General features: G+C 50.2%; 1 protein-coding gene, 1 long non-coding RNA gene and 1 other non-coding gene across 3 annotated transcripts in view; 1 reads left to right on the top strand and 2 right to left on the bottom strand.

Annotated features, from left to right (window-relative positions):
* The window catches only part of GFPT2 (glutamine-fructose-6-phosphate transaminase 2), a 54075-nt gene extending 9046 nt beyond the window's left edge, over positions 1-45029 (bottom strand). The window contains exons 1-15 of the mRNA XM_037992755.2: positions 44927-45029; positions 30380-30487; positions 28412-28510; positions 27764-27889; positions 23029-23087; positions 22238-22372; positions 19802-19863; positions 16344-16423; positions 15706-15823; positions 9693-9856; positions 8165-8260; positions 7966-8063; positions 7548-7668; positions 5327-5484; positions 4246-4360 (exon numbers count right to left, since the gene is read on the bottom strand). Of these exons, the coding sequence (XP_037848683.1) occupies positions 4246-4360; positions 5327-5484; positions 7548-7668; positions 7966-8063; positions 8165-8260; positions 9693-9856; positions 15706-15823; positions 16344-16423; positions 19802-19863; positions 22238-22372; positions 23029-23087; positions 27764-27889; positions 28412-28510; positions 30380-30487; positions 44927-44933 (1546 nt within the window). The 5' untranslated portion in view covers positions 44934-45029. The remainder of the gene's footprint in view (positions 1-4245; positions 4361-5326; positions 5485-7547; positions 7669-7965; positions 8064-8164; positions 8261-9692; positions 9857-15705; positions 15824-16343; positions 16424-19801; positions 19864-22237; positions 22373-23028; positions 23088-27763; positions 27890-28411; positions 28511-30379; positions 30488-44926) is intronic.
* Positions 45030-76355: 31326 nt separating this feature from the next.
* On the bottom strand, positions 76356-117383 carry LOC140709895 (uncharacterized). Its single transcript, XR_012090679.1, has 3 exons — positions 116983-117383; positions 115585-115711; positions 76356-76711 (listed from the first exon to the last, which is right to left on the bottom strand). It is a non-coding gene; the product is annotated as an uncharacterized lncRNA (long non-coding RNA).
* Positions 117384-132137: 14754 nt separating this feature from the next.
* On the top strand, positions 132138-132240 carry LOC119621956 (U6 spliceosomal RNA). The gene has a single exon (XR_005238590.1). It is a non-coding gene; the product is annotated as a U6 spliceosomal RNA (small nuclear RNA).
* The last annotated feature ends 10145 nt before the right edge of the window (positions 132241-142385 follow it).

Here is a 142385-nt window from a genome sequence, read left to right as displayed (position 1 = left end):
GTTACAGGTAAGACAAATGAGGCTCAGAGAGGCAAACTCACTCACTGGAGACAGAGCTGACACTACCAGTTAACACCCCTCTTTCCTGCTGTGTCTCAAGACAAGGCCCCTGTAAGCGGGACCACCAGTTCTCAAACTGTTTGGTCTCAGGACTCCTTTACGCTCTTGAAAATTATTGCAAGTCCCTCAAATTACTGCACATCCCTAAGAGCCTTTGTTTTTGAGTTAAATCTGTCAACATTTACCAGATTAGAAAAATAACACTGAGGGCCGGGCGTGGTGGCTCACGCCTGTAATCCCAGCACCTTGGGAGGCCGAGGCGGGCAGATCATGAGGTCAGGAGATAGAGACCATCCTGATTAACACGGTGAAACCTCGTCTCTACTAAAAATACAAAAAATTAGCCAGGCGTGGTGGTGGGCACCTGTAGTAGCAGTTACTTGGGAGGCTGAGCGGAGAATGGCGGGAACCCAGGAGGCGGAGCTTGCAGTGAGCTGAGATTGTGCCACTGCACTCCAGCCTGGGCGACAGAGCCAGACTGTCAGAAAAAAAAAAAAGGGAAGGAAGGAAATAACAATGAGAAATTTAAAAATATTCACTTAAAAATAACAACACTAAATCTATTACATTACTACATTTTCAACAAGAATTAGTGAGAAGAGTGGTACTGTTTTTTGTTCTTGCAAAACTTTTTAGTGTCTGTTTTTTTAATAAAAGATTGTTGACTCTCATATCTGCTTTCACATTCAATCTGTGGCGATACACAGATTGGTTGAAGTATAAAAATAAAATTCAGCCTACAAATACAGATTTGTAGTTGGAAAAGCAAGGAGTATTTAAATTATTTTTCAAATAATTGTGAATGTTGTTCTTTGACACCGCAGTACATCGAACTTGAGAAACAGTAGGCTCTTGAAAGGGTAGGTGCCGATATAGAATCTGAAATCCTATCAACAAACTTTTTCTACTTTGTTATGTTAAAATTTATTGTTCTGTCTTGTGCTTTTAAATGGAACATTTACAAGTGCATAATTTCGTGACATCATGAACTGGCCACAAAGGTATGTAAATCTTCTTAAAATGGACACATTTTATTATAAATTTTTTAAAAAATCACCTTGTTGAAGTCACCTTGATCTTATCAGAGAAGTCTTTTTTTCTTTTTTTTTTTGAGACAGTCTCACTCTGTCATCCAGCCTGGGGTGCAGTGGCGTGATCTTGGCTCAGTGCAACCTCTGCTGCCCAGTTTCAGGTGATTCTCCTGCCTCAGCCTTCTGAGTAGCTGGGATTACAGGTGCCCGCCACCGCGCCCAGCTAATTTTTTTTTTTGTATTTTTAGTAGAGACAGGGTTTCACCATCTTGGATAGGCTGGTCTTGAACTCCTGACCTTGTGATCCACCCACCTCGGCCTCCCAAAGCGCTGGGATTACAGGCATAAGCCTCCGTGCCCGGCCCTAGAGAAGTCTTTAAATGTTGGGAACTAGTCAAGCTCATGGTAACAGAGGTGTTTTCTAACACTCAGAGTTTTGCTTGGGAGCTCAAAGCTTATCACTGGCAACACATACCGTGGGTCGCTTCTACTGGTGCGTCCGCTGATCGTTCATTTCGAGAAAATGTCTGCCGAACACCAGCATCAGCTTGCTATTCAATGGCATGGCTGCTTCTCTTGAGACAAGCACCATTCTTCACTGTATAGCAGAAAGGCCTTCCCCCGCCAGATGGAGTTTTGCTCTTATTGCCCAGACTGGAGTGCAATGGTGCGGTCTCAGCTCATTGCAACCTCCACTTCCCGGGTTCAAGTAATTCTCCTGACTCAGCCTCCCAAGTAGCTGGGATTAAAGGCACGCACCTCCACGCCTGGCTATCTTTGGTAGAGATGGGGTTTCACTGTGTTGGTCAGGCTGGTCTTGAACTCCTGACCTCAGCTGATCTGCCCACCTTGGCCTCCCAAAGTGCTGGGGTTACAGGTGTGAGCCACCGCACCCGGCCTCAGTAGAAAGGCTTTATGCATACTCTCCATTTCATTATAAAGAATACTAAAAAGAGTTGCAATTTACAGACTAATAATTTTTACCACCTCATCAAGGACGTTCTTCTTTTTTTTTTTTGAGACAGAGTCTTGCTCGTCACCCAGGCTGGAGTGCAGGGGCACGATCTCGGCTCACTGCAAGCTCCGCCTCCTGGGTTCACGCCATTCTCCTGCCTCAGCCTCCCCAGTAGGTGGGACTACAGGCACCCACCACCACGCCCGGCTCATTTTTTTGTATTTTTAGTAGAGATGGGGTTTCACTGTGTTGGTCAGGCTGGTTTCGAACTCCTGACCTCAGGCGATCTGCCCGCCTTGGCCTCCCAAAGTGCTGGGGTTACAGGCATGAGCCACTGCACCCGCCCTCAGTAGAAAGGCTTTATGCATACTCTCCATTTCATTATAAAGAATACTAAAAAGAGTTGCAATTTACAGACTAATAATTTTTACCACCTCATCAAAGACAGTCCTTTTTTTTTTTTTTTTTTTTTGAGACAGAGTCTCGCTCGTCGCCCAGGCTGGAGTGCAGGGGCGCAATCTCGGTTCACTGCAAGCTCCGCCTCCCGGGTTCAGCCATTCTCCTGCCTCAGCCTCCCCAGTAGCTGGGACTACAGGCGCCTGCCACCATGCCTGGCTCATTTTTTGTATTTTTAGTAGAGACAGGGTTTCACTGTGTTAGCCAGGATGGTCTCGATCTCCTGACCTCATGATCTGCCTGCCTAGGGCTCCCAAAGTGCTGGGATTACAGGTGTGAGCCACCGCGCCTGGATGTCAAGGCTATTCTCAAGGGAAACTGGCTGTGTGCTGGTGAAGGACACAATGACCAGTAGGCCTTCTAGTGTGCTGGGTGCCAGGCACAGCCACCACTGCCTTTGCAAATGTGGACACAGGCAAAAAAAAAAAAAAAAAAAAAAAGATTTGCTATAAAAAATATATTGCTGTATTACTATGTGAACAGTTTTGCTTAAAGGGCTTTGTAGACACCCAGGACCTGCAGACCACATCTGGAGAACCGCTGACTCAGACGTCAGAACTGAGTCCGCCTCCCGGGTTCTGACCTGGCTTAAAGGAAGAATGCCTTTCTCAGAAATAAACCTTCAGCATGTGGTCTCGGCCAGTGTCAGGCCCCGAGGGCCTGGAATTGACCATTCTCTATGGTGGCCCTTCCCCCACTGCCTGCTCTGGGGTTTGGCCCCGGCTCCCAGGGAGGCTCCAGTGCCCACTCTGTCTCTGGGAGGGCCCCCCCCGAAGCCCCGTGACGTCCTGTCCGCAGTGAGCACTCCACACCAGCCTGGGGCAAGGCTCGACTCATCTCCACCTCTCAGGCCTGCACAGAGGTCTCTCTCCTACTCTGGCATGTGAGTGACTGAAGGACGTGAGCCGCTGCTTATCTTGGCAGGGCAGGGATGGCACGCGGGGCAGGGCATGGCACTGGTTCTTAATGTATGTGTGGTGGATGAATGAAGAAAAGGGAGGCCGTGGTCCCCAAGAAGGTCATGATTTAGTGCAACAGACACTGTACCTCACCAGCTACAACAGCTGGGACTGTGCTGCTGCCCAGCAAACGGAGAAAGTGTGGTGGAGTTGCCAAGGAGTGCCTGGCATAGGAAGGGCCCGAGGCCATTTGCTCTTCCTCGGGTACTTACTGAGCACCTACTGTATGCCTGCCTGTGCTGGACACCAGCTATCCAGCGGCGGCTCTGGCAGACAGGGCTGTGTGTTCGCGGAGCTGACATGTTAGCTGGGGGAGACAGGCCAGTCAACAGTTAACAGGGAATGACCTCCGGTCATGAGGTGTGTTATAAAGAAAGTAAACCGGCTAATGTTTCACAGAGTGCTGGGGTTGGGGCTTCTGTTAGCGTGGCCAGGGAGGGTCTCAGGAGGTGACACTGAGCTGAGGTTTTGGAGATGAGAAGCTGTCGGCTGTATGCAGAGCAGGAGGAAGATGGTTCAGCAGAGGAAACAGCCAGTGCAAAGGCCCTGTGGTGAGAAAGAGCTGAGCACCACTGAGGACCAGGGAGGCAGCGCTGGGTCGGGGCAGGGGCCAAGCAGGATGAGGACAGAGGCAGCAAGGGCTCCAGGAGGGAGCTGGGGTGGCTAGAAAGTTTTAGGAGGAGGGAGAAATGAACAACATCCTGTACAGGCGAAAATCAACAGAGAGTGGCCAGCAACAGTCCACAAGATCTGAAAACATAGAAAGCTGAATTCTAGAACATACCAGGTAAAGATCTCAAGCCACGGATGATCTCTTGCCTCCTGTTTTGTAGTGAAATTCGGTCTTCAGACATCATCAAACCAAACATCACCAGAGAGATGAACTGACTGGTATAAGCCTGTGCACAAAGAAGGAGGTGGCAAGGACCTTATTTTCACTTTTAAGTCAACTTTATTTTACTTTTTGAGACAGGGTCTACTCTGTTGCTCACGCCAGAGTGCAGTGGCAAGATCATGGCTCACTGCAGCCTCTACCTCCTCAACTGATTCTCCCACCTCAGCCTCCTGAGTAACTGGGACTACAGGCGCCACCACCCTGCCCAGTTAATTTACAGGTGCCACCACCCTGCCCTGTTAATTTTTAGGTTTTACTTATTTATTTATATTTGGTTTTTGAGACAAAGTCTTGCCCTGTCACCCAGGCTGCAGTGCAGTGGCATGATCTCGGCTCACTGCAACCTCCACCTCCCAGGTTCAAGCGATTCTCCTGCCTCAGCCTCCCGAGTAGCTGGGATTACAGGTTATTTTTGTATTTTTAGTACAGATGGGGTTTCACCATGTTGGCCAGGCTGGTCTCAAACTCCCAACCTCAGGTGATCCGCCCGTGTAGGCCTCCCAAAGTGCTGGGATTACAGGCGTGAGTCACCGCACCTGGCCTAAGTTTTACTTTTGAAGGGATGGGGTTGCCCGGGGCGGTCTGGAACTCCTGGGCTCAAGGGATGCTCCAGCCTCGGCTTCCCACAGTGCTGGGATTCCAGGTGGGAGCCCCGCGTCAGGCCTAAAGGGCTTTAAAATAAGGGTCTCCAAGGTGCTCAAAGAGCCACAAGACGACATGAACGAAACACAGGAACATGGGAATAAAATGAGACTAAATGAAGAGATGGGAACCCAAGAGGGGAGGGGAAAGGAAGGGACGGGGGAGAAGGGGTGAGGTGGGAAGGGGAAAGAAAGGCGGTGGTGCGGGCAGAGCAGGGCGCAATTGCCCAGCATGTCCAGGCCGAAGGAGAGCGGCCTCCGGGGCCTTGCGGCCTCCGGTGCACCTGCCTGGCCAGGCTCTCCCCGGGAGGGGCGCCCGTGGCTCCTACCTTGGTGCTTGCCACGCCGACCTCCGGCCCTGCGTTGATGTGGACGCCGCAGTCGGTCTCTCGAGAGATGGAGCTGCCCACGGTGTTGGTGATGCCCACGGTCAGGGCTCCGCGGTCCTTGCAGTAGCGCAGTGCCAGGAGGGTGTCCGCGGTCTCGCCTGCCGCACAGGGGACCTCTCAGCGCCGCGCTCCGCCAGCCTCAGCCCTACCCCAAACCCCCTCCTCCTTCACCTCGGCTCTGACACGGAAATCGGTGCCTAAGACACAGCCAGCAGGTGTTCGGAAAGGAAAACGCACGCAACAGCCTTTTTGGTTGATTCTTATATTCAAGATTTGTTACTATGTATGTGGCAAGCACTTTTTCATTTAAATCTCGTGACAACCCCGTGAGGACCATCATCTCCGTTTTCCTCGTGAGGATGAGGGCTCATGACAGGAGGAAACTGGTGCTCTGATCAAAGCCATACAGCTGGCGACAGGTGGGCCTGGCTCCCGGCGCCGTTCTGCAGCTGAATAAGCTGTCGTATTCAGAACGTGCTGAGATGGAACAGATTTAACATTTGAAAAGCAGGAATGTCCCCAGGTGGTGTTTCTCACTAGATTGTTTGAAAGGACACTTCTTGCAAGTCTCTCAGTGTGGACTCAAATTGTTTTTAGAATAAAGCTAAACAGCTTCATGCATAAACCAGCACAAACTCCCTATGTTTGTAAGTCCTAACGAACTCAAATTAAATTACAGCATAAGCCAGACTATAAAATCAAAACTGTTGAAATCCTCAAGAGTCAGGAGGCTGTTCTGTCTGCAGGGCCACGGCTCTTCGCTGTGTCTGTCCCAGCTTTGCAGGGCAGGCAGGGGCCGTCCGGTACTAGGCGGCCCAATTCTCCTCTGTTTTTTTCTCTCTTTAGAGCCCTGGGTTATGGCACTGGAGTGTCACGGGGTACTGCGGCGAGGGTGGGGGAAACAGGGTTCTATCTTTTGTCACCCACGCCCCAGGGTTTGATAGTGTTTTTCCAATCTCATTAAAGGGCTGACTTCTATACATACAGAATTTCGGAAGCTGCCACTGCATTATTTTCATATTAGGTCCACCTCTGTTCTTGTGTCAATGTCTCCCACCAATTTATAAAATAGTTTCAGGCTCTGGTGGGATCATAAACCCAAAGGTGAATGTGACGGCAGGTCCTGGGTCATAAGGTGGGGGGCCGGATGGTCGGTGCATCTGTACTGGTTTTTCTTCGCTTGTCAACACAATGGAAATGGTATTTAAAACTGACAATGGCAGCAGTACTAAAAGTCCCAGTAGACGATGGAGCATTACAATTAGTATTTTAGTTGTGGTAGTAACACTGTGGTTATATGTTTTTCTTTTATCGTTTTAATCACACAACCTGAAGTATTTATGTGGATGAATATCATGATGCCTGGGATTGGCATCCAAGTAACCCCATGGAGAAGAGGGGTTAATATAAGTGTGTCTGACCGGCACAAGATGGGCTGGATGAGGCTGCGATATTCATTATATGAAAACTCTACTTTTATAAAGGTTTGGAATTATCCACAATTAAAACATTTCAAAAATCCTCCACGAGCTCAAGGAGACTCCAAGCCTATGGCCCTGGATCACCTCCCTGAGGCCGCTGGAGCACATGTCAAGTGTTGGGAGGGCACCGGACGGGGTGCACTTAGCTCAGGGGACCTTCCTTGGTCCTAAAAGGGAGCACCGTCTCCCCACACCTTCCCCTGCTGGGCAGCATGGGCACTGCAAGCCACAGGCCACGGCTTGGACACTTGGGCACAGAGCCCATACTGGGTCCTCCACGTTGAGAGGTCCTCCTCCTCTCAACCTAACAGAATGTTAAAGGAGATGTTTTTTTCTATTAACATAAATCAGCAAACATTTATGGGCACCTTGGTAAGTGGTCCTTGAAGTCTTGGATAGGCAAGAAGAGGGAGAAGCCATGGGGCAGGGGAAAAACGAATGTGCGTCATTTCCAGCCCAGTCCCAGCTCTGTCATCCCCTGGCTGCATGGCCTTAGACATCTCTTGCCCTCCCCGTACAATGGTGACAGCAATCCGCGGCTCTAAGGGTTAAATGACCGCTGCAAGAGCAGGTTCGCAGCACAGGGTAGCCATGCAGAGGAATTAATTGAATGATGGAGAAGAGGAGAGAGCCCCGAGCTGACCTGACGCAAGGCTGGCCACACTGCCTGTGTCCCTTACCTGACTGGCTGATGAAAAAGCAAACATCATCCCTGAACACAGGTGTGTTCCTGTCCAGAAAATCGCTGGCAAGTTCAACCATCACAGGAAGCTCGGTCAGTTCCTCCAAAACTTGCCGCGTCTGAAGCCAACAAGCATGGAGACTAAAGTCAGTCACAGGCATGACAGGGGCGTGGGGCCGCTGGGCTTCTAGGCTCAGTGTGTGACACGGAACCTCACTGTCCAGGAGGCGAGGGGGCTTCGGTCACCCACAGGCCACCTTGAAGATACAAGGGCTCCGTGTCATTTCTCACGCTAGCTCATGGGAATGGGTCCGAAGGCTCACCCACATTCAGAGGCCAAATGAGTGATAAGACGGAGGGCCAGCGTCTGGTCCTAGACTGCTGTGGATTTCCCCACACGCATGTGTCCCACTTACAGCCACGGCAGCGTGGTAGCTGGTCCCACAGCCAATCACGATGAGCCTTCGGCATCGTCGGATCTCCTTCAAGTGGTCCTTCAGGCCCCCCAGGAGCACTGCAGGGCACACGGCAGGGTGTTAACGCTGAGTTGACACAGTCACCGCATTCCCTGAGACTAGGCACAGGCGGAGCCTCCCCACCGAGTGCAGGAATTACCTGTGTTGGTCTCAAAATTCACCCGACCTCTCATAGTATTGAAAACGGACTCTGGCTGCTCGAAGATCTCCTTCTGCATAAATGCGCTGAAGTTACCTGGTCAAATAAACATCTGGTCAGTTTTAATTTCATTATATTTCACTGCGTTTCATTCTGCAGTAGCGATAGAAGCTCCTGTAAAGTTTACTGCAGACTCCCAAAGGCATCCCCAGGGATTATCCTGCCTGACACTCGCTACCATCGGATGGAAGCAGGTCAGGGACCAGGGCTCTCTCCAATTTACACATCGGACCCTGCAGCTTGAGGGAGGGAGGGATTTGCCCCAGACATGCAAGTAACAAATGGCCTGGCTGGTCTCTTTGGGCCATGCTCCCTTAGCAAGGCCAAAAGCAAGTAAAGTGCTTCCCTCCCAAAAAGCCACCCAGCTAGGAAAGTACAGCTAAGCCCAAAGCAACAGGCAATTTTCCTTTTAACAAACACCCTCCTAGTTTCCGGAATAAAAAGCTTCCCAGCCACACAGGCATTCCCGGGGCTCTGGTTTGAGCGGGTCTGGATGGTGCTGACGGGACAGTGGGGCTGCAGGTGTTCAAGCCCCTGATGCAGCAGCTACACCTGATGCTCTGGAGGTGCCCACAGGTGGGGCAGGCCATGTTCTCGGGGATACGCACACTCATGACGCCAACACGCCAGTGCTCCCAGCCTGTCGCCCATGACCTGGCACGTGTGCGACAAGCAAACGAAGCAAGTGGGGGGATTGAGGGGTGGCCACCGTAGGGGAGGGGTTGGGGAAGGACCATGGCAGACACAGGAGCAGAGAAGCACTCTCTGAGGGGTGACATTTCAGGGCAGCTGGAGGCAATGAAAGGAACCAGTCCTACGAGAAGAACAGCGAACGCAGGGGCGGTGGCGGGGCACGGTGGGACAGAGGGTTGGGTGTGGTGGGGCCAGGCTTTAGCTCTGGCGGGAGTGTGGGGGTTTGTGGGCTGCGGCAGGGAGTGTGGATTTTATTCTAACAACAGCAGGAAACCACTGAGGGCCTTGAGCCGCGGGAGGATCACGGGGGCTGAATCAGGTTCTTACAAGTTTGCTTAGGCTGCCCTGTGGGGCAGAGGTTGTAGGGGGATGGAAGCGGGCACAGACAGAGAGGCTCTGCTTATAGGAAGGTGGTGTACCCCCAACCCCCCATTTACTGCAGACCTGCAGACTTCCACCCAGAGGAGAAATGATGCCTGAGGGTGGGAATGTGATCCCCGGAGTCGGTGAAGGAAGGCAGTGGACACACTGGGCTCAGTTCCAGTAGGGAGGACCTGGCGCCTGGCTGCAGACAGGAGCCCCCGCTTGGAGGCACCAGGCCAGCCTCCCCACATCCCCTCACCTGTGCAAGCCACAGGCTACCTGCAGCCCCGCCCTGGTGGCCACGGAGGGCAGGAGGCCTGTGGCCTCTACTAGGGCCAGGCAGAGCGTCAGGAGCTCCACCAGATGCGCCGGCTCCCGAGGCTGCCACACACGGGCTCTAGAGGACACCTGCCTTTCATGATTTGCTGCAGTTCCATCTGCAAGGTCTGGATGGCTCGAGATGGGTCATCACTGGCCGAGCGCTTGACCCGGTGAATGGAGAGTTTCCCATCAGCCGCTGCGGCAATGTCGTCGTCCTCCAGGAAGATGACCCGGTTGGTGTGCTCTATGATGGCGCTGGGGGAAGGGAAACAGGCATTATCAGGCCCTGCCCTGAGCAGTTACGAGGCAGCAGCCCCTGCCGGTTCCCAAGCGTGGGGGCCACATCGTTGGCATTTCAGGAGGGACAGAGACACCACACGGAAAACACTGATTTGCAGGTGAATCTTCCTCTTCTCCACTCTTCCCTCCCGTCCCGACGGAATTATTTTGATGCCAGTCCCAGACATTATATCATTTCTTCTGTAAATACTTTAGCTCTAAAACTATTTTAACCTACTATAATACCGTAATCATATCTAAAATTAATAGTTGTTCCTTTATATCATCAAATATTCAGCATGTTCCCATTTCTCCAGTAATCTCATGGCTGTCTTTTTATAACTGGTTTCTTCAAATCAGGATCCAAACAATGTCACCTCTGCAGGATACTCGAGAACCAACACATTATTCTGAGTCGTGAAGGGAAAGAATAAAGTATTCATCTTGCCTTTCTAGACAATGTGTCTTTCAGGACAACCACACACTGTATGAAGGCAAGTTTCTCTAAGAAGTGACACAGCTAGTAACAAAGAAATAATAGAATTAGAATAATCAATTTATGAACTCCTAATTATTAATAGCTCTAATCAAGGACCATCCATTGCTGTTGAAACCAGAAGGTGAAAAGCTGGACGAAGCTTTATCATGGAATGATAAGCCTGGCAACACTCAAACCCCTGATGGCTCTCAGCACAAAAAGAGAGCTAGTGAGACGTTGTCTGCCTCCTGATGGAAGGACACACCACCAACTATGTATTCTTGCCAAAAAAAATCAAACCTGAATAAGATTGAGCTTTTAACACTCGTAAACTCCAGTGTACAGGGAAACAGAGGAAGATGGTAAATAACACCAGGGGGTGCACTCAGCAAATCCCAGACAACGGGAAACTCATCAGGACAAAAGACCTAGTTTCCTTTTTGTTTTTTCTTTTGAGACGGAGTCTCGCTCTGTCGCCCAGGCTGGAGTGCAGTAGCGCGATCTCGGCTCACTGTAACCTCCGCCTCCCAGGTTCACGCCATTCTCCTGCCTCAGCCTCCCGAGTAGTTGGGACTACAGGTGCCTACCACCATGCCCGGCTAATTTTTTTGTCTTTTTTAGTAGAGACAGGGTTTCACTGTGTTAGCCAGGATGATCTTGATCTCCTGACCTCGTGATCCGCCCGCCTCGGCCTCCCAAAGTGCTGGGATTACAGGCGTGAGCCACTGCGCCCAACCAAGACCTAGTTTCTTACACAGGCGCATACATGTACACAAAGGAACCCTAAAAGTAATCTACAGGCTATGCTTACCAAAGAAACATAGGATCATTGTGTTTATTTTTATAATTTTCTCTGTATGGAAAGGAATAATGATTTTTCCCCTTAAGATTATAATACAAAGTGTCTTTTTAAATAATTTTAAGTTTGAAAAGTTGCTAAATGAAAAAGAAAGGTAATTAATGGTATATAGTTGTGGTATAAACCATCAGGTCGGGCTTGAAGGATTACTGGAGAAAACACTCTTGGCTGGGTGCCCTGGCTCACACCTGTAATCCCAGCACTTTGGGAGGCCGAGGCAGGCGGATCACCTGAGGTCAGGAGTTTGAGACCAGCCTGGCCAACAAGGCGAAACCCTGTCTCTACTAAAAATACAAAATTAGCTGGGTGTGGTGGCATGCGCCTGTAATCCCAGCTACTAGGGAGGCAGGAGAATCACTTGAACCCAGGAGATGGAGGTTTCAGTGGGCTGAGATTGCGCCACTGCCCTCCAGCCTGGGTAACAGAGCAAGACTCCGTCTCAAAAAAAAGATAAAAAAAGAACACAAAATACCACTCTTACTCTATCAAGAGCCATACCCACATGTGAATGCCTGAAAATGAACACTTAACTCCTGGTGCAAAGGTAAGGAGGGAAACTATCAAGGTCTAAGGCTCTAAGAGAGGTATATCCAGCCAGATCCTAGGGAAGAAACAGAAAGAAGGATGGCAAGCCACTGTACTGGAAAAAGTATTTTAGACAAAACTTTGCATATACAAATAACTTTGCATACTTTGTATAAAAGTATACAAATAACTTTGCATACTTTGTATAAATGTATAGAGTTTTGCATAAAAGTATAGTTTTATACAAAACTCTGTATAAAAGTATAATAAAAGTATACTTTTTTTGTATAAAAAGTAGAAATATGGAGTGACAAGAAGTAAAAATGGCCCCATCCTATCTCCAAGAGATCAACACTGCTTACATTGCAGCATTAATCAACCAACAATGCATGATGCATGTGTGTTTAAATTTATGTGTGCAAGTACATATGTTTGTTTAAATATAATTATTTTGCCGGGCGCAGTGGCTCAAGCCTGTAATCCCAGCACTTTGGGAGGCCGAGACGGGCGGATCACGAGGTCAGGAGATCGAGACCATCCTGGCGAACACGGTGAAACCCCGTCTCTACTAAAAAAAAATACAAAAAATTAGCCGGGCGAGGTGGCGGGTGCCTGTAGTCCCAGCTACTCGGGAGGCTGAGGCAGGAGAATGGCGTAAACCCGGGAGGCGGAGCTTGCAGTGAGCTGAGATCCGGCCACTGCACTCCAGCCTGGGAGACAGAGCGAGACTCCGTCTCAAAAAAAAATAAATAAATAAAATAAATAAATAAATAAATAAATAAATAAATATAATTATTTTATTTCCAAAATGTGTAGTAATGTAATCTAGTCATTAAGACCACTGACCCATGAGTTAGGCCTGAGGTGCACTCGGGGCCTCTGTCTCTTGCCAGTCCTGTGCCCGTGGGCAACATCCATCACCCCCTGGAGTTCCTGTCTCAGGTTCCGCCTCTGTAAACAGGAAAGAGTTGTGCGTTCCCCAGAGGTCGGTTGTGATTATTGAATGGGATCCTGGCAAGGCCCTCATACCGTGCCCTGCACACACTGGCCACCATTGTCCAAAAGCTGGACAGCGTGCTCACATCTGGGAGGGCCACCCCCCATTCCTCTTTCTTTTTTTTTTTTTTTTTTTCCTTTTTTTGAGACGGAGTCTCGCTCTGTGGCCCAGGCTGGAGTGCAGTGGCGCAATCTCGGCTCACTGCAAGCTCCGCCTCCCGGGTTCACGCCATTCTCCTGCCTCAGCCTCCCGAGTAGCTGGGACTACAGGCGCCCGCCACTGTGCCCGGCTAATTTTTTCTATTTTTAGTAGAGACGGGGTTTCACCATGATCTCGATCTCCTGACCTTGTGATCCGCCCGCCTCGGCCTCCCAAAGTGCTGGGATTACAGGCGTGAGCCACCGCGCCCGGCTCCCATTCCTCTTTCTCAGCATATGTTGTCTTTCTTGTCTCTACCCTACACGTGACAGAATCACTTCCTGAAGTTCCAAAGGTATAAACAAATAAAAGAATCTGGAGGGTCGAGCCGGGTGCGGTGGCTCACACCTGTAATCCCAGCACTTCGGGAGGCCGAGGCGGGCGGATGACGAGGTCAGCAGATTGAGACCATCCTGGCTAACATGGTGAAACCCCGTCTCTACTAAAAATACAAAAAATTAGCCGGGCATGGTGGTGGGCGCCTGTAGTCCCAGCAACTCGGGAGACTGAGGCAGGAGAATGGTGTGAATCCGGGAGGCGGAGCTTGCAGTGAGCCAAGATTGTGCCACTGCACTCCAGCCAGGGTGACAGAGCAAGATTCCATCTTAAAAAAAAATAAGGAAAAAAAAAAAAAAGAATCTGGAGGGTCTTAATTACAACACAGAATTCACAGATTAATTTGGGGGAGAGTCAATATCTTTTAAAAACAACTCGTAATCATTAAATTAATTTTAAATGTTGAGTGCATTAATTTTTGAAAATAGCTACTCTGGAAGTTGAGGCAGGAGGATCCCTTGAGAGCAGGAGTTAGTTTGAGGACAACCTGGGCAACTTAATGAGAACCTGTCTCAAAAAAAATAATAATAAAAAAATAAGATGAGAATATTAAGCCTTCCTACTGAGGAATGTGGAATCTCTTCCTATATTCAAATCTCTTACTTCCTCATGGTAAATTTCTGTAGTTTTCTCCAAATACGTTCTGGAGTATTTTTGTTAAAATTTACTCTAAGGAATTTAATTAAAGCATTTTTTTTTCCAGCTATGGTGAATAGTATTGCTTTTTTGGTTCACCTAACGTTTGCTGACTGCCTCGTGCCTGGTCACGTGAGGTGACACCTGAGAACAGGGTGGACATGGTCCCACTCGAACCAGATACAGCTTAGTGGCTAACGCCAGGATACAGGATTTCCACACCTTTACTCCCAGCTGCTAGTACTATCAGTTCTAACAGCCTTTTGGCTGGATTTAAAAATGTATAATAGATAGTATTCCCTACAAATAATTATTTCCTCTCCTTTCAGGCATTCACGCCTTTTTTTTTTTTTTTAAAAAAAAGAAACATCTGGCAGGGCATGCTGGCTCACGCCTGTAATCCCAGCGCTTTGGGAGGCCGAGGCGGGTGGATCACGAGGTCAGGAGATCAAGACCATCCTGGCTAACACGGTGAAACCCTGTCTCTACTAAGAATACAAAAAATTAGCTGGGCGTGGTAGGGGGGCGCCTGTAGTCCCAGCTACTCGGGAGACTGAGGCAGGAGAATCGCTTGAACCCAGAGGCACAGGTTGCAGTGAGCCGAGACTGTGCCCCTGCACTCCAGTCTGGGCGACACAGAGAGACAAAATAAATAAATAAATAAAAATAAAAAAAGAAACATCTATCGTATTTCATTGAATATAAGTTACTATTTATCGCTAAGATCACAATTATTTGACAAACTTCTAAGAAATAAAAGCTTCAACAAATTCTAATGGTACAATGCCAAAATCTACAATTCTCTGTGTTTTAGAATCACTGAAATAACACCAGCGTCTCGCTGGTACTCTCGGCGTGTTCTAAGGAGCACCATTTGGGAACGCTGCCCCAACCTCCGCGTTAGGTACGATGCTGGCTGCACGTTTCACCAGGCCTTGCCTCCCTGTCACTCCGGTTTCCCAGGAGATCTGACCTGGTGTCCTCCCTGTCTCACAGCACGGCCCTATTAGATGCTGGTCGGGAAAGAGAAAACCCATCAAGAATGGAAACATAACAAAGGCCCAAGCCTTTGGGTCTTTGAAGAAGGTACCAGAGGTCATTCTAGAGGTTTTTTCTACTTCAAATGGCAGGAAAGTGCTTTGGTTCTCTCTCTCTCTCTCTCTCGCTCTCTCTGTGTGCCTGTGTGTATAACTTTTTTTTTTCCTGAAATGAGTATAAAGCAGAATTTCTCAAATTTCAAAATCGTTATTTGGTGGATTGATGAGAGCATGGACTTCAGAATCCATTGAAAAACTCCCTATGTCTTCGCTCCGTCTTTCACAAATGGTCTCAACCCAGGCAGAGGCAGGGAGGGCATGGGAGGGACCGAGGTCTAGACACCCTGTCTCATGTAAAGGGGGCAGCCTCTGAGCAGGTCCAGACACCTGCCACCCGAGAGGGGGCCGCACGGCGTGCCCAGATCGGTAGTTCTTCCAGAGAAGCTAGAGATTCAGATTTTTCTGTGAAATCTCCAAATTTTACAACATTGGCAACTAACCCATTCATTTGGTGCAGGCTCGAAGCATTGTGCCCACCAGTGCGTCTGGCCTTTGGCCACCAGGGCTGCCTAACAGTCATGCAGGTGCTCCTAGGACAAGGACTCCAGGCCCAGGGCCAGGGAAGGCTGAACTCTTTGGCCCTGCGACGTGCTGAGCCACGACAGCTCACATGGAAGGATGAGTAAGAGCCGGCAGTATTTAGACAGGCATTCTTTGATTACATAATCCCAGGAAGGGAAGAGAAGAAGGCTCAGTTACCTCGCATCAGAAGCAAAGAAGAACTCCACGGCCTTGTCGCCCACAGCGTGCAGGCAGGCGGAGCTGTCCAGCCTCTTCATCCGGGTCTTACAGATATTCTTCACATTCTCCAGAGTGCCTAGCAAACGGAGGAATGGGTTGCAAATCCCACTGGGATGTTTTGTTTGCATAACATGCAGCAAGGAACCAATTTCCCCTCTGAAAATGTGTGGGAGAAATTTGCGATTTTTAGCTTTGGCTGTGTCAGCCAAATCGCGTAAAAGATCCCCAAATAGCACAGTACCACTGCAGAAGCATTTAAATGGCTACAGTGTGAGAGGAATGCAAACAAAAACAAATCAAAGCAGCACTCAAATCAAAGCCCAGTTGCTGTCATACAACGGCACTTCTGTGTATGTTTGACAATATACAAAATCATGATAAATTCACGTCCATAATAAAAAGCTTTAAAAAATGGAGCCAAGTCTCAGTTGCACAAAAACCTTTTAGACCTGGAGCCGTGCGCCTGTTGGGTCTGGCTCAGAGTGGGGCTTCTTTGCCTCAGAGGGGAGCTGACCGTGCCCCGTGCCAGGGCAGCTGCCGAGTCCTGCGACGCCAGGCAGCAGCTGCGCCGTTCCAGTACTTCTTGAGAAACTTACACGTCCTGTATAAGATGGGGATCTGTTCTGTGGAGAGCTTGTATTTGCTCCGGACTCCGATGAGAAGGGGGCTGCCTCTCCTGTAGGGAGAAGGAGGCATCCCATTACCCACTGCCTTTGACACCCAGAGCTGGGTGTCTGCCCAGCATCGGAGGTAGGATCCCCAAATCCAGCCCTTTCCCGGGGCGGAGGGTCCTGTTTAGGTCCCACAGGATGGAAAGGCCAGCTCCTGAGTCTCAGGTCCCTAACTTGGCATCACCCTCCTGCCCAGTAAGCCTGGTAACCTGTCCCACTCCCACCCTCCTAGGCCGGGCCTCCTCCAGTCCAGTCGAGTCCCCACGTGTGACCAACCCACACGGTTAGATGGCAGAGGCTGAGCGTTCAGCAGCGGACGAGGCGCTGGTGGGCCACGGGGCACTCTGGGTCTCCACCCAGCCAAGGCCGCAGCACATCCCTCTAACAAGAGGGCTCTGCACCCACCATCTGCCCAAAGACCCCCTGTTGTTCCTTCCCTTCCCCAGCCCAGTTCTCTGGCATTAGTGGGCACTGGTCGGACTGACTTTTGTATATTCTCTACTTTGTAGGTGACATAAGGCGATTTCTTGGGTGGTTGTCTCTGCCTAAGTCACACTCCACAGATGAAGTTTAGAATCGTCACCCTGTACCACGTAGACTTCATCATAAAGGGGACAATGACTGTCACAGGCAAAATCTCAGAGTCTGCAGCTGGCCAATGTGAGGGGCCCTCACTCAGGCCTCCGGTCCCGGCGTCACTGTCTCAGCAACTGGAGCCAACTCTCTGAGCACTCGGCAGGGGATCTTTAGGAAAGAGCTGTAAGATATTTCCTTCTGATTCACAGCTTCTAGGGGTGAATGTGATTAAGAGCTCACGATTTGGCCGGGCGCGGTGGCTCACACCTGTAATCCCAGCACTTTGGGGGGCCAAGGTGGGCGGATCACGAGATCAGGAGTTCGAGACCAGCCTGGCCAACATAATGGAACCCTGTCTCTACTAAAAATACAAAAATTAGCCGGGCATGGTGGCAGGCACCTGTAATTCCAGTTACTTGGGAGGTTGAGACAAGAGAATCACTTGAACCCGGGAGGCAGAGGTTGCAGTGAACCAAGATCGCGCCACTGCACTCCAGCCTGGGGACAGAGCGAGACTCCATGTCTAAATAAATAAATAAATAAACAAAAAGATCTCATGATTTAAATGACATCCTGCTTCCAAAATCTCATCCTTTGCTCATTCTTATAAATTACAACATGCAAATAAAATTTACCATGGGTGTGCACGGAAATAAGTGGCTCACTCTGGTAATGCATACGCTCTAAACCTGCAGTTCTTAGAAACCAGGCAGCTAAAATTGCAGTAGTTACTAAAGGATGTGTACCTTTTCCCCTCTAGACATTAATTTACTGATAAGAAAAAAGCACAAACACTGTAATAAGACAATTTAAGAGAGCTGTTGCAAACACATGAATTAGAATACAATCCGGTAACATCTCACCTTAGGCGATTTCTTGCTAACGTAGATCAATGAACTAATGAAGTGCTTGCTCATCCGCCTGAATCCAGCCCACATACATCCATCATCCGTTAACCTGACTCAATGTAGTTCCTAAATTTTTCTTCAACAATCACAGACCTTGTTTTCCAGTCACATTGGCCTGTTTCGATCCCACTTAGGACTTCTCAAAGCGGGGGACAAAGTCTGGGGCTTTGAGGAAGATGCTATGAACACTTTGAATATTTCAATCATTTATTGTCTAAAGCAAATCTGAGACATAGTTCTGGGGCCAGTGGGGAACTAGCATAAATAGTTTATAATAATGGCAGTGAGAAAGTAGGTGGTTATCTAATTTTCTTGGCAAATGACTCCACCAAATTTTATTGCTATAGACTGAGCTCTGCTGTTTCTCTAGACTTTGAGACATAATTATCCCAAGACAACCCGAAGATTGTCCTGGAGGTTACAGAGCCCTCGGCTACAGGCAATTTTGAAAAATAAAGCTTTATTGCTTCTTCACGCTGCCTTCTTCGGAGTTCATTAAAATAGTAAATCATGATAAAATTGGATTTTAAAAAGGGCTTCTAAATTTGATACGAACCAACTGGTATTTTATAATTTTATAAATTGAAGGAATTAAATTCCAAATGGCAAATTAGTTCCAGTCTTAGAAAAGGTTTAAAAAATGATGATAAACTCCTGTTGTTTCCTGCTGAGATACTATGCCAGTCTGGGAGAGCCAGCCTCACCCTCGCCGGCCCAGTCTCCCAGGCCACAGGTTCATTCTAGACGGCTCTCCTGGGTTTCAGATGAAGTCCGCAGCCCACAGGGCACTGAGGCCATTTAGAGCCGGCCTCTGTCTGCCTCTCCACTCCCCGCAGCCTTTGAGGCCCTGGAGCGGTGTCCATTACCACCTTGCTCACCACTATCTCCCGTGCCTGGTACACAGCAGGTGTCAGTAAACACACACTGAGCCTGGAGCGCCTCCGTCCCACCAGTGCCTTGCACCATGCCCCACCTTGCCAACGGGGATCCTTGGAGGTCCCACTCCCTCTGGGCCCCTTGCCTGTGCTCATGCTGGTTCCTCTTACCTAGCCTGCCTGACCCAGGCAGTCCCCTGCCTGGGGCTACCTGCCACTGCCCCCTGCCAGGTGAGGTGATGTCCTGTGCTGGGGTCCGGCATAGAGCATCACCATCCTCTGCCCTTCTCTGCCCTCCTGCACAACTGTTCAGCCCTGCAAGGCAGGACCAGGTCCGATGCCACTAAGTCCCCAGGGCCCAGCACACAGTAAGTGCACAGCAAGTATTAGCTGCACAGTTGGATGGATGGATGGATGGACGGACGGATGGATGATCAACCCATCTGAATACAAACAGGATGGCACTTAATCTGTTTCTGTAAATCCGTGCAGCACTGGGGGCCCACGTAACAGAGGGACACATGGGGGCAACCAGGCTCTCTGGGCTGATTCCTGGGATGCTCCTTTGTGAAGGTGAAGCTTGAGCTCTGGGCCTTCAAGGCCTCTTCTGTACTGGATCTAAATCCATATTCACTTTGCTCCCTAGTTTCATGTTCGTAACTTTGCACGCTTTTTCTTAAAGGGGGACCCCATATTGTACAGGCTTCAAGCCCCACAAAACCTGGCTCTGCCCCGTTTGTACAAATGTATTTATAAGTGGAATCCGTTGCCCACCTCTAAAAATCTGTGGAGACTTCAAATACAAATCCAACTTTCAGGTTTCTTTTTTTTTAAATTCAGAAGTGTAGCACCACCAGCCATGGGTGGGGGGGGAACGCGGTCCCCGGGGCTGAACCACAGTTGTCCTGTAGATACCACAAGCGCCTTCCAGCATGCCAGAGGCCCTACTTCTCCCTTCTCCCTCCAGCTAAGTGATTTTATTTCATTTCTTTCTTATGGGAAATGCCAGTGTGTTCCGCCTCACCGTGTGGCAACAGCTTCTCCTGGGTAATGGATGCTCTTGAAAACCAACGCGAACGCACCTTCCTGAAAACACACAAACAAACAGTGAGAGTCAACTCGTTCTAGCAGCCACGCTCTGCGGCCTGCCCACAGCTGAGATGGGTCCCCCTGGGCCCCTCTTCATGGCAGGAGGTTTCTGGGGTCCATCAGGGAGCTGAGGGCAGAACAGCACATCTGGGGTGACATCACGAGGAAAAGCAAAACAGACGGGGCCACGGGAAGTACCACGAACCGGAAGTGTGAATTCCACGGTGAGTAACGTGCAGCATGCTTGTCCAGGCCCACAGGGAGCCTGGCAGGGGTGCCAGCTGGGCGGACAGGGGCAGTGAGAGTCACAGGAGATGACAGCTGGGGCCAGGCTGCCCTGCCCTGCCCAGGGACAGCACCTACTCAGCCCCTGTGAACTGCACTTTCGTTCAACACACAGTAGGGCCTGGGTTCAAGTCCTGGCTCCATCCCTTAACTGGGCTAGCCCTTTAGCCTTCTTTAGTCCCATTTTCCTCATCTGTGAAGGAAGTGACAACAGTGCCACCTGGCGTGGCTTCTGTGATGATAAGCCAGTGCACTGAGCCTGGCATACAGAGACGCGAGAGGACAGGTTGTTATTATCGTTACTGCTATTTTCATTTCCGTGAATATGACTGTCACTCGCCCTCTGGGCCTCAGCTGGTGAGTTTGTGCAAAGTCAGAACTAGAATCCAGTTCTCCTAACACAAGAATCCAGATGGTTTTCCGACTTAAATTCTTGGTGTAAATTCCTCCCCTACGTCCTGACCATCCTGTACTAACTTACCACAACCCTAGCAGAGCTCAGTTATGTATAACCAGCTGCAAATCTGAATTTCCACATGAAATCCTCCAAGTGTGGGAGCCACGGGCAGCCCCAGGCCTGTGTGGTCAGCGTGTTGGGTCCAGGTTGCCAACTCAGCTACAAGACCAGACGAACCTGAGTCGGCGTCCCCAGGCCTCAGCAGGGCTTTCAAACCGCCACAAACCAGGGGGCTTCAGGCAGACCCTGGTGCTTCTGTCAACCACAAAATAGGACTGAACAGAAAAACACCGCTCATTCTCTGCCAGAAAGAGCCCTGTACTGTCCCAGGTAGGAAAAGTCTTAAGTTTAAAAGTGTCATTATGAGCGAGGTATTTCTGAAATTTCAAAATAAAAACGGAAAAGAAGAAAGCATGCTGTAATACCTAACTGGTCACTGCACATTATCCAGCACATCAAATGTGGGATGGGCTGTTATTTATAAACACGTCCTCTAAATGATGGACCTCCAATAACGGGAATTAGAGGACAAAAAGCGTTTCAACTGTAGACTTACTTTCTAAATCAGACTCTGAAAACACCTGCTCAAGAATGATACATTTTAAACTACAGGGTGGTGCCTGACAGATGTTCTGGACTCTGAGCCAGTGTCCAGGCGGCCTCAGCCCTGGAGGAGCTATTGGGTGGCACTGCTGTCTGAGAGGATGGACTCTGAGAGGCCTGGACCCCTCTCGTCCTCCCTCGCCCCACATGGGCCTGTGTCTGCTCCACCTCCTCCTCCGTGTAAGGGCCTCCCCTTGGACAATACTCCCAGTGTGTGCTCCCTTCTCAGGGACTTCTGCTCCCTGGGCCCTGTCCTCTGCAATGTCCCCAATCTCTCTCTCTCTCTCTCCCTCTTTTGGGCCATTCCGTTCCGCATACAGACATGCTCTGATACCGCCTATCACAAAAACAGGCCAGGCACGGTGGCTCGCACCTGTAAATCCCAACATTTTGGGAGGCCAAGGCAGGTGGATCACTTGAAGTCAGGAGTTCAAGACCAGCCTGGTCAACAGAGTGAAACCCCATCTCTACTAAAAATACAAAAATTAGCCAGGTGTGGTGGCGTGTGCCTGCAGTCTCAGCCACGCCGGAGGCTGAGGCCGGAGAATGGCTTGAACCTGGGAGGCGGCGGTTGCAGTGAGCCGAGATCACACCACTGCACTCCAGCCTGTGCAACAGACTGAGACTCTGTCTCAAAATAAAAAAACTAAAAACACCTCCTCCCTTGGTACCACAACCCTCTCTGCACCCACAACCCTCCCTGCACACCACCACCAAGCTCATGTGGGCATCATAAAAAGCCACGGATTCTAATGCCAGGCACAATTTCAGAAGGGTCACAGTGAAGCACGTCACTTTCTATTTGATGTTGACTTCCCAAACCACAGAGCGTCTTCCAGTTCTACAAGAGTGTCACATCCTGAGGTGAGGCACTGTACATGAGCTGTCCTTTATCCTCAGGACTTTGTGCAAGTTTGTCTAATAAGGGTTTACAAAAAATGAAGGATTCCTTGGCACTTGCTGCTTGAAAAAAAATGTTTTTAATGAAAGAACGAAGGAATGAGTCAGATGGGATTTGTAACTCACCAACTGCTGAATGACTCTCTCAACCAGTGTTGAAAACGTAATGTCCTCAGTTTCTCTGTTGTCGAACACATATTTAATCAGCTTGGCGATGGTCTCTGTATCTGTTTCTGACTCAAACTCGTAGCCTTTGCTTTCCTGGAATATGCAGTCGGTACAGCGTGACAGATTGGTCATTGCACAATGCCTGCCTGGCCAACTCCCTCTCCTCCCTGGTGATCTGCCCTTGGAGTGACTTAAATCGAGAACAAGGAAAACTGGGAAGGGACGAAAAATGTTTGCCAGCATCACACAGCCAAATACTTCTGAGTCACTCCGGGAGGCCCTGAGATCACCCCACCTCAGAAGCTCGCCCTTGCCACTAATCTGGACATTGCAAAATAACAGCAGTCAAAATGATAAAATACGTTGAGTCAAATCCACCCACATCCCAACTAACACCACAAAGCCTTTCAAACTTTAGACATTCACCTCTAACTTTCTGCCCCAACTCTGCTGGTATACAAGTCGCTGTGTTACATACGCAGACAGTTTAATAAAACAAAGTTCCTGTTATTTTGATTCTGGGAATCTGCAGTGGCCCTTGAGATAAACGCTAATGCCCTGTTATCTCCTCAAACGCGATCTGCAGGGCCTGGCTCAGCCGAGGCAGAGGTTCCTGCTCAACACAGTGACGTGGCTGAGTGTGAGGCTCAGTTCCCACACTGGTTTCCGCAAGGGAATGAGCTGGTTGTAAAGTTTCTGGGGAGACCAATCCCACCAGATTGAGACATCACCTGGGGGAAGCATCTTACCAGAAATTTCCTCAGATCTTTGTAATTTGTGATGATCCCATTGTGGATGACAACAAATTCTGAAAAAGAAGTTAGAAGAGAAATGCTATTGGGAAGGAAGTTCACGTCAGATGTGAAGAGAGATGATTTCAAGGCTTGAGAACTCTCAGCAAACTCCAGGCCTCAAGACTTCTGTTAAGCACACATTGTTTATGGTGATTAGCACTGACGTCTGCTACAGTGGAACTGGGGATTAGCACCAGGGATGTCTAGGGCAGCGGCTGCTACAATGGGAACCGAGGAGATACACCTCCCTCATTCAGTGACTGGCAGCCACCAGCCGGACCGTGCAGCGCGCTCTCCCCTGTGTGCTACTATGGTATCAACCAGGCTTTGGGGTTCATGTCCCATGGGGATGATGAACGCTTCGTTCCAGAAATGATTCCAGGCAGCCTCAACTGGCTTTAGGTACAAAGAGGTCGCAAAGAACAGTCCAGCCCGTGCTTTACTGGACCCACACTGTGTTGTAAAAATATTTGAGTTTTTAAAATTCTGAGGGTTCACTTTAAAATCCTCGTTTCCTTGGGGGAAAAATCCCAGAAGTTCTGGCATCCCCAGGCTCAGCCACATTCCTGCACAGCAGGATCTGCCGGCTGTAGCTTCTCCCACCTCCCCCAGGCCTGCCGCACTCACGGGTGGTTTCCTGCACAGGTAGCACTCCCGCTGACCCTGGAGGGGCCGGAGCGAGATGTCTGCCTCCACCCCACTGCATTTTCTCAATAAAGAGCGGGGGTATGAGTGCCTTGAGGGAAGGGTCCAAGGCCAGCCTGATAATTTTTCTGGGCATGTAGCCCTGTTTCCCTCTCCTCCTAGAGGACAGAAAGATTCCCTATTGCCCTTGAGGTTCAATAATTCCACCAGGAGGTGTCTAGATGTTGGATACGCTTCATAAATATTGACCACTTTTTTTTCAAAGCATTGCTGTGAAGTCTTATTTATTATTATTATTTTTTGAGACGGAATCTCACTCTGTCGCCCAGGCTGGAATGCAGTGACATGACCTTGGCTCACTGCAACCACAGCCTCCTGGGGTTCAAGTGATTCTCCTGCCTCAGCCTCCCGAGTAGCTGGAATTACAGGTGCCCGCCACCATGCCTGGCTAATCTTTGTATTTTGTTAGTAGAGACAGGGTTTCCACATGTTGGCCAGGCTGGTCTCGAACTCCTGACCTCAGGTGATCCACTCGTCTCGGCCTCCCAAAGTGCTGGAATTACAGGCTTGAGCCACCACGCCCGGCCTCTTGACTATTTTTGATCCCTTCTTTGAATCTCCAACTCAAGTTTTCCTTTAGTTCAGGAAAGATTTCTCCCACAGCATTTTAAAAAATCTTTTCCATTATTCTTTTTCTTTATTCTCACCATGATTTCCTCTATTTAAAAAAATCGCATCGTTTGTTTATGTGAGGTCACACTAAAAAATGGGAGGGCTTAAATAAGAAAAGCCCAGTTTCAACAGATGTGCTGACCACAGCTCAGCTCTGTTTTTAATTTATTTAATTTTTACTGCTCTGTGCTCTGATCACTTCTTGTGCACACCAGTTACCCATACTAACTGACTCCACATCCATCCCCTTCTCCATTTTGTTTAATATCTTTGGTGATATTGTTTTTCTTTTTTTTTTTTTTTTTTGAGGCAGAGTCTCACTCTGTCGCCCAGGCTGGAGTGCAGTGGCGCGATCTCGGCTCACTACAAGCTCCGCCTCCCAGGTTCACGTCATTCTCCTGCCTCAGCCTCCCCAGCAGCTGGGACTACAAGTGCACCCCACCATGCCAGGCTAATTTTTTGTATTTTTAGTAGAGACGGGGTTTCACTGTGTTAGCCAGGATGGTCTCCATCTCCTGACCTCGTGATCTGCCTGCCTTGGCCTCCCAAAGTGCTGGGATTACCGGCGTGAGCCACTGTGCCTGTCCGGTGATATTGTTTCTTCACATTATTCTCTTAATTCTACCACACTTTCTTTTATCTCAGTCTATGATCCTATCATTAATTTGTTTCCTAGAATCCATGTTGTCTTTGCAATATCTTTGTGTCATTTCCTTGTGCAGTGTGGCTGCTGGGTGTGCAGTGCGGCTGCTGGATGTTCAGTGTAGCTGCTGGGTATTCAGTGTGGTTGCTGGGTGTTCAGTGCGGTTGCTGGGTGTTCAGTGCGGTTGCTGGGTGTTCAGTGCGGTTGCTGGGTGTTCAGTGTAGCTGCTGAATATTCAGTGTGGCTGCTGGGTGTTCAGTGTGGCTGCTGGGTGTTCAGTGTGGCTGCTGGGTGTTCAGTGCGGTTGCTGGGTGTTCAGTGCGGTTGCTGGGTGTTCAGTGTAGCTGCTGGGTATTCAGTGCGGTTGCTGGGTGTTCAGTGCGGTTGCTGGGTGTTCAGTGCGGTTGCTGGGTGTTCAGTGTAGCTGCTGAATATTCAGTGTGGCTGCTGGGTGTTCAGTGTGGCTGCTGGGTGTTCAGTGTGGCTGCTGGGTGTGCAGTGCGGTTGCTGGGTGTTCAGTGCGGTTGCTGGGTGTTCAGTGTAGCTGCTGGGTGTTCAGTGTAGCTGCTGGGTATTCAGTGTAGTTGCTGGGTGTTCAGACTTCCTTAAAAGTATGCTCTTCAGCTATCACTGCTGAATTGTCAAAGAAATTTTATAAATCTTTGCTTACTGCCCTGTTGTTTCCTTTTCAATTACTCATCTTGAGTCAGGGCTGGAGTGTCCAAGTTTGGGTGTGGGTGGGTCTCCTTGGAGCCTCCCTGCTTTGGGGACACAGTGAGAATCACTGTCTGCACCGAAGTGGGGGATTTTCCAACGAGGTTCCTTCTATCACTCAGGAGGGCAGAAGACTGTGGCTGGAGTGGCAACACCTCAGGGCACTTGGTCTGGGTGCAGTGTTTTCTCGGCCAGCGCGACTGCTCCAGGGACCAGCTTCTGCCTCTGACCTGGGCTCTGGCCAGATGTACATTCTAGGTCCTCAGCACCATGGGGTCTGCTGTCCTCCTCCTGGATATAGGGTGTGTGCCTCAGTGATGAAATGCCCTGCAGTTCAGGGGGTGAGCCAGAACCAAGGAACAGGCCCCAGCAGAAACCTCACTCCCTCAAGACTCTGACCACGTGGATGCCTGCGTGAGTAGCCCTGGCCCCTGTGATACCACCAGGCTGCTCTGCTGAGCGGGGTGGACGGGGCTCTCCTTCCGTTCTCTGGGGGACATCTTCCCTTCCAAATTGGGCAGGGTGAGCTGCTGACGCCCTGCAGAGTGCTCTGGGGAGAAGCAGCACCACTGCACTTTCTGTGGATGGTGGGGGTGCCTGCCCATCCCGCCCAGTTACACTGCCTCGGAGAACCACTGATCTGCAGTGGGTAGGGGGCACCAAGCAGGCTGGGGCTACTATCCTGTGGCCTGGTTTCCACCAGGATTCACCGCAGAGGGACTTGTCAAGTGTCAAGGCTTAGTGCCTGCTAATAAGCTCCCAGTAACTGCTCTGATGCATTTGGTCCTATCTAACATCAGGCTTGGCACAAACTTACACGATGCCACAGGATGTCTTGGGCTGGGGGGTCCGGCTGACCAGAAATCACTCTCTATGCTGTACGCCCTCGCTTGGCATGTCCAGGTTGGGGGCTTCAGGGGGTTGTGACCAGACCAGAACTCACCTAGAGTGGGGGACCCCCTGGAAGGCCCAGGTTATATCTTAGACTCCAGCCTGCCCTTGGAGGCCTGGGAGGAGACAGGGATTAGATCCCCTCTCCCACTCCACGCCTACTGCATCCCACTGCAGGGGACCCGGCGCCCTGGGACTGACCACAGACCCCTGAGGGCAGCCACCAGGAGGTGCAGACCTACCAGTCTTTCCCCCATGAGAGGGGGCAAGGGTGTCATTTAAAAGAATCATGCGTGGAGAACCATCCTGGGGCCCCAAGCAAGTGACACAGACCTGTGAGCTGGCCTGAGGGGGTGATTGGGCGAACAGGAGAGCCTGAAATCCACCAAGGACAGCAGTTGCAGCGACCTTGGCCCTCTGCCAATCCGTGGTGCTCCAACTCACCATCAGCTCAGTGTTTCCAGATCCTCCAGTTTTTCAAGGGATGCCAGAAGTCTGGACTTTTATGCACAGTGATTCTCAATTTTTAAAAACATGAAGCAAGCTGAGTTGAGGGTTCTCCACCCGGGAAGAGCCCTCGGCTTCCAGCTGCAGCCCCTACTTCTCCAAACCCTAACCCCTGGCTGCTGAGGTCTCCTGCTGGGGCCTACCGTGCATCAGGCACCAATCAGGACCAGCACAGCCCCTGCCCTCACCCGGACCGTTCCGCGGGGAAGAGATGGGTTTAGCTGCATAAGGACAGAACCCATCCTTCCCTGAAGGGCACAGCCTTCTGCAACATTTCCGTTGCTTGGGGAGGAAGAGTGCCCAGACCCCTCAGTTCCTCACGAGGCCTCGTCCCACGTATGGGCTGGGTTCCAAGGAGCCAGCAACTATCCTGTTAAGTGCCAGGGTTTTCCTGTGCACTCCTGGGAGGCCAGCACCGCCCTGGACCAGCCTGCCTGCCTCCTGACTGAGCTCCAGGCCACTGGCAGGTCTCTGGGAGAGGGGTCGTCCGCATTCTCTTGGGAAGACGAAGCAGGCTGGGAAGTCAGAGGTGGGCGTGGAGCCTGCTTTGGCGGGCACTGGCCCTGACACAGCTCAGGGTGAGGTGGAACGGTGGGAACGGGAAAGCATGCCACGTACCATTGCCTTTGTCCGAGCGCTGGGGGTGGCTATTGACAGCACTGGGGACCCCGTGGGTGGCCCAGCGTGTGTGAGCAATGCCGAAGTGTGTCTCAAACTCCACTTTTAAGTCCATGCTGTCTTGTTCTAAGTGAAAGGAAAATCAGTTTGCCACACTTGAACCACAAGCCTTGGCCCAGGACTATGAGGGTAACCTGGGGTCGTTATCCAAGTCACATCACCCACACCGACGGCACCTCCCCCCCGGTTCCCACCCCGGGAGTCCACGCAGGCCCACACACCGCCCATGCTGAGGATTATTTACTACTTGTCTGTAGCTTAGCTCTCTTCTTCACAGAAATAAACTTGCTTTAAAAAGAAAACGATACAGCCCTACCATAAACAGAAAAGCAATATCATTTGCCAGAATTAAAATAACTACAGTATATAACTATTAACACTTAAAAAAAGTATCCTCGTGCTGCCACCACCTAAAATAAACCATCCCACACCCTGCGAAGCCCGGTTTTACAGCATAGGCTTAACCCTCCTTCTGTGTATCTGAGCTGGGACAAGTGAAAATCTCCAGTGTCCGACGCTGTTGGAATACAGTCCTAGAAAGCGGCGGGTGCCGCACTGGCTCCTACCGCTCCGAGGCCCTCCACTTACTGTAGAGTTCTTCATCGAGAGCCTTGACTTTGCCCCTTTTCTTGACCAGCTGAATGTGTCTTTCTTTGACGTCATCATTATTCCCATCGATTGCCACACCTGTGATGTAGACATTATTTGTTATATTGGAACTTAAGCTTTTTCTCACACACTTGGCACAGGTGCTCCACAGGGCCAGGGCTGCGTGCCCCGGGCTGTCTGTCTACGGCGGGTTGGAGAGCTGGACAGTTTTCAGGAAATCTACTTTGAAAGAGGCTTAACAGCAAGTGGGGAAGCTCCTGCCTCCTCCCGGGCCGCAGCTGCCCCCAGCCCCGCTCCTGCCCAGGGTGAGCCCTTCGGGACGCTTCCCCACTGCAGGCACTACCAGGCCCTCGGCTGATGGCAATGGGCCCAGGCGGGGCATTCATCCCAAGGACTCCTCACATTGTGACATTTTCGTTGGCATCTCCACTGCGTTAGTCGGTGTTCCTCCCATCGTCTATCGTAAGAGTCGACAGGGATCTAAAATAATCGGGATCCCCCTTTCTCCTCAGGCTGCATAATTAAACAGGGTCAACAGACTAAACATTCACCTCTGTAGTGAGTGCAGGCCTGAACTCTGGGACAGCCACCCGGTGCAGCACTGTGGAGCCACTTAGAAAGCTACTTAGAAAGACTTTAGGATCAGCCAGGCACGGTGGCTCACACCTGTAATCCCAGCACTTTGGGAGGCCGAGACGGGCAGATCACGAGGTCAGGAGATTGAGACCATCCTGGCCAACATTGTGAAACCCCGATTCTACTAAAAGTACAAAAATTAGCCAGGTGTGGTGGTGGGCACCCATAATCCCAGCTACTCGGGAGGTGGAGGCAGGAGAATCACTTGAACCCGGGAGGTGGAGTTTGCAGTGAGCCGAGATAGCGTCACTGCCTCCAGCCTGGGTGACAGAGCGAGACTCCATCTCAAAAAAAACAAAAGAATGAAAGAGTTTAGGGTCATAGAAATGCTAAGTGAAAAGAGAAGAATATAAAATTACAAAATTGCATATTTTTTGTAAATATGCAAATATTGATGTACAACACCTCTTCCCCTCTCCACCACAGACCACCCCAACAGACAAGAGCGACCAGAGGGGGGACCTAACGACTGGGGGTCAGGTCCTTGTTTAATGAAGCCACCTCACTGAGGTAGGCCTGGCAAGCGCAAAGCTGTGCACACTCAACGTTTACACTTGATGAGCTTGGAGGCGCACGTGCCCCCGGGAAACCATCACCGCAGTCTATGCCATCAACCTATCACCTCCGAGCGTCTCCTCCTGCCCTCTTTATGTATTGTTTTGTGTGTGATAAGAGGACTTAGCACACGCTCTACCCTCTTGGCTGGGCTTGCTGGCTCACACCTATAATCTCAGTGCTTTGGGAGGCAGAGGCAGGAGGATCGCTTGAGGCTACGCCGGGCAACACAGTGAGACCTCATCTCTACAAAATCAAAAAACTAACTGGGGGTGGTGGTGTGCGCCTGTAGTCCCAGCCGCTGAGGAGGCTGAGGGTCGCCTGAGCCCAGAGTCTAAGACTGCAGGGAGCCAATTTCTTGGAACTGCACTCCAGCCTGAGTGATAAAAATAAAAAACTACCCTTTTGGTAAATTTGTATGTGCACAATACAGGGTTGTTCAAGCCCGTCACCGCACTGCAGGGCGGCTGTCCAGGACGTACTCACGCGGCGCGACGGCGGCTTCGTACCCTCTGCTTCCTGATGGGGGACTTCTGATGAAGGGGGTTTTCTGGGGTTTTTTACCCTTGTTCCTTCTTTCTATTTGTCTACGGTTTTCTAATTTCTTTAACGGACAAGTGTTATTTTTATATTGAAAAGAGACGTAAAAAGTAGCAGAAAAATGCCCAGGTTGTACACCCCCCCGCAGAGGACGTGGGTGAGCCCAGAGCAGTGGAGCCCCGTCCCCAGCCGCGAGGCGGGCGGCCGCAGACCCACCTGCCGAGTCATAGCCTCTGTACTCCAGCCGCTGCAGGCCCTTGATGAGGGTTTCAAAGATCTCCTTCCTGGTCCGGGGGACTCTGTAGTTCATGTAGGCAAAGATTCCTGTTCCAAGAGAAAAAAAATGGCGTATTCATAAAATACTCAGCACGTGTTTGGAAGACGACGCTTGTGGGGATGCACCAAGGTGGCATCACAAAGTGCTCCCAGGGGCTTACGGAGGTGGGTGTGCCCCTCCCCAGGCACAGCTGAAGAACGGTGCGCCCCTTCTTCCCCCTGTGACCCCCAGAAAGTCTATGTCACATGTCTCGGGCTGGCAGTTTCACTGCTGAGAACTCATCCTATGCTGTACTTGCAGGAGGCAGCTTTCAGTGTGGCAACGCCCACAAGAGAAAAGGCAGCCATGAAACTCGACCACCTTGGGACATCCAGAAGTCCCCACCTGCATGCACTCTGCGATTTGCCGCGCACACACCTAGGAGTGAGTGCCACAGGAAGTGACGGCAGCCCCTGGGGCAGATGGGACAGGCGCTAGGGTCTTTGCTTCCACGGTCCCCTTCTCTGTAAGGCTGGAGCTTGGCCTTAAACAAGCACTACGTGAGCCCGGGAGCGGTGGCTCACGCCTGTCATCCCAGCACTTTGGGAGGCCGAGATGAGTGGATCACCTGAGGTCAGGAGTTCGAGACCAGCCTGGTCAACATGGTGAAACCCCATCTCTACTAAAAATGCAAAAATTAGCTGGGCGTGGTGGCGTGTGCCTCTAATCCCAGCTACTCGCGAGGCTGAGGCAGAAGAATTGCTTGAACCAGGGAGCTGGAGGTTGCAGTGAGCCGAGATCGTGCCACTGCACTCCAGCCTGGCAACAGAGCGACACTCTGTCTCAAAAAAAAAAAAAAAAAAGCACTACTTTTATGACAGCAAGAACAAAACTATCTCATGCCCCTCGGCCCCTGCAGAATCCTTATGTTCAAGGTAGGCCTGAGTCAAGAAGATTTTGTTCCACTTGACTTTCTGTATTCGTATTTCAAGATAATATTTTTCCATAGAAAGTTAGCTGTTGTGGTGTTGGTTCTGCCTTCCAGATTCCTGCACTCCTCATTTGTGATGACAGATCCTTGATCTCCTCTCTCCTGCCCTGTGCACGCCCCATCCCCATCCCATCATCCCTCTGTTCTTTCATCCTCTCTCCCACCACTTAGGAAAACCTGCCCACCTCAAAGCTCAGCTCCAGCCCCCACCCTGGGCGGGTGTGCTCCTGGCTCTGGCCACCTCAGTGCTCTCACATCATGGGATACCCACAGTCCCCACCGAGGGCACAGGCTGGTGCTTCTATCTTTGTGTTCCTCACTGTGTGTTGGCACCCAGTCCTGTTCACATGTGGAGCAGAATATGTGATGAGTGTGTATCCACATCCATGGAGGGAGGCAACAGTGTGGGTCATAGAAACGTCACTGGGTTTCAGGCATATTCACAGTAACTGTCCTAGTCGGCTTGGGCTGCTGTAACAAAATACCACAGACGGCCTGGGTTATAAGCCACAGACATCTATTCTCACAGTTCTGGAGGCTGAGAAGTCCAAGATCAAGGTGCCAGCAGACTCAGTGTCTGGTGAGGGCCCATTCCTCACAGTGACTTCTCATTCCAACCTCATACGGTGGAAGGGGCGGGGGTCTCTCTGGAGGTTTTATTTTTTTGAGACGGAGTCTCGCTCTGTTGCCCAGGCTGGAGTGCAGTGGTGCGATGTCAGCTCACTGCAAGCTCCGCCTCCTGGGTTCACACCATTATCCTGCCTCAGCCTCCCGAGTAGCTGGGACTACAGGTGCCCGCCACTACGCCCAGCTAATATTTTTTGTATTTTTCGTAGAGACGGGGTTTCACCATGTTAGCCAGGATGGTCTTGATCTCCCGACCTCGTGATCCACCCTCCTTGGTCTCCCAAAGTGCTGGGATGACAGGCGTGAGCCCCCGCGCCCGGCCCCACAGTTTTTAAATAAGGGCACTCCTCCCATTTGTGAGTCCCCTGTCCCCATGACCCATTCACCTCCCCAAGGCCCCACCTCCTAGTGACATCGCCATGCAGGTGAGGATTTCAGCAGACAATGATGGGGGAACACAAACTCTCAGACCACAAAGGCAACTCGCCTTACTGAGAACGCCCTGTGGGCCGGGCGCTGGGCCACCAGGTCCCAAACAGCCTCTGAGGCTAGTCCATGGCCCTCCTCTTAACTTCTAGACCAGAGCCACAGGGGAGCCTGTGACTCGTCCAGAGCCAGAGTGGAACCAAGAATCCCCAACTCAGGACTTAAACATTCCTACCCACTGGCCAGCGCCCTGTGATGGAGGCCACGAGGGTTATGAGAAGGTTTATTTTCCCAACTATGTTTTGCTGGGATGAGAGAAAGATCTGATCAGGATTGAAATGTTTCCAGAGGTGAACCTCAGAGAGGACAACCTGCCCACAGATAACGGAGAGTTGACCGTGATTATACACGAAACCACCTGGAACATCTCTGGTTGTTGAATGATCAGATTCATGTCAATACGCTACATCTGAATAAATGATTAAACCTCAATGAAATGAATGTTATATTCCTGAACTGTGAGCGAGGTCCCATCACGTAAACTTAATTAATCTACAAACAGTCAAAAATAGGCAATAAAATTAAATAGTACTATAAATTATACTTAACATGCTTCCTGAAAGCTACTGTACACAGGATATGTTTGCACACATGTACTAAGGTAGAGGATTTATATATAAAAATATGTACACTGGGCTTTCTGAGCAGTTATAGGCGTTTTCTTTTAAAATCTGCCCAGGGCAATTTTCTCGGTAGCTATTTTTGTCCTCCTTGCCGTCTTTAGGTCAGGTGAGAGGAGCTGAATGTAAGGGCTGTGTGTGCAGTTCAGGCCCTTCTCCGGCAGGGCCGAAGTGCCCCCGCCGAGGGCTGCACAGGGCTGCTGCTGCTATTTATGGTTCCAGAGGCTCACACGACAGCCCCCAAACCTCTGGGCATGGGAGGTACTTCTGTCACCTTAGTTTTTAAAAAGGTAGTTATTTTTTGATATGGTTTCACTGTGTCCCCACCCAAATCTCGTCTTGAATTGCAGCTCCTACAATTCCCCAGTGCTAGGAGGTAACTGAATCATGGGGGTGGGTCTGTCCCATGCTGTTCTCGTGAGAGTGAGTAAGTCTCACGAGATCCGATGGTTTTATAACAGGGAGCTTCCCCGCACAAACTCTCTTCTCTTGTCTGCCACCATGTGAGACGTGCCTTTCATGTTCCGTGATGACTGTGAGGTCTCCGAGCCAGCCATGTGGAACTGTGAGTCCATTAAACCTTTTTCTTTTGTAAATTGCCCAGTCTTGGGCATGTCTTTAACAGCAGCATGAAAATGGAGTAATACATCTTTGAATGTCAATTAAAAATTTTTAACAGCTTTCTTGAGATATAAGTCAAGTACCATAGCATACTCCCGTCTAAAGCACGCAATTCAGTTGTTTAGTATATTCAGAGTTGTGCAATTATCACCATTCATGTTTAGGTGAAATCTTTTTTCCTTTTTGAGACAGGGTCTCACTCTGTTGCCTAGGCTGGAGTGCAGTGGTGTGATCTCAGCTCACTGCAACCTCGAACTCCCAGGCCCAAGCTATCCCCACAGCCTTGGCCTCACAAAGTGCTGGGATTACAGGCATAAGCCACAGTGCCCAGCCTCGGTGAAATTTTCATAACATTAATTCTTCTAAAAACAACCAGAGGCCGGCACAGTGGCTCACGCCTGTAATCCTAGCACTTTGGGAGGCCAAGCCGGGCAGATCACAAGGTCAGGAGTTCGAGACCAGCCTGGCCAACATGATGAAACCCTGTCTGAACTAAAAAAATAGAAAAATTAGCTGGGTGTGGTGGTGCACGCCTGTAATCCCAGCTACCCAGGAGGCTGAGGCAGGAGAATCTCTCGAACTCGGGAGGCAGTGGTTGCAGTGAGCTGAGATCGCGCCACTGCACTCCAGCCTGGGTGACAGAGAGAGACTCCATCTCAAAAACAAAAATCAAAAAACAAAGAAAGAAACAAACAACCAGAAAATTCCCTGTGGGCACATGGTCCAATTCTGGTCAATGTAAAGACCACAGTTAAGCGAGGGAGGGAACAACTCAATAAAATCTTTGTTGGAGTCTTTTACACTAAACTTTCCTGGCATCCTGGCTGGGAACGTTCTAGAATTATACCTGTACCACCCTAAGGGAAGCAGGCATCACAGATGACACAAAGGTTCAGAAATGTACCCACTGCCAACTCTGAAAAGGTTTTGCATCTGAGTGATGTTCCCGCGTGCTTCATGAGTCAGCTCTGCAACTCCCCCCTGCAGCTCCCCCGCCTCCCAGCCAGGCTTCACTCCTGCACGCACGTCAGGCAAGAACGTTCCGCAGGCTCCGCAAGGCGCCTCTGACTTTCGGACCCACGACAGCCTCCTGGACAGCAGCAGGGGTGTAAGGGGTCCTTGTCCTCAGGACCACCAGCTGGGTCCGTACCTAGGCACAGCATGGGAGTTCACTGCAGTGAGAAAAGTTGCCAAGGAGTGGTTTGCACCATCTTTGCGCAAGCACGCATAAATCTCATTTTCCCCACAAGCCCTCTTGCGTAGTGACATCTCTTCAGTCATTTCTTTCATGAAGGAAGCTCTGTTTCTTTCCTTTTGCAGCTCATCCTCTTGGCTGGATCCTCCCTGCACTCTACTGCACTCAAGTGAATAAAACAGCATTCACACTGTGCTCTGACTCTTTAAAAATAAAACACAAAATAAAATGAAGCTCCTTTCCCAGGAATTTCTCCTGCTGTTTACATCAGAATTCCCTTTTGGAATTCCTTCCATCCATAAATAAGAGCTACAATGAAAATCCATTTTTTAAAACCTATGAGGTCGGTAAAGATCAAACAGTTTGACAGTGAGAGTTTAAATCCGCATACTCTCTTTGGAAGGCAATTTGGCAATCTCTCAAAATTAAAAATGTACACATCTGTGGACCAGAGCTGTTGGGCTTCTAGGAAGGTATCCAGCGGACGTCTTTGCGGAGATGCGTGTGCACACGTGTGAGGATGGCTGCTCAGGGCTCTTGTGGTTGTCAAAGACTAGCGACAGCCTGACGTCTGGCAGGGGCCGGGCAAGAGACAGTGCAGCCACACAGCAGGGCCTTTTGGAGGCAGCTCTCAACAGAGCAAGGGAAAGCAGGCATTCTCTTGGAAGGCAATGTACATCTCCAAGATGTGTCAAAGGGAAAAGAAGCTTGCAGAACATGAGTAAATTATGCAAGGGTTGGGGGAGGAGCATGGGGCATTTCTAGAAGGGCACCACGCCCAGAGGGCCGTCAGTGGTAGCCTCTGAGGTCACTGGACGTCGAGCAGAAACTTCCTTTCCACTGCACGAGTCCTCTTTATACGGTTAAGACGTTTCACCGTGTGCCAGTATAATACGTGACATGTGCCCCTATGTGAATGAGGTGGTGGAGAGAACATCATCATTATCTAGATGCCAGATAATGTCTAAATAGGCCAAGACTTCATTCCATCCACGGGGAGATGTCCTAGCCAAGGCCTGAGGGTTGACATGGACCAGCTGTTTGGACAGTGGTATACACGACACAGACCTGCCTGGTTCACCTTGATTTCCTGTGGCACAGGCATTCCGGTGAGGGGGACCCGAGAGCTTCTGGGGACAGGAGGAGTGATCACGCAGCACCTGGGACCCCGGCCAGGCCAGACCTCTGTCTGGTTCTGCTTTCCACCAGTGCTCTAACCCTCCTGGCATGTCCAAAGCACCAGGACCACAACGGCCCTTCCCTCTGCAGGGGACACCAGCCCTGACCTGGCCAGGCCCTCTTGCCCGTCGACCTCTCCAGTGGGGCCGGGCCCACCTGACTTAGCTGGTCCCCAGTTCCACTCCCCTGAAAAACAACAGCCATACGAGGGCTATAAGAAAGGGCGACCTGAGCACATGCCCCAGCCTTAAAAACACCAGCCCAGGGCCACCCGCCTGGGTTGGCTTCCTCCCTATCACTGCCATTCACCAGCCAAGGCACAGCCAGAAGCACAGAGGCCATGGCCAGTGCTGGAACCCCAGCTCCACCCCTTGATTTTGGTGCAGCCTCCAGCAAGTTACTGAACGTTCGGACCTCAGTTTCCCTGTCAGTGAAACAAGGGTGATGGCTACAATAGTGCCTGCCACAGGGCAAGGAGCTTGAGAAGTTATCCCTTGAGAGATTAGCATTCAATAAAACCAAGGAGGAAATAGTACCATTTACTGTCATTTCATTTTGGCCTTCTGCCTGGGGAAATAATGGTTAAACCAAATGTGTTACTTGGCTGTGGCTTGATCAAGATTTAATTCATCTGTAAATAGTTCTCAGGCCCACGAGGCCGCATTGCTGTACTGGGTGCTGCAAGCTACTGGGATGGACCCATCAGGCGGCCTCACTGAGGGCACCAGAGAAGGACAGGGATGCACAGGGACCTCCCAAGCCCGCAGAGGAGGTGGGAAAGGGCTTCCCGCTGGGGTGGGAGTAGACAGCTCTTTGCAAAGCTGGCTCTTGCTAGCTCTTTGCAAAGGTGGCTCTGACCCATTCTGCAAGTTTTAGCAGACAGGTTCCCTATGCGAGCCTTTCCCGCCACCTTTTCCAGCCACATAGCCCTGGTTTTTCGACGCAGCACTTGCTTCCTTGTGTTTTTCTTCAGCTCCCCGCTGGATTGTAACCTTCTGGAGGATGGGACCACATCTGTCTCATCCATTGCTGAGTCCTGAGCACCTGGCCCGGGGCCTGGTGCATCTTAGGTGCTCAATAAATCCATGTTGAGTGAACGAATAAATGAACAGGTGGAGGAATGCCAGAGAAGGTAGCCTTTGTGCTGGGCCTGAGACAGCCACGCTCCGCCAAGCACAAGCAGCTCTGCTCACTGGGACCCACAGCAAGGACAAGAGGGACACAAAGGCAGGAGGTCCCTGAGTGCCAGCCCCTTACAATGGGAGCACGGCGCCACCAGAGCTCTCAGTTAACCCCAAGATATTCAAACACAGAGGCTTACGTCCCCCCGCACGACACCCCCGGCCCCACGCACCGTGAGGATCCCAGAACCGGCATGAGGACAGCCTTCTAATCAAACGAGCCAGGACCTAGGGAAGGCCCCCAGCACCCTGCTGCGTGGCCTGCAGGGTAGACCACCATCTACAGGGGCTCCCCACATGCCAACCCTTCCCAAACCTAACCTCCTCTAATCCTCACGACATCCTGTGCCAAGAAACCATCCTGTGGTTCCCAGGGATAGAGATGGCATCTGAGGCTCCACCTCCAAAGACTTGAGTAGTTCACAGCCAGGTCTGCCTGACTGCAAGCCTGGGCTCACCACTTCTACCCCCACCCCCCCACAATCAGCACAGAAACCTACCCCAAGGAGAGAGACATAGCTCACACAGAGGGTCCCTGGCTTCGGGGGAGATGCCCGCCTAGCACCAGATGGGTCCAGGACAGGTGCTGCCCCCTGAGAGCCGAACCCCACCACGGGACAGTCCAGCTTCCAACTCCACCTTTTTCTTCCTATTCGGCCCCCTCCCCACGAGGGTCTCAGTGACCACAGCAAGGCACGTTCCAGCTACATCCCTGTCGTCCTCTCTGCCCTGGGGGACACCGCCTGAAGTCCACCCCTCCTGCTGTCTGGTCTGAGCTCGCCTTGCTTCCCATGCCGTCCTGCAGCGTCCGCCCTCTGGGTCCCACCCCCGCAGGGTGCCCTCAGCCCAGTGCGTGTGCCCCTCGGGTCCCCAGGCCTATGCACATGTGATGCCTCCTCCAACCCCCTACCCCAAATGAAGATCTTTCCCTCCTCTGAACCCCTTTTCCATCTTTCCGCCCCCTTTCCAAGGCCTCTGTCGCTTCCTGCCTTGATCTACTGCTCTTCCCCGGCCTCCACTCCCAGGGCTGCCCATGGCGTAGGCATCACTGGCAGGCGACAGAATTTTAAGTGAGCTGAGAATGGAGCAGCAAATGACACCAAACTTCTTTGGGGGGAAGTCCTCCCCTTTCTGTTACTCTTCTTAGCTTGGAAATCTCCTCGCAGAACTGAGAGGGAACAGACATCAGGCCTAGCAAACCTGGGAGCAGTCTTATTTCTCACACTGAACTGACGGGATGGACTCAGCCAGGTGGCGGATGCCGAGCGCCCAGAGGGGCTGGGCAGAGAGGTGCCTTCGGGTTCCCAGGAGCCTGCAGAGGGTTGGGATTGAGAGGCCAGGAGAGCTGAAGGCAGGAGGGCCTGAACATGCAGGCTTCATGGAAAGTCCGCCATACAGGAGCCTGGAGTTCTTTTTAAATAAAGGGAGCACTTTGCAACCTCTGCAAAGATGGCCCTGGGCCAAGCATCCTTCCCACCGGCAGGAGAGCCCAGGTGGCTTGGAGAAAGGCCCGGCCTGGGGGCAGAGGCTGCCCTGGCCCCACCACCCAGCTTGGTCATGTCCCCTGTGGTCACCCACCCAGAGCTTCCAGTCTTTCAGGGCCCTATCCTCAAAACTGATAGACGAAATGAACCGGGAAAGGTCCCAAAGGGAGAGGGACCAAGAAAAACTCAAGGGGATTCCAGAAGGACTTGTCATGAGCCCTCTGAGAGGAGATTGTAGACCCTTTGGCCCGGCTCACTGCTATGACCTGGGGCTTCCAGCACTTCCTCTGTACAAGGCCCGAGAGATCACACAGGAAGTCAGGAGCAAAGACACCATGAAGGAGCACACGGGCAGGGGCCTCTGAAGCTCAGGGTTCAACCCCCAAGTGACAGATAACGACAATGACCAGCGCAGGGAGGTGACATTCCCTGGACACCCAACCAGAAGGTCAGCCGCACCGGGGCACTGAATTCCTGGGATTTTCTCTACACCCCCCGGAGTGCTGAGGGCGGGGGGTGGGGGGGCTGGTGGGGGGGTGGGGGTGGGGGGGCGGGGGAGGGAGGAAGGGTTTGCGGCCTGGGGGATGGGGAAGACTCCACTTCACAGCAGCCAGGTTGGGCCCATGTTCTGATTCTGGTGATGCTGTTTTGAAAAACCTCTCCAACTTTCCAAGCATAGGCTTCCCAACGAAAGCCCGGCCCTCACTGCGAGTGAGGAGACCGTTCCAGGGAGAGGCCCAGCCAGTGCTCCACACAGGAGAGGCTGGCTCTGGGGAGCTATGTCACCACCCACCCAGGCTGGGACTCTCCCCTCAAAGAGTCTGTCTTTCTCCCTCCATCTGGTGCTTCTCAGAACTGAAGGGACTGACCTTTACAGTCCATGAGCCTCCTAGAGATTAGATAACATCCCAGGTCCCAAACTGCATTACTTCCTGTCTCCACAGAAGAGTACCGCCAAGTTGAATGTGTGCCTCAGTGAGTCTCATCAAATTCCCGAGCGTGTGCACGTGTGTGCCTAGGCCTGCCTGTGTGTGCTGGGGGAAGAGGGACAGGTCCACTCTCCTGGGTGAGGCCCACAGGTGTGGGGAGTCCCCTGGGCCTTGGGCTAGGGCTGCTGAGGAGCTGTGGCCTCTCTGACCATCCAGCCCTCATTCTCATACACTAGGAAAAGTCACTTGGTGAGGTGGGGATGACAATTCCTGCCACCTCCTCGCAGAAACAAGATCAAAGCTGGAGGTGCTGCGCGTGCATGTGATCCCACGCCAGGCTCTTTCAGAAAGGCAGAGGAACCTGCGGGCCTGGCGGGGGCCCTGAGCAGACCCAGCACCTGGGTCAGGGTGAAAAGGGGACTTGGCTCCCCTGGAGACAGCCCTAGCCTGCCCCAGGCCTCTTCCAGACCCCAGGGGTTAAAGTAACCTCACCATTGGAATCCATGAGATAACAGACTCCGCTTCCTGTGGTCACCCGGACAGGATATTTCTTTTTTTTTTTTCTTTTTTTGAGACAGAGTCTTGCTCTGTCACCAGGCTGGAGTGCAGTGGTGCGATCTCGGCTCACTGCAACCTCTGCCTCCCGGGTTCAAGCAATTCTCCTGCCTCAGCCTCCCAAGTAGCCGGGACTACAGATGTGCGCCACCACACCTGGCTAATTTTTTGTATTTTAGTAGACACAGGGTTGCACCGTGTTGGTCAGGATGGTCTCGATCTCCTGACCTCATGATCCGCCTGCCTTGGCCTCTGAAAGTGCTGGGATTACATGCATGAGTCCTGGTGCTATTTCTATTTTTTAATAGAAAAGTTGCTAGTGTCCCTTTCATTCTTACAGTTTCACCAAAAACAAAGGGGGAAGTGACATATACTCTAAAATTTAATTAAAAGAAAAAAAATCTTAAGAAAAGAAGGGGATAGGTACAGTGGCTCATGCCTGTAATCCCAGCACTTTGGGAGGCCAAAGTGGGAGGATGGCTTGAGCCCAGGAGTTCAAGGATGCAGTGAGCCATGACTGCCCCACTGCATCCCAGCCTGGGTAACAGAGTGAGACTCTGCCTCTAAAAATAAAAATAAAATACCTAAATAGTTCAGTTGTTTTATTGTGGAATTCATTTTCAAAATTTTCTCTCAAACGTATAATCTCAAATTAATCTCTCTTAATAAACTAATTTTGCTAGATACAAAAATAATCTCTCAATTGAAAAGCACTGTTTACTGACGCTACATCATAAAGGTATAAAAAGAAGGTTTTTCTGAACTTGGGAAACTCCTGAGGAGACAGTGGACGGCTGCAGCCAGCACAGAGCCTGGAGCAACACAGCCACAAGCCAAGGAATGTGGCAGCCCCAGGAGCTGGGAGAGGCCGCGACGGATTCTCCCTGGAGCCTCTGGAGGAGGCACAGCCCTGGAGGTACCTTGATCTGGCCCGGTAAAACCAATTCTGGACCTGTGGCCTCCAGTACTGTGAGAGAATACATAGCCCTGGAGGTACCTTGATCTGGCCGGGTAAAACTGATTCTGGACCTGTGGCCTCCAGTACTGTGAGAGAATACACAGCCCTGGAGATACCTTGACCTGGCCCAGTAAAACTGATTCTGGACCTGTGGCCTCCAGTACTGTGAGAGAATACACAGCCCTGGAGGTACCTTGATCTGGCCGGGTAAAACCGATTCTGGACCTGTGGCCTCCAGTACTGTGAGATAATACATTTCTGTTGTTTCAAATCAGCAAGTCTGCAGTCATTTGTTACAGCAGCCCCTGGAGACCACCGCACCAACCAGGACAAAAGATGGTGATGTCAAGGCAAGGGCTTCACCTTCTGGCAAGTACTAAAGATTCTCCAATTCTTCACAGTGATTGTGGTTTTTTTTTTTTTTTTCTCCCTCACGGATTACTAAGTCCAGTATGGGAAGCACAGGGACAGTTTACAAATTCGCGGATGGGAAGCACAAACCCTTCCTGCCAAATCCTCAGGCATTCCTGGTCCCTGCTGCCATGCCCTGGCTCATGCTGTGCCCCAGCCCAGCGTGCCCGCCACCCCCTCCTCTCTGCAGGGCTTGTGCTTGTGTCTGGCCCCTTGTGGCACTGCCCCAGGTCCCTCCCCTTCTTCCTAGGAAAGTCAGCTCCTGCCTCTGTTGTGTAGAGTCCCATCAGTGAGTGAAGCAGCTGGGAAGGACTGGGAGAACAGGGGAGTTTGTGTCCATCACCCAAGGGGTCACCCAGGCCCTATTGGAAATAAGGACTCAGGGTTGCTCATCTTCAGATTTTATCAAGAGAAGCCAAAACTCCCACCTACATATGTGAAATGCCCCAGTTTTGTACATTGGTAACTAATATAGGAAAAGGTTAAAACCCTGTGACCCAAACAAAAAGATGCCTGCTTTCCCGGTCCGGCCAGTACTCTACCAGGCTGTAGCCCGTGCTCAGGGTTCTCCCTCCACAGCAGCACTGCCCCGATCAGCATCCCGTCCCTACTGGTGACCAGTCTCTGGACTGGCCCTGTGGCTCACCTGCCCCTTCTTTGAGGGGAGGACCACACCCATGAGATCTTTGAGTCCCCCAAGGCCTGGAAAACACAGGGCATTTCCACTAGTGGCTGAATGAAAAAGGAAGGAGAGAAGGAAAGGAGAGAGAGAGGGAGGAAATATTATAAATTTTCTGTCTCAGAAAGTCAGCAAAATGCCAGCAACTTTCAGAGTGTCATTTCAGCTAAATTCTCAGTGCACTGAACGTTTTTGAGAATCATCTGCTGTTTGCAGAGGATCCACTACTGCCGAGTCCTGGCTTCCCATGAAAGAAGCAGCAGGATAAAGGTGTCAGCAGTGTCATCGCCAAGTGATAAGGAAGGGCCGTAGGTCTCCGCCCCTGTGGGAACGGCCCAAGAGATCTGAGACCCGAGGACTGCTCAGACACCAGGTGCACACAGACTTGGCAGGGCCTCAGCTTCCCCAGCGTAAAGTGAAGAGCTTATCTGGTTCTTTCTAGGAGCATCTTCATGATTCTTGCAGTATCCTTGTACTAACAGCATAATCACTACTTTTTTTTCTGTAGAAATTAAATTTTCAAAAATTTAAATGAATTCATGCCAAAAGAAAACAACCATAAAAGGAAAATCAGTATCACTTGTCAAACATACTCAGACCATCATTCCCCCAAAACAGACCAATGTATTCAATTCTAGCCAGCTGCTACTGCCTGCTCTGAGCCAGGAATGGCTTCCCTGTGCAAAGGATACTTAGCAAGTGTCAGAGATGTTAAGGACACATTAGCACCAAGTTGAAACTTTCTCCTGATGTTCTTGAAAAAGAAATAACTTTCCCATGCAGGGATTCCACGACTTCCTGCTGAGCTGTGCCCTCCCCACTTCCCCCACCCTGCCCCCCGCCCCAGATCAGCAAATCTGGGAATTCTGAGAAGGCACCTAACCCAGTATGCACTCTTTGATTCTGGCTCCGAGTGGGCACCCCCATGGACCGCAGCCACTCCTGAGCCCTGGGTGTCCTTTGGGGACCTCAAGCTCCTTCTCACATACAACCACAAGTCAGTACCAGAAGATCTGAGGATACAGGTGGTCACACCCCAAGCTCAACCTTTCCCTAGGAGACAACGTGTGTGTGACCCTCTAAGAAGCAGAACAAACACACTTGTGATTTTGTGAGCTGGAGGAGGCAGAGCCCCCACCAAAGCTCAGACAGACTTGGGAAAAAACCAGATGCCAGCAGGAAGGAGGATGACAGGCAGGGGTGGCAGTGGGGGCAGAGGAGCATCCAAAAAGGAAGGGGAAGGAGAGCCTCTGGCGCTGGGGGTCAGACCCTCCTGGTTCAAGGGTCTCCTGCACAAGTCTGGTTCCAAGGCCACTAGCTTTGGTCAAGGGTCTTGAACGCCACACTGAGAGGTTTGGAACCCCCAGGGCTTGGACATCTGGCAAAACTGCCACCTTTGCCTCATCTCTGTCCCCAGAAACACCCAAAGGTGGCTCTACACATGGCGAATGGCGTCTGGGAGTACGAGATTTTAGCCGAGGGCTCAGGAATTTCAACGGATGCCCGTTCAGCCTGGGTGAGGCTGCAACCCGAAGCAGGCTGCCCGCTCCACCGTAGGTCGTTCCCTTCTGCTGAGCGGCTGGCCTCCCAAACAAGGCCTGCACAGACCTCGGCCAGGGCTCACCGCGGGCGCACCCCACCCCGGCCCTCAGCAAAGGCAGAGAGAGGCCTTTCATGGCTTCAGAAGTTCCTCCAGGTCCCCCAGCCACAGGCGGCTGGAATGGGTAACTGAATCCTACTCAAGGAAAAAAAAAAGCACAGTGACCTTTTGTCCCAGCAGAAGTTCCCGGCTCTCTCCCGGCCAGCGGAGGCGGCCCAGCCAGGAGAGTAAAGAATTGCAGATGTGCGCTCCGTTCCGGGCCGCGGCCGCCCTCCCCACGGTCCCGCAGCCACGCAGCACAGCGCGGGGCCGCCGCGGGAATCGGACGCCCGGCCCCGCTCCCCGCCCCGGGCTCCCTCTCGTAGCTTCGGGCCGAGGCTCCGGCAGCGGCTGCCTCTTCCCCGCGCAAAGAGGGGGCAACACGGCACCAACCCTTCCAGGCACCAGAAGTTCCTCTGGGGTCGCGAGGAGAACGCGCAGGCCCTGCTGAGCGCGCTGACGCCGCGGGGGCGACCCGGCGGGCTGGGGGGACGGCGGGGCGGGGTCGTCCGTCCTCCCCTCGGTGGGCGCGGCGGGCTGACCGGGATGGGCGCCCCGCACCCGGGATGCGCCGCCTGCCCGTGGCCGCCTCTGTGGGCGACTGGAGAAGTGGAGGCCAGCGCCTCGGTGGGCACGGGGTGGGGACCCCTCCGTTACGGGGTCCAGGCCGGACCGGACCAAGTCCCTCCCCTCCGTGGGCAGCGGGCCTCGGTCCCCTCACTACGTCCGAGGCCGGGAGTCGGGCTGGGCATCCCCCGCCCACACCTCCGAGACAGCCACTCGGGAACGCGGGTGAGGGGCAGCAGGCCCGGCCGACCACAGCCCCTCGGTGCGGCCCGGGGCAGCTCTGCGCCCCCAGCCAGGTCCTCGGCGGCTGCTCGCGGGCGGAGGCTGCGGCGCCAGGACCCGCGGGCGGCGCGGAGGAGGCAGGTCGGGCGGGCGCGGCACTCACCGCACATCGTGGCTGCTTCTCGGGTTCCTTCGCGGCTCCGGGGCGCTGCCTGTTCGGACGCTGGAGCGACTCCGTGGACTCCGTGCGCTCCGCGGGCTCCAGCTCCCGCCGCGCGGCCGCCAGCGCTTATAAGCCGGAGCCCTCCCAGGGGGGCGGGGAAGGGGCGGGGCCGGGGCGGGGCCTCCCCGCCTGCCTGCTCCCATTGGCCCCCGGTTGTCGTGACAACGGCGGGACCCGGCCCCAGGAACCGGGGGGGGGGGGGGAGGGGCGGCTCCCGGGCGCGGGTCCGGCCTGTAAGGCGAGGGCGCCGGGTGCAGATCCCGGAGGGGGCTTAGGGCCACCGGCCGCCCGAGTTCGGACCCCGACTCAGCCACGGATAGGCGTGGAAGCCGGGCAGGGCCGGACCGCGCTGTGCCTCCGCGTTCCCATCTGTGAAACGGGCTACCGGGGAGCTGCCTCTCGGGGGTGCTGAGAAGTCAGACGGTCTGTGTACGGCGCAGAGCGGGGGGTCCGGCACCGCTCGCCAGCCCAGGAAACCCGCGTGAGCCGCTGGCCCCGCCGCGCTCCCATCTGGGTGACGGGCTTGCTTCAGAGCTCCGCGAAACTCTGGGCCTGGGCCTCCCCCTGCACGGAGGGCACTCCCGGACTGGGTGGAGAGGTGGAAAACGGAGGCTCCCGGAGGCAGAAAAGGGCTCTGCCAAAGCCGGACCGCCGCGGCGGGGGCAGACTTCGAACCTGGGATTTACCGCAGAGCCCGAACTTGGAGGCGAGGGTTCCGCAGGTTGTGAACAAAGCTGGAGGCGCCCCAGGAAGCCCCGACCCCGCCCGCGCCCAGCTGCTCCCGGAGATCGTCCTGCGCTGCAGGCCCGCGAGGGCCCCGGGGGTTCCCACGCCTGGGGTCGGAATCCGGCCTCCAGTGAGGCACCGAGGCCCGCGTGTCTCCGCCCTGGTTCCCGGCCGTCCCTCCCCTTCCCCCTGCACTCTGGGCCCCTTGTCTCCCAAGGAAGGTCACGAGAACCGGCCCAACGTTTGTGCACTTTGAAGCTGTTTTTCTTTTCTTAAAAGAAAATCCTGAAATTCTAAACAGATCCTCCTCAGTCGTGAAAAAAAAAAAAAAAGATTTTTACATCTTGTCTAGAGCATTCTTCTGACTTAATTTCACCGCGACTCTGCAAGCCCTGGGGGAAGGAGGTTGTACCATTGGAGGGTGGAGAAAACTGAGGCTCCACGACAGTGAAGGAGGGGGCTTGGGCGAGTCGTGTTGTTGGGATATCTCAGAGCGATTCAGGAGCCCCCGCGTTTGCCCGCAACCCGCCACTATGCAGGCTGGCTTTCCTTCCTTCCTTCTCTCATTCCTAAGTACCCACTTCACGCCTGTCAGGGTGTGGGTGCTAGAGACTTATTGATGAAAGAGAACAGATCTGGCCCTGCCCTCCTGGCACTTACAAGTGAAGGGGAATCAGACACTAAGCTCGTGGTTACACAGAGAGCTAAAAATTCCAGGTAGGATACAGGGAGGGGGCTGGGCCAGCAGCGGAGAGGGTGCCAGGCTCTGCCTGGGACTGGGCAGGGCTGCACTGGTGCAGGTGGTCCAGAGCCTAGCGAAGCCAGGAAGGAGGGAGCTGCAGATGGTGCAAAGGTCCCCTGGGTGAGGGCTAGAACTTGAATGTGGGGATCAGGTTGTTTGGCCCAGACTGGCCTCCACTGTTGTAACTGACGTGGGGACAGGGTGATGTCATCACCTTGTCTGGCTAGCACCAAGAACCCAGGAGCCCTGGGGTCCTAACAGGGTCCAAATCTGCCCTTCATCCTCCTGGAGGAGTCACAGCTCTATGGTGAGGAATGGCATGAGTGCACACTACCACCCCCGTGGATGCATCTGCAGCAGCTGCTGGCTGCGCATCACTCCTGCTTGGGGCACCAGCCCTCTGAGAGTCATCTGGGAGGTTGATGGCCTGGGCCTGGCCACATAGCCTGGGCAGTGGTTCAGAGGTCAGCATGTGGCCCAGGCTGGGACATTGACAACTTGCTTCAGCACATGAGGGAAACCAGCAGAAAAGATGAGCTTGGCCTGGAACAGTGGCTTGGGTCTTCATCCCAGCACCTTGGGAGGCCGAGGTGGGAGAATTGCTTAAGGCCAGAAGTTGGAGACCAGCCTGGGCAACAACAGGGAGACCCATCTTTACAAAAAGTAAAAAAAAAAAAAAGGAAAAGAAAAGAAAAGAAAAAACCAAACAGCCAGGCACGCTGGGCGCAATGGCCCAGGCCTGTAATCCCAGCACTTTGCAAGGGCAAAAGTTTGAGATCTTTCGGGCTTGCTTGAGCCCAGGAGTTGGAGACCAGCCTGGGAAACACAGCAAAACCCGTTTCTACTAAAAACACAAAAATCAGCTGGGTGTGGTAATGTACACCTGTAGTTCCAGCTACTCGAGAGGCTGAGGCACGAGAATGGCTTGAAACTGGGAGGTGGAGGCTGAAGTGAGCCGAAATTGCACCACTACACTCCAGCCTGGGCGACAGAGCAACTGTCTCAAAGCAAAACAAAAACCCAGGTGTGATGGCATGTTCCTGTAGCCTCAGCTACTCAGGAGGCAGAAGGACCTGCTTGATCAGCCCAGACGACATATTAAGACCTTGTCTCTACAAAATAATTTTTTTTAAATAAAAAAGATGGCTTATCCTCTCCTGAGTGGTGTGGCCGGTAGGATGTCCTGATGATGCTGGGGGCCTTCTCATCACTTTTGCAGTGGGGTGGAGAGAGGCCACTGAAGAGTGGAGCAATCAGAGCAAGGCAGATGGATCGAGGATGGAAACGATACCCATCAGAGCCCCTGGATTCAGCCAGATCTGAAACCAGGATTTATTCCTGGATTTCTCAGTATTAGAGCTCAATAAATTCTTGTCTTTGCTTGGGGTACTCTCGAGTGACTTCTGTCATTTGCAACCAAGTAGAGTCCTGACTCTTTGATCATGCTGGAACTAAAGTCTGAAGCCCAGGGGAGTGGTTAGGCAGGAAGCCGGTGGCAGCCCGGAAAGGAGGCCTGGTCTGGATCAGGGGGCCCAGGCTTGGCCCTTTTGAAGGAGGGAAGATGCAGGGCCATGCCTAGGTGCCTCTCTCACCTGGACCCCATACCTGTGCTTACAGGGGGAGCCGGGTGTGGAGTTTGCTCCTCACAGTTCCAGTGTCCACTGCCCATGCTGCTCTCCACGGCCGGCCCCAGCCACACTTTCCAGGAGTGCCTCAACCTTTCTGGCCAGCAAGTGAGCCAGAGACCTGGCTGCTTCACCTAAGCAGCTTTTGCAAGCACTTGATAGTTGGGAGATTTGCTCATTGATCTGGTTTCTCCCAAACAACCCAGAGATCTTCTCCCCTGCCTCAGGCTCTACCCCCAACACAAACTGTCCAGCTGGGTCCCATGGCTGTCCAGGTAGATGAGGAATGCACCTGCCATCCCCTGGCCACAGGCCCTGTTCAGCTGCTTTTCCCTGTGACAATCCCACTACGGTCTGGGGAGGGTTATGGGGCCCGTGGTAGGGCAAGGGCCTCCTCCAACTCCCGTGGGGTCCAGGCTGGACTTTCACCAACTCTCATGCTGTCATCAGGGTCCTCTCTACCAGTTTCCACCAGCCCAGCTCTGCCTGTATCTGGCTGCGCTATGGCTGCAGGGTGACCTGGGGTGGTCACCTGTTCTTCCTGATCGCCTTTTGCCCTTCCAGATGTAGAAATGCCAAGCACGTCTCAGTGTAGCCCAGAGACACAGCCCAGCCCAGGGACGACAGGGCCTCCTGAACTTCAGCTGAGGGCCCAGGGGGCTGGGGGTGCAGGGCGCTGAGGCCTGCAGCTGGGAGTCCTGCACTGGATCTCTCCACGGCGTGGGGAGGGAGATCCTAGGGGAATCTCTGAGTGGTGCCCACAGTGGGCAGTGGGTGGGGTTTAGGGAGCCCAGAGGAGACATCACAGGTGTCATGACTCGGACAGAGTGTCCTGCCTTAGGGAGGCCGATCCTCAGCTCAAACTTAAGATGATAGGGCACTGGGAGTAGCAGGGCTAAGGGCCAGACCTGGTATGGGGCAGGAAGCCACACCGCTCCACCCCCGCCCATCTTGAGAGGCTGGGATAGGGTGGATGGGGTATGAGTAGGTCACACACACACACACACACACACACACAATCCCCAGTTAGGGAAAATCTGAGAAAACTGATCTGGGGCCAGGATTCAAGACAGCCAGAGGGGGAGAGCCAGGCAGGAAACCAAGGCAGGAATCCTTCCAAGGAGAAAGAAGCTTGCCTGGGGCCTGGAAAGGGGCAGGGTCATGTAGCTCAGGTTTTGGAGATGGCTTCACCAGCAGCCCCCACCACCCCAGGGCTAAGGTGAGAGGGGGCCACACCCCATCCCTGTTATCAGGGCAGGCTGGGCTGTGCAGTGGGCCTCTCTCAAGTTCTTGGGTGACAGGGATCTGTTTCACCTTCTTTCCTGCTCCTGTGGGAACTTTGGAGGAGGTTTGCCACAAAGCTGAACTCGTGCATTCTTTTACGATGGTAGGTTTTGTTTTTTTAAAATTGGGCTACATATACATTTTATAACTTTTTTCTTTTTTCTTTTGAGACAAAGTTTCACTTTGTTGCCCAGAGTGGAGTGCAGTGGCAGGATCTCCACTCACTGCAACCTCTGCCTTCCTGCCTTCCTGATTCAAGCAATTCTCATGCCTCAGCCTCCTGAGTAGCTGGGATTACAGGTGCCTGCAACCACACCCAGCTGATTTTTTTGTATTTTAGTAGACACAAGGTTTCACCATGTTGCCCACGCTGATCTCTAATTCCTGAGCTCAGGCAATCCACCCGTTCTGGCCTCCCAAAGTGCTGGGATTACAGGCGTGAGCCACCACGCAGAGCCTGAACCCCTGCACCTGGCCAACTTTTTTCTTACAAAAGAAATACGTGTTCATTTCAGGAAATAGAGGATAAAAATGTTTTTAAAGGGCTAATGACTCAACTTTTTACCCACCACCAAATGTTATCCTCTGCATCTATAGTCAGTATTTAAAGTATTTAAACAACAGTACAGTCATTCTGCAAACATTGTTTTGTAGCTGGAATTTGACTTCTGGTTAGAAAGAACCTCAAATTGTGCTGCAAAGCTGGGATCTTGCCCAGGGTCATCAGCACTGTCCCTGATGCACCTCTGTGCCATGGCATCCTGGAAAACTTGGGCTTTCCGCTCTGCTTGGCCAGGAGACGGTGGGGGTTTGTGCGAGACAAGCACTAATCTGACACTGCACCAAGCACTGGCCGTGAGACCGCGGGGGTGGGTGGGCGGCCGGCTACCCCATGTCGCTCCGTTCCTGTTAACTCTCTGGCCCAGACAAAGGGGCTGGGGCTGTGGACTGAATGCTTGTGTCCCCCCAGATTCCTATGTTGAAATCCTAGCCCCCAAGATGATGCTATTAGGATACAGGGCCTTTCGAGACGTGCTTCAGTCGTGAAGACTGAGCCCTCGTGAAGGTGTTAGTGCCCTTACCTAAGGGACCCCGGAGAGCTGCCTTGCCCCTTGGGATGCAGTGAGAAAGCACCACCCATGAACCAGGAAATGAACCCTCACGAGACACCAGATCTGCTGGTGCCTTGATCTTGGACTTCCCGGCCTCCAGAACTGTAAGCAATAACCTTGTTTACAGGCCCCCCAGTCTGTGGTGTCCTGTTGTGGCAGCCACATGGACGGGGAAGACAGTTGATGAAGGTAACACCTGCCTTTCCTCACCTGTGTGGCCCTACTTACGCTCACCCCATGCCAATCACTCAGTTATTTCAGGCAAAGCAGCTTCTCAGAGACAAAAAGGTACATGCTGGGGTCCAGGGAGAGGCCTCACGTCCACACGCTGGGGTCCCCGCGGGTCCAGGGAGAGGCCTCACATCCACACGCTGGGGTCCCCGCGGGTCCAGGGAGAGGCCTCACGTCCACACGCTGGGGTCCCCGCGGGTCCAGGGAGAGGCCTCACGTCCACACGCTGGGGTCCCCGTGGGTCCAGGGAGAGGCCTCACGTCCACACGCTGGGGTCCCCGCGGGTCCAGGGAGAGGCCTCACGTCCACACGCTGGGGTCCCCGCGGGTCCAGGGAGAGGCCTCACGTCCACATGCTGGGGTCCCCGCGGGTCCAGGGAGAGACCTTACGTCCACATGCTGGGGTCCCTGCAGGAGCAGGGAGAGGCCTCACATCCACTGGCCGTGTGGGGAGGTAAAGTGTGACTGTTCGTTTATTTTCCAAATGTCCTCGGCACTTACATGTGCCTGCCCTGTGCTAGGCCAGGGCGTGTAGAGAGGAAACCAACCCAGTTTTCACCCTTGAGGAGCTTATAGCTCAGTCTAGCAGGCAAACACACACACACAGAAAATAGGGAGTGGCATTCCAATTCTAACTGAATTTTATAAGTTGGAAGGCATTCAGCTGCAAATTGGGTGGGGAAGGGCACGCTGGGTATAAGACCAGCTGAAGCAAACGCCAGGTAAGTAAAGCAGGCCAGGCTGGGCGCAGTGGTTCACACCCGTAATCCTAGCACTTTGGGAGGCCTAGGCGGGAGATCATTTGAGGTTAGAAGTTCAAAACGAGCCTGGCCAACATGGTGAAACTACATCTCTACTAAAAATACAAAAAAAAAAAAATCAACCAGGCGTTGTGGTCGGTGCCTTTAGTCCCAGCTACCCGGGAGGCTGAGGCAGGAGAATCACTTGTACCTGGGTTTGTACCTGGGAGGCGGAGATTGCAGTGGGCCCAGGTCACACCTCTTCACTCCAACCTACGTGACAGAGTGAGATTGCCTCAAAAAAAAAAAAAAAAAAAAGAAAGGAAAGAAAGAAAAGGAAAGAAAAGAATAAAGGCACAGGGAGTGAGCAGTGCCGATTCTGCACACACCTTGTCTAGAATCAAACGCCCACAGGGTCCAAACAGGTAATGTAAGGAAGGACGGTGAGTGGGAGGGGACAACAGGGGACCCAAGCGGGTTGCCGCTGCTGGGTGGAGCGAGGAGGGTGGCAGCTTTTATTCCCTTATTTGTCCCCACCCACGTTCTGTTTTTGTCCTATCAGAATACCCTTTTCTCAATCCTTCCCGGATTGGCTACTTTTAGAATTCTGCTGATTGGTGCGTTTTACAGAGCGCTGATTGGTGCGTTTTATAAACCTCTTGTAAGACACGGAAGTTCCCTGAGTCCCACTCGACCCAGGAAGTCCAGCCGGCGTCACCTCTCAGTGGGGACTGAGGTCATGTGCCCCATTTAAGACTCTTCCTGGTACCAAAAAAAAGGCAGGAGGCTGGTCACTGAGTGGAGCCCAGTGTGAGGCGAGGGCACAGTGTGGAGCTGGGTAGGAAGCCTGTAAGAGCCTCTTTTGAATAATTAAAGGTAGGTGTTTCAAATTGTGTTTATTTGCCCATTCTGTAAATAGACCTTTCCTGAAAGGCCGAAGCCACGTGCTCCTGGGGGCAGAGGTTTGCAGCCGGCCCTGACCGAGGGCTGAGGAAGGCCCAGTGGCTCAGATGTGCTGAGGGGGAGAGGGGCACTTGCCATCACGTTGGGCCCTCTGCCCCATGGAGCCGCTTGTGTTGTTGGGGACTTCTCCCTATAGAACCCCAGCGGGGGCCGGGCGCGGTGGCTCACCCCTGTAATCCCAGCACTTTGGGAGGCCGAGACGGGCGAATCACGAGATCAGGAAATCGAGACCATCCTGGCTAACACGGTGAAACCCCGTCTCTACTAAAAAATACAAAAAATTAGCCGGGCGAGGTGGCGGGCGCCTGTAGTCCCAGCTGCTCTGGAGGCTGAGGCAGGAGAATGGCGTGAACCCAGGAGGAGGAGCTTGCAGTGAGCCGAGATCTGGCCACTGAACTCCAGCCTGGGCGACAGAGCGAGACTCCGTCTCAAAAAAAAAAAAAAAAAAGAGAACCGCAGCGGGAGCCGGCCCTGGAGCACTTACCTGGGGCTTGAAGGCTGGGCAGTGGCCCAGCAGAGTGGGTGACAGGGGTTCGTTAGGTAAAGAGTTTCAACGCTGTGGGCCACATTAGATCTCTTCCCTGTTGCATATTCTTCTTTGTGCATTTTTTTGTTTTTGTTTTTGATTTGTCTTTCACAATCCTTTTAAAATATGAAACCATTCTTGGCTGGCTGGCTGGGCATAGAAGAACAGGCAGGATCAGGATTTGGCCTTGTGGGCTGTGGTCTGTGGGCCCTTTCTTTAATGCCAGTGCCCAACCCAGGCCTGGCCATGGAGTCCGACCCTCAGTGGAGGGTGTCTGCACTGTGCCGCTTGGGGGCTGTTTGTGATGGACCTGTATGTGGCTGCCGTTGGCAGGGGGTGAGCAGTTCAGACACTCAGTGGGAAGCCCTGAGAACCTGGCTCAGGAAACCAGCAGGGTTCCAGAGCAGCCTGGTGCCCAGAGTCCTCCAGGACAGCAGCCTAGGTGGGGGGCGCTGGCTGCACAAGGGCTGCTGTGGCCAGCAAAGGGCCGCGTCTGCGTGCTTTCCCAGGATCATGCATGTGTGCTCTGGGGTTACGGCAGCCCTGGCCAGGAGCCCCAGGGGAAGCAGCCCCGAGTGTGAGGAACTCCAGGCTTTCCAGAGCACATGCCCCAGAGGGGCTGCTCTATGCAGGCCTCGGAGCCCAGAATCGCCTGGGCCACTCACTCAAGCCACTGTGGTGATTGTGGAGGGGGGGCCCCTGCCCTGGCAGGTTTGCAGTCTTCTGAGGGGCCTACTTTTGGCTCTCTTGACCTAAACTTTGCCTCTGTGCCAATGTTTACCCTGCACCCCTGCAGATCCCCTCTCCACCCACTCGTCCTTCTCTGTGCCCATGAATCTGGCTTCGTTAGGGGTCCAGGGCCCTCTGGCTTCTGGTGGGGCTTTGGCTAACGAATGACACCCAACAGGAGGTCCAGGAAGGGTGGGGAGTGAGGTCAGGATATTTGCCCTCCAGGAGGCGACTGAATCTCTTCCATGGGCCTCAGGTTCTGTCTGGTTGTCTCTCCCCCTGCTACACTCTCGGGGTCCAGCCCCTTCAGGTCTAGGAGTGGCCTTGCTCCAGCTGGGCAGCCCCTTACACCTGCATGCTCTCTTCCAGGAATGCTCCTCAGTCACTCCGTCCAAGGCTGCAACCTCGGGGCACCAGCTGTCTGTGTCTGTCCAGGACCGTCCTGGTTCTAGCACTGAAATTCCCACGTCCCAGGGAACCCCTCAGTCCTGGACAAACTGGAACAGTTGTCACTCTGGCTGCCACCTGTTTCCTTGCATTCTTGTCTAATAAGCTGAGAGTAAGAAAGGCCCAAGTTTGGGCCCAGGCGCAGTGGCTCACGCCTGCAATCCCAGCACTTTGGGAGGCCGAGGTGGGTGGATCACGAGGTCAGGAGTTCAAGACCAGCCTGGCCAAGATGGTGAAACCCGTCTCTACTAAAAATACAAAAAATTAGCCGGCAGTGCTGGCAGGCAGCTGTAATCCCAGCTACTCAGGAGGCTGAGGCAGAGAATTACTTGAACCCGGGAGGCAGAGGTTACAGTGAGCCAAGATCACACCACCATACTCTAGCCTGCATGACAGCGTGAGACTGTCTCAAAAAAAAAAAAAAAAAAAAAAACAACCCCAAGCTTGGACTCCCCCAGTGTCTCAGCACCGGAAGTTTGGACTCCCAGTGTCTCAGGACCAGTGTGAGAAGTGCAGCAGTTGCTAAGTACTGAGTGTGGCTTTTTCTTCAAGGGGGTTGCCTCCAAATTCTTCCTGTCCCACTGCCTAGCCTGGGTGCTGGCTGTGCTACCTGCCTGGGGTTCCTGCCTGGCCCGTAGGCAGCTGAGCCAGTGACACCACGTACTGCAGAAGTCCTACAGATCCAGGGCTGGGGGGTGGGTAGGAGAAGTAGGAAGCGCTTTGAGTGTGGTGGTGAATGTCTCCTCTGAGTCTAGCAGTGGCATTTGGCTATAATTCTTAGAACTCATGACAGGGACAGAGGTTGAAGGCTTGGGACCCAGGACACTTCTGGTGTCTCTCTCCAGACAGCAGGTTTTGGGTGAGCCATGCAGACAGGCAATGGGCGGCACCCCAAGCAAGTGTCAGCCCAGCACCAAGGGGCATGGGCCAGACCCCAGAGCATGCCTGGAGCCACTCCCTGCCTGCTGCACGGCCTCACTTCCCTGTGCGTCTAGACAGCTGGGTGGGACGTGAGACTCTCCCAGCCTCTGCTGGTGCAGGTAGGAGGCTTAGGGAGGGTGTCCACTCAGTGAGCCAGCAATGATACCTTCTGGAGTGACCAACGGGGGGGGGGTCGTCTGTGCCTGTTTCCCTCTCCACTGGGGACAGACCCTGACTACTTCTGTGGAATCACCCCTCCCCTGCACTTAGCCTGCTGGATTGTGAGGGGCCGATCAACACGGTCTGGCTCCAGGCTGGACCAGGGACCTCAATCAGCCTGATGAGAACAGCGCGTGTGGTCCCGGAGGAGTTCAGACAAGAGAGGGTCTCTCTCCCCCAGACTTACAGAGGTGTTAGAAGGCAAGGCTGGAGTTTTGCTTGTGGGGTTTCAACTTGATCCAAGTGGAGAGACTCTGAGAGTGGGGATAAAACAGGAAAGAAGATCTGTGTGCCTGGATCCAGCCCTTCCTGTAGCCACACTTGCCTAGGCTTCTCTGTCATCCAGGCTGGAGTGCAGTGGTACAATCTTGGCTCGCTGCAACCTCCACCTCCCAGGCTCAAGCGGTCCTCCCATCTCAGCTTCTCCAGTAGCTGGGACCACAGGCACACCACCGCGTCCATCTAATTTTTGTATTTTTTGTAGAGATGGGGTCTCACCATGTTGCTCAGGCTGGTCTCAAACTCCTGAGTTCAAGTGATCCGCCCACCTCGGCCTCCCAAAGTGCTGGGATTACAGGCATGAGCCACCTCGCCCGACCTTCCACCTGCCTCGGCCTCCCAAAGTGCTGGGATTACAGGCGTGAGCCACCGCCCCGGCCTTCTAGGGCTTTTTGTTCCTTGCTTGGATGGGGGCCTTGGCTTGCCTGGTGAGGTTGACCCTTGTCCCCAGGGACTTCTGCACCGTTTACCCTCTCCTCTGGCCTTCGCTGCCCTGGGCCTGGCAGTGTTTAGAGGTCTTCCAAGCAGCCTGCCCAGTCACTTAGGCATTCATTATCTTCATGCACCCTGCACAGTGGAGGTGGGCCCTTGCCTTCCGGGAAGACTTCCTGTGATACGGTCTTTCAGCACTGATCTTTGTGAAGTTCCTTGAGGTTTCTCATGGGATGCTGGTAGCACTACCACCTGTTTACACAATCTGTGCGATGACTGATACCCTAACTTTAATTTTCCATGGAGCACTGAGAGTGCAGGTCTCACAGCCCATGATGCACCAGGAAGCCCGTTGCTGGAGAAGCCCTGAGTGCTCACTGGCGTCTACTCCGTTCCTTCACATCAGTGAGTGGCACTGTTGCTGGGGGTGGAGATTTTCTTTACCCAGCCTGACTGACATAAAGGGAGCTCGTAATGACTCTAGGAGGGAAAACACCTCCCGGGTGTATTCATAGACAAGACAAGCCAATAAAATGGGGCTTCCCCATTCTGAGGATGTGGCAACGTGTTGCTTATGTTTGGAAATAACTAGACCCATTCACAAAACTCATCTTCCTTTTCTTGTAAATGGAAACCACTTTTTGACTTTCTTTTCTCAATAGTGTTATCTTCAGAAAATCTTTCTGATCTTAAAGGATATGTATACACACGTATGTTTTTGTTTTGAAAAATTTCAAGCATACACAAAAATAATCTGACGAATGCTCATCACCCAGAGTCAGCCATTATCAACATTTGGCCTGTCTTGCTCCATCTGTCCCTACAGTTTTTGCTTTGTTTTGGTTTGCTGGACCAAATCCTGATATGGTTTGATTTGCTAATACAGGCATACCTCATTTTATTGTGCTTTGCCTTATTGCATTTTTCAAATATTGAATTTTTCACTAAATTGAAGTTTTGTGGCAACCCTGCATTGAGCAAGTCTATCGGCACCATTTTTTCAACAGCCTGTACTTACTTTGTGTCTCTGTGTTAGCATCTTCTAGCAATAAAGTATTTTAAGATTGAGATATGTGCATTTTTTACACACAATGCTATTGCGCACTTAATAGACTATAGTAGACCGGGCACAGTGGTTCACGCCTATAATCCCAGCACTTTGGGAGGCCAAGGCGGGCTGATCACAAGGTCAAGAGTTCAAGACCAGCCTGACCAATATGGTGAAACCCCCTCTCTCCTAAAAATACAAAATTAGCAAGGCGTGGCAGCGTGCGCCTGTAGTCCCAGCTACTCAGGAGGCTGAGGCAGGAGAATCCCTTGAACCTGGGAAGCAGAGTTGCAGTGAGCTGAGATGGAGCCACTGCACTCCAGCCAGGGCAATAGAGCAAGACTCTGTCTTAAAATAATAATAATAATAGACCATAGTATAAGCATAACTTTTGTTGTTGTTGTTGTTTTGAGACAGAGTTTCACTGTTTCGCCCAGGCTGGAGTACAGTGGTGTGATCTCGAGAGGCTCACTACAACCTGCGCCTCCCGGGTTCAAGGGATTCTCCTGCCTCAGCCTCCTGAGTAGCTGGGACTACAGGCATGCGTCACCATGCCTGGCTGAGTTTTGTATTTTTAGTAGAGACGGGGTTTCACCATTTTGGCCGGGTTGGTCTCGAACTCCTGACCTCAGATGATCCACTTGCCTCGGCCTCCCAAAGTGCTAGGATTACAGGTGTGAGCCAATGTGCCCGGCCTAAACATGACTTTTATATACACTGGGAAACCAAAAAACTTGAGTGACTCACTTTATTACCATACTCACTTTATTGTGATGGTCTGGAACCAAACACAAAGTATCTTCCAGGTATGCCTGTAATTCATGGTGTGGATTTTAAAGTAAAGACTCTTATGACCACAATACCAGTATCACAGCAAACAAAACTCATAATACCTTAATAGTATCTAACACTCACTTCCTATTCCTACTTCCTCGATTGTCTCAAAAATACCTTTTTACAGCTTGTTGGTTGAAATCAGTGTACAAACAGCATCTACACATGGCTAGTATGTTTCTAAGACTTGTAAAATATGTAATCCATGAGAACATTCACAACTTCCCCATGCCATTCGCTCTCCCATCTGGGGATGGTCTGAGGGTAGCAAGCGTCTTTACAGCCTGCAAACCGTGTGTAACTGTGCTCCCATGAACATCCATTTCCTGCCTGGCCGGGAGCAGGCACTGAGACTGTGTGGGGACCACGTGCTGCCGGAAAAGCAGCAGCCCAGGGCCCACAGCCCAGAGTGGCAGGAGATGTGAAGACAAGGGAGGGACGGGCAAAAGTACCAGTGCACTCAAGAGACGGCTGCAGGGTGGGGACAGTCCTGGCCCCATAGTTGGGCTGGCCAGGGCCGAGCCTTGACTCCCTGCAGCTTCGAGCCTCTGGCATTCTCCTCTTCCATCAGACAGAGGCAGCCGGCACTCCCATACACTGCTGGGGAGAGTATCCATGGATACAACTTTTTTTTTTTTTTTTTCAGACGGAGTCTCACTCTGTCATCCAGCCTGGAGTGCAGTGGCGCGATCTCAGCTCACTGCAACCTCCGCCTCCCAGGCTCGAGAGATTCTCATGCTGGGATTACAGGCATGCACCACCATGCCTGGCTAATTTTTGTATTTTTAGTAGAGACAGGGTTTCACTATGTTGGCCAAGCTGGTCTCGAACTCCTGGCCTCAAGTGATCCTCCCACCTCGGCCTCCCAAAGTGCTGGGAGTACAACTTTCTAGAGAGAAATTTGTCAGTATGTATGAAAGACCTTAAAATGTCTATTTTCTGACACATATTCTAATGGGATAATGAACAACTGGGCAAAAAATATTCAAGATGTTCGCCTGGTGCTGTTTATACTTAGCAAACATTGAAGATAACCCACATCCATCAGTAGGGACGGGTTATGTGAAGAATGGAACATGCCCACGAGGAAATGTCACGCAGCCCTGAGACTCAGACACAGGCTGTATTACTAAACAGAAAAAGAGGGCTACAGCAACGCTGTTGTATTGCATAATCCTCATTGTGTTTTTGTTTTATTTTGAGCAGCTTTATTGAGATAGAATTCACATACATACAATTCACCCACTTAAAGTGTACGAAATAGGGAGTGCTGATGAGAGGGTACGGTTTTGTTAGAGGGGGAAATGTGTGCTAGAGACCTCAGGTACAGCGTGTGTATACTGGAAAATTGCTAATGCTTTCACCACAGAAACAAAGCGAAACACCACAAACCCCAATAACGCTGTGTAGTGATGGAGATGTTGGTTGGTTGGTGGTGGTCATCTCACAATGTCTGTCTGTACAATAACAATGTGTAGTGATGGAGATGTTGGTTGGTTGGTGGTGATCATCTCACAATGTCTGTACAATAACGCTGTGTAGTGATGGAGATGTTGGTTGGTTGGTGGTGGTCATCTCACAATGTCTATCTGTACAATAACAATGTGAAGTGATGGAGATGTTGGTTGGTTGGTGGTGGTCATCTCACAATGTCTGTCTGTACAATAACGATGTGAAGTGATGGAGATGTTGGTTGGTTAGTGGTGGTCATCTCACAATGTCTGTCTGCACAATAACGATGTGAAGTGATGGAGATGTTGGTTGGTTAGTGGTGGTCATCTCACAATGTCTGTACAATAACAATGTGTAGTGATGGAGATGTTGGTTGGTTGGTGGTGATCATCTCACAATGTCTGTGCAATAACAATGTGTAGTGATGGAGATGTTGGTTGGTTGGTGGTGGTCATCTCACAATGTCTGTCTGTACAATAACGATGTGAAGTGATGGAGATGTTGGTTGGTTGGTGGTGATCATCTCACAATGTCTATCTGTAGCAAAACATCACACTGTACACCACAAATATGCACAATTTTCATTTGTCAATTAAGCCACAGTAAAACTGGGGAGAAAATAAAGTATACAATTCAGTGTCATCTAGTATATGACCAGAGTTGTGCAACCATCACCACCATCAATTCCAGAAACATTTTCATCATCCTTCAGCCAAAAAAAATTGGGAACCTCTGAATCTGGAGGAAAGGCTTCTTGACCGTGGTGCTCCTGGAAGCAGAAAGGCTGGCCCCTTGCCTGCGAGAAGCAGCGTGGTTTTCCTGTCCTGCCTGCAGAGTGGCTAGTGGCAGGCCTGTAAGCAGGGCCGGGGAAATGCTGTGAGTCCAGGGGGCCGTGGAGGCATGTGCCAGGCCTTTGTCCTGGAGCCCCCACAGGCTGGACAGGACCACACCTACAGAAGTGTAATGAGCTGGACCTCCCCTCCCACCACCAGCTCCTCTCAGGGGTCCCTGGTGCCTCCCCCATCTGCCCAGCCTGCTGAGTTGGGGTCACGGGCCTCCTGACCATGGCACCAGCCTGTCTGGCTAGTCGCTCCTTGGCAGAGAAGTCAGGGCAGGGAGAACAAGAGGCTCTGTGTCCTCTAGGGGTGCAAACTGCCCCACATCACGATCTCAATCAGTGGAGTGAAATGATTTGGACTTTCTCATGAGGCTGCAGATGTTGGTGAGCAAAAATAACTGAAAACAAGCCAGCATCCAGACTCCTAGCCTTCCAGTCTGGCACGTCCAAGTGGTCCCAGTGCATGGATGGAGTCACAGCAGAGATCCTGATGGCAGGGGCCACTTTCCTGGAAGGGACTCGCCAACCCTGTCTTGGCTCCCACTGACCCTAAACATAGGCAGGTCACAGTGACTGCCCACTCAGGGGTCCTAGATCCTGACTGTCATGAGACTTCGTGCCAGGTATCTCTACACCTGCTGTCTGGAAAACCATTTGAGGTGCCACACTGTTCTCTCATTGGCCAACAAGAAGATCCCTGGCTGGGCACCGTCGCTCATGCCTATAATCCCAGCTTTTTGGGCGGCCGAGGCAGGCAGATCACGAGGTCAGGAGATAGAGACCATCCCGGCTAACACAGTGAAACCCCGTCTCTACTAAAACTACAAAAAAATTAGCCGGACGTGGTGGCGGGCCCCTGTGGTCCCAGCTACTCGGGAGGCTGAGGCAGGAGAATGGCGTGAACCCGGGAGGCGGAGCTTGCAGTGAGCTGAGATGGCACCACTGCACTCCAGCCTGGGCGACAGAGTGAAAAAAAAAAAAAAGAAAATCCTTGTAGTGTGTGACTGCGGTGCCTCGATGGATCGCAGTGATGGACCCCAAGATCCCCACTGAGGACAAGGCTCTCCTGGCCCGCTCCTGCCTTCCCCTCCCGGCTTCTGTCCCCTGACTCTGAGTGTAGCCTGAAGTCCCTCCCAGCACAGGCCTCAAGCCTGTGGAGCAGAGCTCACCTCAGATCAGCTGAAGCCAAAAAGAAAGGAAATGTCCTGTTCCCGAGAGTGGGTCCAGGGGCTCAGGTAGCTCTTCCTGGTGCCAGCCACCGTGCCTAGGAGTAGAGGGTCACTGGAGCCAGTCTTGATGCTGTGCAACTGGGAGAAAAACTCAAAGTGGTGCAAGTCAAAAGGGGACTTAATTAGTTCACATAACGGAAAAATCCATGGGGCAGGTGCAGGCGCGGCTGGATCCAGGCACTCAGATACTGAAGGCTCCTCTTCCCTCCGTCTCTCAGCTCTGCTTTTCTCTGTGCTGATTTATGTCAGCTCTCTTTGCCTGGTGGCCCTGGAAGTTCCAGGCTTGTATCCTACTGACTTAGCAACCCCAGTGGACGGCGAGCACCCGTCTCCAAAGGTTCAGAGGAAGGACTGGGATTTCCTTAGGTTGTGCAGGGAATCGTGCATCCCTGAGCCAATCTCTGTATGGTCACTACAGGTCTGGGCTTCGGACCCATCATGGGGTGGGGTGGGGTGGACTGGACATCTCCAAGACAAATCTGAGATGCTGTTAACAGACCAAGGCATGGACGATGGGCTGTAAAAACTTTTTTTTTGAGACGGAGTCTTGCACTGTTGCCCAGGCTGGAGTGCAATGGTGCAATCTCAGATCACTGCAGCCTCCACCTCCCGTGTTCAAATGACTCTCCTGCCTCACCATCCCGAGTAGCTGGGATTATAGGTGCCCGCCACCACACTTGGCTAATTTTTTGTATTTTTAATAAAGATGGGATTTCACTATGTAGGCCAGGCTGGTCTCGAACTCCTGACCTCATGATCCGTCCACCTGAGCCTCCCAAAATGCTGGGATTACAGGCAAGAGACACTATGCCAGGCCTTGAGCCACCGCACCCAGCCTATAAAAAACCTTTTGTCCATAACAAATGTGTAAGAGTCTGCCTGGGCTGGGGGAGGGACGTCAGAGCAGGCAGGGCCAGGCGGAAGGGAAGTGTGCGGGGAGGGGAGCCCCATGGGTTGAAGCAGGAACCTCAGGGGGTGCTGCGGGTGGAGCCCGGGAGCCTATGGTGTGGGGCCCACAGACAGGGCGGGCTGGGCGGTGCCTCCTCATGCCCTCCGTTGTGGGAGGCTCAGCGGAGGGCCTTAGACAGAAGTGACCTGGAGGAACCTGCACTTTAGGAAGATCCCTGGAGCAGTGGGAGCCTGGGTGGGCGGGAGGCCTTGGGGGAGCACAAACAGGGTCCTAGAGCTGCTGGTGAGGGGAGGGAGGGAAGGAAGCGTGGCTTGCCCCACGGATCCAGCCCTGGAGGGCACCAGGAGCGCTGAGGCTGGCTTTCAGAACAAAGACAGCAGCAGGCTGGGGAGGTGAGGAACATGGTTGCGCCTGGTTGAATAGGTGCCAGTGGACACCCCATTCTGCAGTGGAGAGGTACGTGGGCAGTCGGATAGGTATCTGGGGCTTAAAGAGGGAGCTGGGCTGGAGGCTGGTCAGAGTCGGGGCACCTGGATGGGAAGAGGGTGGAGGGTGGGGATAAGGGGAGGATGCAGAGGAACCCAGGCCCGGAGGCCTGATCTGCACTCGGCTGCCTGCTCCTGCTGGCCTGTGACTTTGGGCAAGCCTCCTCATCTCCTAGTGCCTTGATTTCCTCATCTGTAAAACGGGGTTTGGAAAGCCTAGCTCCCGGGCAGTCACGAAGACAGAAGAGAACAGGCTCTGCAAACCGCGTGGCACAGCGTGCATGCTCAGAGGACAGTGAGGAAGCCTACAGGCAGGGCAGGGGCCAGGCCAGAGAGGGTCCCAGAGCCACAGCTTAGGGAGGGGCAGGCTGTCCATAGGGAGAGGCGGCTGCTTCTGCTTCCCAGTGAGCTAAACTCAAGCATCCCTGGTGGAGTCCGATGGGTGCGGCTGAAGCTGGGAAGGGTGCTCCATCAGTGGGGGTTCTGCAGCAGGGTCACTGCCAAGAACAGCTGCAAAGCCACCCTTTGCGGCGACATTCGGAGCCTTCATTATTTTCTTCAGAACACACAGCTGGGAAATAAATGATCACTGGCTGCAAGGATGGGTGTTGGCCCGATGGCCTTTCTGTCACCCCTCCCAGCTGAAAGGGATTTTGGGAAATTGTCTTGTCATCAGAGGAGGAAAAGGAGCTGTGTGCTGGCGGTTTTCGGAGCACGAGTGAGTCAGACAGTGGCTACAGAGAGTCTCAGACCTTTGGACCAATCCACCCACTGGACAGATGGGAGAGGGGCCCAAGAGGCTTGGCACCTCGTGTGGCTCATCTGGCAGGTCGAGGGCCCTCGAGGTGGCCACCAGCTGGTGCAGACTCTTGCCCTGCAGGTGGGGCTGCACTCTGGGGTCTGGCATGAGCTCCAGCATCCCCTAAACTTGCCCAGGGCCCACTTAGTTAGGGATGCGTCCCGAGGGGCCCAGCGTGTCCTGGGCAGTCGTGGTGTGAGAGGTTTTCTGTGTGTGTCTGCATGTGTGCACACGCGAAGGGCGAGCTGGAGGCCGGGCAGGGGTGATCTCCAGGGCCACGAGCGGTATGTGAGCTCCATTCTCTATGGCAGGGAGAGTGGATGGCACAAGAAACCGCTGCTCCTCTTCCAGGCCTTGGCCCTTGCTGTTTCCCCAGACTGAAGGCTTCCTCCCATCCCACGTGGCTCTTGTCCCCGCTCCAGAGAAGCCTTCCTGACTGTTCCATTGAAAGCAGCCACCTACAGAGCGAGACACCGTCTCAAAAAAAAAAAAAAAAAAAAGAAAGCAATCATCTAATTCAACCTGGCTGCTTGCCTGATGCCCAGACCCTGCCCGGTGCCCCTGGAGTGCCCCTTGCAGGCCAAGCCGCAGCTTCCATCACCAGCCCTTAGCCAAGCTTCCACCCTGTTTCCGGCTCCTTCTGGGAGGACCCCGGCTGGGTGAGCAGGGCCTTACGAACCTCCCTCCTAGAGGAAGGGACAAGCAGGGGGGCCAGGGCTGCCCCTGGGATCTGAGGAGTGGGGTTGGGCAGAGGCAATCAGGTGACTTATCGGGCCTGACAGGGCAACTGCACATCCCTGACTGCACAGCCTCGTTCCCCTGCTACCAACCGCTGAGACGGTGCAAAACTCAGGCCAGGGCTGAGAAGCAACGGCTCAGGAGGCGCTTCCCCCAGAGAACTCCATTTCTGTGGACTCCCAGGCATGGCCTCCATACCTGGAACCCTCTCATGGCAGTGAACAGGACTGCTCTGAGCCTGCAGGGTTTGGCTCTCTGTTCTGACCCCAAGGCTCTTCATTGCTAGCTCTCTCCAGACATGTTGACTCACATGTGAAATGGGAATTATACTCTAGCTTAATAACTTGTGAGGATAACATAAGAGAAGGTAACAGGAATGTTCATAAAATTGTATAATAAATTTAAGTATTTTCAAAAAAATAGAAACCAAGCAAAAATATTTTTCTGGTTACAATAAGAGGATAGTTTAAAAAAATAATCTTGGCAGGGCGCGGTGGCTCATGCCTGTAATCCCAGCACTTTGGGAGGCCAAGGTGGGTGGATCACAAGGTCAGGAGATGGAGACCATCCTGGCTAACATGGTGAAACCCCGTCTCTACTAAAAATACAAAATTAGCTGGGTGTGGTGGCGGCGGCTGTAGTCCCAGCTACTCGGGAGGCTGAGGCAGGAGAATAACTTGAACCCGGGAGATGGAGTTTGCAGTGAACAGAGATCACGCCATTGCACTCCATCCTGGGCAACAAGAGCGAAACTCAGTCTCAAAAAAAAAAAAAAAAAAAAAGGAAAAAGAAAAAAAAAATTCTCCTAGAGCAGAAGAGGACGTTAGAACTGAAACTGTGGGCTGGGCGCGGTGGCTCACGCCTGTAATCCCAGCACTTTGGGAGGCCGAGGCGGGCAGATCACGAGGTCAGGAGACAGAGACCATCCTGGCTAACACGGTGAAACCCTGTCTCTAGCATGGTGGCGGGTGCCTGTAGTCCCGGCTACTTGGGAGACTGAGGGAGCAGAATGGCGTGAACCCGGGAGGCGGAGCTTGCAGTGAGCCGAGATCACGCCACTGCACTCTTGCCTGGGCGACAGAGCGAGACTCTGTCTCAGAAAAAAGAAAAGAAAAGAACTGAAACTGTGTAAGAAGATATATATTAAAACCTGTAAGATGCGGGATGCATACACAGTGGTATTCAGAGGGAAGTTCATAGCCTAAAAACATCTTTTAGAATATATAAAAGAAGAAAACTCCTTGCAAGCAGGGTTTTATTTTATTTTTTTTCTTTTCTGTCTTGTTCGCTGATATATGCCAAGTGTCTGGAGCCGAGGGGGCGGAAGAAGCTGAGGAGGACAGAATGGGGCAGGCTCTGTGGTCAGGAGAGGAGGAGGAGGCGCTGGAAACTCTGAGGACTGAAAACTCAGGGCCAGACTACATAAGGGCCAGTGTGGCTGGTGCCAGCTGGATATGATGAACGGAGGACAAGATCGTCCCCCCAGACCAACCTAGCACTTTCTACATACGGTCACCGCATAATTTACTGTCCAAACCAGGGACTCTGAGAGTAAAGAGCGGTGTTGTTTCTAACTGTGCCAAGACAACAGAAGTAAGCTGGGACTGTACCCCACAGATCAGTCATGGGGTCACTCTAGAGAAGGCAGGGGCAGATGGGTGTGACGCATGTGTGCGTGAAACCCTGAACTAATGGAGATAACCAGAAAACTAAAATTGAACTCCATCCTGGCGGAATGGGCACAAAATTCAAATTAAACTTAGCTGTAGGCTTAGTTATGGTGACTCATGCCTGTAATCTCAGCACACTGGGAGGCCGAGGCAGGAGAATTACTTGAGCCTAGGAGTTTGAGATCAACCTGGGCAACATAGCAAGATCCCATCGCTACAAAAATAAAAAATAAAAAGTGAGCTGGGCATGGTGGCACATGCCTGTAGTCCCAGCTACTCAGGAGACTGAGGCAGGAGAATTGCTTCAGTCAGGAGTTTGAGGTTGCAGTGAGTTATGATTAAGTCACTGCACTTGAGCCTGGGCAACAGAGTGAGACTCTTATCTCCGGACAAAAAAATAGTTACAGAAAAAAATAAGCAGAGTTACATTTTATATCCTGCAGGATACAGGTGGCACCCTCAAAATAGGTAGTTTGAGAAGATTTTAGTAGAAGATCCTTTGTGAAGGTGTGGACAGGGTGTGGGGAGAACACAGGCAGTACTCTGGTGCTAGTAACAGCAGGGAACCATTACTGTTTCTAGGCCAGAAGGAACAATGGGAGAGAGAAGTTTCTGGAACTCTGAGGCTGAAAGGGCTGTCTGAAGTTTGTCTGATAGAAGCTGTGACCTTCGGCTGTGGGATGCAGGAGGCCCTGCAGGAAGGATTTTCTTCTTCTCTCTCCCTTCAGTCTTCTGCTAAATACCTCCCTTGGGCTGAACCCCACTCGAAGTGAGAGGCATAGAGAACCCTTCCACGTGGCCCAAACCAGCCTCCTGGAATACAGAACAGGACGGAGAAAGGCGGAGGGTGGGTGGGGAAGGGTAGATGGAAGAGCGCCAAAACAGCTCACCCCTTTTCTCCTCAGCACCCAGTTCATTCAGATAAAACTTTATGTCCCCAAAGAGGGGCACAATAATTCCTGAGAGCTATGGCAGGGGTTGGGCGACTTTTTCCAGAAAGTATCGGATTGTAAATATTGAAGTTTTGTGAGCCATATCATCTTTGTTGCAACTCAACTTGGCTGTGGCCTTGGACAGTCCGTACGCGAATGAGTGTGGTTGTGTCTCCATAAAACTTTATTTACAACATCAGGTGGCAGAGAAAATTGGGTTCAAAGTTTGCTAAACCCTGAGCCGTAGTGTCATTGTGGGGTGGGTTTGGCTCCGTGGTTTGGTCCTACTGGAAACCAAAAATGTTAGCCACCACCCATGTTTTTCACATGTGATAGCAGGGAAAAAAAGTGAGTGGTGGCACAGGAGAGAAAGAACAGGTTAAAACATGGCTGCCCAAGCCGCTGCTTTGCTGGGAGACCTGGGGTGAAAATCTCACTACAAATACCCAGCCTGGGCAGTGGCCAACAGCTTGACTGCCTGGGCAGGGTCTGGAAGGGATGAGATGGGAAATGTGGGGAACAGGTGGTCTGGAGGCACGTTGTGTGACTGGAAGGGATGAGATGGGAAATGTGGGGAGCAGGTGGTCTGCAGGCACGTTGTGTGGCTGGAAGGGATGAGATGGGAAATGTGGGGAGCAGGTGGGCTGCAGGCACGTTGTGTGGCTGAGTCACTTGAAGTGGGCACAGCATGATGATATTGGCGGCTTCTGTGAATACCCACCCAAGGGCATCCACAGTGGAGGAAGTCCCCCAAATGCCTACGTTCCTAGGCCTCCAGACTCCTTAGTGTCCCAAGACATTCCAACATTTCAGCTGTGTTCCTTCAAAGCTTCCATCAGCCAACCCACAGACCGACAGCGTCGCTCCCTCCTCTCCGGCAGGCACGTCAAATCCAGCAGGACCATAGGATGCATCCATGTCAATGACTGTGGGCTGACTGAATCTCACATTTCATCCCCTTGGCCAAATGCGTTGGAATCCATCCTCCCTCCCCCATCCACTCGCCATAGCCTCTGGGCTTCTGATGGTCTGGATTGGCAAAGTCATAGAACTCCTTTGGGGTCCCGGCTCTGTCCTCTGCAGTCAGGGACTCTGCCTCTCTGGCTGTGGCACGATGTAATTCGCACTGTGGGCACAGTGGCTCTGGGTGGGGGCAGGTATGCACAGGCAGAATCACGGAATCATGGAAAGGCTCTTCCGCCGGGGAGGCCAGTTCCCTGGGCTGGAGGACTGCCTCTGCTGTCCAGAGAGACTCAGGGAGTCAGGATTCAGGGTTCTCCGTCTCATATGTGCCTATCTGACTTGTCCCTCTCCCAAGTCTCAGGGTCCCATGTCTTTCTTGTGTGCAGTGGACCCCAGCAACACTGAGCATTCAATTGTCACTGCAGCTCTGCACCTTTGCAGTCAGGCCCTGGGCGTGGTGTTCAGCCACATCTGCCCTGCTGCCCCGAGATGAAACCACCATCAAGGCTGCCGTGGCGCTTTCCCGTCCTCCCCCTGCGTGTGCACCTGGATGTGCTCAGCTGTCAGTTTCTCCCTCTTCCTGGGGACACTCTAGCATGGCGCTGCTCAGGCTTTCTGTGGGGAAAGATCATTTAAAAAAAAGTCTGGCCGGGCGCGGTGGCTCACGCCTGTCATCCCAGCACTTTGGGGGGCCGAGGCGGGTGGATCACGAGGTCAGGAGATCGAGACCATCCTGGCTAACACGGTGAAACCCCCTCTCTACTAAAAGTTCAAAAAATTAGCCGGGCGTGGTGGTGGGCACCTGTAGTGCCAGCTACTCAGGAGGCTGAGGCAGGAGAATGATGTGAACCCGGGTGGCAGAGCTTGCCGTGAGCTAGATCAGGCCATCGCACTCTAGCCTAGATGACAGAGCAAGACTCCGTCTCAAAAAAAAAAAAAAAAAACCTAGGCTGGGCACAGTTGCTCACGCCTGTAATCCCAACACTTTGGGAGGCTGAGGCTGGCAGATCGTGAGGTCAGAAGTTTAAGACCAGCCTGACCAACATGGTGAAATCCCGTCTCTACTAAAAATACAAAAATTAGCCGGGCGTGGTGGCGCATGCCTGTAATCCCAGCTACTCAGGAAGCTGAGGTAGGAGAATTGTTTGAACCCGGGAGGCGGAGCTTGCAGTGAGCCGAGATCGCGCCATTGCACTCCAGTCTGGGGAACAGAGTAAGACTCCGTCTCAAAAAAAAAAAAATGAACTACTAAAAAAATTTTAAAACAAGACAGGTGAAATACAAGACAGACAAAATATTAGATTGGACATATATAAAATTACTTTTCCATAAATATAACTGGAACAAACAGCATATTAAAAAAATGGTTAAAAATCACAAAAATGATATATTCACTGAAAGTGTACATTAGGTGATTAATATAAATAATCATATTTGTATTAGTAACTTTTTGTTATTTTGCAACTGTAAACAAAACGTTAGGAGTCCGACAGTGATTCCCATTTCTGGTGACTGTAAGAGATGATGCTATGAGTTTGCTCCTTGCTTGTTAACTTCTCTAACCTAGCCTGAATCAGCACAGCACTACCCTCGGGGATAATACATATCTCCGTTTTCCTATTCTTGTTTTAGTAATTTTAATGGTGCAGAAGCCACACAGAAATGTGTTGACAGAAATGACTGCAGAGATTTTAAAGCTAACTCGGCAACCTCAGGAATTCATTTTAAATTTGTATCCAGAATGGAGCAAGTGATGCTGTCTTTTCACAATTCATCTCTCATGCTTCATTGGTAGCCTCTCCAACAATTTATTCCGTAAGTCAGTGTTAAGCTTAAATTATCTTTCAAAGAAGGAAATGGATTCTGTATTTTAAATACTGTGGGGTCACAGTAAAGACTGACCTTAAGACCTCAGAGGTAGTAACACCACAGTCCCGTTGTGTGTGACGAGGGCTGGCCTGCACCACAGGAGACTCCCTGTGTGAGCCCGACAAAGCCCAAACAGGTCTGTGTCTCATGCAATAAGATGAGAACACTGGTGATGAGAACACTGGTGATGAGGACACTGGCGATGAGAACACTGGCGATGAGGACACTGGTGATGAAGACACTGGCGATGAGAACACTGGCGATGAGGACACTGGCGGTGGGGACACTGGCGGTGACACTGGCGGTGAGGACACTGGTGGTGGGGACACTGGCGGTGAGAACACTGGCGGTGAGGACACTGGTGGTGAGGACACTGGTGGTGAGGATACTGGTGATGAGGACACTGGCGATGAGGACACTGGTGATGAGAACACTGGTGACACTCTTCGATGCACTGAGATGTTGCAGCTGTACCAAAATACTACAGATGTTTCCAAACTGAATCAATTTCTGCACTTGCCTCATTTCTGACCAACTTAAGCAGTGGAGGACACTGGCCTGTGAATGGGGCCATGTTTAGAAAAATGATGCTGTCGGGTAGATACTATTCCCTGGGCCGTGGTTGCCATAGCAACTAGGGTGACAGCCACTTGCTGTTCCAAAGGCTTGGCCTCCTTATCTTTTGCTATTACCAGCCATCCTTTGAGTCATCATGATGCCACCGCAGGCCAGATGTCCCATGTCCCATTTCTCTCTGGCAAAGAGGTGTGATCTGTGTGTTCCTCCAATACTCGGGCAAACAAATCCCAGAGACTGTTTTGAGGATCTGTCTCCTGGGGCACATTCAAACATGGTAAGTGGAGGAGAGTTTGGTTTGTGTTAAAGCTTTGTTGAGGTATTACTGATATACAAAAATTGCACACATTTGACGTACTCATCTTGGTGAGTTTGAAGATATAAACACACCTGGGATACCATCACAGCCAAGGTACTAAACACATCCATCACCTCTGAAAATTTCCTTGCGTTCTTTTATTTTTATTTTTGTAAGAACCCAACACGAGAGCCACCCTCCTAACATATTTATTTATTTATTTATTTATTTATTGAGAGGGAATCTCACTCTGTCGCCCAGGCTGGAGTGCAGTGGCGCGATCTCGGCTCACTGCAAGCTCCACCTCCCAGGTTCAAGCGATTCTCCTGCCCCAGCTTCCCGAGTAGCTGGGACTACAGGCATGTGCTACCACACCTGGCTGATTTTTTTGACTAACATGTTTTAAAGTGTATAATTCTGAATCATGAGCTCTGGGCCCTACGTCATAGTGATCTCTAGATCTTACCCATCTTGCATAACAGAACTTTGTAAGCCACTGAGAAACAATTCCCCAGTTTCCCCAGGCCCCAGTCACGGGCAACCACTGTTCTTTTCTCTACTTCTGTGAGTTTGACTATTTTAGACACCTTACGTGAGTGGGATCCGGCAATATTTGTCCTTCTGAGTGGCTTATTTTACTTGGCATAATGCCCTCCGGCTTCATCCGTGTTCTCAGATGTTGCAGATTTTCCTTCTTTGGTGGAGAGTTGAATAGAACACTCTGCCAAGGTGCGAAGAGGGTGCAGAAAAGCCCCAAGGGAGAGTGCCGGGCTCCGGGGCTGTCCTGCCGGGGTTGGGGAGGAGCCACCACCCAGGATCTGTGACCCTTAGCAAAGGAACAAGGCCAGCCCAAGGTGACCCTGCAGGGCCCCTCCCTCTCGGGAAGGCCTGCCGGCCCACCCGAGTGTCAGGCTCCCGGGGCAGGGTGTGGACTGCATCTGCAAGGCACACCGAGGTCATCTGGCACGCATTGCTTGCACTTCTGAATTCCTGGCTTGAAATTTGGGCCTCCTACATTTCACGCTGTTCTGATGTAAGGAAGCTTGTGTCTGAACCAGACAGGTATTTACATGCTGCCCTGTGTCACTCCTTTGCACGGGCCCTGGAGCCCAGCCACAGGAATCTCTCTGAGGCTCGGTGCTTTTTTGGCTCTGTGGATTGAGAAATTCAAGTCAGAGTTAGTACATGTGACTTATAAACCGTGCAGGGCCCAATTAGTCTGTGACTAAATATTTGTGCACTTCACTTTCTCTCTCAGTGTTTAAAACTACCAAACACACTGGGCTCATCACAGGACGATCTCCACTGTCCTAAGGGAAAGCTCACACCAGTTTCAACCATTTCTTCACAGGGGTCAGCCCTGGGTCCCAGCCTGGCTCCTGTGGCTTCCCCCACCCCGTGCCCCCAAGTTTCCTGACACAAGGTAGCCAGCCGCCTTCTTCCAACCTCCCTAGGGCAGCAAATCCCTCCCAGACCCCGCCTCATCCCATCATGAAAACTCTATTCCCCACGCCTCAGTCTGAACTTCGCTGGATTTACAGCACCAACGCCACTCTACGTGTGCTGGTGTCACGCAGGGCTACTCCGGCTGGGCCAGCCAGCGCTTGGGGACATCAGCCTTGAGGGCTGTGCTGTCTAGGTGTGGGCCCTGCAAAGTGGGAGCGATGCTGACCTTAGGACATGGAGTTCAATGGCAGGAGCAGCTCTCTCTGATGCCAGTTTGCCATTGACACCTCCCTGACACTAGCCTTGTTTTATGTTTTTAGACTCAAAGAGGAGGCCACAGACCCAGAAACCCTGGCAGGCAGCAGGACGGGGCATTAGAGCAGAGTGAGTTTTGTTTCCATTGAATTAGTGTTCATGATTCCCTTCTCTTTATGGGAAATGAATCTAGTTTTATATTTAACTTAGTGATGTAATGCTGCATTTTAAAATAAGTTTATTTAAATGAAAACAGGGAGACACATTTTTAAAAAAAATCCAGGTGGTGAGTAAACGTAGCAAATGCCGACCACGGCAGGCCTGATGAACGCGGGAGCCAGCTGGGTGGCCGTATCTTCAGTGCGCCCCCCGTGCTGGTTTCCCCACCTACACCCTCACCCCTTGCAGTGGGTGTTAATTTCCAGTGGCTGCCGTAACAAGCGGCTTCAAATGGGTGACTCAGTGGCCACACCCATTTATCTTCGCACTGTTCTCAAGCCAGAAGTCCCAAGCCAAGGCGTCAGCGAGGGCCTGGGGAGAATCCTTCCTTGTCACTCCGTTTCTGGCGGCTCCAGGTGCTCCTTGACTTGTGGATACATAACTTCCGTCGTTACCTCGGTGGTCCGTCAGGGTCTCCTCTTCTCCCTGTGTCTCTCCTCTGTGTCTCCTATAAGGACACATGCTGGCATTTAGGACCTGCCTGGATCACCCAGGATGCTCTCATCTTGAGATTATTAAATTAGCTACAGCTGCACGGGCTCTTTTTTCAAACAAAGTCACATTCACAGGTTCTGAGACGTGGACGTATCTTTTTTGGGGGTGAGAGGGTCATAATTCAAGCCACTCCAAGAGTTCTCCGCATGCAGACTTGGACTCCGGGTGTTGTCCGGCGTCTGCTCAGAGCTGCACGCTCGGTGCCCGGCCACCCTCCTGTTCAGTGGCTTCACTGCAGCTGCGCAGAGCGGCTGGCCCCTGCGTGTTTCTGCTCCATGCCAGGCTTCTCGCCACTCGGACTGGAGCTCTCTTTCCGCCCCTGGGATCCTGCAGGCTTCTCGGTCACTGCTTCAGGTCTTTGCTCCCGTGTTACCTTCTCAGGGAGACTTTCCCCAAACACTGAACACGGTACATCCTGCAGCCCCGACCCGGGGTCGTCACACCTCCCTCCTTCCCGCGCCCGTGGCACACGGTGGGTGCTTATGTCTGCCCCCCTCACTGGAGCCTCAGCTCTCCGAGGGTGGGACGGTTTGTCCGTTCTGTCCACTGCTGTAGTCCCAGATGCTAGACCAGTGCCGGGCCCACAGTGGGTGCTTGGTAAGCACATGTCGACTGAGGAATGCGTGGGGCTGGGAAGGAGGGTAGAGGCGGGGGTCAGGGGGTACCTGGTTCCAATCAAGCCGGATGACTCTCTCTGGAGCTTCAAACCCTGGACCTGTGGGGGCTGGCGGGCTGCCAAGTCTGCAAAGGCGAGATCGGTCTGTTTATACATAGAGATACTTCTGAATGGTTTCTCTGCTCTCTCTTTCAGGTAAAATTCCAAATAACACCACCTGAAACCTATCTTTTTAAATTGCTTTTTTATTGCGTATATATGAAATATATATACACAATATATATACACAAAATATATATACTATATATACTATATATAATATATACACTATATATATAATATATATACACACTATATATGTACTTTCTCTCTCTCTCTCTCTCTCTCTCTCTCTCTATATATATATATATATATATATATATATATATATAATTTTTTTTTTTTGAGATGCAGTCTTGCTCTATCTCCCAGGCTGGAGTGCAGTGTGCGATCTCGGCTTACTGCAAGCTCCACCTCCTGGGTTCACGCCATTCTCCTGCTTCAGCCTCCTGAGTAGCTGGGACTACAGGCACGCACCACCACGCCCGGCTCCTTTTTTTGCATTTTTGGTAGAGACGGGGTTTCACTGTGTTAGCCAGAATGGTCTCGATCTCCTGACCTCGTGATCCGCCCGCCTCAGCCTCCCAAAGTGCTGGGATTACAGGTGTGAGCCACTGCGCCTGGCCTTATTGTATCTTTTTTAATGGCAGCGTGATGTTTCTGTCCTCAGGGTGGTACCTGTGAGCCGAGGAGGTGGCTCAAGAGCCTTGAAGCCGTCTTGGTGACATGCGGGAAGCTTCCCACCCTGAAAACCAGAAGCCAGCGCTTGCCAAAAAGATGAACACAGAGACCAGTTCAAAACTTGGAACTTGTAGGCCCTGAAACAGAGAAGGCCCCGGTCTGAGAACTCTTTGCTTTCTTCCGGTGGAGCCGCTGGCTGGGCCAAGCCCCTCCTTCCCTGGTGGGGAGCCCACGGTCTGGCCCTCACTCCCTCACTCTTATCCTGGAGGAAGAAAAGAAACTTTGTTCAGCGGTTCCAGCACCTGGTCCTTCCAGCTGCAAGCCCGTGCCCCGACCTTAAATAAGGCGGCGCCAGGAAAGGTCCTCCTGCGGGGCGGGAACAAGATACAGACCCCGAGAATGAGCCGGGGGGAGGGAGATGGATGGGACTGGGCTTCCTACGGGGTGAAGGCCCTGCAGGCTGGCCCGGCCCCCTCCTGCTCATTCTCAGGAACATACCTGACTGCTGCCCCTCCCATTTATCCAGCCCTGAGGGAGCCTGAGGGCCCAGGTGGCTGCAGTCCTCAGATTGTGACTCTGCATAGGTGACTTTGTTTCTGAGCCACAGTCTCTTATCTGTAAAATGGGCTAATGCTACCCCAGGTGGTGGTGACAATTCAGTAAGCCATGGGTACAAGACACCTGCCTCGACTGGCCCCCCAAGCAATGCCAGAGCCTGACTCCCACCCCATCTCTGCTTATTCCTGTAGACCCGAGTTCAGTCTGACAACCAGAACCCTCAGATGTCTTGGGTAATGAGGGAGTCCAAGCAGCGCTGGTTCTCAGAGCAGTGAGAGGATCCGAGGTGTACCCCCAGCCTCCACCCACCCTGGGCCAGGCCTCCACATTCCTCCTTGTCTTCAGCAGGGTGCTGCCTCTGCAGCTGCCTCTCCACTCCAGCCTTGGGCGGTCACCTCTCCCAGTGCCCCTGTGTTACCATAGTGGCCAGAGGAGGGTCCCAGAAAGCCCGGGGGAACCCTTCATTATCCCCATCAAGGCCTCCCGAGGCGCCCTTTCACCTCTCTAAGCCCCGTGTCCTCCTCTGTGAGGACAGAGCTGTGGCCACGGTGACCTGCTGGCACCTTTGTCACTGCTGCGTCCTATCACTTGCCTGCTGAGCCCAGTGCGGGTCCCTTTCTCCTCTGCAAAGACACCACAGCCCTCAAATCTGCACGTCTTCTCAGTTCCCTGCCCAAAGTGTGGGTCTCACAGCCCCTGCCCCCCTTTGCCTTTCCCAGCTGTCTCCTCAGGACCAAGACCAGGGACCCTTTCATGCCCCCCCACCCCCAGCTCTGTTTGCTTTCCTGGCTGGGTGCAGGCAGCAGGAGGCCCCCACTGTCTGCTAATGACTTCCAGACATGGTCTGGAGCACAGCCGAGCAGCTGGACCAGTCCGGGGCAGGGCCGGCAGGGCTGGCGGGAGAGATGGGGTCCCTTGGGAGGAAGGAGAAGCTGCAGCAAAGGCCACGTGGTCGGACACAGCCTGCCGTGAGAAAGATTCAGGTGTGCTTGCTGAAGCTGGGGCTTGTGAGCACCTCCCTGCTGACACCGTCTGGTTCCTGGTGGCCCCCCATGGGCCCTGCCCTGTCCTTCCTGGCAGCGGTGTCTCTGTAGCTTGTCCCTGCATCCCACCTTGTGTCTCACTCCCCCACGTCTTTGCTTAGGTTGCGCCCTCATAGGAAACACTCTCTTTCACCCTTCGCCGCTCCGTTAAGGCCTACTCCGGGAAACTCTGGGCCTGAGGTCCTCTGGCCTACAGGTCCTACCCCTTACTGTGCCTTCCACGGCCTCCTCTCCTGGCCCAGGGCTCCTGTAGGCCAGTTTGGTTCCAGGCTGGGGCCCTCAGCGGGGGTGGGGAGGTGCTGGTGAGTGGAACCCTCACCTCTGCAGTTTGTGAGGTCGGCCTTTTTTGAACCACAGGGGAGAGGACCGTTTCCCAAAGGAAAACCAGGAGGACGCTGTCAGCACGGAAGGAAGAGCAGAGAGAAAAGCGCTGGGTTCTCCGTGGTAATTGTCAGAGCAGCTGGAACAAGCCTCACCTGAAGTCTCCCTGGGGCTTTTCAGGTACGTGATCGAACACATTCCTTTTGCTATTTAAGTCAGTGTGATGTGATTTTATGCTACTGCCATCCCAGAGATTCCTGAGGGACCCTTGCCTCCCAACGTGGGCCATGGCGGGGAGCAGGGCGTGCAGGAAGCTGGATGAAGAAGAAGCTGTCACTGAGAAGTGGAGGGTAGGGTCAGCACTGCTGGGAAACACCTGGCAAGAGAGAAGAAACTTTCTTGGTGAGGGTCAACGCCACAACTAGAAGGGGGCAGCATCTCTGTGCAGGTGCAGAATGGAATGATCGTCCAACGAAAGGTGTCCGTGCGGCACGTAGGGTTGGGAAGGAGACAGCAGCCCCAGCCACTCAGGCTTCAGTGGAAAGGCATCTCTGTCTGGTGGTTTTGAACACTGAAAGCAAGACCTAGGAAGCTGGAAGAGCACACGTAGGGCAGTCCCCATTCTGCCAGGGCCGAGATTCCTGGCCCCAGCAGCTCTGGCTGCAGATGGCCCAGCCTGCTGTCCCGGGCCTCAGGGCTGGACCTACGGTCATGGGCAACTGTTCCCCTGCTGGGAATGCCAGTCACACCGAAATGAGTCTGGGATTTGGGGAGGGAGGGGCCCACTGCAGAGCTAGAGGCACTGATCTTGGTTCAGAGGCTGACTGGCCAGAATCTGGGCACAGGAGGGTCTTGATTTGAAGACACCTGTGGCCTTTAGGCCCCAAGAAGCTTAGGTTTCCGATGTCTGGGGCAACCCCCTAAAGATGACAGGTGTCTTGGACAGCCTGAGGGTGCCCAAAACGGCATGGCTGATGCTGCATGCATCCTCACGGGGGTTACGTGGCTGGTTATGTGGGCCCTGGCCTCCTGTGCAGCCCTCTTCTTCTCTCCTCGGGTTGGCCCGCAGCAGGCAGTACGTGCTGGGCAAGTGGCATGTAGTGCGGAAGACTCCACAGAACCATCCTGTCTGTGCAGTGGGGTGAGCTGGCACCTTTGTTACTCTTCCCAGCTAAAAATTATATTCAGGAAATGACAGTAGCTTAAACAAGACAAGTGCATTTGGACCTCATGTAAGTGCAGTCTGGGTTCAGGCAGGCCACAGGCAGGGTGGTGGCTATGTGTCGCCAGGCTCCTTCTACCTTCCTACTCCACCATGCTCAGCAGGTGGCATCCATCCTCAGCGTCCCAAGGCAGCTGCTGGGCCTCCAGCCATCATGTCCAGTGTCTAGATAGAAAGAGGAAGGAGGCCGGGCGCAGTGGCTCACGCCTGTAATCCCAGCACTTTGGGAGGCCGAGGCGGGCGGATCACAAGGTCAGGAGATCGAGACCATCCTGGCTAACACAGTGAAATCCCATCTCTACTAAAATACAAAAAATTAACCTGGTTTGGTGGCGGCACCTTTAGTCCCAGCTATTCGGGAGGCTGAGGCAGGAAAATTGCTTGAACTAGGGAGGCTGAGGTTGCAGTGAGCTGAGATGGCGCCACTGCACTCCAGCCTGGCGAGAGAGCAAGACTCCGTCTCAAAAAAAAAAAAAAAAAAAAAAAAAGAAAAAAAGAAAAAAGAAAGAGGAAGGAAAGGTGAGCAAAAATGTGGAACAGCAGGCTTTCTCAAAAGGCCCCCACAGACTTCCACCTATAATGCATCAGCCACCTCCACATACAAGCCAAGCTGGGATCCCACCCCCATACATACTGCCTTTCTGAGGCAATGGTGTATAATTAGAATTTAATACTTTCATTTCATTTTTGTTTTTATGATTACATTTGATTTATGGCAAGTTGTTAGAAAATTAAAGCCAGTAATATACAAAAAAAAAAAAAATTACACACACAGAAACATCATGACCAAATAGGGCTTGTTCCAAAAATAAGAAGTCAGTGGGCCAGGTGGCTCACGCCTGTAATCCCAGCACTGTAGGAGGCCAAGGATCACCTAAGCCCAGGAGTTCGAGACCAGCCAGGGCAACATAGCCAGATCCCCTCTCTACAAAAAAATAAAAAATTAGTCGGGCTTGGTGGTGCGCGCCTGTAGTCCCAGCTATTCCAGAGAGTGAGCGGCAGGATTGCTTGAACCGGGAAGCTGAAGCTGCTGTGAGCCAAGATTGTGCTCCTGTGCTCCAGCCTGGGCCATAGAGTGGGATGTGGTCTCCAAAAATGTATAAGAAAATAAAAACTAGGTCGGAAGCAGTGGCTCACGCCTGTAATCCCAGCATTTTTCGGAAGCCAAGGCGGGTGGATCACCTGAGGTCAGGAGTTCGAGACTAGTCTGACCAACATGGTGAAATCCCGTCTCTACTAAAAATACAAAAATTAGCCAGGAACAGTGGCAGGCACCTGTAATCCCTACTACTCGGGAGGCTGAGGCATGAGAATCACTTGAACCCGGGAGGCAGAAGTTGCAGTGAGTCAAGATCATGCCATTGCACTCCAGCCTAGGTAACAAGAGCAAAACTCCATCAAAAAGAGAAAAAAAAAAAAAAAAAGAAAAAGAAAAGAGTGGAGGGGCCTGGCATGGTGCATCAGGCCTGTAATCCTAGCACTTTGGGAGGCCGAGGCAGGTGGACCACAAGGTCAGGAGATCGAGACCATCCTGGGTAACACAGTGAAACCCCATTTCTACTAAAAGAAAAATACAAAAAATTAGCTGGGTGTGGTGGCGGGCACCTGTAGTCCCAGCTACTCGGGAGAGTGGCTTGAACCCGGGAGGCGGAGGTTGCAGTGAGCAGAGATCTCACCACTACACTCCAGCCTGGCGACAGAGCGAGACTCTGTCCCCCATCCCTGCCCCCCAAAAAATGAGTGGAGGGAGGACGGTGGGGGAGAAGACAGTGGGGGAGAAGAGGGTCCAGAAGAAGAGGGTCGGGAAGAAGATGATCGGGGGAGGGTGGGGAAAGAGAGTGGGGAGAACACGGTAGGGATGAAGATGGTGGGGAAGAATAAGGTTGGACGGGGTGAGGGAGTCAGGGCAATGATGGTGGAGAGATGGGGTGGAGAAGACAGGGGAAGAAGACAGTGGAGGGAGGAAGTGAGGGGAAGGTGGGGAAGAAGGTGGTGCGGAAGACGACGCAGTGGAGGTGGAAAGATGACGTTGGGGAGAACACAGTGAGGAGAAGCCTTTGGGGAGGCAGAGTGGAGAGAAGACGGTGGGGAGGGGCTGGTGGGGTGAGGGGCAGGGAGAAGGCCGTGGGGAAGAAGACGTTGGAGTTGGGGAGAAGATGGTGGGGAGGGAGAGCAGCTGTTGGGCAGAACAGAGTTGGGGGAAGAAGGGGAAGGAGGTGGGAAGGGAAGAAGACGGTGGAGGGAAGAGAAAGAAGAGGCTGAGAAGAGTTTGGGGGGAGGGAGTGGAGAGAGGACACTGTGGGGAGAAGATTCTGGGAGAACATGGTGGGGAAAAGTCTTTGGGGAAAGAGAGTGGGAGTTAAGGAGAGGAAATAAGAAGGGAGTGGGGAAAAAGATGATTGGGAGAAAATGCTTAACAAATTAAGTATAGAGGAGCTGTATCAACACGAAAAGGTCATATATAACAAACCCTTAGCAAACATTCTCTACAAAAAATTATAGCTTCTTTTATTTTTTTCTAAAATCAAGGACAAAAAAAAAGAGGGTGTTCACTCTCATCACTTCTTTTTAACCTAGCAGTGGAATTCCTGGCCAGAACAATTAGGCAAGAAAACTGTTAGAACAGATGTACAAATTCAGCAAAGTTGCAGGTACAAAATCAACTTAGAAAAATCAGTAGTGTTTGTACATATCAATAAAGTAGCTGTGTAAATCTTTAAAAATCTCATGTAGAATACCAATAAAAATTTAAATACTTAGGTGTAAATTTAACTCAAATGGCAAAAAGCATGTATATACTAAAAACTAAAAAACACCAATGACTGGCTGGGCAAGGTGGCTTACGCCTGTAATCCCAGCACTTTGGGAGGCCGAGGCAGGCGGATCACAAGGTCAGGAGATGGAGACCATCCTGGCTAACATGGTGAAACCCCGTCTCTACTAAAAATACAAAAAATTAGCTGGGCGTGGTGGCAGTGCCTGTAGTCCCAGCTACTCGGGAGGTTGAGGCAGGAGAATGGCGTGAACCTGGGAGGTGGAGCTTGCAGTGAGCCAAGATTGCACCACTGCACTCCAGCCTGGGTGACAGAGCAAGACTCTGTCTCAAAAAAAAAAAAAAAAAAAAAAAAAAAAATTAGCTGGGTGTGATGGCATGAACCTGTAGTCCCAGCTACTCGGGAGACTGAGGCAGGAGAATCACTTGAACCTGGGAGGTGGAGGTTGCAGTGAGCCGAGCTCTCACCACTGCACTGCAGCCTGGTGACAGAGAGAGACTCCCTCTAAAAAAAAAAAAAAAAAAAAAGAAAAGAAAAGAAAAAGAAAAACAAAAGTAAGGAAACCATAGACTGGGGGAAAATATTTATAGAACATATATCTGACAAGGGACTAGTATCTAGACTATTAAAAGGACTCCTACACATCAGAAAGAAAATGGCAAAGCAAATGAAAAAAAAAAAAATCTTTAGTAATCGGAAAAATACAAATTAAAGTCACAACAGAATATACCACCATATACCTACCAGTGTGGCTAAATTTAGGAGACTGACAATACGAAGTGTCGGTAAAGTCATGGAGCAACTAGAACTCGCATGCATTGCTGGTGGGAGTATAAAATGGTACAACTCGGGCCAGGCACGGTGCTCATGCCTGCAATCCCAGCACTTTGGGAGGCCGAGGCAGGTGGATCACAAGGTCAGGAGTTCAAGAGCAGCCTAGCCAACATGGTAAAACCTCATCTCTACTAAAAATACAAAATTAGCCGGGCACAGTGGCAGGCGCCTATAATCCCAGCTACTGAGGAGGTTGAGGCAGGAGAATTGCTTGAACTCAGAGGGTGGAAGTTGCAGTGAGCTGAGATTGCACCACTGCACTCCAGCCTGGGTAACAGAGTGAGACTCTATCTTAAAAAAAAAAAAAAAAAAAAAAAAAAAAGACGGTGCAACTCTTTTGGAAAAGTGTTTTGTAGTTTCTTGCAAACATATAGCTACTCTGTGGTCCGGCGATCTTACTCTAGGTATTTACCTAACAGAAATGAACCAGGGCTGGGAGAGGTGGCTCACACCTGTAATCCCAGCACTTTGGGAGGCTGAGGAGGGTGGATCACCTGAGTTCAGGAGTTCAAGACCAGCCTGGCTAACATGGTGAAACCCTGTCTCTACTAAAAGTACAAAATTAGCTGTATCCCTGTAATCCCAGCTACTCGGGAGGCTGAGGCAGGAGAATTGCTTGAACCTGGGAGGCGGAGGTTGCAGTGAGCCAGGATTGCTCCTCTGCACTCCAGCCTGGGTAACAGAGTGAGACTCGGTCTCCAAAAAAAACAAAACAAAACAAAAAAAAAAGAAACCGTAAGTGCACATGGAGTGGTACAAGAAGGTTCATATGGGATGATTCAAATTATATGAAGTTCAAGAACTGTCAAGACTAATGTATAATGATAGAAATCAGAATAGTAGTTGCCTCTGGGGGAATATGTGTATGGATTGGCTGGTTTGGGGTATAGAAGAGCTTGTTATTTACATTGATTTAGGTTGAAGTTACATGGATATACTCATAGATTAAAATTCACCACCTGTAGGCCGGGCATGGTGGCTCACACCTGTAATCCCAGCACTTTAGTTGGCCAAGGCGGGCGGATCACTTAAGGTCAGGAGACCAGCCTGGCCAATATGGTAAAACCCTGTCTCTACTAAATATACAAGAATTGTCTGGGCGCAGTGGCTCACGCCTGTAATCTCAGAACTTTGGGAGGCCAAGGTGGGCGGATCACAAGGTCAGGAGATCAAGACCATCCTGACTAACATGGTGAAACCCCGTCTCTATGAAAAATACAAAAAATTAGCTGGGCGTGGTGGTGGCGCCTGTAGTCCCAGCTTCTCAGGAGGTTGAGGCAGAAGAATTGCTTGAACCCAAGAGGTGTAAGTTGCAGTGAGCCGAGATAGCACCACTGCACTCCAGCCTGGGTGACAGAGTGAGACTCCATCTCAAAAAGAAAAAACAAGACAAGAAAAGAAAATTCACCACCTGTGTACTTAAGATTTATTCAGGGATCAGATGCAGTGGCTCATGCCTATAATTCTAGCACTCTGGGAGGACAATGCAGGCAGATTGTGTGAGTTCAGGAGTTCAAGGCCAGCCTGGGCAACATGCCAAAACCTTGTCTCTACAAAAAAATACAAAAAATTAGCTGATGTGGTGGCGTGCACCTGTAGTCCCAGCTACTTGGGAGGGTGAGGTGAGAGGATGGCATGAGCCCAGGAGATGGAGGTTGCAGTGAGCCGAGATCCCAGCACTGCACTCCAGCCTGGGCAAGTAGAGCCAGACCCTGTCTCAAAAAAAAAAAAAAAAAAAAAAAAATTAAGAAGATTTGTGCATTTTACTGTTTGTAAACTTTATCTAAGAAATAAAAAAGAAAGAAAGAAATCAAGAGCCAGAGAATAGCTAGAATTCCCTATGCTATCTTTGCAGTAAATGTCTTTTTTTTTTTTTTTTTTTTTGAGACAGAGTCTCGGTCTGTTGCCCAGGCTGGAGTGCAGTGGCGCGATCTTGGCTCACTGCAGGCTCTGCCTCCCGGGTTCACACCATTCTCCTGCCTCAGCCTCCTGAGAAGCTGGGACTACAGACACGCCCCACCACATCCGGCTAATTTTTTGTATTTTTTTTTTAGTAGAGACGGGGTTTCACCTTGTTGGCCAGGATGGTCTCAATCTCTTGACCTCGTGATCCGCCCGCCTCGGCCTCCCAAAGTGCTGGGATTACAGGCGTGAGCAACCGCGCCTGGCAAATGTCTTCTTTTTTAACATGGCCTGGCTTAGTCTCTGACCCTGGCAGACAAAAGAGCTCGTTCTTGAGGTGTGAGGACCTGTCAGACTTTTTGCCAGGAACCACAAAGTGGCCGTGCCTGCACCAACAGGGACAGCGCTCGTGCCTTTGTGCTGCCGGCTGCCTACTTAGCCATCTCCTGGGCCTCGGACTCTAGTTCCAGCAGGTCGAAGGAGTCAGGACTCCACTTGGTTGCAAATGGCAGAACCTAGGGGAAAGGAGTAGAACTGGGCTCCCTCCCACTTTCATCAGAAAATTCCAGGGCCCTCTCGCTCCGCCCCATCCCTGTGCTGACACCTGTGAGCCGGCCCTTCTCCAACCTGGGCCATGGGAGGGGTCTCCCCAGCCCCCCCCTGCTGCCCTGCGTCTAGGTTCACGGCCCTCCCACCCTCTCTCTGAGGCCCCTCTGGCACTCATTCCTTGGGACCCCCTTCCCTGGGCCCTCTGGGCCCTTCTCTGAGAGGCCCATGAGCAGTAAGGGCGGGGTGGGGCCACCAGGGCTGGCCATCCCCACTCTCTCTCCAGCCGTTTCCTTTTGGGAGCGCCCTGGGGTGGGCTGTCCACAAGTCTGTCCCCGGCCCGCAGAGACGCTGAGCTGCAGTGGGGCAGGCAGCTGCTGGGAGGGTCTCTCAGCCTCAGGCCAAAGTCCTTCCCCGAGGCTCCTGATTGCAAATTACAAACAGCTCTGACCCCATGTCCCAGGAGAAATGGGCGTCCAGAGCAACGGTGCAGGAAGCCAGTGAGTAAGTCAGAGGCTGGCTGAGCCGGGAGGAGGGCTGTGCAGCCCGGGAGGGAGGAAATGACGGCGCTGTGTCAGAGCCTCGTAAACAAGCATGACTTCACACTCGTCCCACACACCCCTCTGAGGTCAGGCAGACCCCTCCTGTCCCCTGGGCCCGCTGCACATGGGCCCTGACGCCACAGGGCCTCGCTCCTGGGGGTGGGCCTGCAGCTTGCGCAAGGAGCACAGGGACATGGGCGGCTCAGGGAGGACATGCCGGCCCCGCCCCGTGAGCCGTGGATGAGAAGTACTCGACACTTCTGTGTGCCAGGCCCAGGCGTAGGTTCTGGGGACACAGTGGGTGGCCCTTGCCTCCGGGATCCCTGGTGAGGACATGGTCACGTGAACATTTTATCACAATACAGAGCAGCCAGCCGGCAGCAGAGCGGGGAACGTCCAAGGATCCAAGGCACAGGGCACCCACAAGAAAGGGATTTATTCGGCCTGTGGGTCAACGGAAGCTTCTGGAAGGAGAAAATTTGTCCACTGTGTCTTGAAGGTCATGCCAAAGAAAGATAAGGGAAGGGATTCCAGGCAGGAATACCAAGAAGGGCTGTCTGGGAAAGGCCAAGTTCAAAGGCCAAAGGACTGCGGCCCTGGCCGTGCTGACCCATCTGCCCCGGCTTCTGTTTCTCCTCCCAGAGGGGCCCCAGAGCCACACAGATTCGGTGCAGCTGAGCACTCCACATTCTGGGTCCGCAGTGCCCAAGGATGACAGGTGAGGCCCCACCCTGCCAGCTTTCTGATGGGGACCCCTCCCCCCCAGGGAGGTCTCTGAGGCCACCTGGCTCTGACAGTGAGGAAGGCTCCTTCCTGCCCATCCCTGGCCCACCTGTCCCCCTGTGTCTGTCATTTCCAAGCGCTCACCACTCTGGCTACAAACCCCAGGCCAAGAGGCAGGCTGCCAACCTCTCCCAGGTTGCCTTGGGGGCTCTATTATCCCCACCCTGGTCATGAAGGAGAAAGGTGAGGACCTGGCGGTGTGGCCCCACTCAGGGCGTCTGCAGTCACCCCCTCCCAACCCCCACCCATTCCGCACATGTCCACAGATGGATGGTGGGAGGGGGGCTTGCCTTGGGCATGATCAGGGCACGGTTGGGACTTGGTGGACACGGATGGTGGGAGGGACTTGCCTTGGGCATGATCAGGGCACGGTTGGGACTTGGTGGACACAGATGGATGGTGGGAGGGGACTTGCCTTGTGCGTGATCAGGGCACGGTTGGGACTTGGTGGAGCCTGGACTGGAGCTGGGGAGGCTTGGCTGTGACCTGGCTCTTCTGACTCCCGTGGGAGAGTCACCATGGTGGCCTGTGCTGGAGAATCAGCAGCCGCTGGGGCTGTGGCCAACTGGGAAAGGAGGAGCTTATCTGCGGGGGGAGTGCTGCCCAGCACCCCCCACCTGTGGCTTTGTGGAACGTGTGGCCAGACCACAGAGCCGGCCCCGCCCCATCTTTAAAGAGAGGCTGGAGATTCAGGTATTAAGTAAATGCCTTCTGATGTTAAAATGTGGCAACCAGTTCGAAATGTGGGCATGCTCCATGACGGCCCGTTAACACAAGCCTGTGGGCTGATGTGGCCTCCACTGGCCATCTGCATCCTCTGCTTTTCACTGAAACACGGCCCCAGTTTACAAATGAGGTTACTGAGGCCCAGAGACCCACAGTGACCACCCACGGGAGGCAGAGCCAGGTGTAGACACCCCCACTCCCTCTACCTGAGTCAGGCTGCCCCTCTGCGGGCTGGATGGTGGCACCAACCTGGCTGCTCAGTGAACTGCCACCCCTTCTGGGTGAGCCATGCAGAGGATCTCATTGGAGTCCTGCCCCCAGTAAACACCTGGGGACACGCTTCCAAAGCCCAGGCCCGGGCCTTAGAACAGTTTGCAGGCCCTGAGAACTGATTCCCCTCTTGGGCACAGGAGAACAGACCAATGGGGGCCCAGGGTTCCCCAGGCCCAGACACCCCATATGCACAGGCTGAGCCCTTCAAGCTGCTCCTCCCCCTACCAAACCCTCAGCCTCCCTTCCATGTGGACCCCATCAGAGCTGACGTGCCAACGAGCCAGGACCCACACCTGGACCTGTCTCAGGGCGGCTGCCACGATCGCCTCTCCAGGCCTCATCTGCTGTTCCCGACATAGTGGGGAGGGGCTCTGGGGGCTGGAAGGCCAGGCTGCCCCAAGCTGAGCTGGGGCAGTCCCCTTGGAGTGAAGGTGCACATCTTGCCACCTCACCAGAGCATAAAAGATGCTCTGGTGAGCAATTTCACCTCCTCACTCCTTTCTCCTTATCACATCACCATCGCCACAATCCTGATAGCTCATATCCATGCATCACTCACACACAGTGTGCTATCTACTGCACTAAGCACCTCTACTGCACCCTTCCTCCCTCCCTCCCTCCCTTTCTTCCTTCCTATTTTTTCTGTCGGAGTCTTGCTCTGTCACCCAGGCTGGAGTGCAGTGGCGCCATCTTGGTTCACTGCAACCTCCACCTCCCAGGTTCAAGTGATTCTCCTCCCTCAGCCTCCTGAGGAACTGGGATTACAGACACACACCACCACGCCTGGCTAATTTTTTTGTATTTTTAGTATAGATGGGGTTTCCCCATGTTGACCTCAGGTGATCTGCTTGCCTCGGCCTCCCAAAGTGCTGGGATTACAGGCATGAGCCACCACGCCCGGCCTCACTGAACTGTTTCACGCATTTCTAGTAACAGTCCTCTGAGATAACTATTACTATTTTTGTTTCTGTTATACAGACGAGCTGAAATTGCCTGTGGCTATAGTGGGATTCAGAGCAGCACCCACACCAGGAACCAGACTTCTCTGTCCTCCAGGTCCGTGCTCTTAGCTGTTATGTGCCCTCCCCTCCGGCCCTAGGTTCAAGTCGCACTTGTCACTTTGTTTTGTTTCTTTCTTTTTGAGACGGAGTCTCACGCTGTCACCCAGGCTGGAGTGCAGTGGCGCGCTCTCAGCTCACTGCAAGCTCCACCTCCCGGGTTCACGCCATTCTCCTGCCTCAGCCTCCCGAGTAGTTGGGACTACAGGCGCCCACCACCATGCCTGGCTAATTGTTTTTGGTATTTTTTTAGTAGAGACAGGGTTTCACCATGTTAGCCAGGATGGTCTTGATCTCCTGACCTCGTGATCCACCTGCCTCGGCCTCCCAAAGTGCTGGGATTACAAGCGTGAGCCACCGTGCCCGGCCATCAGGATTGTTTCATGCAAACACCAAGAAAGCAAATGTATCTGGCTCACCTCAGGGGTCCTGAGTTTTGGTTGCCACAGCAGAAGGAGCCTATGTGCAGAGCCCACTGTGGGAGCCTGGGATCCTGAGACCTGCGTGGGCTTCCCTGGGCAGAGACATTTTTCCTGCGTCCCTCCAGCAATCTGCTGTGGAGAAAAGTGTGTCCCGTGTGACCCCAAGGGAGGAAAGGCTGGCGAGCCTGTGCTGGCCTTTCTGGACTTCCCGGGTGTATCTTCTCACTGTCACCTTGACTTTGTATCCTTTTCTGTCATAAAGGTTGGCTGTGAATATAGCTTGCTATTGAGTCTTGTGAGCTCTTCTAGTGAAATATCAGACTCGAGGGTGGTCTTGAGACCCCCGAAACAGAGGCTTGTGGGGGCATTTGTGAACATCTGCCAGCTGGGCACAGTGGCTCACACCTGAAATGCCAGCACTTTGGGAGGCTGAGGCGGGTGGATTGCTTGAGTCCAGGAGTTTGTGACCAGCCTGGCCAACATGGCAAAACCCTCTCTCTATTAAAAAAGAAAGAAAAAAAGAAAGAAAAAGAAAAAGGCCGGGCACGGTGGCTCACGCCTGTAATCCCAGCACTTTGGGAGGCCGAGGCGGGCGGATCACGAAGTCAGGAGTTTGAGACCAGCCTGGCCAACATGGTGAAACCTCATCTCTACTAAAAATACAAAAATTAGCCAGGTGTGGTGGCGTATGCCTGTAATCCCAGCTACTTGGGAGGCTGAGACAGGAGAATCACTGGAAATGGAGTCGGACTCTGGGAGGTGGAGGCTGCGTTGAGCCAAGACAGTGCCATTGCACTCCAGCCTGGGCAACAAGAACAAAACTCTGTCAAAAAGAAAGGAAAAGAGGCCAGGTGCAGTGGCTCACGCTTGTAATCCCAGCACTTTGGGAGGCCGAGGCGGGTGGATCATGAGGTCAGGAGTTTGAGACCAGCCTGGCCAAGATGGTGAAACCTCATCTCTACTAAAAATACCGAAATTCACCGGACATGTTGGCTAGTGCCTGTAATCCCACCTACTCGGAAGAATTGCTTGAACCAGGGAGGCGGAGGTTTCAGTGAGCTGAGATCACTCCACTGCCCTCCAGCCTGGGCAGCAAGAGTGAGACTCCATCTAAAAAAAAAAAAAAAGAGAAGAAGTGAAGCAGGGCGGGGCATGACGGGGCAGGATGCGATGGGGCAGAGTGAGGCGAGGCAAAAAAAAAAAAAAAAAAAGAGAATAAAGCATCTGCCCATGGTGGGCACAGGGGGTGGCCTCAGCCATGATGTCCAGAGTGACCTGTGGGGCTTCAGCTTGTTCCTACTTTTCCCATTGATCCTGTCCTCTCTTCTGATCAGGGATGGGTTTTGACCTCCACCCTCAGTTCTGCCTTTTGCTTCCCTGAGTTTAGCATTCTTTTCCCATGACTTCTTCAGAGCTGACCTCCCACCAGAACATCCCTGATCAGGGCTGGGCCCTGTCCCTCACTGGGGACACGAGTGAAGAGGCTGACCTCGGCCCAGCAGGTGAAGTCGGTCAATTCCCCAGTCCAGCCTACCCTGAGAGTGGGCAGGTGTGCCCCTCAGACAGGGGTGTGTACCCAGAGGGCTGCCAGGTCCGACTGGGCACTCCTCCCTTTGCATGTGCTGAGGTCGGGCCTTTGGAAGCTGCCCCTCTGGCCAGTGCTAAGACAGTGCTTGCCCATCCCGGGAGGTCTGTGTGTCTAGGCTAGTCCTATGGGGCCTGAGTGCTGGAAATGGAGTTGGACCCTGGGAGGGGCAGCTTGAAGCCTTGGGAAGAAAGGAAGAAGTGTGGGTCAGACTGTGAAAGTTGTTGAGTGAAGATTGTATGAACACATGTTGCCCCAGCAGAGGACCACCAGGACCATTCCCTCATTTAAGCTTGGCTGCCACTAGGGAGCACGCACAGACGAAGGGCTGTGTTGGGAGAGGCCTCTAGGATGTGGGCTCATGCTGGGTGAACCGAGCAGGGTTTTCAGGAGTGTAAGTGGGTTCTGAACTGGGTGCCGTCAGGAAGCAGGGAAGTTTTGTGATTCTTCATATCGTTTACTAAGGAGATGGGAAGAACAAGGAAGGTTAACGTTGTCATTGGGTTGAGAAGCAATCGTGGGCTGGGTGAAGTGGCTCATGCCTGTAATCCCAGCACTTCGGGAGGCCAAGGTGGGCAGATCACTTGAGGTCAGGAGTTCGACACCAGCCTGGCCAACATGGTGAAACCCCGTCTCTACTAAAAATACAAAAATTAGCCAGGATTGATAGTACGCACCTCTAATCCCAGCTATGCAGGAGGCTGAGGCAGGAGAATCACTTGAGCCCAGGAGGTGGAGGTTGCAGTGAGCCGAGATTGCGACACTACTCCAGCCTGGGCAACAGAGGGAGACTCTGTCTTAAAAAAAAAAAAAAAAAAAAAAAAAGGCCGAGCACAGTGGCTCGCGCCTGTAATCTCAGCACTTTGGGAGGCCAAGGCGGGCAGATCACGAGTTCGAGACCAGCCTGGCCAATATGATGAAACCCCATCTCTACTAATTATACAAAAATTAGCTGGGCACGGTGACACGCACGTATAATCCCAGCTACTCAGGAGGCTGAGGCAGGAGAATCACTTGAACCGGGAGGCGGAGCTTGCAGTGAGCCGAGATTGTGACACTGCACTCCAGCCTGGGCGACAGCGCGAAACTCTGTCAAAACAAAACAAAACAAAACGGCAATTGTGTCCCAGGGGCGCCAGAGAGTGACTCTTTGGAGTTGGTGTGGTTGTGTGCTTGCCTTGCCCACTTATTGTGATATTATGCAAAAGCGGTTTATATTCATTTGGGAATATTATAGCCCCTGTGGCAGCTTCCAGACCACTTTTCACCTTCTCAATGTGTAATCCAAGTAGCTCCATGTATTCCTGTTCTCTGGGGTCAGCTTCTCCCCCTTCTTTTAATTTTCAAGTGAAAAAATCCAGAATGTTCCCCAAAGCATATTTGTAAGTGTTCCTGGGAAGCACGGACACATTTTGCAACCTCGATTGTCCCCAGTGAGTCATGCCTCTCAACATTCACACCCTTGCGCAGTCCTCGCTTCTAGAATATGCGCTGAGCCTGTGCTGCCTGCTTTCACCGACAGAATGAGTCAGAAGTGACACAGGGCCAGCTGCAGTCCTAAGCCTTGAGAAGGCCTGGCAGTTTCCACTTTTGCACCCTCGAGAGCTGTCAGGTCAGAAGTAAGATGTAAGAAGTCTGGCTCCCTGCTGGAAAGATGACCCACAAAGGCCCCTGGGAGAGGGAAAACGTCCTGAGACTATGAGGAGGAGAAGCAAAGAACTCAACCAACAGCGGGAACCGAGGCTTCAGCTGAGCCATCCCTGGCAATTGGAGCAATCCTAGCCAAAGCACCAAACAGATGAATGAAGACACCGCCCTGGGCATTCCAGCCTCAGCAGACATCTCACTGAGCAGAGATGAGCCATCCCGCTGGGCTCTGTCTGGACTTCGGACTCTCTCAGTCTTCAATGTCCTTTGATGGAGGCGTGGCAACAGTGTCTCGCTGTGTCTTAACATTCTCTTAACTCTGTCATAAGAAGTGGTGGAAATGCAGTACGTTGCAGCTGGCATTTGGCCTCTGCGCAATAAGGAGCAGTGTTTTTTGTTCTGTTTTGTTTTGGTTTGGTTTTTGAGATGGAGTCACATTCTGTCGCCCAGGCTGCAGTTCCATGGTGCAATCTCGGCTCACTGCAACCTCCACCTCCCGGCTCCAAGCAATTCTCCTGCCTCAGTCGCCTGAGTAGCTGGGATTACAGGCGTCCGCCACCACGCCCGGCTAATTTTTGTATTTTTAGTAGAAACAAGGTTTCACCATATTGGCCAGGCCGGTCTCGAACTCCTGACCTCAGGTGATCCACCTGCCTCAGCCTCCCAGAGTGCTGGGATTACAGGCGTGAGCCACCGTGCCCGGCCCGGAGCAGTGTGTTTTGTGACAAACGGGGAGCGCCTGCCCGAATTCAGCACAGCACAATCAACCTCCGCTGGTAGCTGCCCTGCAGGAATGAGGATCGCAGCTGCCCAGCTTCCAGCTTGTTAAGAGAGGCCAGCAATCTCAGTGTGCATGTGATTCTCCTGAGTTCTAAATGCTGGTGCAAAATGTTTTGAAATACTGGGCTGGGCGCGGTGGCTCACGCCTGTAATCCCAGCACTTTGGGAGGCCGAGGTGGGTGGGTCACGAGGTCAGGAGATCGAGACCATCCTGGCTAACATGGTGAAACCCTGTCTCTACTAAAAAATACAAAAATTTAGCTCAGCGTAGTGGCAGGCACCTGTAGTCCCAGCTACTCGGGAGACTGAGGCAGGAGAATGGTGTGAACCGGGGAGGCGGAGCTTGCAGTGAGCCTGAGATTGCGCCACTGCACTCCAGCCTGGGCAACAGAGCAAGACTCCCTCTCGAAAAAAAGAAACACTGTGTCAGCCATCCCACGTCCGTGGAGGGGAAACCCACAGCAAACCCACCTGCAGGTTGATTTTGGCTTGTGATTGATCACTTTGTCCCCTCTCGTCTAGAGCGCATCTTCTCAACACGTAATATTTAAAAGTATTTTCATTTCAGGAAAAACCACACAAGCTTTTCATACTCCCCAAGGTCGTCTTAGCTATCTCCTGCTGTGTAACAAATGATCCCAACGCTCGGTGGCTCGACTGGGGAGGGATCTGCTTCCAGGCCCACTCACATGGTTGTTGGCAAAACTTACAGACCATCAGACTGAGAAGCTCAGTTCCTTGCTGGTTGTTGGCCACAGGCCATGCTCAGTTTCTTTGCACATTGGCCTCTCCACAGGGTAGCTCACAGCACGGCTGCTGGCTTCATCCGAGTGAGCCAGCGAAGTGGGCAAGAGGGGGACAGTGGGTAAGACAGGGACAGTGGGTAAAACAGGGACAGTGGGTAAGACAGGGACAGTGGGTAAGACAGGGACAGTGGGTAAGACCAGGAGCCAGTGAGGTGGAGCCACTGCCTTACAGCCTCATCTCAGAAGCCACACCCATGGCTTTTGCCTTGTTCTGTTTTTCTGTTTTTTTTTTGTTGTTGATGTGGTTGTTGTTTTGTTTTGTTTTAATTTTGAGACGGAGTCTTGCTCTGTGGCCCAGGCTGGAGTGCAGTTGCACGATCTCGGCTCACTGCAAGCGCCGCCTCCCGGGTTCACACCATTCTCCTGCCTCAGCCTCCCGAGTAGCTGAGACTACAGGCGCTGCCACCATGCCCAGCTAATTGTTTTTGGTATTTTTAGTAGAGACGGGGGTTTCATCGTGTTAGCCAGGATGGTCTCCATCCCCTGACCTCGTGATCCACCTGCCTCGGACTCCCAAAGTGCTGGGATTACAGGTGCGAGCCACTGCGTCCGGCCCTCAGTTACTTCTTTATGGAAATGCAAAATCGACTAACACACATTCCCCAGTGATTAGCGATGCTGAGCATCCTGTCATGTGATTGTTCACCATCTGCATGTCTTCTTTGGAAAAATGTCCTTTGTTCATTTTTTTTTTTTTTTTTTTTTTTGAGATGGAGTTTCACTGTTGTCGCCCAGGCTGGAGTGCAGTGGCGCGATCTCAGATCACTGCAACCTCTGCCTCCCGGGTTCAAGTGATTCTTCTGCCTCAGCCATATGAGTTTTATAATCGGTTTCTGTCAGCTGTGAAAATACATATTCCTCTAAGGGTATCGAGCACATTATGGCAAGTCTTGGATCTGTCTAGAGTCTGTGTTATGAAAACAATTCTTGAATATTCTCATTAAATTAGATTTTGATGGATACTGGCGCCTGGAAGTTACTTAGGAATAATTTAAATAAAGCCAAAGTTGCTCGGGGCCCTTTTGCCAGCCCGACCTTGCAGAGGTGCTCAGTGTGGGTATGCTGGCCCTGACGGGGTTAAGGGGGAGGCCAGAAGCATCACCTGGGGACTAGTGGTCAGGGTTATTTCTGCTCACCCAACAGCTATTCCCCTCTCTGGGAAAGGCGCCCTGATTTTCCCGCAGGGCTGCAGCCCTCCCGGACAGGCAGCTCATGCAGTCTGATGGGGCTGAGCCACTCCTTGGACTTTAGGGGTGAGCAGGAAGCCCAGGTCTGGTCAATAAGAGCAAGGACCTCCTGGTCTCAGTGATCAGCTCAGCGAGCGCCATGTGGCCTACAGCAAGATACAACACGAGGGGTTTCCCAAGCCACGTGCTTCTCCCCCTGAGCCAGCTCTGGCCCATGGAATATGGGCAGAAGGGACTCATGCCACTTTCCAGCCTGCACCTCACGATATCTCCCAGGTGTGACACTGTCTCCTTTGCCTTTCTGGGATAACCTCGAGACCTGGCACCAAAGATGTTAGGGTCACAAAATGGGAGAAGCCCAGACATGTTAGTCACTACTTGAAGGAGGGCTCCCCCCCATGACACTGGACTATGACGTGAGCGGTAACATTTTATAATGTTAAGTCACTGAGATCTCAGGATTTATGTGTTACCATAGCAAAGTCTAGCCTACGCTGACAAATATATGAGCCAAACCCAAGCCAGACTAATTGGAGTGGGCCCTGAGGACTTGGGTTTGGAAAGTTTCTCTCTTTTCCCTGAAGTTGCTAAGCCATTAGGATATAAACCTGGAGTGCTGGGGGCCGTCATTTACTGCACATGTATTTCATTTATTATACGAGTATTTATTGAACCCCTTCTATGCTCTAGGCAGAGGCCTGGACTCACAGGTCACGGCTTCCAAGTGGGGAGGAGCCAGTCTGAGGATGAGGCTAACAGAGAAGAAAGCCAAATCGAGAAGCAGAGCATGGCCTCAGACCCCTGGATCCAACCGAACCTGGAACCATCTGCATTCTTTCTCGTAAACTGTTTTGAGACTTGCATGAAACAAGTCAAAACTAATTCAAGGATAAAACCAAAACAAAAGCAAGGTCACAGGCCTTGTGTCATCCACAGGGGCTGGTTAGAGGCAGGATGTAGATACTGGCTCAGACAGAACTTTCCAGAACAGAGCGAGTGAATGCAATGGTGTGCAGGACGAGGCATGCCCTGGTTCACCGGGATTCAGTTGCAGTGGTGCCCGTACCTTTACCAAGGGCAGGGGAGGGAAGCGCAGCCCTGGCACCCAACCTAGCACCGAGGTATCCCCTGACACCCAGGCTTGTCTGTGGGCACCCAGGCCAACCCTGTGATCTGACCGCTCAGGTTGGCTCTACGAGCGCCAACCGCACACCTGACCCCAGGCTTTGCAGGCATGACCAAAAACAAGGCAAAACCAGGAGACAAATGAAAGTCAACTCAGTTGTGTTCAGCACATGTTTATGGGATGTCCGCTGTGTTCCATTGTCAGTGCTGCTTTGGAAAACCACCTCTAACACTTTTTACATGTCAAAACCTTTTTTCTCCCTCCCTCCATTCCTCCCTCTCTTCCTTCCTTCTTGCTGCTCAGCAGTAGCTGAACGTAACGTCAGCAAGGCCCGTGCTGGACAGTGATCATGGAAAGATCAGTGGGACCTAGGGCTTCAGATGCACAGAGGGTGTGCTGTCTGTCATTAAGCTGTTTACAAAATATGTATATACAGGGTCTCACTCTGTTGCCCAGGCTGGAGTCCAGTGGCACAATAATGGCTCACAGGAGCCTGGAACTCCTGGGCTCAGGTGATTCTCCTGCTTTAACCTCCCAAAAGTAGCTGGCACCACAGGCGTGCACCACCATGCCTGGCTAATTTTTATATTTTTTGTAGATATGGGGTTTTGCCATGTTGCCCAGGCTGGTCTCAAACTCCTGGGCTCAAGCAATCCTCCCACCTCAGCCTCCCAAAGTGCTGAGATTATAGGTGTGAGCTATGGCACCCTGCCTTACAAAATATTTTTAGCTCTTCATCCTCTGAACACACGATAGGCTCACACTTCCCAGCCGCTGTGTTTGGGTGGGGTTGGACGACTAATGAATCAGACAAATGAGCTGAAGCATTTAATTGCTTAGGCAAGAACTGCCAAAGCTCTCGGTGTCCCTCTGCCATGGCGACAACTGAAATGACTGTTGAAATGGTGGCTGCTTTTTTAGCCTGAGTCCTGGATAAATAAGACATGGAGCAGAAGCCACGGATGACCTATTGCAAACGTAACATGAGGAAGAAGTCAAGCTTTGCTGCTGTACCTCGTTAAAGACTTGAGGGTTCTCTGTTGTTGAAGTGTGGCTTTGCTTATCCTGACTGTTGCACAGATTTGCCAAAGGATGTAACGTTGAGTAACACGCACAACGGAGGGGCTTCCACAGCACAGCTCCACAGCTCTCCCAAGAGCCCCTGCTCAGAGGACACTGTGCTTCTCCTTGGCTGAGGTCTTGGTTTCCGTCAGACTGAACTGGCCTGGGCAGGATGCCCTACCAGTGGTCTTGCCTCTCTGAAGCTATACTAGCTTCCTGCTGTTGCTGTAACAAACTGCCACAAACTTGGTGGCTTAAAACAACAGAAATTTATTCTCTCATAATTCTGAAGGCCGTAAGTCCAAAATCAACGTGCGTCAGCAAGGTGCCTCAAGGTTCTAGAGAATAATCCATTCTTTGCCTCTTCTTTTTTTCTTTTCTTTTCTTTTCTTTTTTTTTTTTAAGATGGAGTCTCACTCTGTTGCCCAGGCTGGAGTGCAGTGGCACAATCTCAGCTCACTGCAACCACCATCTCCTGGGCTCACGTGATTCTCCTGCCTCAGCCTCCCGAGTAGCTGAGACTACAGGCGTCCACCACCACGCCAGGCTAATTTTTGTATTTTTAGTAGACACAGGGTTTCACCATGTTGGCCAGGCTGGTCTTGAACTTTAGACCCACCTCGGCCTCCTAAAGTTTTGGGATTACAGGCATGAGCCACTGCGCCCAGCCAAGGCTGGTCTTGAACTTCAGACTCACCTCTGCCTCCCAAAGTGTTGGGATTACAGGTGTGAGCCACCACATCGGCCCATTTTTGCCTCTTATTTTATTTTATTTTTATTTTTTGAGACGGAGTCTGGCTCTGTTGCCCAGGCTGGAGTGCAGTGGCCGGATCTCAGCTCACTGCAAGCTCCGCCTCCCAGGTTTATGGCATTCTCCTGCCTCAGCCTCCCGAGTAGCTGGGACTACAGGCGCCCGCCACCTCGCCTGGCTAGTTTTTTGTATTTTTTTTTTAGTAGAGACGGGGTTTCACCGTGTTCGCCAGGATGGTCTCGATCTCCTGACCTCATGATCTGCCCGTCTCAGCCTCCCAAAGTGCTAGGATTACAGGCTTGAGCCACCGCGCCTGGCCATTTTTGCCTCTTCTAACTTTTGGTGGTTGGGGCTTCCTTGGCTTGTGGCCACATCACTCCAATACCTGCCTGTGTGTTCACACTCCCTTCTCCTCCATGTGTGTATTCCCTTATATGTCTCTGATAAGGGCACTTATTATTGGATTTGGGGTCTACCTGGACAATCCAGGATGACCTCCTCATTTCATGATCCTTAACTTCATCTGCAAAGATCCTTTTTTTTTTTTTTTTTTGGTGACAGAGTTTCGCTCTTGTCACCCAGGCAGGAGAGCAATGGCATGATCTTGGCTCACTGCAACTTCTGCCTCTGGGCTTCAAGCGATTCTCCTGCCTCAGCCTCCTGAGTAGCTGGGATTACAAGCGCCCACCACCACGCCTGGCTAATTTTTGTATTTTTAGTAGAGATGGGGTTTCTCCATATTAGCCAGGCTTGTCTTGAACTCCTGACCTCAGGTGATCCGCCTGCCTTGGCCTCCCAAAGTGCTGGGATTACAGGTGTGAGCCACCGTGCCTGGCCTGCAAAGACCCTTTTTCTAAATAAGATAACATTGACAGGTCTCAGGGATTAGGACATGGACATATCTTTTTGGAAGCTACCACTCAGCCAATATATGTGTCCCCAAGGCCAACGAATGAGGTGGGGGTATGGAACCCTTTGTAAGGGCCCATAGCAATGACTAATGTATTCAGTTTTTATATTTCTCAGTTAATGGAATATTTAGGCAATATAAAATAGACAATGAAAAGTAAAATAAAGCCTCAAGTCCCCATTGCTTTGTTGTGTGGGGACCAGCATCTGTGCTGGTTCTCTTCCTTCTACCTGAGCTGATAAGATGTCTGAGGCTGGGATGAGAATGTTCACACCATTTGGGTGCTGCCTTTCCCTCTAAGAGTGATTCATGGCAACTCTCCATCTGTCCAAATAGTCTGCAACTTACGTCTTCGAAATTTTTCTGACCACTGAATGTGGGGTCACCACTCCTAAGTGTTATTTTATGAGTGTTTAATGATTTTTTCAGAGATTTCTTCTTGGTTTGGATCCATTGCTGGTGAGCTGGTGTCATCTTTTAGGGGTGTCAAGGAAACTTGCTTTGTCATATTACCAGAATTACACTTCTAATTCCTTCTCATTTGGGTAGAATGTCAGAGGGAAGATCTGGGCCTCAAGGTCTGCTGTTCAGATTCTTTTGTCCCTTGGGGTGCTCCCTTGATGTAGTGCTCTCCCCCTTCCCCTAGGGAAGGCATACTAAAAGGCAAAAAATGGTTTAAAGAGATAGACCAAGTGTCAAACCCACATTCAGAGGTGACAGGGATGTTGAAATTATGACTGTGGATTTTAAACCATTATGATTAAATGCTAAGCACTCTTGGACAGGAGTGGTGGCTCACGCCTGTAATCCCAGCAGTTTGGGAGGCCAAGGGGGCGCGGATCACCTGAAGTCAGGAGTTTGAGACCAGCCTGACCAACATGGCAAAACCCCATCTCTACTAAAAATGCAAAACATTTAGCTAGGTGTGGTGGCACATGCCTGTAATCCAAGCTACTCAGGAGGTTGAGGCATGAGAATCGCTTGAACCTGGGAGGCAGAGGTTGCAGTGAGCCGAGATTGCGCCATTGCACTCCAGCCTGGGTGACAGGGAGAGATTCTGTCTTTAAAAAAAAAATTGCTGAGAACTCTAATGGGAAAAGTAGACTGCATGCAAGAAAAGATGGGCAATGTAAACAGAAAGACAGAAATTCTAATAAAGAATAAAAGGAATGTTAGAGATGGAAGCTACTGTAAAGGGAATGAGGAACGCCTTTGATGGGACCATTAGTAGATTACACATAACTGAGGGAAAAAAATCTCTGAGCTTGTAGATAGGTCGATAAAAACTTCCCAAACAGAAATGCAAGGAGAAAAGAGAACACACACAAAAAAGAAAAAAAAAAAAAAGTGGAGCCAGGCTCAGTGGCTCACACCTGTAATCCCAGCACTTTGGGAGGTCAAAGCAGGCAGATCAGAAGGTCAAGAGATCGAGACCAGCCTGGCCAACATAGTGAAACCCCATCCCTACCAAAAAATACAAAAATTAGCTGGGTGTGGTGGTGCACGCCTATAATCCCAGCTACTCGGGAGGCTGAGGCAGGAGAACCACTCGAACCCAGGAGGTGGAGGTTGCAGCGAGTCGAGATTGCGCCACTGAACTCCAGCCTGGGCAACAGAACGAGACTCTGAGACTCATCTCAGAAAAAAAAAAAAGGAACATAATATCCAAGAACTGTGAAATAACTACAAAAGTTGTACATATGCATAAAGGGAACACCAGAAAGGGAAGAAATAAAGAAACAGAAATATTTGAAGCAATAATAACGGAGAATTTTCCCCAATTAATGTCAGACACCAAAACACAGGCAAGGACACTCAGGGAACACCAATCAGGATAAATCCCTCCAAAACCCAAAAAATGACGCCTCAGCATATCATATTCAAACTGCAGAAATCAAAGATAACAACACAATCTTGAAAGAAACCAGAGGGAGAAAATGTCTTATCTACAAAGAAGCAAAGATAAGAATTACATCTGACTTCTCAGAAACCACAAAAGCAAGAAGGGTAAAGTGAAATATTTTAAGTGTTAAGGGAAAAAAAAACAACCCACCAACTTAAAATTCCATAATCTGTGAAACTATCTTTCAAACGTAAAGGAGAAAGAAAGACTTTCTCAGACAAAAAAAAAATTGAGAGAGTTTGGCAACAGTAGACTTTTCTTGCAAGAAATGTTAAAGAAGTTTTTCAGAGAGAAGATAAAATCAGATCTACATAAAAAGGGAAGGGTAGTATAGAAGAAATAAGTGAGGGTAAAAGAAAAACTTTTATTTTTCTTATTCTTAATTGATCTAACAGATAACTGTTCAAATAATCACAGCAACAATGTATTCAATGATTATAGCATATGTATAAATGAAATGAATTACAACAACGATACAAGAGTCAGGAGGGAGGGATTAAGAATATTTCATCATTATAAGGTACTTGCACTACCTGTGAAATGGTGTGGAGTTATTCTGAAAGTGAATTTGGATGAGTTGTAAATGTATATTGCAAACTGTAGGATGACCACTGAAACAAAGTTTTTAAAAAAGTATAATTGAGTCGACTGGGTGTGGTGTCTCACGTCTATAATCCCAGAACTTTGGGAGGCTGAGGCAGGTGGAGGTGAGCTTGAGCTCAGGAGTTCGAGAAGAGCCTGGGCAACATGGCAAAACCTTGTTTCTACCTAAAAATACAAAAATTAGCCTGGCATGGTGGCCCACACCTGTGGTCTCTGCTAGTCAGGAGGCTGAGGTAGGAGAATTGCTGGAGCCCACGAGTTCGAGGGTACAACAAGCCATGATGACGCCACTGCACACCAGCCTGGGTGACAGAGCAAGACCTTGTCTTAAAAAAAAGTATAATTGATATCCTAAGAAAGAAGGAAAAATGGGATCATATAAAATGCTTAGTAAAAAACAAACGGCAGAAAAAGGGTAGAAGAAAAGAGGAACAAATAGCAAGAGCCATTAATAGCAAACAGTAACAAATGTGGTAGATATTAATTCAATTATGTAATCACTTTAAACATCAATGGTCTAAATATACAGATTAAAAGACAGAGATTGTCAGAGTGGATCAAGAAACAGACCGAACTATATGTTGTCTACAATAAATCTGATTTAAATATATAGACACATGTAGATTAAACACAATGAGATGGAGAAAAAATACCATGCTAACTAATCAAAAGAAAGCTAGATGCTGTTATCAAATGCATTCTTATCTTAGAGACTTAAAAAAGAAAAACAGATAGGAAATAATTAGTAGTTGGCATAGAGTAGTGATAATGATAATGAGTGATGGTATGGAGAAAAGGGAACCCTTGTACATTGTTGGTGGGAATGCAAATGAGTATAACCATCAGAGAACAGTATGGACTTAAAAAATTTAAAATAGAGCTATTATATGACCCAGCAATCCCATTTCTAGATATATATCCAAAGTACATGAAGTCAGTATCTTGAAGAGATATCTACACTGCCACGCTCATTGCAGTGTTATTCACAAGAGCCAAGATACAGAAACAATCTAAGTGCCATTAATGGATGAATGAATGTGAAACATATGAATTCTGTAAAGAAAATACAACATACACACATACAGTGGAATATTAATCAGCCATAAAGAGGAAAGAAATCCTGTCATTTGCAACAACGTGAATGAACCTGGACGACATTGTGCTAAGTGAAATAAGCCAGGTACAGAAAGACAAATATTGCGGCTGGGCACAGTGACTCACGCCTGTAATCCCAGCACTTTGGGAGCTGGAGGCAGGCGGATTACAAGGTCAAGAGATTGAGACCATCCTGGCCAACATGGTGAAACCCTGTCTCTACTAAAAATACAAAAATTAGGTGGGTGCGGTGGCGTGTGCCTGTAGTCTCAGCTACTCGGGAGGCTGCGGCAGGAGAATCGCTTGAACCCAGGAGGCGGAGGTTGCAGTGAGCTGAGATCGCTCCACTGCACTCCAGCCTGGCAACAGAGCAAGACTTTGTCTCAAAAAAAAAAAAAAAAAAAGAGAAAAGTATGGCCAAATATTGCATGATTTCACCCATATGTGGAATCTTAAAAAGTCAAACTCAGAGAAGCAGAGAGTAGAACAGTGGTTGCCAGGGGCTGGGAGCGGGATAAGTGGGGAAAATATCAAGGGCATAAACTTTCAGTCATAAGATGAGTAAGTTCTGAGACTCTAAGGTACAACATAATAGCTATAGTTAATAATACTGTATTGTGGCCGGGCGCGGTGGCTCACGCCTGTAATCCCAGCACTTTGGGAGGCCAAGACGAGTGGATCATGAGGTCAGGAGATTGAGATCATCCTGGCTAACACTGTGAAACTCTGTCTCTACTAAAAATACAAAAAATTAGCCCATAGTCCCAGCTACTAAGGAAGCCGAGGTGGGAAGACACTTTGCACCTGGGAAGTGGAGGTTGCAATGAACCAAGATCACACCACTGCACTCCAGCCTGCGTGATAGAGCCAGACCTTGTCTCCAAAAGGACAGAGAGAGAGAGGAACAACAACAACAAGAAAAAAGAAAACAGAAAATCAGTAGAGAAAATGAACTGGCTCTTTGAGGAGATCAGTAAAATTTATACATATCTTACCATTAAGGAAAAAAGAAAGAAGAAACAAATTACTAATATTAGAAATGAGGCTGGGCACGGTGGCTCACACCTGTAATCCCAGCACTTTGGGAGGTCGAGGTGGGCGGATCATAAGGTCAGGAAATCAAGACCATCCTGGCAACACAGTGAAACCCTGTCTCTACTAAAAATACAAAAAAATTAGCCAGGTGTGGTGGCGGGCGCCTGTAGTCTCAGCTACTCAGGAGGCTGAGGCAGGAGAATGGCATGAGCCTGGGAGGCGGAGCTTGCAGTGAGCTGAGATCCGGCCACTGCACTCCAGCCTGGGCGACAGAGCGAGACTCCGTCTCAAAAAAAAAAAAAAAAAAGTACAAAAATTAGCCAGGTGTGGTAGCGCGTGCCTGTAGTCCCAGCTACTTGGGAGGCCAAGGCAAGAGCATTGCTTGAAACTGGGAGGCAGAGGTTTCAGTGAGCCAAGATTGCACCACTATACTCCAGCCTGGGCGACAGAACAATACTCCAACTCAAAAAAAAAAAAAAAAAAAAAAAAGGACTGTGCTAGATGGGTTCACTAGTGAATTTAGAGAAGAAATTAAAATTCTCTACAATCTCTTCCAGAAGTTAGAAGCAGAGGGAATACTTCTGAACTCACTCTGTGAGGCCAGCATTATCGTAATCCCAAAAGCAGACAAAGGCATTATAAGATAATAAAATGGCAGACCAATATCTCTCATAAACATGTACACAAAAATCCTCAACAAAATACTAGCAAATAGAATCCAAAACGTATAAAAATATTTATACACATTGACCAAATATGTGAGATTAATTGAATATTCAAAAACCAATTAATGTAATGTAATTCATTACATCAACAGACAAAAGAAGAAAAATCATATGATAATCTTAGTAACTGCAATAAAAAGCATCTTCCTCAACTTGATGAAGAACATCTACCAAAAACCTACAACTAACATCATCCTTATGGTAAGAAGCTACAAGTTTTCCCATTAAGATCAGGAACAAGGGCTGGGCATGTGGCTCATGCCTATAACCCCAACACTTTGGGAAGCCAAGGTGGGTGGATCACCTGAAGCCAGGAGTTTGAGACCAGCCTGGCCAACATGAGGAAAACCTGTCACTACTAAAAATACAAAAATTAGCCAGGCGAGGTGGTGTACACCTGTAATCCCAGCTACTGAGGCACGAGGCTGAGGCACAAGGATCACTTGAACCCAGGAGGTGGAGGCTGCAGTGAGCCAAGTTCACACCACTGCACTGCTGCCTGGGCAACAAAGTGAGACTGTGTCTCAAAAACAAACAAACAAACAAACAAATGAAAAGTAAAAGATTGGGAACAAGGCAAAGATGTCCCCTCTTACCTTTTCTTTTCAATATCATATTGGAAGTTCTTGTTAATGCAATAAGACAATCACAGGAACTGAAAGGAATACGGATTGGGAAGGAAGATAAAACTATCTTTGTTCACAGATGACATGATTTTCTATGTAGAAAGTCTAAAAGAACAAGCAACAAAAAAACCTCCTGGAAATTATAAGTGATTAGAGCAAGGCTTCAGGATTCAAGGTAAATATACAAAAGTTACTTCCTTCGTTATATATGAGCAATTAACAAGTGGAATTTGAAAGGAAAAACATACTATTTTAGCACCCAAAAGAATGTAATGCTTAGATATAAATCTAACAAAACATGTACAGGATCTATATGAGGAAAACTGCAAATCTCTAAGGAAAGAAATAAAAGAACTAAATAAATGGAGAGATATTCCATGTTCATGGATAGAAAGATTCAATATTGTCCAGATGTCAGTTGTCTTAGTCTGTTCAGGCTACTATAACAAAAATATCTTAAACTGGGTATTTTATACATAGCAAAATTTATTGCTGACCGTTCTGGAAACTGGGAAATCCAAGATCAAGGCGCCAGCAGATTTGGTGTTTGGTGAGGGCCTGTTCGTCACAGATGACACCTTCTCTTCATATACCCTCATATGGCAGAATGGGCAAACAAGCCTCATAGAAAGAGCTACAACCTCTTCTATAAGGATATTAATCCCATTCATAAGGGTAGAAGCCTCATGACTTAATCACCGTCCAAAGGCCACACATTTTAGTATGATTGCATTGAGGATTAGGTATCAATACATGAATTTTGTGGGGACACAAACATTTAAACCATAACATCAGTTCTTCTCAACTTGAGCTATAGGTTAAATGCAATCATAATGAAATTCTCAGCAAGTTATTTTGTGAATATCTATGAATTTATTCTAAAGTTTATATAGAGAGGCAAGAAGACCCAGATCCATCAGTACAATATTGAAGGAGAAGAATAAAGTTGGAGGACTGACACTACCAGATTTCACAATTACTTAAAGCTACAGCCATCAAGACAGTATGGTGTTGGTGACAGAACAGACAAACAGATCAATGGAACAGAATAAAGAGCCCAGACAGGAATAGACCCACATAAATACAGTCAACTAATATTTGACAGAGGAGCAAAGGCAATCCTATGGAGCAAAGATATCCTTCATCAAATGGTGATGGGCATCTATATTAGTTTGTTCTCACACTGCTGATGAAGACATACCTGACACTGGTAATTTATAAAGGAAAGAGATTTAATTGACTCACAGTTCAGCATGACTGGGGAGGCCTCAGGAAACTTACAATCATGGTGGAAGAGGAAGCAAACACTTCCTTCTTAACATGACGACAGCAAGAAGTAGTGCCAAGCAAAAGGGGAAAAGGCCCCTTATAAAACCATTAGATCTTGTGAGAACTCACTCATTATCATGAGAACAGCATGACAGTAACCACCCCTATGATTACCTCCTACCGGGTCCCTCCCATAGCACTTGGGGATTATGAGAACTACAATTCAAGATGAGATCTGGGTGGGGACACAGCCAAACCATATCAGCATCTATGTTGGGGGCGGAAATAATCTAGAGACAATCCTTCCATCCTTCACATAAATTAACTCAAAATAGGTCACAGTCTTAAATAAAATGTAGAACTATAAAACTCCTAGAAGATAACATAGGAAAAAACCTAGATGACTTTTTAGATGCAAAATACAAAAGGCATGATCTGTGAAGGAAAAAATCGGTAAGCTGGACTTCATTAAAAATAAAAACGTGTTCTGAAAAAGACGCTGTCAAAAGAATGAGAAGACAACCCATAGACTGGAAGAAAACATTTGCAAAAGAAAAAATATGTGATAAAGGACTGTTATCCAAAATGCAACAAAAAACTCTGTAAGAGAAAGAACAACCCAATTTTAAAAATGAGCAAAACCGGGCGCGGTGGCTCACACCTGTAATCCCAGCACTTTGGGAGGCTGAGGCGGGTGGATCACGAGGTCAGGAGATCAAGACCATCCTGGCTAACACAGTGAAACCCCGTCTCTACTAAAAATACAAAAAATTGGCCGGGCGAGGTGGCAGGCGCCTGTAGTCCCAGCTACTCGGGAGGCTGAGGCAGGAGAATGGCGTGAACCCAGGAAGCGGAGTTTGCAGTGAGCCAAGATCGCACCACCGCACTCCGGTCTGGGCGACAGAACGAGACTCTGTCTCCAAAAAAAAAAAAAAAAAAGAAAAGAAAAGAAAAAAAAATGATGTTAATAGCAGAGGGGCTGTGCAGAGGGGTGAGTGGCAATGGTGCAGGGGATATACAGGAATTCTCTGTACTTTCCACTCAATTTTGCTGTGAGCCTAAAACTTCTCTTTAAAAATAGTCTATTTTTGGCCAGGTGCCGTGGCTTACACCTGTATTCCTAGCACTTTGGGAGGCCGAGGCAGGTGGATCACCTGAGATCAAGGAGTTCAAGATTAGCCTGGCCAACATGGTAAAACCCCATTGCTACCAAAATAACAAAAATTAGCTGGGCATGATGGTGGGTGCCTGTAATTCCAGCTACTCGGGAGTCTGAGATGGGAGAATCACTTGAACCTGGGAGATAGTGGTTGCAGTGAGCCGAGATGGCGCCACTGTACTCCAGCCTGGGCGGCTGAGCGAGACTCCATCTCAAACAAACAAAACAAAGTTTATTTTTTAAAAATTATAAGAATTGGGCAGAAAACAGATCCCTAATACCGCTGAGCCAGCCTGAGTCCCCTCTCGCCTTTTGTTTCCCTTTGGTATTGCCTGGCCTAGACCCACAGGCTGCCTGAAACCCAGATGCAAGTGCTGGGTGTGAACAGAAAGAGCTCTAAGAGAAGCCCTTGATGCAAAGAGTGGGGACAGAGGCCCGTAGGTAAAACCGAGTGGGGGAAATCTGCTTGCTTCCATCTCTTCCACCCTGCCCTCCAGGCGGTCTCACAGTGTTGCAGCAACAGTAGCTCTGGAAGGTCCCTGAAACTCTGAGGGAGGAAAACCCTTCCTGACTGTGGGCCCAGGAGGATCGGGGAATCCCCACAGCGTTTGATTTCTGTGTTCTCACACCGCCTGGCTCCACAGGCAGACACAGGGGGAGGAAGTACATGACCGAGCAGGAAAACTACAGTCCCAGCACTCTAGTTAGAAACTCAGGAAGTTTGGGGTGGGTGGGGGGCGACTGGAGGTAAAAAAGTGTTGGAGAGATTGCATAGAGGAAGAAGCTTTAAAAAGTCTATCTGATACGTATATAATTTCGTCTGAACTCTTGCATTCACCTCTTAGCTGGCCATGTGCATGCATGAGTCTGACCCTAAACATCAAATTGACAGCTCTGAGATCTAAACTATAGGGTAGACCACCATTCAGGTCCCAGATTAGCCACTGGGTGCCGCATACATGGGACAAACATAAAGAAGAACCCAGGCTTTGCAAAGTGAACTGAGACTGGAATCACAGTTCTCAGAAAGCAGGTAAGCACTTGGCTGCTAAAATACGGAAACGAAAACTCAGCGTTCTCCGTTAGGGCTAAACAAGACTTAGAGTTCCATAATGTGATATTCAAAATGCCCAGGACCCAAGAGTGCTCAATATATGAAGAACTGGAAATCTTGACAACTCTCAAGGGAAAAGACAGTCAACAGATGCCAACCCAGAGATGACACAGAGGCTGTTAGACGATTTTAAAGCAATGATCACAGTCATGTTCCGGGAAGTCAGGGCAAACAGCTCTTTGAAAGGAGTGGAAAGATAGACATTTTTAGCAGAGAAATAGAAGATATTAAAAAGAACCCATTGGCAATTTTAAAACTTAACAATAACCAGGTCTGGTGTGGTGGCTCACACTTGTAATCCCAGTGCTTTGGGAGACCGAAGCGGGAGGATCTCTCAAGGCCAGGAATTTGAGACCAGCCTGGGCAACATAGTAAGACCTCATGTCTACAAAAAATTTAAAAATTAGCCTGACGTGATGGTGTGCACCTGTAGTCCTAGCCACTTGGGAGGCTGAGGTGGGAGGCTCACTCTAGCCCAGGAGTTGAAGGCTGCAGTGAGCTATGATTGGGCCACCGTACTCAGCCTGGGTGACAGAGGAAGACCCTGTCTGTAGTAATAATAATAGACTGGGGAAGAAATTACTGAACTTGGAGATAGAGCAAAGTAAATTACTTACAATGACTGGATGACTACAGAGAAGAAAAATGTAGAAAAAATGAACACAGCCTCAAGCCTGTGAGACATATCAAAGGGCCTAACATACATGTCATCATAATTCCAAAAGAAAAGGTGAAATAGTGAAAAGGAGTGTGAAAACATTTTTGAAAAAGAATGACTGAAAACTCCCCAAATTTGGCAAAAAAAACCCCAAAAAAACCCAAAAAACAAAAAAACTACACAGGAACTTACAAATTTAAGAAGCTAAGCAAAACACAAACAGGATAAACTTAAAGAAATCCATGCCCACACACGTCATGTACTGAAACTAATGATAAAGAAGTATATCTTTAAAGTAGTCAGAAAAAAAGGACACAGTATAAACATGGAAACATCTATTCAAATAACTGGATTTTGCATCAGAAGCCATGGCACACAGAATAGAATGGAAGACTATTGTTAAACTGTGGAAAGGATAGAATGGTTCAATACGGAATTTCAGATCTAGTAAAAATATACTCCAGGAATGAGGTGAAATAAAGATATTCTCAGAGGAAGAGAAACTAAGATAATTTGTCACTGGTACACTAGCTTTCAAAGATTTTAGAGGAATTTGTTTTGAGACAGAAGGGGAATTACATAAAAAGGAAAGTTGGTACGGCAGAAATAAAGGAAGAAGAACCCAGACTGTAAATAGGTGGATAAATACATAGGCTGTTCTTCTATTAGGTTCTTTAAAATACTTTAAAACATGTTTGATGTTAGGTTGGGCGCAGTGGCTCACGCCTGTAATCCCAGCACTTTGGGAGGCTGAGGTGGGTGGATCACGAAGTCAGGAGATCGAGACCATCCTGGCTAACATGGTGAAACCCTGTCTCTACTAAAAATACAAAAATTAGCTGGGCATGGTGGTGGGCGGCTATAGTCCCAGCTACTGAGGAGGCTGAGGCAGGAGAATGGCGTGAACCTGGGAGGCAGAGCTTGCAGTGAGCCAAGATCACGCCACTGCACTCCAGTGTGGGTAACAAAGCGAGACTCCATCTCAAAAAAAAAAAAAAAAGAAAAGAAAAAAACAAAACATGTTTGATGTTAAAAATAAAAAAAACTGGCCAGGCACGGTGCCTCACACCTGTAATCCCAGCACTTTGGGAGGCCGAGGTGGGCGGATCACCTGAGGTCAGGAGTTCAAGACCAGCCTGACCAACATGGAGAAACCCCATCTCTACTAAAAATACAAAATCAGCTGGACGTGGTGGGCGTGCCTGTAATCCTAGTTACTCGGGAGGCTGAGGCAGGAGAATCGCTTGAACCTGGGAGGCGGAGGTTGCAGTGAGTCGAGATGGCACCACTGCACTCCAGCCTGGGCGACAGGAGAGAAACTCCATCTCAAAAAAAAAAAAATTAAAATGAAATATGAAAAAATTCTCAAATAACTCAAAAGATGGCATCTTCAGGCTGATAACCACACTATCTTGATCACTGTCACTTTAAAAGTTCTGAAATCGGGTATGGGTTAGGCCTTCATTGCTCTCAAAAGTCATCGTGGCTATTGTCAGTCCTTCGCATTTCCACAAGAATTTCAGAATCACCCAGTCAGTGCTCACACAACAGCTTCCTGGGATTGCGACTGAGATCGTGCTGAATCTGTAGGTTAACTTTGGTAGTGCAAACATATTAGCAATATCTCCCCGTTTATTTAGATATTCTTTAATGTTTCTCAGATATGGTTTGCAGTGTGAATACACAGGCCTTTCACATAATTTCAAAGATTTGTCATATTTTAATGCTATTTTGAATGATGTTTATTTTTAACTTCAATATCTCATTTTTCAATCCTGATATATAGAAATATGATTAATTTTATATATTTATTTTGAACTCTGCAATCTTGCTAAACCCAGTTATGAATTCTAGTAGGGGTTTGTTTTTTTTTTTTGTAGATTTCATCATAGTTTCTCCATAGGGGATCATGCCATCTGTGAATAAAACCATTGTTTTTTCTTCTTTCCCAATTTGGATGACTTTTATTTCTTTTTTATGCCTGACTGCACTGGCTAGAGCCTCCAGTACAATCCTGAGTGGAGGTGGTGACAGTGAATATTTTTGCCACATTCCTGGCTGTAGGAAAAGGTATTTAGCCTTTGAGTATTAATATTATGTTAGCTGGAGGTTTTCCATATGCTCTTTACCAGGTTGAGGAAGTTCCCTAGTTTGCTGACAGTTGTTTTTATCAGGAGTAGATGTTGGATTTTGTCAAACGCTTTTTCTTTATTGACTGAGGTGATTATATGATTTTTATTTTTTAGTTTCTTCATATGGTGTACTAGTTTCCTATGGTAACAGATTACCACAAACTTGGTCTCTTTAAAACACAAAAATTGATTCCGTCATGGTTATAGAGGCTAGAAATCTGGAATCAAGGTGTCAGCCGGGCCATGCTCACTCAAAGCTCCAGGGAAGAACCTTCCTGCCGTTTCCAGCGTCTGGAGGCCCCAGACCTTCCTTGGGTAGTGGTGACGTAACGCTGGTCCCTGTCTGCCTCCACCTTAACACGGCCTTCTTGTTTGTCTCTGACCACTTCTCTCCTTATACGGATACCAGTCACTGGATTCAGGGACCACCCTAAATTCAGGACAGTTTCATTTAAGATCCTTAACTAATTACATCTAAAAAGACTATTTCCAAATAAGGTCACATTCTGAGGTTCTGGGTGGACATGACTTTTTTTTTTTTGGACATGGCCTCGCTCTGTTGTCTAGGCTGAAGGGCAGTGGCATGATCACGTCTCACTGCAGCCTCAAAGACCTGGACTCAGGCAATCCACCGCCTCAGCCTCCCAGGTAGCCAAGACCACAGGTGCATGCCACTACACACAGCTAATTTTAGAATTTTTTGTAGAGACAGTGTCTTACTATGTTACCCAGGCTTATCTCAAACTCCTGGGCTTAAGCAATCCTCCCACCTCAGCCTTCCAAAGTGCTGGAATTACAGACATGAGCCACTGTGCCCGGCCAACACACAATTTTTTTTTTTTTTTTGAGATGGAGTCTTGTTCTTATTGCCCAGGCTGGAGTGCAATGGCGCAATCCCTGCCCACCGCAACCTGCACCTCCCAGGTTCAAGAGTTTCTCCTGCCTCAGCCTCCCGAGTAGCTGGAATCACAGGCATGCACTCCCACACCCAGCTAATTTTGTATTTTTAGTAGAGATGGGGTTTCTCCGTGTTGGTCAGGCTGGTCTCGAACTCCCGACCTCGGGTGATCTGCCTGCCTCGTCTCCCAAAGTGCTGGGATTACAGGCGTGAGCCACTGCGCCCAGCCAACATACATTTTTGAGGGACATTATTCAACCCACTAAACATGATATATTTTATTGTTTGATTTTTGAATGCTAAGCCAAACTTGTCTTCTTGAGATAAACCCCTATCGGTCATAATGTATTAATCTTTATATATATTGAAGAATGTGACTTGCTAAACTTTTCTTTAAAAAATTCATCTATATTCATTAGAGATTTTAGTCTGTAATTTTCTTTTCTTGTAATGTCTTTGGATTATTATTATTATTATTATTTTGAGATGGATTCTCACTCCATCACCCAGGCTGGAGTGCAGTCGCAGTATCTTGGCTCACTGCAAGCTCTGCCTCCTGGGGTCAAGTGATTCTCCTGTCTCAGCCTCCCAAGTAGCTGGGATTACAGGTGCTGGCCACCACATCCGGCCTTGTCTTTGGTTTTGATATTAATATAATAGCAGCCTCATAGAAATAGTTGGGAAATATTCTCTTCACTTCAATTTTATGGATTTGTTTGAGTAAAATTGTTATTGTTTCTTCTTTAAATGTTTGGTAGAATTCTCCAGTGAAAGCACCAGGGTCTGGAGCTTTCTTTGTGGGTGAGTTTGTAACTACGAATTTAATTTATTTAACAAACAAAGTGCTATTTAAGTAATCTGTTTCTTCTTGAGTAATTTTTAATGTTTGTGGCTTCCAAGGAATTTACAAATTTCATCTAGGCTTTCAAATTTATAGAAAAATTCTTTCTAACTGGCCGGGCGCGGTGGCTCAAGCCTGTAATCCCAGCACTTTGGGAGGCCGAGACGGGCGGATCACGAGGTCAGGAGATCGAGACCATCCTGGCTAACACGGTGAAACCCCGTCTCTACTAAAAATACAAAAAACTAGCCGGGCGAGGTGGCGGGCGCCTGTAGTCCCAGCTACTCCGGAGGCTGAGGCAGGAGAATGGCGTAAACCCGGGAGGCGGAGCTTGCAGTGAGCTGAGATCCGGCCACTGCAGTCCAGCCCGGGCTACAGAGCAAGACTCCGTCTCAAAAAAAAAAAAAAGAAAAAAAAAAAAAAAGAAAAATTCTTTCTTTCTTTTCTTTCTTTCTTTCTCTTTCTTTTCTCTTTCTTCTCCTTCTTTCCTTCCTTCTTCCTTTCCTTTCCTTTCTTTTTCTTTTCTTTTCTTTTTTTTGATGAAGTCTCGCTCTGTTGCCCAGGCTAGAGTGTAACGGTGCTAGCTCGGCTCACTGCAACCTCCCCTGCCTGGGTTCAAGCAATTCTCTTGTCTCAGCCTCCCAAGTAGCTGGGATTACAGGCACACACCACCATGCCCGGATAATTTTTTTATTTTTAGTAGAGATGGGGTTTCACCATGTTGCCCAGGCTGGTCTTGAACTCCTGGGCTCAGGCAATCCACCCACTTTGACCTCCCAAATTGCTAGGATTACAGGTGTGAGCCATTGCATCTGGCCTCTGTTGTTCAATGTCACCCAAGCTGGAGTGCAGTGGTGTAATCATAGCTCACTGCAGCCTCGAACTCCTGGGCTCAAGGGATCCTCCTGCTTCAGCCTCCTGAGTAGCTAGGACTATAGGTGTGCACTAGCATGCTTGGCTAATTTTTAAAATCTTCTTTGTAGAGATAAGATCTTGCTATGTCACCCAGGCTGGTCTTGAACCCCTGGCCTCAAAAGATCCTCCCACCTTCACCTCCAAAGTGTTGGGTTTACAGTTGTGAGCCACCATGCCTGCCCATCACTTTTATTTTTGAAAAATATTTTCACTATTCCACTGTCTTCTCCAGACAAGAAATCTAGTGTCATCCTCATCTTTGTTCCTCTGTATATAAGTTTTTTTTGCTGGTTGCTTTCAAGTTTTTCTCTTTATTACCGTTTTTTTGTTTGTTTGTTTGTTTTGTTTTGAGACGAAGTCTTGCTCTGTCGTCCAGGCTGGAGTGCAGTGGCACGATCTCTGCTCACTGCAAGCTCCACCTCCCAGGTTCACACCATTCTCCTGCCTCAGCCTCCCAAGTAGCTGGGACTACAGGCGCCCATCACCACGCCCGGCTAATTTTTTGTATTTTCCATAGAGATGGGGTTTCACCGTGTTAGCCAGGACGGTCTCAATCTCCTGACCTCGTGATCCACCCGCCTCGACCTCCCAAAGTGCTGGGATTACAGGCATCAGCCACTGCACCTGGCCCGGCCTATTACTGGTGTTAAGCATTGTGATTATGATGTGATTTTCTTCTAGTTTCTTTTACTTGGGCTTTATTGAGCTTCCTGCATCTGTGGATTTATTTTTAATTAACTTTGGGAAACTTGGGACCATGATTTCTTCAAGTGTTTTTTCTGTTCCTTTTCTTCTCTCTCTCCTCCTTTGGTGATTCCAAATTACACATGTATTACGTTGTTTGAAGCCTTCCTACAAATCATTTATGCTCTTTTCATTTCTAAATTTATTTTTTTTCTCCTTGTCTTTCAAATTCGCTACCCTTTTCCCCCCAAAATGTTTGATCTGCCCTTAATCCCACTCAGTGTATTTTTCATATTAGGTATCGTAATTTTCATCTCTGGAAGTTCTGTGTTCATAATTAACGTACTGAATGTTGTCATCTGGGCACAGTAACTGTCTTAATGTTCTTATCTGCTAATTCTAACACATAAATCAGTTCTGGGAAGTCGTGATTTGATGATTCTTCCCATTAGGAGTCATGCTTTCTGGCTTCTTTGTATGCCAGGTGATCTTTGACTGGATGCTAGATCCTGTGAATTTTATCTTGCTGGGTGCTGAATATTTTCGTATTCTGTAGGAATTCTTGAACTTTGTTCTAAGATGCAGTTAAGTTACTTGGAAACTACTTGATCCTTTCAGATCTTGCTTTCACTACTTGTTATGCAGGTGCAAAGCAGTGCTGTCTAGGGGTAATTATTCCGTATTATTAAGGCAAGACCTCCCTGAACACTGTACCCAGTAGCCCGTGAGGGATGACTTTTTCCTGTAAGCCGGTGAGTACAGTGTTCCCAGCCCTGTTTGAGTTTCAGGCTGTGTCCAGGCTGTGCTCCCTGTAACCCTTCCATGAGGTTCTCGCCCTGGCCGTGGGTAGTTTCCACATGTGATGTGCTCTTGTGCTCCGGTGACTACTCAGGAGGGCCCTGTACAAATCTCCCCAGTTCTCTCTCTGCACAGCTCTCTCCTCCCTGGAATTCTGTCCTGTGACCTTTAGTGGCCTTGTTCTCTCACCCTCAACCACATCTCCTCAACTCAGGGAGGCTGCTGAGTCTGCCTCAGTGTCCTCTTGTGCTCCACGGCCTGGAAACCTTCTCAAGGCAAACGGGGATAATGTAGGGAGCATCTTGTTTGCTTCTCCTGTCAGGGATTACTGTCCTATATTGTCCTGTGTCTTGAAAACCATTGTTTTACAAAATTTTCCTGGTTTTGTTTATTTGTTGCTGCTGTTTTAGGAAGGAGGGTCAATCTGGTCCCTGTTTATCGATCTTGGCCAAAAGTAACTCCATGCTTTTCGATTTTTTTTTTTTTTTTTTTTGAGACGGAGTCTCGCTCTGTCGCCCAGGCTGGAGTGCAGTGGCGCAATCTCGGCTCACTGCAAGCTCCGCCTCCCGGGTTCACGCCATTCTCCTACCTCAGCCTCCCGAGTAGCTGGGACTACAGGCGCCCGCCACTGCGCCCGGCTAATTTTTTTTCTATTTTTTAGTAGAGACGGGGTTTCACCATGTTAGCCAGGATGGTCTCGATCTCCTGACCTCGTGATCCGCCCGTCTCGGCCTCCCAAATCGATTTTTTTTTTGCAACAGAGTCTCGCTCTGTAGCCCAGGCTGGAGTGCAGTGGCACGATCTCGGCTCACTGCAAGCTCCGCCTCCCGGGTTCACACCATTCTCCTGCCTCAGCCTCCTGAGTAGCTAGGACTATAGGCGCCCGCCACCGCGCCCGGCTAATTTTTTGTATTTTTAGTAGAGACGGGGTTTCACCGTGGACTCCATCTCCTGACCTCGTGATCTGCCCGCCTCGGCCTCCCAAAGTGCTAGGATTACAGGCGTGAGCCACCGCGCCCGGCCGCTTTTTGATTTTAAGACATTATAAAGTTACAGTAATCAAGACAGCGTGGTGCTGGAGAGGGGGCAGACACACAGATGAATTTGAAGGAATAGAAAGTCTAGAAATGGACCCATACAGTTACGGCCAATTGATCTTTTAGAAAGGTACAAAGACGATTTGACAAAGAATGGATAATATTTTCAACAATTTTGTTGCAATAATAATGAACCTCAACCCAAACCTCACATTATACAAAAATTAAGTCAAAATGGATCATATATAAAATGAAAACTTAGAAAACTTAAAAAGTGTAGGAGAAAACCTTCATGATCTTAGCTTAGGCAAAGAGTTCTTAGATACGATACCAAAAGCATGACCCATAAAAGTAAAACTTAATAGAGCCAGGTGTGGTGGCTCATGTCTATAATCTCAGCACTTTGGGGAGACTGGGGCGGGTGGATCACGTGAGGTCAGGAGTTCAAGGCCAGCCTGGCCAACACAGTGATATCCTGTCTCTACTAAAAATACAAAAATTAGCCGGTTGTGGTGGCGGGTGCCTGTAGTCCCAGCTACTTGGGAGGCTGAAGCGGGAGCATTGCTTGAACCAGGGAGGCAGAGGTTGCAGTGAGCCAAGATCGTGCCACTGCACTCCAGCCTGAGCGACAGAGACTCTGTCTCAAAGGAAAAAAAAAAAAAAAAAGTAAAACTTGATAAATATGACTTCACCAAAATGGAAACGTTTTGCTCTGCAAATTAAAACCAAAATGAGATACCATCACATACCTTTGAGAATGACTAGAATTAAGCAAACCCTCAAATAAACTCTATCAATATCAAGTGCTGGATACAAAGTACCTGGAACTCACATCCGTTGCTGGTGGGAGTGTAAACATGGTGCAGCCACTCTGGGTAAGTTTAGCAGCTTCTTATAGAGTCAAACTTGTGCTTATAGATGACTGGGGAGTCCCACTCTTAGGTGTTTCTGAGAGAAATGAAAACATATATTCACACAAAAATCTTACACAAATGTTTACAGCAGCTCAATTCATAATTGCCAAAAAATCAGAAATAACACAAACAAGTGAAGGATAAATAAACTGTGGTTCATTCATAACGTGAAAGACTACTCAGCAATAAGAACAATGAGCTATTGATGCATGCGGTAACATGCATGAATGTCAGAGGCCCTCTGCTGGAGTCAGACTCAATAAGAAGTTATAGGACATACCCAAAAAGATAAATCTATCAGTGGTAACCAGGAGTTAAGTATAGGGGTTGAGTTTTCCTTTTTTTTTTTTTGAGACAGAGTCTCACTCCGTCACCCGGGCTAGGGTGCAATGGCACCATCTCGTCTGACTACAACCTCCATCTCCCAGGTTCAAGCGATTCTCATGCCTCTGCCTCCCGAGTAGCTGGGGCTGAAGGCACGTGCCACCACGCCCAGCTAAATTTTTGTATTTTTAGTAGACATGGGTTTTACCATGTTGGCCAGGCTGGTCTCGAACTCCTGACTTCAGGTGATCCGTCCGCCTCAGCCTCCCAAAGTGCTGGGATTATAGGTGTGAACCATCTCACCCTGTCAAGCGGCTGGGTTTTCTACAAAGGGGTGGCATGAGGGAGTTTCGGGGGGTGGCTAAACCTTTTTTTTTTTTTTTTTTGAGTCTCCCTCTGTCACCAGACTGGAGTGCAGTGGCGCAATCTCGGCTCACTACAACCTCCGCCTCCCAGGTTCAAGCGATTATCCTGCCTCAGCCTCCTAAGTAGCTGGGACTACAGGTGTGTGGCACCACGCCTGGCTACTTTTTGTTTGTTTGTTTTTTGAGACGGAGTCTCGCTCTGTCCCGCAGGCTGGAGTGCAGTGGCCGGATCTCAGCTCACTGCACCTCCGCCTCCCGGGTTCACGCCATTCTCCTGCCTCAGCCTCCCGAGTAGCTGGGACTACAGGCGCTGCCACCGCGCCCGGCTAGTTTTTTTGTATTTTTAGTAGAAACGGGGTTTCACTGTGTTAGCCAGGATGGTCTCGATCTCCTGACCTCGTGATCCGCCCGTGTCGGCCTCCCAAAGTGCTGGGACTACAGGCGTGAACCACTGCGCCCGGCCAATATTTTGTATTCTAATTGTGATTGTGGCCAGCCTTCTCCGAGGCTGCATGCTGGACCCTCTTCTCCAGTTACATCGCCATTCCATAAGTCCTTATTTGGCTCCTGTAATGTGCACAGCACTGGGCAGGACAGCGTGGGGAATAAGTCAAACCTGGACCTGGCCAGCTGTGGAGCTCCAGATGTTCCAGATGTGAGCAAGTGGCAAGGCAGGGCACGAGCCCCGCAGTCCTCAAGCCAGATGCTCAAAAGCCATGACTCCACGGTCTCCGGCCCAAGATCTGTGCTGCAGAATCCTTGCTGAGCCACTCTCGGTAAGTCCTGTCCAGTTTTATGATTTCTCAACTATGTCGTGTTTAGAAATCAGTCCTGTCACCGTTCTTCTCCCTGTTCTTCTTCCACGGTGGTGTCTGAGTTCCAGGCGCTCAGGGGTGAGAGGGGCTGGGGAAGGACCCGGATGGAAGGCGCGCGCTGCAGCAGCCCCGCAGGGCCCGGATGGAAGGCGCGCGCTGCAGCAGCCCCGCAGGGCCCGGATGGAGGGCGCGCGCTGCAGCAGCCCCGCAGGGCCCGGATGGAGGGCGCGCGCTGCAGCAGCCCCGCAGGGCCCGGATGGAGGGCGCGCGCTGCAGCAGCCCCGCAGGGCCCGGATGGAGGGCGCGCGCTGCAGCAGCTCTGTAGGTGGCTCCCCAGCCTTGGTTCCTCCTGCAGCTGCTGGGATGCCCACACTCCCACTGTCCCAGCCACATCCCACCTCACTGTGCCTCCAGGGTTCCTTCAGGCTGCTTGCCCCTGTCTCCCTCATGAGCTCTGGGTGGCAGCCCATGTGTCTTTTTAGAGGCTGCACTCAGGTCCACCCTCCTTGGATGGGCCCAGGGATTTGCTGCACTTTAACCTGTGGTGCTAGACCTGGTCTTCCTAGTGGAGTCCTGGCTCCTGGGGCTACCTGGGAAGATGCCCTCTCTTCTGGGTCCCTTGAGCCTTTCTGGATCCTGGCCCTGCCTCACCCTCAAGAGGTGGGAGGAGTTAGTTGAAAGCAGGGTCCTTTCTCAGCGGCTCAGACAGGCTCGTCTCAGCTGTACTTGCCCAGCCCTGGGAGGCCCCACACCTGCCTGGGGAACCTGGCTGTCCCAGCATCGTGCCAACCAAGAGCTCACTCTCTCCTTTGGAATTCAATACACCCTGTCTCTTGTACCTAAAAGCTTCTCCTTTAGAGCGATGGATGATCCAAGCCATGGATCTCTAAGGCCTCCCGGCAAGCACCCAGCTCTGCTCTGTGCCCTCCTCCAGGCGTTTCTCCAGGAAGCACCTTCCTCCAAGGGACCTGAGGATAAAAAGCTTCCTGGACAGGGGATAGGCAGGGAGCAGGAAGTACAGAGAAAGAGATCCACTATTCTGCCGAAGTGGCTTGGGTGTGGGTTTGAATAACACCTTCCCTACTTCCTACCTGTGTGGTCCTGGCAGCTTTCTCTTTTCTTTTCTTTTCCTTCTCTTTTCTTTTCTTTCTTTTCTCTTTTCTTTTCTTTTCCCCTTCCTTCCTTCCTGCTTTCCTGTCTGTCTGTCTTTCTTTCTTTCTTTCTTTTCTTTCTCTCTCTTTCCTTCCTTCCTTCCTTCCTTCCTTCCTTCCTTCCTTCCTTCCTTCCTTCCTTCCTTCCTTCTCTTTCTTTCTTTCTTTCTCTTTCTGTCTGTCTGTCTGTCTGTCTGTCTTTCTTGACAGAGTCTCACTCTGTTGCCCACATGGAGTGCAGTGCTGTGATCTCGGCTCGCCACAACCTCCACCTCCCAGATTCAAGCAATTCTTCTGCCTCAGCCTCCCGAGTAGCTGGGACTACAGGCACGCACCACCACGCCTGGCTAATTTTTGTATTTTTAGTAGAGACGGGGTTTCACCATGTTGGCCAGGCTGGTCTTGAACTCCTGACCTCGTGATCAGCCCGCCTCGGCCTCCCGAAGTGCTGGGATTACAGGCATGAGCCACCGTGCCCGGCCAAATCCTGGCAGCTTTCTAACCCTCAGCCACTGTTCCCCAGACCGTTGATGGAGAATGCAGGCAGGGCTGGCTCCAGGGCTGCTGGGAGGAGCCAGGGAGAATGTGGGTGACATGCTTAGCACAGGGTGGCACCAGGAGGGGCATGTTGCATTGGCAGTCTCAAGTGGTGAGGCCCCACGGGGTGACACACAGCACAGCAAGCACTGGGGAAGTCAGTACAGTGGGGAAATCAGGACAGTGGAAGAGGCGGTATGGTGGGGAAGGCAGCATGGTGGGGAAATCAGGACTCTGCCAATTTCCCCCACACAGTGAGCCTGAGCCTGAGCCCGAGCCTGAGCAAGCTTGTTTTAGACTGGGAGCAGGTGGTGTGGCCGTAACCCTAGGAGCTGCGACACCCGTGATGGGGACCGTGGCTCTTCCCTCTTGGTGGCCAGGGCTAGACACTGCTCCGGACTCCTAGGTCGCCTGAATGCACCATCTTGCCTCAAACCAGCCCTCTCCGTGGTCCCCCAGTCCCTGTCTCGGCACGCCTGGAAAGCTAGCAGATGAGCTCTTGGACATCATCAGGGCCCGTCTGCCATGAGAGGTGGCAGCCTGGGGCCGTGAGGCCATTTCAGGTGCAGCAGAGAAGAAGGACTCCACACCGGAGGGAATGCCCAGGTCTACAACCCATGGGGTCAGAGACCCTTCCATGGAGCCAGGTGACCTTGCCCTGCCCCCAGCATGAGCCTTAGTTTCTTAATCTGTAATACAGAAATAGCAACACATAAGTCATAGGGTCACTGTGCAGATCAAAAGAGATTAGGCGAGCAGATGCCTGTAGCATCATCAGCATCATTATTGCCCCTGCCCTGATCATGGCGATGACAACAGGATGACAATCATGATGATGATGATGGTGGTGATGATGTCACTGAAGTCAATGATGACAAACGGATTTGATGCGCTGGGGGTAAGGGGCTCCTAAAATCTAAGAGGTTGAGCCCTAGGGATCCCACCTCCTTACATATGGTTGCCCTGATGGGTACCCCAGGCAGCACAGCCTTGGGACTCTCTGGGGAAAGGGAGGCAAGCAGCCCCCATTGTCTGCTGGAACCGAGCTGCGTGACCAGCTGGGGCCCCATGATCAGGGTGGCCTGGGCTCCCTCCTTGGGCTTGTTCAGAGCACCACCAGTCCTGCGTCTGAGCGCCAGAGCACCGCCAGTGCTGCGTCTGAACGCCCGGGAGCACCGCCAGTGCTGCGTCTGAGCGCCCGGGAGCACCACCAGTCCTGCGTCTGAGCGCCCCGGAGCACCGCCAGTCCTGCGTCTGAGCGCCCGGGAGCACCGCCAGTGCTGCGTCTGAGTGCCGATGTGGGGAGGAGGGACTGGGCAGATCATGGGGGCCAGTGGGAGGACCTCTGGCTCTGTATTAGGCAGTCTGGATCAGATCCCTAAAATGACAGGAAACTAATTAAAAATTTTTTTTGTACAATATGTTCATTGACACATTTATCGAGACATTATTTTAAATTAGAATTCTCTGCAGCTTACTAGATATATTTATATATAAGCGAATAGAAAGGGTGTGCGTGTGGCCTGGATGTGTCTTGAGGCCCCTCCCTCACCCATGCAGTCCTGGAAAGGATCCGAAGCAGCTGCTCACCTGTCCCACCTGGGCCGTGGGGCAGGGCCCCTGCACAGCTACGGGTCCTGGCTGGGCCACTAGTGGTCCATGAGGCCATTGTACCGAGGCAGGGTATTGTTCCTCAAAGACTCCTGGTTCCTGCCCTTATTTTTTCTCTCCCTCCTCCCTCTTCTCCCTCCTGCTCCAGGCATCTATTTCTTTCCTTTTTTTTTTTTTTTGAGACAGTCTCGCTGCCTCCCAGGTTCACGCCATTCTCCTGCCTCAGCCTCCCAAGTAGCTGGGACTACAGGCACCACCACCACGCCTGGCTAATTTTTTTTTTTTTTTTTTTTTTTTTTTTTTTTTTTTTTTTTTTTTTTTGAGACAGAGTCTTGCTCTGTTGCCCGGGCTGGAGTGCAGTGGCCGGATCTCAGCTCACTGCAAGCTCCGCCTCCCGGGTTTACGCCATTCTCCTGCCTCAGCCTCCCGAGTAGCGGGGACTACAGGCGCCCGCCACCTCGCCCGGCTAGTTTTTTTTTGTGTTTTTAGTAGAGACGGGGTTTCACTGTGTTAGCCAGGATGGTCTCGATCTCCTGACCTCGTGATCCGCCCGTCTCGGCCTCCCAAAGTGCTGGGATTACAGGCTTGAGCCACCGCGCCCGGCCAATTTTTTTATTTTTAGTAGAGATGGGGTTTGACTGTGTTAGCCAGGATGGTCTCAATCTCCTGACCCCGTGATCCGCCTGCCTCGGCCTCCCAAAGTGCTGGGATTACAGGCATGAGCCACCGTGCATGGTCAATTTTGGTATTTTTAGTGGAGACGGGGTTTCACCATGTTGGCCAGGCTGGTCTCGAACTCCTGACCTCATGATCCACCCGCCTCGGCCTCCCAAAGTGCCGGGATTACAGGCGTGAGCCACCGTGCCCGGCCCTTCCAGGCATCTATTTCTAACCTCGTGCTGTATAACCTTCCCTACCTTGCTCTCCACATTCATTAACCATTCACACGCGCATGGAGTTCTTGTTGGTTTTGTTTTGGGATATTCTGGTTACTTCTCTGCATCCTGGTTAGAAGTGCACTGTGGAATTCCTCCCAGTGAGTTTGTTCGCATTTAGTCCCTTCTTCCAGGCTGCCTAGTCTTCCATGACATAGCCGTCCCACAGATTACTTGGTTATCCCCTATTGAGGCAATCTCTTTTCTCCATGATTTTCCCACCTCTTGTGTTGCATTAATTGATGGGTGGGGACCTGGGGGTGCTGGAGGGAGGAGGTAGAGTCGTTGGAGAAGTGGCTGTTGAAGGCAGTCATGTGTCCAGCAACTTCCATGTGCCCCTCTGTGTTGTTCAATTGTGCACCTCGTGGGTCATCTAGGAGGAGCCCAGACTAGGACACAGCCGAACTGCTGAGTCAGTAGCCCTGACCCCGTGCACTGACTTGCGTGGGTTCCTGCCTTATTTGTTTTTTTTGGAGACAGAGCCTCCCTCTGTTGCCCAGGCTGGAGCGCAGTAGCGTGATCTCTGCTCACTGCAACTTCCACCTACCGGGTTCACGCCATTCTCCTGCCTCAGCCTCCTGAGTAGCTGGGACTACAGGCTAATTTTTTTTTTTATTTGTGTTTTAGTAGAGACAGGGTTTCACCATGTTGCCCAGGCTGGTCTCAAACTCCTGAGCTCAGGCAATCCATCTGCCTCGGACTCCCAAAGTGCTAGGATTACAGGTGTGAGCCACTGTGCCCAGCCCTTATTTGCATCTTTTTTTTTTTTTTTTTTTTTTTTTGTGGTTGCTGTGAGGGTAGATGCTTGGAGTGGGAGGATAGAAATGAAGGGGGTGGAGGATGCAGGGGTGCAGGGAACGCCACTTGGCGCTGGTTTCTGGGTCCCTGTGGGGAGAGGCAGAGGCCAAGCCACTGTCTACAAAACATGCTCTGGGTAAAGTGCACGCTTCCCCCATTTCCATTAGTGAAGGCACCGGAAATGGAAATGGGAGTTGCAACATGGCACTGCCCCCCACTGGCAGGAGACAAGGGTGCCACACACGTTACATCAGACACATGAAAGATGCTCCTAGAGACCCCTAGAAATGCAGAGAGCTGGGGAAAGAGGAAGTGGGGGCCAGGATTTGTTTCCATCCACAGGAGCCTGGCCTGCTGGCACGGACAGGGTGAGGGAAGGCCAAGGGGCAGCCTTTGGAATGGGCAGGAAGGCTTGAGACCAGGGCCGAGCAGAGCAGAAGCCAGACCCGCTGGAGTGGGGGCTGAGAGGTGAGCAGGGTGGCACCATGGGCAGCCACACCAGGGCACGGAGTCGTCTGTCTGTCCTCACTGCCCGCTTTGCAGGGCTCACAGCCCAGGTGGGCTGCCCTGGTTGGGCCTTGCTCCTCTGGGCCTATGGAGGGCTGGACACCAGGATGGAAAGTGCCACTAAAACTGAGCATGGGGCATGGCGAGTCCCCCAGATGAGTGGGGCTGTGACCTGAAGCAGGAGGCATTGGCACTTGGGCATCAGCCCTCATGATTATCCCCCCTTTACAGATGGGGATACTGAGGCACACATGGGGATGTTGCTTGCCTGAGGTTGCTGTCTCAGTTGGGATCCCCAGAAACAGACTCTGAAATGCGGATGTATGTGCAAGTAGTTAACAGGGTGCTGAAAGTAGGTTATTTGGGTGCAAGTTCCCTGGAAACACTGTGGGGGCTTGGGGAAGGGAGGCAGGGAAGGGCGGGAAAGCCATGAGAATGTGTCGAGTTACCCTGGAGCAACCGAGGCTCTGTCCCCTGAGATCTCATAGAGAATCGGAGGCTCACACCTCGAGGGGTCCCTCTGAGTGGAAGAAGACGGGGTATTTCCTCACCCACTTCTACCGGGGGCATCAATTCCCCAGCACCCCAGGTCCGGCCTGCCCTGCAGAGAGAGATGGGGAGTGTCGTGTGACCTTAGGGCAGGCCTCGGCGCTGGGTAGGGCGTCCACCGCAGTGTCCGCACAGCTTCACAGCCAGGGAGGCAGGCCAGGGGCCCGAATCAGGGCATTTGACCTTTTCCCAAGATCGCATCCTCCTCGCCCTCTCATCAAGGGTTTCGGACAGAGCCCTCTCCAAGAAAGGCTGCAGGAGGCGGCACGCTGGCACGCTGCTGGCAGGGTTTCAGTTTGTACTGCTTCTCTGCAGGGCAATTTCGCTATGAGGAACAGAATGCCCACCCTACATGCTAAACAGCAGCAGTGAGTGGAACAGGATTTCAGGATCGGGCTGCCCAGCTGCCCGGCGAGTGAGTGGAACAGGATTTCGGTATCAGGCTGCCCAGCTGCCCGCGATGTGCTGAGGACCTGGGCTCTCTTTCCTCTTTTGCTTTTCAGCTGTGTCTGGTTAGTGGCCTCGCCCTGGCCTTCCAGAGCCCGGGGTCCAGAGCACAAAGCAGGATCAAAGAGGCCTCTTGGGCGTTTCTCCATCTTTTGAGGGAAGAAAGTTTTCCCCAGGCTCTACCCCCAGCAAAGGCCCCTTCCATCCGCTTGGCCAGGTCTGAGTGTTCTGACGAAGGTGATGGTGCTGGGTTAAGGACGGTAGCACCTCCTCTCCCTCCAGCCTTGACCTCAAGGGGCTTTGGAGCTGGGGGAGTGACCACAGACCAGGCCTGGATGAGCAAGACTGCCGGGGCAGCCAACGGCCGGGCACCACCAGCCTGGGGCAGCCTGAGGCCCGGCACCACCAGCCCAGGGCAGCCTCAGGCCCAGAACTTCAAGGCTCCACAGAACAGGGTTAAATCGTCAGCACACAGCTAGCTGGAGTCTGACCCCCAAGGTCCCAGCTGGTCCCCACCTGGTCCCCACCCCCATCAGTCAAAGGAAAACCAGGGACGCCGGGCCGGGTGGCTCACACCTGTAATTCCAGCACTTTGGGGGACCAAGGTGGGAGGATCACTTAAAGCCCAGGAGTTCAAGACCAGCCTGGGCAACATGGCAAGATCCCACTTCTAAACAACAAAAAATTAAAATAAAATAAACAAAGGCTGGCCAGGGAAAGACTGCCCAGGACGGTGGCCCCAGCCACTGTGCATAAGGGCCCACTGTGGGCCTGGCCTGGTGCTGGGACCTACGCATGTGTCTCTTCCTGTATTCTTCCGTGCCTGGGTGATAGCCATGACCTGGCTCCCAGAGGCCTGTCTGTGCTGCCTTCCTTCTGTGCCTGGAAGTGTCCCTGAGCTTTGGCAGCTTCCACGTAGCCTCAGAACCACTTTCCATTTGTATTGTTAGTTTTAAATATCCAAGTAATCCATGAATTCATTTTTCTTACATATATGAACAATTAACTGCCCCCCGCCCCCTGCCCGAATCCTGGGCCCCAGGTAACAGCGGTTTCAGCTTGCTCCCTCTCCTTGCAGGCCTTTCCTGTGTTGACGCCCACCTGTAGCATGGATAAAGAGTTTCTGGCTGGGTGTGGTGGCTCACACCTGTAATCCCAGCACTTTGGGAGGCTGAGGCGGGTGGGTCACCTGAGGTCAGGAGATCCAGACCAGACTGGCCAACATGGTGAAACCCCGTCTCTACTAAAAATACAAAAAATTAGCCAAGGGTGGTGGCGGGCACCTGTAGTCCCAGCTGCTCAGGAAGCTGAGTCAGGAGAATGGTGTGAACCCGGGAGGCGGAGCTTGCCGTGAGCCGAGATTATGCCACCGCACTCCAGCCTGGTGACAGAGCAAGACTCCGTCTCAAAAAGAAAAAAAAAAAAAAAAAAAAAAAGAGTTTCTATTGGTTGGGCACGGTGGCTCACGCCTGTAATCCCAGCACTTTGGGAGGCTGATGCGGGAGGTTCACCTGAGGTCAGGAGTTCCAGACCAGTCTGGCCGACACGGTGAAACCCTGTCTCTACTAAAAATACAAAAATTAGCTGGGTGCGGTGCACACCTGTAATCCCAGCTACTTGGGAGGCTGAGGCAGGAGAATCGCTTGAAGCTGGGAGGCAGAGGTTGCAGTGAGCCAAGACTACGCCACTGCGCTCCAGCCACTGCGCTCCAGCCACTGCGCTCCAGCCACTGCACTCCAGCCTGGGTGACAGAGCGAGACTCCGTCTTAAGAAAAAAAAAAAAAAAGAGTTCCTATGAGTGTGTCACAAAGCGCACGATGTGTCCACATGGCTCTTCCCGTTTGACTTCTTCACTGTTCGCCTGTCTTGCTGAGTGAAACCTCCACCAGTGTGTGGCCCCTGTTGTTCCTTTGATGGCTGCGTGTTCCCGTGTGAAGAGACAGCGGGTGCTCTCTCCCTCCCGCTGATGATTGTCTCCCTCCCGCTGATGATTGTCTCCCTCCCGCTGATGATGTGGAGGTTCTGGGTAAGATTCTGCAGCTCCCGTCTGCTGTAGACTGAATGTTTGTCCCCAACCCCGTCAATTCCTATATGGAGGCATAAGCCCCAAAGTCATGGTGTTAGGAGGGCCTGTGTGAGGTTATTAGGTCACAGGATGAAGCCCTCATGAATGGAATTATTGCCCATATAAAAGGGGGACCTTGCCCCTTCTGCCATGAGAGGACACAGCTAGAGAACCAGAAAGCAGGCCCTTGCCAGACACCAAACCTGCTGGTGCCCTGACCTTGGATTTCCCAGCCTCCAGAACTGTGAGAAACCAATTTCTTTATTTTATTTATTTATTTATTTTTTGAGACGGAGTCTTGCTCTGTCGCCCAGGCTGGAGTGCAGTGGCGCAATCTCGGCTCACTGCAAGCTCCGCCTGCCGGGTTCACGCCATTCTCCTGCCTCAGCCTCCCGAGTAGCTGGGACTACAGGCGCCTGCCACTGCGCCCGGCTCATTTTTTGTGTTTTTAGTAGAGATGGGGTTTCACCATGTTAACCAGGATGGCCGCCATCTCCTGACCTCGTGATCTGCCCACCTCGGCCACCCAAAGTGCTGGGATTACCGTCGTGAGCCACCGTGCCCAGCCAAGAAATCAATTTCTGCTGTTAATAAGCCCTCCAATCTGTGACATTTTGCACTAGCAGCCTGAATGAACTAAGACACCTTCCTAGGAGTTAGATGATTCCTCCTCCGTTATTCTGGGCTGCCTTGAAGCTCCGTGGCCGCTCACCCTCTACACAGCCTAGTCGTCTCCTGCACTGCCTGGCCCCAGCCCCATCTCCACGCCAGTGTTCCCCACAGCTCCATCTCCAGGTGAGCCTCCCTGGCCACCTCCGCGGGACAGCCCATGGACTCCTGGACTGGCCTCAGCGTTGCACAGGGACTCTCAAGAGCAGGGACCGGGGTGAATAAACATCTGCTGAACCAAGGACACTGTTGGTCATGCTCGTGTCTTTGTAGCAGACAGTTCTAAAGGCAGCGTTAGGTGGGCCTGTGTACACACAGACCCCGTCTCGGTCGGCACTACCTGAGGGCAGTCAGCACTGAGGCGGGCCGTGAGCCCACCGCTGCCCGTGCAGAAAGAAGGTTGGCTGCAGAAGGGAAGAAACCTGTGCTAGCCGTCCCGCCTTCTGCTGCCTCTGTGCCCTGGGGTCGGTCAGTACAGGATCCCAGCCTTGCTCTCCTTGCTGGTAAATTAGGGATCTAACACACAGTCTGCCACGAGGGTGGGATTGATGAGATGAGGCAGCCCGTGTTACTGGCTGTGATTTCTGTCGTGATCCTATCCATTTTCTTCTTCGCCCTGCTGTTCTGAAGATTAAATATAACAGCCGGGTGCGGTGGCTCACGCCTGTAATCCCAGCACTTTGGGAGACCGAGGCAGGCAGATCACCTGAGGTCAGGAGTTCGAGACCAGCCTGGCCAACGTGGTGAAACCCTGTCTCCACTAAAAATACCAAACTCAGCTGGGCATGGTGGCACACGCCTGTAATCCCAGCTACTCCGGAGGCAAGAGAATCATTTGAACCCAGGAGGGGAAGTTTGCAGTGAGCTGAGATCACGCCATTGCACTCCAGCCTGGGCAGCGGCGAGACTCTATCTAAAATAAACAAATAAAACAAATAAATTAAATAGGTAAATAAAACAGGACAGCACAGCATCAGACACCGTGCCAGCACATTAGAAGGTGCACCATGAACACCAGCTTCCTTCCTCTTTCCAGATTTATTTTCAACTGGAAAGTCAATGAATAGCAAATGATGGAATCACGGCCCCCCAGAGCACTGAGCTGAGGAGTAGATCCTTGCTGCCTGCTGAGCCATAGGCACTGATAAACACCCAGAATGTCGATGGGGACAGTTACCGTGGAGGGGCCGTTGACTGTATCCCCAAGACAGGAGGAGCCAGATGCCCCGTGCCTCCAAAAGGAATGTGTGAGGGTGCTCCCAGCCCGCCTCTGAGACTTTCTGCCAAAAAAGCTGAGTGTGAATCCTACGCACTCGCTTTACAGCTGACTTCCAATTTCAAGGAGGAAGGGGATGGAGAGTGCCAGTAAACGACACTAAAGGCAGCCCAGATTGGGAGGGAGGGTCCCTCTGCGGGACAGCTAAACCAGCTCGTGCCACAAGCCAATGGCAAGAAGGGAGGAGGGGGCGCTCTAGGTTAAAAGATAATTGAGAAGCACAACACCCAAATATGGGTGGCCTTTGTTTGGATTCTATTTGAACAAAAGACATGAAAAGAGACTTTATTTTTCAAGCAATGGGGAAGTGTGACTATGGCCAGGGTATTAGATGACATCAAAGACTTCCTGGCCACCAAGTGTCACAATATCATTACAATCGTGCAGGAAAACGTCCGACTGAAGTACGCGGGGATAACGTGGGATTTGCTTTTTAGGAAGAGCTGTGATGGCAGACCAAAAACGTATGATATCTGTTTGCCAGAGGCCTTCCTATTTGTCTATAGTGTAAGAACATTTTGACAAGCAGTTTTTATTTATAGAAACAAAAATAAAGGTATTTGCAATCCCAAATACTCAGGAGGCTAAGGCAGGAGGTTTACCTGAGTCCAGGAGGTCAAGACTGCAGGGCGTTATGACTGTGCAACTGCATTCCAGTCTGGGTGACAGAGTGAGACCGTGTCACACACACACAAAAAGCTATTTGCAAAATTTTTGAAAAGTTAATGATAAGAATCAATGAGGCCAGGTGCAGTGGCTTATGTCTGTAATCTCAGGACTTTGAAAAACTGAGGAGTGGTGACCACTTGAGGTCAGGAGTTCGAGTCCACCCTGACAGCATTGTGAAACCCCATCTCTACTGAAAATATAAAAATTCGCCGGCATGGTGGCCGCACGCCTGTGATCCCAGCTACTTGGGAGGCTGAGGCAGGAGGATTGTTTGAACCCAGGAGGTGGAGGTTGCTGTGAGCTGAGATCATGTCACTGTACTCCAGCCTGGGTGACGGAGTGAGATTCTGTCTTAGAAAAAAGAAAAGAAAAAGAATCAATGGCACTAATGCTATAGTAAAACCAGTCTATTCATTTATTCATGGCAAAAGCATACAAGCCTGTGGGAAAATAATCTGGCAATAAGCAGCGAGAACCATACGCATATTCGTGTTCTCTAGCTCGAGACTCTGACTGCTGGGATCTGCCCTAATGAAATAACCCGAAAGAAGGGAAAACCACTCACAGCAAGGGTGTGGCTCTGGAGTTATGTGCTTTGGCGTGATGGCACTGGAAAGCAAAATTCTGAGGGCTGTGTCGCAACTTGGAAGCCCGCGCAAGCAGCTGGAAAGGTGCTGCGATTACAGCTGTGTGAAGGCATGTGCGCTGGGGCCTGGCCAGCTGGGAGCCCGGAGAGGTGAGTGTGGTGGCTGGATCCGGGAGAGGCAGGTCCGCTAGGAAGCAGTGGGCGGGGGCAGGGTCTGTTTGTAAGCTGGCACCGTGCTGCCATGGCCACGCATACTTCAGTGCAAATGGATTGTGACCTGGAGTGACCCCCGAACACCTGGTGGAAACCCAGCCAGGCTTACACTGGGCAAAGCCGGATTGTCAGGGGCCCTGGGAGACCCTGTCTTCCCCCCATTCCTCTCTGCCAGTCTTGGGGCCCTGGGCTTGCACACAGACCGGCTTTCTGCATAGGATAGGCTTATCAGACCCTTTCCTGAAATCGCGGGCGGGAAAGAGGTGAGGTCATGAAGGCAGCGTGGGAGGGAAGAAGGAAAGGGATGCGGCGGGAGAGGGAACATAGCAAAGGAGGCTTACTGGTCCAGGTCCTCTGCATACATCATCTAGCTGCCTCAAAATGTTTGCGGAATGCAGCGCAGTATAAAATCTTTCTTCTCTTTTCCTTCGCTATAGTCTTCTGTAGGTATTACTGTCCTCATTTTACAGACGACAAAGCTGAGGCTCCAAGGGAGTGGTAACTTTACAAAGGTTTACTAAGGTTTTAGGTGTAAAACTGAGATACTAACCCAGATCTGTGTCTCTGGGGCCAGGCTCCCTGGGGAAATCAGCCCAGGTCATCTCTCTCTCTCTCTCTCTCTCTTTCTCTCTCTCTCTCTCCCCAGTATCACCTGTGGCTTCTTAGATAGGAAACTGAGGCTGAACACTTACAGGCTTGCGCAAGTCACTGCACCGCCCACTGCCAGCCTCCTCAATTATCGACCCAGGATCTGATATCAAGCCCCACCCTCAGGGTGCTGGGCCCTCATGTCCCATTTAAGTGTGGCCCTAAAGGCTGACAGAGTTTTCTTTTCCCAACAGGTACATGGTCCATCCCTCCAGGCCCCTTAGAGAGGGGACTCAGAGAACAGATTGAGGGAGATGGGATGTGCCAGGGTTCCCCGCTAGGAGCCTCGTCTTTCCACCCCTTCTCTGTTTCCTGTGAGAACACAGTGCTCCTCCCCTCCAGAAGATGAAGGAACAGGGCACCATCCTGGAAGCAAAGAGAGCAGCCCTCGCCAGACCCCACGTCTGCTGGAGCCTTCATCTTGGACTTCCCAACCTCCAGAGTTGTGAGAAAATAAAGTTCTGTAGTTTTCAAATTACCCAGTCCACAGAGTTGTGTTCCAGCAGCATAAGGGACTAAGACACTGTCAACACTTGTTAATTTCTGTTGCCATGCCATCGTGGTGGCTGTAAACTGGTATCACACTGTGGTTTTGATTTGCGTTTCCCTGATGATTAGTGATGCTGGGCATCTTTTCATGTGCTTGTCGGCTCTTTGTGTGTCTTCTTTGAATAAATGTCTATTCAAATTCTGTCCATTTTTAAGTTGGGTTGTATGTCTGTATTGTGGTTAGGTTGTAACCATGCTTTATACGACCAAATGTGGTGGCTCACACCTGTAATCCCAGCACTTTGGGAGGCCCAGGCAGGTGGATCACCTGAGGTCGAGAGTTCGAGACCAGCCTGACCCACATGGAAAACCCCATCTCTACTAAAAATACAAAAAAAATTGGCCGGGCATGTTGGCACATGCCTGTAATCCCAGTTACTCGGGAGGCTGAGGCAGGAGAAGCCCTTGAACCCGAAAGGCAGAGGTTGTGGTGAGCCGAGATTGCACCATTGCACTCCAGCCTGGGCAACAACAGTGAAATTCCATCTCAAAATACTAATACTACTAATAATAGTAATAATAGTGCTTTATATATTCTGGATAGATTTTTTATCAGATATGTGATTTGCAATTTCTTTCTCCCATTCTGAGGGTTGTCTTTTCACATTTTTTCTCTCTCTGTCTCTCTCTCACTCTCACTCTCTCTCTTTTTAAGAAATAGGGTCTTGCTGGGCGTGGTGGCTCACGCCTGTAATCCCAGAACTTTGGGAGACTGAGGCGGGTGGATCACAAGGTCAGGAGATTGAGACCATCCTGGCTAACACAGTGAAACCTCATCTCTACTAAAAATACAAAAATTAGCTGGGCGTGGTGGTGGGCGCCTGTAGTCCCAGCTAACCGGGAGGCTGAGGCAGGAGAATGGTGTGAACCCGGGAGGCGGAGCTTGCAGTGAGTGCAGATCACGCCACTGCACTCCAGCCTGGGCGACAGAGCAAAACTCCATCCCCCCTGCAAAAAAAGAAACAGGGTCTCATTCTGTCTCCCAGGCTAAAGTGCAATGACATAATCATAGCTCACTACAGCCTCAAACCCCTGGGCTCAAGTGATCCTCCCACTTCAGCCTCCCAAGTAGCTGGGACTATTGGTGTGCACCACCACACCTGGTTAATTTATTATTATTATTATTATTTTGAGAAGGAGTCTTGCTCTGTTGACCAGGCTGGAGTGCAGTGGCGTGATCTCAGCTCACTGCAACCTCCATCTCCTGGGTTCAAGTGATTCTCATGCCTCGGCTTCCCGAGTAACTGGGATTACAGGCACGCATCACTATGCCCGGCTAATTTTTGTATTTTTAGTAGAGATAGAGTTTCACCACATTGGCCAGGCTGGTCTCAAACTCCTGACTTCAAGTGATCCACCCGCCTCGGCCTCCCAAAAGTGTTGGGATTACAGGTGTGAGCCACCGCGCCTGGCCGACAGTGTTCTTTGATGCACAAAAGTTTTTAGTCTTGATAAAGTATAAATTTATCTATTGTTATTGTCACATGTGACTTTGGTGACATCTGAGCACCCATTGCCAAATCCAAGGCATTAGGATTTGCCCCAGTGTTTTCTCTAAGAGTTTTATACCTTTAACTGTTATACTTAGGTCTTTGGTCCCTTTTGTTTATAGTGTGAGGAAAGACCTCAGCTTTATTTTTTTGCATTTGGATATCTGGCTAGCCAAGCATCATGTATTGAATAGATTGTTCTCTGCGAAATGGCTTTGAAATATTATTGGTTGAAGAATTGTTTTTCTGAGTTCCCTTGCTTCAGTAGCAAATATACTAAAACTGGAATGATACAGAGAAGATTAGGATGGCCCCTGGGCAAGGATGACATGCAAACTTGTGAAGTGTTCATTTTATTAGAAATAAAAATTAAATTACAAATTTTTTAAGGAATTGTTTTTCGGATATACAATTCTTGATTGGCAGTTTTTTTTTCTTTCAACATTTTAAATATGCCAACCTTCTGGCCTCTACGGTTTCTGATGAGAAATCGGCTGTTAATCTCATTGAGGATCCCTTATATGTGACAAGTTTACTTCTCTTGTGATGCTTTCAAGATTCTCTCTTTTGCTGGATAGGAGTGAAGCAAGACGGCAAAATAGGACTTTACAGTGATTGTCCCGCCACAGAAACATCAATTTGAACAACTATTCATGCTTGAAAATGTCTTCACACGAGCTCAGGAAACCAGGTGAGAGATCGCAGTACGTGGCTGTAGCATAATGAGAAATTACACATTGGCGAGGGTAGGAGAGGCGGTTTTAAATTACCCACATCATCCTTCCCCAGCCCCAGGCAGCACAGAATTGAGAGAGATGCCATCCTCTGGGGAGGAAGAGAGGGACGTGAGCAAAGGACTTTTCCTTAGACCCCAATACCAGGCCCAGCACCAGGCAAACCCCCACATCCCATATTCCAGGCCCGTAATCATGGACTGAGACTCTAAACCTGCCCTCAGATCACACCATATACAAAAATTAACTCAAAATGAATTAATGACTTAAATGTAAGTACCAAATTATGAAACTACTAAAAGAAAACGTAGGGGAAAAGCTCCATGGCACTGGCCTGGGTAAGGAGTTTTTGAGAAAACCCCCAAAGCATAGGCAACAGAAGCAAAAATAGATAAATGGGATTACATCAAGCTATAAAGTTTCTTTTTTCTTTTCCTTTTTTTGAGACAGGGTCTCACTCTATTGCCCAGGCTGGAGTGCAGTGATGTGATCACAGCTCACTGCCACCTTGACCTCTAGGCTCAGGTGATTTTTTAAAATTTACTTTTATTTTTGTATGTATCTAAAATACTTCAAAAGCATATAAAATGTATATTCAGACATAGTGTTACGTTTCTTCCCTCAGCCTTACTATGACCATACCATGTAGTTACCCATATCGTATGGTAAATTCTATATTTTTTGTTCTTCCTGGGTGTCTTTTCTTTTTATTAGACTCAAGTTCTGGGATACGTGTGCAGAACGTGCAGGTTTGTTACATAGGTATACACGTGCCATAGTGGTTTGCTGCACCCATCAACCCATCATCTACATTAGGTATTTCTTCTAATGTATCCCTTCCCTTGCCCCTCATCCCCAACAGGTCCCAGTGTGTGATGTTCCCCTCCCTGTGCCCATATGTTCTCATTGTTCAACTCCCACTTATGAGTGAGGACATGCCGTGTTGGGTTTTCTGTGTTAGTTTGCTGAGAATGATGGTTTCCAGCTTCATCCATGTCCCTGCAAAGGACACGGACTCATTCTTTTTTATGGCTGCATAGTATTCCATGGTGTATATGTGCCACATTTCTTTTATCCAGTCTATCCTTGATGGGCATTTGGGTTGGTTCCAAGTCTTTGCTATTGTGAATAGTGCTGCAGTAAACATATGTGTACATGTGTCTTTATAGCAGAATGATTTATAATCCTTTGGGTATACACCCAGTAATGGGATTGCTGGCCAAATGGTATTTCTAGTTCTAGGTCCTTGAGGAATCGCCACACTGTTTTCCACAATGGTTGAACTAACTTACATTCCCACCAACAGTGTAAAAGCGTTCTTATTTCTCCACATCCTCTCCAGCATCTCTTGTTTCCTGACTTTTTAATGATAGCCATTCTAATTGGTGTGAGACAGTATCTCATTGTGGTTTTGATTTGCATGTCTCTAATGACCGGTGATAACGAACTTTTTTTCAAATGTTTGTTGGTCGCATAAATGTCTTCTTTTGAAAAGTGTCTGTTCATATCCTTTGCCCACTTTTTGATGTTTTTTTTTTTTTTCCTGTAAATTTGTTTAAGTTCTTTGTAGATTCTGGATATTAGCCCTTTGTCAGATGGATCGATTGCAAAAGTTTTCTCCCATTCTGTAGGTTTGTCTGTTTACTCTGATCATAGCTTCTTTTGCTATGCAGAAGCTCTTTAATTTAATTAGATCCCATTTGTCAATTTTGGCTTTTGCTGCCATTGCTTTTGGTATTTTAGTCATGAAGTCTTTGCCCATGCCTATGTCCTAAATGGCATTGCCTAGGTTTTCTTCTAGGGTTTTTACGGTTTTAGTTCTTATGTTTAGATCTTTAATCCAGCTTGAGTTAATTTTTGTATAAGGTGTAAGGAAGGTGTCCAGTTTCAGTTTTCTGCATATGACTAGCCAGCTTTCCCAATACCATTTATTAAATAGGGAATCCTTTCCCCATTGCTTGTTTTTGTCAGGTTTGTCAAAGATCAGATGGTTGTAGATGTGTGGTGTTATTTGGGAAGGCTCTGTTCTGTTCCATTGTTCTATATATCTGTTTTGGTACCAGAACCAAGCTGTTTTGGTTACTGTAGACTTGTAGTATAGTTTAAAGTCAAGATAGTGTGATGCCTCCAGCTTTGTTCTTCTTGCTTAGGATTGTCTTGGCTAAATGGGCTCTTTTTTGGTTCCATACGAAATTTAAAGTAGTTTTTTTCTAATTCTGTGAAGAAGGTCAATGGTAGCTTGATGGGAATAGCATTGAATCTATAAATTACTTTGGGCAGTGTGGCCATTTTCACGATACTGATTCTTCCTATCCATGAGCATGGAATGTTTTTCCATTTGTTTGTGTCCTCTCTTATTTCCTTAAGCAGTGGTTTGTAGTTCTCCTTGAAGAGGTCCTTTGTATCCCTTGTAAGTTGTATCCCTAGATATTTTATTCTCTTCATAGCAATTGTGAATGGGCGTTCACTCATTATTTGGCTCTCTGTTTGTCTATTATTGGTGTTTAGGAATGCTTGTGATTTTTGCACATTGATTTTGTATCCTGAGACTTTGCTGAAGTTGCTTATTAGCTTAAGGAGTTTTTGGGCTGAGACAGTGGGGTTTTCTAAATGTACAATCATGTCATCTGCAAACAGAGATAATTTGGCTTCCTCTCTTCCTATCTGAATACCCTTTATTTCTTGCTCTTGCCTGATTGCCCTGGCCAGAACTTCCAATACTATGTTGAATAGGAGTGGTGAGAGAGGGCATCCTTGTCTTGTGCTGGTTTTCAAAGGGAGTGCTTCCAGTGTTGGCCCATTCAGCATGATATTGGCTGTGGGTTTGTCATAAATAGCTTTCATTATTTTGAGATACATTCCATCAATACCTAGGTTATTGAGTGTTTTTAGCATGAAAGGCTGCTGAATTTTATTGAGGGCCTTTTCTGCATCTATTGAGATAATCATGTGGTTTTTGTCATTGGTTCTGTTTATGTGATGGATTACATTTATTGATTTGCATATGTTGAACCAGCCATCCCAGGGATGAAGCTGACTTGATTGTGGTTGATAAGCTTTTTGATGTGCTGCTAGATTTGGTTTACCAGTATTTATTGAGGATTTTTGCATCAATTTTCATCAGGGATATTGGCCTAAAATTTTTTTGTGTGTGCCTCTGCCAGGTTTTGGTAGCAGGATAATGCTGGCCTCATAAAATGAGTTAGGGAGGATTCCCTCTTTTTCTATTGCTTGGAATAATTTTAGAAGGAATGGTACCAGTTCCTCTTTGTACCTCTGGTAGAATTCGGCTGTGAATCCATCTGGTCCTGGGCTTTTTTTCGTTGGTAGGCTCTTAATTACTGCCTCAATTTCAGAACTTGTTATTGTTCTTTTCAGGGATTGGACTTCTTCCTGGTTTAGTCTTGGGAGGGTGTATGTATCTGGGAATTTATCCATTTCTTCTATCTTTTTTTTTTTTTTTTTGAGACGGAGTCTGGCTCTGTCGCCCAGGCTGGAGTGCAGTGGCGCCATCTCGGCTCACTGCAAGCTCCACCTCCTGGGTTCACGCCATTCTCCTGCCTCAGCCTCCCGTGTGGCTGGGATTACAGGCGCCCGCCAACATGCCCAGCTAATTTTTTGTATTTTTAGTAGAGACAGGGTTTCACTGTGTTAGCCAGGGTGGTCTTGATCTCCTGACCTCGTGATCTGCCCTTCTCAGTCTCCCAAAGTGCTGGGATTACAGGCGTGAGCCACCGCGCCTGGCCTTCTTCTAGATTTTCAAGTTTATTTGTGTAGAGGTGTTTATAGTATTATCTGATGGTAGTTTGTATTTCTATGGGGTCAGTGCTGATATCCCCTTTATCATTTTTTATTGTGTCTGTTTGATTCTTCTCTTTTCTTCTTTCTTAGTCGGCTCAGGTGATTTTTCCACCACAGCCTCCCAAGTAACTGGGAGGACAGGTGCATGCCACTATGCCCAGCTGAGTTTTGTTTTTTGAATTTCTTTTTGGTACAGACAGAGTTTTGCCATGTTACCCAGGCTGGTCTTGAGCTCCTGGGCTCAAGCAGGCTGCTCACCTCAGCCTCCCGAAGTGCTGGGATTACAGGTGTGAGCCACTGCGCCCAGCTCTAAAACGCTTCTGCACAGCGAGGGAAAAAATCAGCAGAGTGAAGAGACAATCTCCAGAATGAGAGAGAACACTTGCAAACTACTCATCTGCCACAAAGTCGGCATCTAAAATATACAAGGAACTCAAACAGCTCAACAGCAAGACAATAACCCAGTTTTTTAAATGGGCAGAGGACCTGAATAGATATTTCCTAAAAGAAGTAATTTATATATATTCTGGATAGTAGGTTTTTATGAGATATGTGATTTGCAATTTCTTTCTCCCATTTTGTGGATTGTCTTTTCACTTTCTGTCTTTTTTTTTTTTTTTTTTTTTTTTTTTGATGGAGTCTCGCTCTGTCACCCAGGCTGGAGTGCAGTGGCGCGATCTGGGCTCACTGCAACCTCTGCCTCCCAGGTTCAAACGATTCTCCTCCCTTAGCCTCCCAAGTAGCTGGGATTACAGGCACACACCACCATGCCCGGCTAATTTTTGTATTTTTAGTAGAGATGGGGTTTCAACGTGTTGGCCAGGCTGATCTTGAACTCCTAGCCTCAGGTGATCCAACTGCCTCAGCCTCCCAAAGTGCTGGGATTACAGGCTTGAGCCACCGCGCCTGGCCAGTATATTGTAATCTTAAAAATGCTAACATAATGGACGTATTCTCACCACAGAAAATCACTGTGAGATTATGCATATGTTAATTATCTAGGTTCAGTCACTCCACAATGTATATATACTTTAGAACATATCTGGTGGAATCTCCAAAAAAGCTACTGAAACTAATAAATGAATTTAGCAAGACTGCAGGATACAACCAGATCAAGGTGCTAAAGTCAATTTTATTCCCATATATTAACAATGAATTGCAAATTAACATATTACTTCTCCCCAAATTGATCCATAGATTTAATGCAGTTCCAATTAAAATCCAGTAGGTTTTCTTAAATATAGAAATTGAAAAGTTGTTTCTAAAAGTCACAACATGGCACATGTATACATATGTAACAAACCTGCACATTGTGCACATGTACCCTAGAACTTAAAGTATAATAAAAATAAATAAATAAATAAATACAAATTAAAAATTAAAAAATTTTAAAAAGAAAAGAAAATTAAAAGCACCTACGAGAGATTAGAGGCTTCTCAGGAAAAAGGAAAGAAAGAAAAAAAATGAAAATTAAAAGCAACTAGAAGAGCCAAAGTCATTCTGAAAAACACGAACAAAGTTAGAAGGGTAACACTACCTAAATTCAATACTTATCACAAAGCGATATAATCAGACTTGTGTGGGATTGGCGTAATAGAGAATTGATTAATGGAAAACAGAGTGCAGAAATAGACCCACATACACTGGGAGAACTAATTTTTGACAAATATTTGAAGGCAACTCATTAAACAACGGACAATCTGGCATTGTTTCTCTTCATACTGAAAAATTATTTAACATTTCTTGTAATGTAGATCTTCTGTTAGTAAATTATTTCAGCTTTTGTTCATTTAAAATATCTTTATTTCACCTTCATTTCTGATGGCATTTTCAATAGATGTGTAATTCTGATTAATAGATTTTTTTTTCTTTCAGAACTTCAAAGGAGCTGTTTCATTTTCTATGAGTTCTGTTATTTCTGGTGAGAATAACACGGTCATTCCTACTGTTGTCTTCCTATATGTACTGCATCCTTTTCTTCTGACCTCTTTCCAGATATTCTATTTTTTTTTTTTTTACTCAGCAATTCTACTTTAATGTGGCTGGGGTGTCTGTTCATACTGCTTGGAGTTTACTGAGCTTCTCGGATATATGGATTGCAATTCTCATCAAAATTAGAAAAAATTTGGAACCATTTTTTCAAATATTTTTCTGCCCCGATATAACATATCTCCTTCTAAGGCTCTGATTACATTTGCTTAGAGTGCTTGATATGTCCCTGCAGACCACCAAGGCTCTATTCTTTTTGTATTTCTCTGTGTGCTTTAAATTGGATAGTTTTTATTGACCTGCCTTCAGATTTGCTAATCCTTTCTTTGCACTATTCATTTTCCTAAGTCCATCCTGTGAAGTTTTAATTTCCGATATTGTATCTGTTAGTTCTAGAATTTCTAATTTTTCTTTTTCACACTCTCATGTCTGTGCTGAGTCCCCATCTGTTTACTATTTCTATGCTTTTCTTTAAATCCTTGAATTTCTCGTGACAGCTGGTAAAAAAACATTAGCTGCCAATTCTATAATCTTTGTCATCTTTGGATTTGTTTCTATTAACCCTTTCTTTTTTTCTTTTTTTTTTCTTTTTTTTTTTGAGATGGAGTCTCACTCTGTCCCCCAGGCTGGAGTACAATGGCGCAATCTCGGCTCACTGCAAGCTCTGCCTCCCAGGTTCAAGAGATTCTCCTCCCTCAGCCTCCTGAGTAGCTGGGATTACAGGTGCATGCCACCACTCCCGGCTAAATTTTGGTTTACTGTTTGGAATGTTCTCCCGGGCAAAAAGCTGGGATTAATATGGAACTTAGCACATGTGTTTCTCTTCTTTCAAAGTCACATTTCTGCAGTTTTACTCCATCTATTTTCTACAATATTATTGCTGTCTAAAACACAAAGCTGAATCCAATTCTTGTTTCTCTGTCATGGCTAGAGCTGCAAATCCTCCATCCTATTTTTCCCCATTGTTGAATGTGAATGGAGTGTTAAAGATTACCACACATTTGAGGAAAGTTTCTTATATCAAGTCTAGAGAACAAAACTAACAGGCAAACAAACAAACAAGAGCTTGAATGAGGCAGAAACCACACATGGAAAGAAAGGCTTTAAAAATAAGCCTCTTATGGCCAGGCGCGGTGGCTCACGCCTGTAATCCCAGCACCTTGGGAGGCCGAGGCAGGCGGATCACGAGGTCAGGAGATCGAGACCATCCTGGTTAACACAGTGAAATCCCATCTCTATTAAAAATACAAAAATTAGCCGGGCGTAGTGGCAGGCACCTGTAGTCCCAGCAACTCAGGAGGCTGAGGCAGGAGAATAGCGTGAACCCGGGAGGCAGAGGTTGCAGTGAGCGGAGATCGTACCACTGCACTCCAGCCTGGGCGATAGAGCGAGACTCCATTTAAAAAAAAAAAAAAATCCTCTTATTAATATACCCAGGGAGGTAGTGCATCCATGATTCAAGAACAGAATTTTATATTTTAATAAAAGAGTGAGGCCATAAATGGTGGCTTACACCTGTAATCCCAGCATTTTGGGAGGCAACGCAGGCAGATCATGAGGTCCGAAGTTTGAGACTAGTCTGGCCAACATGGTGAAATCCCATCTCTACTAAAAATACAAAAATTAGCCAGGCGTGGTGGTCCATGCCTGTAATCCCAGCTGCTCAGGAGACTGAGGCATGAGAATCATTTGAAGCTGAGGTGGAGGTTGCAGTGAGCTGAGACTGCACCACTGTACTCCAGTGTGACAGAGTAAAACTTGGTCTCTAAATAAGTAAATAAAAATAAAAGAGTGAGAAACTACAGAGAAAAAAACCTGTTTTTAGAAAATAAATACGTGGGCCAGGTGTGGTGACTCACACCTATAATCCCAGCACTTTGGGAAGCCAAGTTGGGTGATCATCTGAGGTCAGGAGTGCGAGACTAGCCTGGCCAACATGATGAAACCCCCTGTCTACTAAAAATACAAAAATTAGCTGGGCGTGGTGGTGGGCGCCTGTAATCCCAGCTGCTCAGGAGGCTGAGGCAGGAGAATCACTTGAACCTGGGAGGTGGAGTTGCAGTGAGCCGAGATCACACCACTGCACTCCAACTCCGTCTCAAAAACAAACAAACAAATAAATAAATAAATAAATAAAATACAAAATTAGCTGGCTGTGGTAGCACACATCTGTAGTCTCAGCTACTAGGGAGGCTGAGACAGGAGAACTGCTTGAACCTGGTGAGAGGTGAAGCCAGCTGGACTTCCTGGGTGGAGTGGGGACTTGGAGAACTTTTCTGTCTTACAAGAGGATTGTAAAATGCACCAATCAGTATTCTGTAGCCAGGATTGTAAAACACACCAATCAGCACTCTGTAGCTAGCAAGAGGATTGTAAAATGCAACAATCAGTGCTCTGTAAAAACGCACCAATCAGCACGCTGTAGCTAGCAAAAGGACTGTAAAATGCACCAATCAGCACTCTGTAAAAACGTACCAATCAGTACTCTGTAGCCAGCAAGAGGATTGTAAAATGTGTCAATCAGCACTCTGTAAAATGCACCAATCAGTGCTCTGTAAAACGCACCAATCAGCAGGATCCTAAAAGTAGCCAATTGCAGCTGGGTGAGGTGGCTCACGCCTGTATTCCCAGCACTTTGGGTGGCTGAGGAGGGCAGATCAGGAGGTCAGGAGTTGAGACCATCCTGGCTAACACAGTGAAACCTCCTCTCTACTGAAAATACAAAAAATTAGCCAGGCATGGTGGTGAGCGCCTGTAGTCCCAGCTACTCAGGAGGCTGAGGCAGGAGAATGGCGTGAACCCGGGAGGCGGAGCTTGTAGTGAGCTGAGATCGTGCCACTGCACTCCAGCCTGGGCTACAGAGTGACACTCCGTGTCAAAAAAGAAAAGAAAAGAAAAAAGTAGCCAATCGCCGGGAGGATTGAAAGAAGGGCACTCTGATAGGACAAAAACGGAACATGGGAGGGGACAAATAAGGGAATAAAAGCTGGCCATCCCCCAGCCAGCCCTGGCAACCCTTCAGGTCTCCTTCCACATCTGGAAGCTTTGTTCTTTCACTCTTCACAATAAACCTTGCTACCACTCACTCTTTGGGTCCATGTCATCTTTAACAGCTGTAACACTCGCCGCGAAGGTCCACCACTTCATTCTTGAACTCAGCCACACCAGGAACCCACCAGAAGGAAGCAACTCCGGACACATTGGGTGGCAGAGGCTGCAATGAGCTGAGACTGTGCCACTGCACTCCAGCCTAGGTGAAACAGAGCGAGACTCCATCTCAAAAAAAGAAAAGAAAAACATCACAAAAATATAAAGTTCAACAGACAGATGGAAAATATGAGGGGCAGAAAAGATTTTTAAATTGCTAATCCAGCCCAAGAAGTCTAATATCTGAATAACAGGAGTTTCAGAGAAAACAGAGGAGACAGAGATACCAAATAAATAGTCAAGAAACTACCAGAAGCATACGTCTCCAGAATGAAAAAAAGCACGGCCCAGAACAAGTGCTCTGCACAACTGATGAAAATACACCAATATTAAAGTACATCACTATGAAATGTTAGCATGTTGAATGAAAAGCACATATTTTATATGCTCCCAGATAGAAAGGGGGAAAAAAAAAACAGCTTCCATAAAAGAAAGATCAATCAGAATGCTTCAGATGTCTTCACAGCAGCTCTGGAAGGAAGCAAGCATCTTCAGAATTGTGGGGAAAAATAACACTTGCAACTTAGATGTGTATATCCTAGAAAGCCACCAATCATGTATAAGGGTAGATTAAAGACATTTGCAGACATACAGGTTCTCAAAATAATTATCTCCTATGCTTCTGGTTTCTAGAAGCTACTATGGAATGTGTTAATAATACAGGGGGAAAAAAAACAGAAAAGAGGAGTCATAGAGTCCAAGAAAGAGACTCGAGCTCAGGAGTGAGGCAAAGGAGAGGCCCTGAGGGAGGGTGACAGGAGGTGCCTGGGTGA

The sequence above is a fragment of the Chlorocebus sabaeus genome, chromosome 23 (assembly GCF_047675955.1).
Source record: "Chlorocebus sabaeus isolate Y175 chromosome 23, mChlSab1.0.hap1, whole genome shotgun sequence".
Taxonomy (NCBI): Eukaryota; Metazoa; Chordata; class Mammalia; order Primates; family Cercopithecidae; genus Chlorocebus; species Chlorocebus sabaeus.
This window is presented reverse-complemented; position numbering and strand designations above follow the sequence as displayed.